General features: G+C 45.7%; 1 protein-coding gene across 1 annotated transcript; it reads left to right on the top strand.

Annotated features, from left to right (window-relative positions):
• The first annotated feature begins 45,792 nt into the window (after positions 1–45,792).
• On the top strand, positions 45,793–120,488 carry CTDSPL (CTD small phosphatase like). Its single transcript, XM_082192596.1, has 8 exons — positions 45,793–46,633; positions 89,216–89,370; positions 93,211–93,243; positions 96,136–96,237; positions 98,830–98,886; positions 108,362–108,454; positions 113,515–113,700; positions 117,106–120,488. The coding sequence occupies exons 1-8, from the start codon at positions 46,381–46,383 to the stop codon at positions 117,229–117,231; spliced, it is 1,005 nt and encodes a 334-aa protein (XP_082048722.1). The 5' UTR covers positions 45,793–46,380; the 3' UTR covers positions 117,232–120,488.
• The last annotated feature ends 23,691 nt before the right edge of the window (positions 120,489–144,179 follow it).

Below are 144,179 nucleotides of genomic sequence, written 5' to 3'. Positions count from 1 at the left end.
AGCCAGAACAGCAAGAGGGATTGCTGCTTCCACTGCACAACGATGCCTCTTGCTGTTCTGGCTTCTGAGATTCAGAATATATTTTTTCTTGTTTTTCTCCTCCAAAAACTAGGTGTGTCTTGTGGTCCAGTGCATCTTATAGAGCGAAAAATACGGTAGCTGCCCTGGCTCACCCAAGTACCTTGCCCACAACTTTGATCCTTACCAACTGAATACCAGCCTCTGGTATTGCAGAATTTGGATTAGGGAGGGGGTGAGACTCTGGGCTCTGGCCCCTTGAGAAATGACAGTGTCACACAACTCCAAACCATCCCCTCTGCCTCTCTCCATCTATCCAAATGTTCGGTTTTCTGTCCGCTTCCCAAATCGTCCCCATATGTCAGCTGGCACTAGCTTGTCATCAGGCTGACATCTAAGGGCAGACAGGGGGTTGGACTCGATGGCCCTTGTGGTCTCTTCCAACTCTATGATTCTATGATTCTATATGAAGGCTTTCTCCATTCTTGGAAAAGGCTGTTGTTTTTTTGGGTTCTTGGAAATGAAGATGTTTTAAAAAGAAGAAGTCGTTTGCAACAGATGTTCTGCGTAAATGTGGGAATTGGGGGGGGGGGTATTCGTATTGACGCTTGCCATCTCCCTAAATGAATCGCCGCCCTGTGATCCTCGGATGAAGGCCGGAATAGGGATTTAATAAATGACAGAAATAGCGATGCTTAGAAAAGCAAAGAAGAGAGATGTAGCTGTCTTGAAATCCAAATGGCGTCTCTTGGTGCTCAAAAGTAAGGAGTAAAAAACCAAAAAAAAATCAGCATTTATGTCTGTCTCTTTTGTGGAGACGAGAAGAACTTCGAAGAAATTCCATGGTCTCATGGTCAGGAAATAAGCACCACTGAAAGGATGATCAGGACTTTTCTAAATGCCTAGGAGTTTGCAGCTCTTAGCAATAAGTCTCTGAGATATGTCACATGGTCACTTGAGCCTTCCAAGCCAAAATGTCCCTCCAGAACAGCTGGCTCATTCCATATACAATTGGATCCAGGATTGGCAGAAACCTACAAACTGATAATTGGGTGTCTCTGAGCCATGTACAGAGTGCTCCCTCCGTATCACTGTGGAAACAGAGGCCAGCCACCACATTCAGGATTATGGGGAATCATGTCAGATTCTGGGCAAGCTTGACTTCTGGCCTCCCAATTTACAGGAAGTGAGTCCTTTTGCCATTTACAGGATTTCACAATTTCATCTTACAGGAATACAGAACATTCAAACCTAAGATTATCTAATAGCCAATTTGGGGGCTGAATTCCAGTGGCTACATAGCCAAATCAGGGTCACTGAGGAACTAGAGAGATATCAGCAGGCTGAGAGGAACTCTTGAGGGTTGCAAATATAGATATAGATATGGAAAATCTAAGGTGCTCAACAGGAATAAAACAGCCATTAAGGTCTGAGCATGTTAAGTGGCAATGGAGAGAGAGTGAAAGGAAAAGTACAGCGGACAGCGGGGGAGATGGAATGGAGTATCATGAAAAAGGGCATCCCTGCGAGGCTGGGACCCTGAACAGGAACATTTTACACTACAACATTTTGTTGCAGCCTCGGCTCATGTAGCTATTTTTCCAGACTCAGACAGGACTCCCATAAGCTTCCCAGTATGAGGGAGCAGATCTGTTCATCTTTTGCCAAGGGCACAGGAGAGGTTCTCCTGAGGTTCTCTGCGCTTCCTTCTGGAATGTTCTTTCGGGAGTTACTTTTAGCTCTTCTCCCGAGACGGGGCCCAACTAGTCTGTCTCCTCTTCCATCCTTCTTGCTGGGAAATGAGGGGGAAGTTCGTATTAACACTTGGTTAAGAAATACAAATTTTGCCCATTCAGTGCCAGGGATCCATTTACAGCCGCTTCCAGCTCCTGATCTATTGCTTGGGAGCCGGATGGGCAAAATACTGTTGCCAAAACGCCATAATTAGTGACCACGCCAACGGGCACACTGGCAACCTTTCCCTCAGCCCAGTATGAGTCACAGTCCCTTCCTTTTCTCAGACGAACATGCCAAAACTTTGGCGCTGTGGGCAGCAGTGGTGACAGCAGCGCTGTGAGGCACCTAAATAGCTTCTTTTTCATACAAACAGCAGGTGATGGGATTTTGTTTTCCCTCAGTTACTCATTTGCTGTATCCCCCGCCTTCCTTTCGCCCCAGCACCGATCCTGCCTTTTTTAAAAAACAAAACAGCACTTTGTACTTGAGGCGACGTAGTGGAGCCTTCAAACAGAAGCCTTATTATTTTGAGAGAGAGAGAGAGAGAGAGAGAGAGAGAGAGAGAGAGAGAGAGAGAGAGAGAGAGACTCACTACCTTCCCAAATCCTGGGCATAGGGCAACATCCATTTCCAAGTCTCTTGAGAGTTTTCAAAAATGTGAATTCTGTGGGATTAAAATGAAGGGGTTGGGAATCAAAGACCTGCGACACTGTGCCCATGGGCCCAAAATTGCTTTATAGGGTTTGCTTTCCTAAAAAAGAAAAAAGTCTCTTCCTCACACCTCACAGCCAGGCAAAATACTTACGAATCCAATGGGAGTCTCAAATGGAGTTTGTGGCTCTCAGTGCGTTTCTGAGCACAATTCAAAGTGTTGGTGCGGACCTTTAAAGCCTTAAACCATGGGTAGGCAAACTAAGGCCCATTACTTACATCATAGGAGCCTACACAACACAAAACACTGTTGCCGTATGTAGGTTTTATTTTATTTGTTTTTTATCTTATATTTTGGAAATGTACATCCAGGTTTTCCCCCCCTTTAAATATTTGGGGGGGCCCGAAGCTATAGCTTGTTTAGCTTATACAGTGGTACCTTGAGTTAAGTACTTAATTCGTTCCGGAGGTCAGTACTTAACCTGAAACTGTACTTAACCTGAAGCACCACTTTGGCTAATGGGGCCTCCTGCTGCCACCACACCACCGGAGCGCGATTTCTGTTCTCATCCTGAAGCAAAGTTCTTAACCTGAAGCACTATTTCTGGGTTAACGGAGTCTGTAACCTGAAGCGTATGTAACCTGAAACGTATGTAACCTGAGGTACCACTGTATGTAAATCTGGCACTGGGTCCACGGCTGTTTCCTTGGCTGCTCCTGATGAGGATGATGAGAATCTAGTGCCATTTCCCACCCACCCACCGTTTCTCCCTCCTTCCTTTCTGGATTAGACCCAGAGCTGATCACAGCCACTCAGGGATGTCAACGTGTTACTTTTGTGGGGTACGTGGTATTAATCTCTGCAAGCGCCCTGGAGCCCGTGTGTGAAATCCTACCAGTGGGCAACGCTTATGAACTCTGCAAACTCGCTTTTTGCGGATTTTAATGAGTTGGCATTTGTCTTTTGTATTAAAGACAGCAACCCAGCTGCCGGTGTTTGTGGACTCTTCGTGGGGATGGCTAAGGGCTCTCCTTGAAGGCTCTGTCGCCTGCCCTGATTTCCTCCTGCATTTCAGAATTTACCCCGACTCTGGCAGCAAGGCCTCATTCATGCCTGCAAGCGTGAATTGGCCCTGCACTTCCACTGATACGCTCCCCGCTAAATGAAAATCTTTTCTGCGGAGAGAGAGAGGCAAAAACTCACCTCCTTTCCACATTCGCTTTTGGCTGCATGGTGTATGATATAGGTTGTGTACCACACAATCCTTAAGACCCACCCACTCATAGATTTATGGGAACTGTAGTTTGGGAAGGGTAATAATAATAATAATAATAATAATTATTATTATTATTATTATTATTATTATTATTATTATTATTTATACCCCACTCATCTGGCTAGGTTTCCCAGCCACTCTGGGCGGATTCCAGCAAAATATTAAAATACAATAATTCATCAAATATTAAAAGCTTCCCTAAACAGGGCTGCCTTCAGATGCTGTATAAAAGTCAGATACAGTAGTACCTCAGGTTAAGTACTTAATTCGTTCCAGAGGTCCGTTCTTAACCTGAAACTGTTCTTAACCTGAAACACCACTTTAGCTAATGGGGTCTCCTGCTACTGCCGCACCGCCGGAGCACGATTTCTGTTCTCATCCTGAAGCAAAGTTCTTAACCCAAGGTAATATTTCTGGGTCAGCGGAGTCTGTAACCTGAAGCGTATGTAACCCGAGGTACCACTGTAGCTGTTTATTTTCTTGACATATGATGGGAGGGTGTACCACAGGGCAGGCGCCACAACCGAGAAGGCCTACAACCTAGTTCCCTGTAGCTTCATTTCTTGTAGTGAGGGAACCACTAGAAGGCCCTCAGCACTGGACCTCAGTGTCCGGGCTGGACAATGGGGGTGGACACGCTCCTTCAGGTATACTGGACCGAGGCCATTTAGGGCTTTAAAGATCAGCACCAACACTTTGAATTGTGCTCGGAAACGTACTGGGAGCCAATGTAGGTCTTTCAGGACCGGTGTTATGTGGTCTTGGCAGCCACTCCCAGTCACCAGTCTATCTGCCGCATTCTGGATTAGTTGTAGTTTCCGGGTCACCTTCAAAGGTAGCCCCACATAGAGCGCATTGCAGTAGTCCAAGCAGGAGATAACTAGAGCATGCACCACTCTGGCAAGACTGACAGTGTGCAGGCAGGTAGGGTCTCAGCCTGTGTACCAGATGGAGCTGGTAGACATAAATACCTGGTTTGCCCCCAACCTCAGATCCTGACCCCTTTCAACACCCCAAAGATTGCTCCCCTCCCTGACGAAGCCAATGGGGAGACACAGTGTGGGGGATTAGTAGTGTATTTTATTTTTTGACACGTGGCTTAGAGTGCCTTTGCGGCAGTCCCCTCTTGGCCTTTTGAACCTCGGATGCTATTTCCGGGCAGGCAGCCTGTCTCCCTAGCAGATGGTGATGATGGTTGAAGAGCCAGAGGAGGAGAGCGGCTCTTGCATTGGACTGCCGGAGCGTGGAGGGAGGTCTCAGATGGCCCTCCAGGAATGTCTAAGTGGCACATGATGCCGAAAGGGTTATGTCAGCTCTGGCGGCGATGACTGAGACTCTAAGAATAGCCCGTGCCCAGTTTGGAAAGGTGTGGGACTTAGGGAACAAAGCTTAATGGTTTGAATCAGGGGGCAGAAGACCTGCTGTGGAGCCAGTGTGGTGTAGTGGTTAAGAGCGGTAGTCACGTAATCTGGGAAACCGGGTTCGTGTCTCCGCTCCTCCACATGCAGCTGCTGGGTGACCTTGGGCCAGTCACACTTCTGTGAAGTCTCTCAGCCCCACTCACCTCACAGAGTGTTTGTTGTGGGGGAGGAAGGGAAAGGAGAATGTTAGCCGCTTTGAGACTCCTGAAGGGGAGTGAAAGGCGGGATATCAAATCCAAACTCTTCTTCTTCTTCTTCTGCTGGATGGTTGTAGAGACTCAGTGTTGGAAGCTGCACGTGGCTTAGGCTTATTTAACTGCTTATATAATCTGTTGCCTTCATGTCCCATCTTTCATCCAAGAGCTCAAGGTGGCCTACGTAGTTCTCTCCTGTCAGTTTGCATTTCTTAGCGCAGAAAGTATTGATCTGATGTGTAGAGATCTTTCCTGTTCTAATTCATTCAACAGGGTTCTGGAAGCTACTAGAAGCTTCTCTGCGTGAGAGAAGCAGGCAGAAGGGTTAGCGATTGTTTGGGTTGTACCTTCTGGGAAGCTGGTTTGAGCTGATTATCTCTCTTCCAATTAAGGTCATGCTGACTATAAATATAGGTCAGAAGGAGTCTGGGTTTTACCTTTCTCTTTCTATCTCTCTTCCTTCTGGTGTGGTGTTCTGTACATGGTGTGCTTAGTGCTAAGGTTTAGTCTTATTATGAGTTAAGTTTATAATTTTTTGTAAGTGCGGCAACTGGAATTTTATGGACTGTGCCTGTTAAGTTGTGGATGAACATATCAGATGACACAGCGATTCTTCAGACAGCTCTTGTTTATTCACAGGCCAGGACAGAACTGAACTGAAGGGTTCAGCCAGCCTGCTTATATAGAGCTCCAGTACAACGCAACTGTAACAACTTTCTGTAACTATTCAATCACCGAACGTCACTTTCAATCCCTTATTTGCATATGTGGACCTGAGTGAAAACTATCTACAGTATCCCCCTGCTGGCCCAGGGTGAGAACTTCAGTACATAACAGTGCCAATCCTGAATCTACTGGATCGGTGACCATTATTCTCGTTTGCCTTCAGCACAAGTAAAAGCTCTGCTGAATGAAATATTGCCTCTGGTCTATTTTTTGAATCTCTGGTGTTGTGTTTTAAGTTTTTCCTCCACACATATGACCTCTCCTCCTCCTTGTTTTATCTTCTCAACAGCCCTGCGACGTAGCTTGGGCTGAGAGGGGCAGTGACTGGCCCAAGGCCACCCAGTGAGCGTCATGGCTAAATTGGGGATACGAACCCTGGTCTCCTGGGTCCTAGTCCAACGCTCTCACCAGTGCAGCACACTAGCTCCCTTCTGGACTGCAATTCCCATCAGCCAACATGGCCAAGCTGATTTAACTCTTGCGTTGCCAAAATGTTAAAATGAGCCTGCCAGGGACAAACATGAATGCCATTAAATGTTTCCCCATCATATTAAAAGATCTTCAATGTCAAGGAGCTGGTTTTGGATTCATGCATTTAAGGACGATGAATGACACTCTTGAATAGAAAAGGATTTTTCTTCAATTTTTTTGCAGAGTGGGTTTTTTATTATTATTAGAAAGGGCTAGCCGTATTTTTGTTCATGTGTACATAGGTACTCACCTTCGAAACCTCTGGAGGGCTGTCACATGGAAAATGGAGCAAGCTTGCTTTTTCTTGCCCCAGAGGGTAGAACCCAAACCAATGGATTCCACTTGCAACGAAGGAGAGTCTGACTGTTCGACAGTGGAATGCACTCCAACGGAAGGTGGTGGACTCTGATTTAAGCAGAGGTTGGATGGCCATCGGTCAGGGATTCTTTAGCTGCGATTCCTGCATTGCAGGCGGTTGGAGCACATGACTCTCAGAGTCCCTCCCAACCTGACACTTCTATGACTCCATCAACATTTTTCTTTCTTTTCTTTTTTAAAATATATATTTATTGGTTTAAAATACAATCTTACAATAAAGGTAAGTGCAACAAAGTTAAGCACAGAAAAGGAAGGAAGAAGGAAAAGAAGAAGAAGAAAATATTCTCCACATCAAAAAGTACAAAAAGTTTAAAAGTAACAAGAAGGAGAAAAATAACAACTAAAAGTACCAGATATTTATACAACATCATGTCTTGTCCAATGAAGTCTTCTGTGAAAAGCTTCCAATCCTTCTCATTATGCTTTTTCTATTGTCTTGATTTTATCACACTGTTTTATTTCTTTTTCCATATATACCTCTAAGATGTTTATTCCATTTATTTATTATACACAAATATCATTCAATTCTGATAGGATGGTATTATTTTTACAATATAGTCTTATACATTCCTTAAATATTTTCCATTCTCCATATACTTTTTGATTTAAAGTTCCCCTGACTTTTCCACTCAGCTTTGCTAATTGGAAATACTCTTTGCCATTCTGTTTGCCATTCTGCTATTGTTGGTGTTGTTTCGCATTCCATCAACATTTTTCAGAGGGAGTTTGGAGCTGTCCGTAGTCCTGCATGGAGCTGTCTGTGGTCCTGCAACCCTTGCCTTGTCTTGCCTTTCCTGGGATTTACCCCTGCCCCAACTTATACTAGAAACCTCATACACCTCCCAGGCCCTGCTTGTCACGTTCAACAAGTGACGAGTTTCGGTTCCCTAATTTCTGTGGGTCGGTTCTGAGCAGAACTTAGTTGGCTTGCAACCCTTTATAGCTGTGAGCCGGGCGAGTCCCAACCCGCCCCCTTCACTAGAGCTGAAGTCCGTACATCTGAAAAGTGCCTCGTGAAATCTATGATGGTACGGTCTGCTGGCTTCAGAGCTGTGCCGTGACTGGGAGCATAAATCTTATGCTTCTGGAAATGAATAATAGAAGGGGGAGAGCCATAAAAAAAGATGGCGAGGGGCAGAATTCACCTCACAAACCCTGCAGACGGCCACCAGAGGTTCCCTGCAGAGTAACGGGTGTTCCATGAGAATGGATCAGGGGCGCCGGATGTTACAAGAGTGATGAGGCGCAGGGGCTCGCGCTTTCTGGCCAAGCGCAAGGGAGCAATAGCGAGTGACGGGGCATAAATCTCCCGCAAGGTCAAAGGCGCGAATGACGCTAAGGTGAAGCGGAGAAGCCATTCCCCTTAATAGGCCGGCAGCAGGATGCAGAAGCTTCGTGATGCATTGCAAAGGTAATTGCTGCAAGGGAGGGAAGCTAATGGCAAGGCTGAAGTCCTCTCTCGACGCTTATGCGGATACATGCGCGCACACAGTCTCCACTCTGGTCCTTTTCTTTGCAATAACGCGGCAAATTGTTTTCAGTCTTCCAGTGCAGTTGTGCTGGTCCTGGGGGTTAATCAAGAGGCAAGGTCCAAGTCCAGTCCTTGGTCAATGAAGCAATATGAAGGCAGTCCGTAAAAGTCGAAGCTGGGTGCAGGACAGGGTTCAGGCAGGAACTGACAACCACCAACGTTGCTCCCGCAACCTGGGACTGGGGCTGGCAGGTTTTTATATGCCCCAAGGCATAGGGCAGCCCCGATCCTCTGGTGACTCACCTCTTCTGGCCTGGAGGCGAGCACTCCTCCTGTGGGAACTTACTTCCCTCCGCCTCTCTGCCCTGAGCCTCTGCAGCTCTGGAGAGGCTGGAGGGTTACCGGACCCAGAGGCAACCCCAGCTTCCTCTGACGGGGCTGAGAGTGGAGCACCTGCAGGCAATGGGTCCTCCATCACCTCAGGAGCCAGAGCAGACTCAGCTGGTGCCTGCACCTGAGGATCCAGCACAGGTGAGGACCCTTCAGGCTCAAGCCCCAGCCCCGGCTCAGCTGGTTCTGGAGGCGGGGACTCCTGTGCAGGCTGGGATTCCTCAGGTTCACCATCTGAATCCAAATCCCAGGCCATCACAGCAGTATTGAAGAGGAAGGCAGGAGAATGGGAAGGAAGGAGACACGGCCACTTCTTCCATTTCCCTGACATTTCCTTAAGTGTTTATTGAGAGCCGGTGCAGCCTAGCAGTGCAGTGTCCTTCTAGGACCTGGGAGAGCCAGGTTCGAATCCCCTCTTGGCCACAAAGCTCAACGGGTGACCATGGGCCTACCCCACCTCGTAGGGTTGTTGTGGGGGTTAAGCGAGGAAGTGGGGGAGAACTGCCTCGAGGTCCTTGGAGAAAAAGGAAGGATAGCAATGAAGCAAACCACTTGGTGCCTGAAAATGAAACACTTTGAATTTTCCTTTCAGGCTGATTGTGGCTCTAGGACAGGGACCTTCTTGCAGAAATAGTAATGTTCACACACACACTCACACACACTCTCTCACACACACACACGCCATGGCCCCAGACCATTAAACTACTACTGCAAATAGTAGCTGCCTTGTCCTGAATCAGACCATTGGTCCATCTCATGGGTAGGCAAACTAAGGCCCAGGGGCCGGATCCAGCCCAATCGCCTTCTCAATCCGGCCCACGGGCGGTCCAGGAATCAGCGTGTTTTTACGTGAGTAGAATGTGTCCTTTTATTTAAAATGCATCTCTGGGTTATTTGTGGGGTATAGGAATTTGTTCATCCCCCCCAAAAAAAATATAGTCCGGCCCCCTACAAGGTCTGAGGGACAGTGGATTGGCCCCCTGCTGAAAAAGTTTGCTGATGCCTGGATCTACTTCAGCATGGTCTACACTGACTAACAGTACCTTTCCATGATTTTAGGCTGGGGTCTTTCAGCCCTATTTGGAGATACAAGCATATCCTCTACCATTGAGCTGTGGTCCTCCTCCACCACAGTCTTCTTGCCAGAGGGATCCCACTTCTTTCACCTGAGTATCCAAGTGCAGCTACGAATCGAGAAGTAACCCAAGGTTCTAGTCCTCAGGAACTAGGAGAAGCTGGGCACCACCAGGGACTGGGAAGCTTGATTCTCTGTAGCCAGAACCTCAACACTCATTGCATACCCTCCAACATTTCTCTGATGAAAATAAGGACATCCTCTTCTACATCAGGAAGACGTCATACACACATTGACACTGGTCACCTTGAGCCAATTGCAGCCGCTCCACCAAACGTACCTCACAGGGTTGTTGTAAAGAAAAAAATGTGAGAGGGAAGGAATCATGTATAATGCCCTCCACAGATAAGTGGAATGAAATAAGATTGTAGTTGAAAGCTGCCTTGAGTCCTTGTCAGGGGAAAAGGCAGAAAATTAACAACAACATTGGAATAATAATAATAATAATAATAATAATAATAATAATAATAATAATGGAAACTGTGAGAATGATCAGGAACATACCAGAGAGTAAATCCTATTGAACTCACTGGGATTTAGTTCTGAGGAAAAACGCTTAGGATTGCAGTGTAAGGCTGCCCAGTCTTGACCCAGTTACCTGGGAGTAAGCTGCATTGAATGGGACTTACTTGTGAGTAGACAGTGTGAGGCTCAGTTTACAATAAATAAATAAACATTCTACATGTTTCCTAAGAAATGGCTGGCTGTGGAAGCATTGCAATGAATGAATTTGAAGCAGACTGGTGATCTTTTCCTTCAAAATTATAGGAAGGGCTTTGTATAAACCAGCTTCACCATTTCCTTCATATTTTATTTTCAGTATTAACCCTGGCCTGATCCAGCAGGATCTTACTGTGTTGCTATGTGGCACAACTTTCTTTGGAAAAAGCTGCTTGGGATCCTTCCACGCTTACAAGGGAGCAAGAACCCTTTAACCCAGACAGACGTGCATCCGAGTCGATACAGGCATAAGAATTGGTGGCATGAAACATTTAAACAGGAAACTGCAGGGGCTTGTATCACATGAGCGCAATCCATCTTTTCCATCCTTCTCAGAAAGCATGGCCTTCGAGTGACACCGTGACATCTCGTGTTTCCACTCCCCCCCTCAAAAAAAACAAACACGTTTTGTTTGTTCTCTGTTTTATCTTCCTCAAATCACATTGTGCGCAGAAATGGGAAGAAGCTAACGGTCCAGTGAATGCAATATAAACTGCAGATACACTTGTGTCCCCGATCTGGCTATGCCTGCATTGCTGCCTTATCCGGCCTCTTATCTTGTTCCCTCTCCCCAGAGGATCCTGGGAATTGATGTACAACTCTGAAGTGTAGGGAGTCTCAAGAGAGAAAGTAAATCTGTTCTTCCAGGGAGGGGGAAAAACACCATGCATTTTCCCATTGCTCCTTTTTGGCTCGGTTGCCTTCGGCACTGATTGATGGATTGCATTTGTATCCCAGTGTTTTCTCTAAGAAGCTCAAAGAGGTATGCATGGTTCTTCCCCCCCGAATTAATCCCTGTGCTGGGCCCGGGGGTAAACCCAAGCCACGCGGTCCAGCTCCGGTCCCGAATCCAAGGGTTCTGCGAAGAGTTAGTCCGACTGGGTCAAGGCAGGAAACCAGGCAAGGTCAGGCACAGGGTAACAGGCAGGTTCCAGCAAGCAGCAGTGTTGCTTCCGCAACCTGGGGCAGGGCCCGACAGCCTTTTATCTCTGTCGGAGTAACGGCCGATCCTGATCCCCCGGAGACTCACCTCCCTGTCTCGCCCAAAGACGAGCACTCCTCCTGCGAGTACTCAGGTCTCTCCTTCTCTCAGACCTTAGTCTCTGCAGCTCGGGAGACGTCGGTGGGTTACTAGACCCAGGGGCCACCTCAGCCTCCCCTGACCCAACCGGTAGTGGAGCAGCTGTAAGTGATGGCCCAGCTGAAGGCAACGAGGTCATCCCTGCATCTGGAGCCAGGGCAGGCTCAGGCCCCTGACTCGGCCCAGCTGGTGTTTGTTGCAGGGGAACCTGTGAAGACTGGGACTCTTCAGGATCAGGCCCCAGACTTGGTTCAGATGATGCCTGAGGCAGAGGACTGAGACTCCTCTGGTTCCGAGTCCGAGCCTGAGTCCCAGGCCATCACAGTCTTCACAACAGCCCTGTGAGGTTGGGCTGAAGGGTAGCGATTGGCCCAATGTCACTTGGTTGTTTTAGGGATTTTAACCCTGGCTTCCTGAGTGCTAGTCTGACGCTCTAACCGCTCTGCGAGGCTGCCTGCTCATTGCAAAATCTGATAAACACTTGACGCTAAATCCTACATCCATGATAGAATCAGGGCCAAAACTGCATGGGATGTTTGATGAGAGATTTGCCTTTGAGGACAGGATTTCCCTTCCACAAACGTCCAGCGCAAGGCCTGAGATCTGGATTGGGACCCATGTGCAAACACACAAATGCCTGTTGGATGTTGGAGGGTATGCATTTCCAATCCTTCCATGGAAAATGTTGATCACTTCTCCTACCTGGACAGTTATCTTTCCACAACGTCCGACACTGATGCCGAAATCCAGCATCGCCTGAGCTCTGCGAGTTTGGCTTTCTCCCGATTGAAGTGCAGAGTGTTTGAGGTCATTTGCAAGGAAACCAAAATGCTTGTTTACAAAGCTATTGTACTACCAACGTTACTGTACGCTTGTGAAACATAGAATCATAGAGTTGGAAGAGACCACAAGGGCCATCGAATCCAACCCCCTGCCAAGCAGGAAACACCATCAGAGCACTCCTGACATATGGTTGTCAAGCCTCTGCTTAAAGGCCTCCAAAGTAGGAGACTCCACCACACTCCTTGGCAGCAAATTCCACTGTCGAACAGCTCTTACTGTCAGGAAGTTCTTCCTAATGTTTAGGTGGAATCTTCTTTCTTGTAGTTTGGATCCATTGCTCCGTGTCCGCTTCTCTGGAGCAGCAGAAAACAACCTTTCTCCCTCCTCTATGTGACATCCTTTTATATATTTGAACATGGCTATCATATCACCCCTTAACCTCCTCTTCTCCAGGCTAAACATGCCCAGCTCCCTTAGCCGTTCCTCATAAGGCATCGTTTCCAGGCCTTTGACCATTTTGGTTGCCCTCCTCTGGACACGTTCCAGTTTGTCAGTGTCCTACATGGACCACTTATAAACACCATCTCCAGTGCCTCGAAAGATTCCATAAACGGTATCTCCGAAAAAAATTACACATCACTTGGGAAGACAGGCAAACTCATGCCAGTGTACTGGAAGAAGCAAAGATCACCAGTGTTGAAGCAATGATTCTTCAACATCAACTTTGTTGGACTGGTCATGTTGTGCGGATGCCTGATGATCGTCTTCCAAACAACTACTCTATTCCAAACTTAAAAATGGAAAGTGTCATGCTGGTGGTCAACAAAAGAGGTTTAAACACTGCCTCAAGGCAAATCTCTAAAAATGTAGTATAAACACCAACAATTGGGAAACACTGGCCTGCGAGCGCTCCAATTGGAGAACAGCCTTTCCCAAAGGTGTCATGGGCTTTGAAGACACTTGAACTCAGGACGCAAGGGAGAAACGTGCTAAGAGGGAGGCACGCTTGGCAAATCCACACCGTGATCAACTCCCGCCCGGAAACCAATGTCCCCACTGTGGAAGGACGTGTGGATCCAGAATTGGCCTCCACAGTCACTTACGGACTCACTGTTACAACCGTGTTTATGGAAGACAATCTTACTCGGCTACGAGGGATCGCCAAAGAAGATTTCTGCATGGGAGAGGCTCCCATTGAAGCAGGTGGGACTTCCCCCATCCCTGCAAAGAGCTGATGTGGAGGCCTGATCCATACTTACCAAGTACCCCGTTTTAAGCAAAATGACCCTGCTTTCTTTGAAGACCCCCCCCCCAGGCTCTACCTTTGTCCTGGGGGGTGGGCTCAATTTCATGCTCTGACAAAAATAGGGATGTCTTATTCAAATACAGTCATACCTCATGTTATGTCCACTTCATGTTACGTTCTTTCAGGTTACGTCCCACGGCGACCCGGAAGTACCGGAAAGGGTTACTTCCGGGTTTCACCACTCACGCATGCACAGAAGCGCAAAATGCCATCGCGCGCATGCGCAGAAGCAGCGAATCGCAACCTGCACGTGCGCAGACATGCCGCTGCGGGTTGCGTTCTTTTCATGTTGTGAACGGGCCTCCGGAACGGATCCCATTCACAACCAGAGGTACCACTTTATATCATTGTTTATTTATTTACATTTTCTATTTTTACTTTTCAAGTTTATACATTTCACTAATTGTACACTCATTTTGACATTTCAAAACTTGACTTCCTTCCCCCTCTTTCTGCAGGTACCCTAAATTTATTTTTAACATCTTCTGCATATCCAAATGAACCAAATGTTTGAAAACCGGAACACCTACTTCCAGTTTTGTAGTGTTTGGGTTCCAAGTTGTTCGTGAACTAAGCTGTTTGAAAACTGAGGTACCACTGTATTTGGCCTCTCAGCAGTGGTGGGGGTGCAGGCCATCTTCAAGGCCCCTTCACCCACAAATGCCTGACTCTGAGGAAGGGTTTTTACATTCCCTACAAAGATAGCGAGAGACGCTAGCAGGCAGCAAAGGAAGAGACCACCGCCATGCAGAAATATGTGGCTTTGGCCCACCTCCCCTCAGGCAGCGAAATCTCTTGCGCCAGCCCTGCGAGGCTGTGCTTGAGCGCGAACCGGAGACGATAGAAGATTTGTGGTTGAAACAAATCGCTAATTATCAAGTTGTCCCGGAAGATGATAACCCCGATAACGGCTTATTACCAAAGCCATCTGCCGGGGATGAGGCTCGTCCGAAAGGGGGTAGTGATCTTTGCTGAGCTGCCGTGAGAAAACAATTAAAAACTGCATAACGAGATATTTTATTAACGGCGCCCTCACGATATGCTGCTTTTGCGAACGTTTCAGCAGGCCTCTCGCAGCCCGTCTCCCGGGGGGGAGAGAGATTGCGCCTCTTTGCCACTGTTTTAATCACAACACGAGAAACAGCTGTGTAAACTCGAGATACGGCTTGCAAAAGGGAGAAAGAGAAATCCCAGCGCAGGATCGCACACAGCTGATACGATCTTTTATTTACCAAAGGCTTCCAGCCAAGAATCACTTTCCATGAGAGGATGAGGCGTGGAACAAAACCACAGAAACACAAACAGGATTCTTAGGAAATGTCGGGGGCCTGCAACAGCATCCAGTGCAGGACCCGCAAGTTTTGATCGGACTCGGCGCCAGGAACCTGGTATGGCCCCAATGGGAGCATCACAGTGCTAGCAATTGCTGCAGGCGGCTGCTTGTCCTGGCCTGGCCTGGCCCTACCATTGGACAGAGTGAAGCTATTGCCTCAGGTGAGAGATATCGCAAGGGGCAACTTTTCCTCCAGAACCCCCAGCCGTTCCCCTTTGTTGTTGTTTGCCTTCTCCTGGGTCCCTTAATCTGTCGCGTTGCACTAGAGCAGGCACATGCAAACTCGGCCCTCCAGATGTTTTGAGACTACAATTCCCATCAACCCTGGCCACTGGTCTTGTTAGCAAGGGATGATGGGAGTTGTAGTCCCAAAACATCTGGAGGGCTGAGTTTGCCTATGCCTGCTCTAGAGCCCATTTAATAATAATAATAATGGCAGAATAATACAATTACAAGTAAAATAAAGATGCATTTAAAGCACACAACAACTATTAAAGCGTCTAAAAGCTTGCAGGACATCTAAAAACATGGAAAAAAATCACATACCCCGACAGCTAATAATGTCAAAGTTGCTAGGAACAATATCTCTCAGCCATATGCTGTCTGGGTAAGCATTATATATATAAGGAAAGCTTCCTGTTAAAAGCTCATGATGAGGGAGAGAGATACATCTCATCAGGGAGGGCATTTCACAAGCAAGGAGCCCTCACCGAGGAGGCCCTGTCAGTTTGCCGCCATCCGGGCAGCTCCCAGAAGCAGCACCCAATTGAATAAGGTCTCTGATTAAAGGGACTTAGTTGGAACGTCCACCAAAATAGAGAACTCATACGCTTTGCTCCCACTGCTGCCCCTCCCCGTGACAGAATAGATGAAATGCATACATTAAAAATGATAAAGGCATTACAGTAATAGGGAGCTATAAGTTCCTCCTGTGTAGGCAAATGACGGCGTTTCATTCCAGACATAATTAACATGCTGCACACATAACCTAACCCCCTCTTGCTGAACTGCCACTAAAGCTTAGGATCATCTGGAAGCTGTCTTGCTACTTAACTGTATAGAAATGCAACTGATTGATGGGAACAGTAGTGATTATTTATCGTATTGTGGGAGGAGAGAGAGAGAAAGCCAGAATCGAAAGCAAACAAGATTTAAAGGTAAAGGGACCCCTGACCATTAGGTCCAGTCGTGACCGACTCTTGGGTTATGGCGCTCATCTCGCTTTATTGGCCGAGGGAGCCGGCGTACAGCTTCCGGGTCATGTGGCCAGCATGACTAAGCCGCTTCTGGCAAACCAGAGCAGCACACGGAAATGTCGTTTACCTTCCCGCCAGAGCGGTACCTATTTATCTGCTTGCACTTTGACGTGCTTTCGAACTGCTAGGTTGGCAGGAGCTGGGACTGAGCCACAGGAGCTCACCCTGTCACGGGGATTCGAACCGCCGACCTTCTGATTGGCAAGTCCTAGGCTCTGTGGTTTAACCCACAGAGCCACCCGTGTCCCAAACAAGATTTACCACGGCTATAAATCGCCCGACGCCTGTCACTGAGGTTGACAAACTGGACAGAGTGGGTGGGACGAAGTGTTCACGGGGCAGGGAGGACAGGGGATAACATTTTTGGTTGTACCAGTGTTGCTTGGTGCTTCAAAAGCGCCTTTTAACTCAGCATGCCCCAACCTGGGGTCCTTCAGGTATTTTGGAGTAGAATTTCCATCCTCAGTTACCATTGATCATCTAGGACAAGGCTGATGAGAACTTTAGTCTGGACTAAGGGGAGGAGCCATGAAGGGATGTGAGCCTACCCCACAGCAGGTGTGATGGCCTGGGACTCGGGCTCAGACTCGGAACCAGAGGAGTCTCAGTCTGCACCGGATCCTTTGCCTCAGGCACAGTGGCGTAGCGTGGGTTGCTGCACCCGGGGCAAGGCAAGTAATTTGCGCCCCCTAACCCCTAACCTGCCGCCGCTGCCAGCTTCCTCTTGCTGCTGCCTGGGCTGGTCTGGTGTGGTTCTCTCCCGCGCTCAGCGCTGCGCTGGGCGGCCGCTGCACTGTCCCTCCCCCAGATAGTCCCTCGCTCTCTCTCTGCACCGCACGCCTGGCACCCACCCCCTCCACAGTGGGCGGCGACCCAGCGGCTCGGATCGGATTCGCACAGCCAGCACTGCAGTGAGAGAGAGTGAGTGAGCCAGGTAGGGGCAGAGAGCTGTGAGTGCGAGCGCGCACCCCCCAGATGTTGCGCCCGGCCCCCCTGCACCCCCCATGCTACGCCACTGCTCAGGCATCATTTGAACCATGTCTGGGGCCTGGTTCTGAAGAGTCCCAGTCTGCACAGGTGCCCCAGCAGCAAACACCAGCTGGGCCAAGTCAGGGGCCTGAGCCTTTCCTGGCTCCAGATGCAGGGATTACCTCGTTGCCCTCTGCTGGGCCATCACTTATAGCTGTTCCACTATCGGTTGGGTCAGGGGAGGCTGAGGCGGCCTCTGGGTCTAGTAACCCACTGACATCTCCCGAGCTGCAGAGACTAAGGTCTGAGAGAAGGAGAGACCTGAGTACTCGCAGGAGGAGTGCTCGCCTTCGGGCGAGACAGGGAGGTGAGTCGCCGGGGGATCAGGACCGGCCGTTACTCCGACAGAGATAAAAGGCTGCTGGACCCCAACCCAGTTTGCGGGAGCAACATTGCTGTTTGCTAGAACCTACCTGTTACCCTGTACCTGACCTAGCCTGGTTTCCTGCCTTGACCCTGTCGGACTGACTCCTCGCGGAATCCTTGGATTTGGGAACGGACCTGGACCGCGTTGCTCGGGTTAACCCCTGGGCCCAGCACAACAGGACCAAGAAAACAGAGAAGAGGAAAGCTGAGATGGTCATTCCAGCTGACTGGAAAAGCCATGATGCTCTCTGTGGAGAGCGCTGACTTATGGCCCTAGTGACTCTGATGGTGCAGGGGGAAGTACATTATGCAAAGCGAGAGTGTTAACAGGGAGGGGGGCAATGTAATTCCACCAGGAAACAGTTCCTGCGTAGAAACCAATGAATAGATACCTTGATTTGAACTGAAACAGCAATGTATATAATGGGTATTTCCAAAAAATATGGTGTCGTACATCCTGGAACACAAGTTGTTGAGCTTTTGGGGGGCAAAGTTGTTTAGCTGAGCCTTTTTTTTACTAAATCTAAAAAAAATAAGAAGACATTTCCCCCAGACATTTTAACCGATTTTCAGAAATTCCACCCGGACACTATTTCCGACGGATGAATCCTGGGAAATTCCAGATTTGGGTGCTTCATTGCCCTTTGGCCACTCCCCTTTGGTGACTGTTTGCAGATGCTAACTTATATCATTTTGAGGACTGGCTTTCTGTAGTCACTTCTATTGCATCTTTTTGCATGGAGCTGTAGTTTAGATCGGGGTCTCCTAACACCTCACAGCACCCTTAACGAACTACAGTCTCCAGAATCCTTTGGGCAGGGCAGTCACGATACTTAAAAGCAGTATAAGTAAAGGTAAAGGGACCCCTGACCATTAGGTCCAGTCGCAAACAACCCTGTGGTTGTGGCGCCCATCTCGCTTTATTGGCCGAGGGAGCTGGCGTACAGCTTCCGGGTCATGTGGCTGGCATGACTAAGCCACTTCTGGCAAACCAGAGCAGCGCATGGAAACATCGTTTACCTTCCCGCCAGAACGGTACCTATTTATCTACTTGCACTTTGACGTGCTTTCGAACTGCTAGGTTGGCAGGAGCAGGGACCGAGCAACAGGAGCTCACCCCTTTGCGGGGATTCGAACCACCAACCTTCTGATCTTTAACCCACAGCGCCACCCGCGTGGCGGGTATAAGAAGTGTTCAAATCCCAAAGAAATCCAGGTAAGATATGAGTGGGTCAGCAGCACTGGGAAGCAAGAAAGCCCTTCATTTGGCATTGAAGAACCAGTGGCCTCTTTGAAGGATCTGTGCAGTTCAGTGTTGGCTGAGGGAAGCTGTAAGAAAGGAGGTCACCTTTGGGAATTAGCCATGGGATTGCACAAGTGGAAACTTTTAAATGACACGTGCAGCCATAAATTTCCTCCTTAGCAAATTAAAGAAAGGTTTATGGGCTCCTGGCATGATTGCATCCATAGCAATCCGGAGTTGGGTTTCAAATAAACTTTGCTCCCATTAATTATCGTCCTGTAATCACAAGGGGGGAGGAGTCCCAGCAAGGGGGGGCAGTTCCAAAGGAGAGCTATGAAGAATGAAGGGTGGGAGATTCTTCCCTGGAACCACATCTCCAGTTGCCATAATAATTGATTGATTGATTGATTGATTGATTGATTGAATTAAACCAATCCACTTAGACTGGTGATCCACCTCATTCTGAGAGTTTTAGATAAACAGGCTTTATGGTTTTAGAGACCGATGGCCTCAAATGCCTCCTTATCACGCCCTGAGAAGAATCGTGATAATTTTGCTGAACATCCTTTATTAATGACCTTTCAGTGAAGCTTCTCTAGGTAAAAGGTAAAGGACCCCTGGACTGCTAAGTCCAGTCAAAGGTGACTATGGCGTTGTGGCGCTCATCTCGCTTTCAGGCCGAGGGAGCCAGCATTTGCCAACAGACAACTTTCCGGGTCATGTGGCCAGCAGGACTAAACCACTTCTGGCACAACGGGACACTGTGATGGAAACCTGAACCTATGGAAATGCCGTTTAACTTTCTGACGCAGTAGTACCCAGTGGCGGAGCTTCATGGTCCGACACCGGGTGGCAGAGAGCAGGCAGGGGTGGGGCTGGCGAGCGTCCTGGGGGCAGGGCACACCACCCGCAGGGGCGTGGCGCACGTTCTGGGGGCATGGCGAGTGTCCTGGGAGCGGGGCACGCCACCTGCAGGGGCGGGGCACCCAGCATGGGCAGGGGGCAGCTACAATGGCACCCTACCAGGATCGGACTGCGGGGGGCGGTGCACTCTCCCTGCACTCCTCTCCCTCTGCCAATGGTGGTACCTATTTATCTACTTGCACTGGTGTACTTTCGAACTGCTAGGTTGGCAGGAGCTGGGACAGAGCAATGGGAGCTCAGTCCGTCGCAGGGATTTGAACCGCCGACCTTCTAATCGGCAAGCCCAAGAGGCTCAGTGGTTTAGACCACAGCACCACCCACATCCAGTGAAGATTTTCTGGGGATAGCCAAAATAGGCCTTTTTCTTTCACATCCACCTGTTGCTTCTGAGAATAGAGTTTGCCCTAAGAGGTCTTTGGAATGTGAGCTGATTGGCAGGGAGGAATGCGGAAAACCCAGAAATTGTACGTGTGACAAGCCAAGCCCAAGTCCACCTAAATCTAGTTTCAAGAGTAGAAGGGAGGTGTCCACATACTGGCACATAATCCAACTTTCTCCAGTGCAAAACCAGGACCAACTTTATCAGCTTGTGTCAAATGGTTGCCTTGATCTGTTGGCTGCTTTGTATTTGGTCCAGAATGCTACTACTTTAATTTCCTCCCTATTTTATTCTTCCTTCCCCCTTTCTCAATCATCCACATCCTTCTCTCTCCTCCTCCTCCTGCAGAGCCAATTACCCTGTCTGACTTCTGCATCCATAAACAAAGCCAATATCCATTTCCTAATAGCAAGGATTCATAATTAAAGCAATGCCCCTCTGAAAAACGTTTCATAACAGCCAATTAAGTTTTAATGAAGGTAGGAGTCTCATAAAATGGGGGTGGCTGTTGGGTGGGGGGTGGGGTGTCTGTATGTGTAAGTGCCAGAAAACTTTGTTGTTGTTTAGTCATTTAGTCATGTCCGACTCTTCGTGACCCCATGGACCAGAGCACGCCAAGGCACTCCTATCTTCCACTGCCTCCCGCAGTTTGGTCAAACTCATGCTGGTAGCTTCGAGAACACTGTCCAGCCATCTCGTCCTATGTTGTTCCCTTCTCCTTGTGCCCTCCATCTTCCCCAACGTCCGGGTCTTTTCCAGGGAGTCTTCTCTTCTTATGAGGTGGCCAAAGTATAGGAACCTCAGCTTCAGGATCTGTCCTTCCAGTGAGCACTCAGGGTTGATTTCCTTCAGAATGGATAGGTTTGATCTTCTTGCAGTCCATGGGACTCTCAAGAGTCTCCTCCAGCACCAGAATTCAAAAGCATCAATTCTTCCGCGATCAGCCTTCTTTATGGTCCAGCTCTCACTTCCATACATCACTACTGGGAAAACCATAGCTTTAACTATACGGACCTTTGTTGGCAAGGTGATGTCTCTGCTTTTTAAGATGAAGTCTAGGTTTGTCGGAAAACTATCCAAATCAAATATGGTGTCTTTGGTTTCTGCTCAGGGTGAAGCTGTTGAGATCAGTCAGAACAACTCTGCGTTGGCCCGTCAGACTGAGGGTAGGGTTGCGTTGCCATAAATGAGGGAACACATCATTTTAAGATGGAATCTCATTTAAGATGCAGTATCTGCACAGCGCTGGGTCAACTAGTGTTATCTCTGGATATTCTCGTCCTTTGCTCTCCCCCCCCCAACTTAGCATGCCAAAGATTACCCACCGGCGGCACCCAAAGCATTTGGAATATTTTGTGTCACTGGAAACACGAAGGTCACATTCCGGCACTGATGGCTCAGCAGCCGTCATATCTCTGCGTTAAGTAAATTGAGGGCCTTGCAGTTTTTTCTGTGGGGTGGCAGAGGGGAGGGGAGAGAATGGAGACTTCTGAACAAACATTTTAAGGCTGGGTAAAGACCTCTCCCCACCCCATAGAGCTGGAGGTAAACTGGAAGAGGAACTGGGGTTCTCTTTGACGTATACACCAGTCCCACCAGCCTGACCAGTATTTTAAGGTTTGAAAACCAAGGAAAATCCAAGCTCAGTATGCCAGCTCTTGCAAAAGGTTTATATCGGGTCTGATGAATTCTGCTTCGGCTCTTATATACGCTGGACAAGTGTATTGGCAAGGCAGCTAGCCTCTCCAAAAGGGTGTGTGGGAGAATGTACAGTGGTACCTCAGGTTACAGACGCTTCAGGTTACAGACTGTGCTAACCCAGAAATAGTACCTCAGGTTAAGAACTTTGCTTCAGGATGAGCACAGAAATCATGCGGCGGCAGTGGGGGGCCCCCATTAGCTAAAGTGGTACCTCAGGTTAAGAACAGTTTCAGGTTAAAAACGGACCTCCGGAACGAATTAAGTTCTTAACCCGAGGTACCACTGTAATGCTTATGACCAAGATGAATGTCTACCACACTGCTTTATGGAAGTGAGCTGTGGGTATTCTTACAACCACCTGGAGTAACATCTCAATGCCTTCCACAAGCACTGTGTCAGGAAGATTTTAGACATCACATGGCAGGACAGAGTTACAAACAAAGATGCACTCCCCCAGGTCCACGTCCCCAGCATATTTGCACTTTTGTCTCAACGACATCTACGTTGGCTTGGTCATGTTCACAGAATGGAAGGCGGCAGAATCCCCCAAGGACATGCTCTATGGGGAGCTGGGTTTAGGCCCCAGGCCCCATTGGCAGACCCACTCTGTGTTACATAAAGGTTAAGGGAAAGGGACCCCTGACCATTAGGTCCAGTCGTGGCCGACTCTGGGGTTGCGGCACTCATCTCTCTTTATTGGCCGAGGGAGCCGGCGTACAGCTTCCGGGTCATGTGGCCAGGATGACTAAGCCACTTCTGGTGAATCAGAGCAGTGCATGGAAACGCTGTTTACCTTCCCGCTGGAGTGGTACCTATTTATCTACTTGCACTTTGACGTGCTTTTGAACTGCTAGGTTGGCAGGAGCAGGGACCGAGCAACGGGAGCTCACCCCATCACAGGGATTCGAACCGCCGACCTTCTGATCGGCAAGTCCTAGGCTATGTGGTTTAACCCACAGAGATGTCTGCAAACGAACAATAAAGGCCAGCAACATCAACCCTGCTGTCTGAGAATCCCTTGTAGATGACCACAGCACCTGGAGACAACCAGTCAGGTCATGTATCCACAGCAGTGACCCGAGGAGGAATGACCACTGGGAAGAGCACAGAGAAAGAAACGCCATGGTGTATCTGCAGCAACACAACTGGACGCCTTCATCTGCCCCAGCTGCAACAAAACATGTCTCTCCCATATTGGTCTCTACAGCCACGACAGGTGCTGTTACTTTCTAACACAGAGCAGCCACACTGTTCTGTGGTCTCCCGAGAAAGATGGATGCCAGTCCATTCCCTGAGGCTAGTTTCAGGTTTTGCCCAGCTCTGTCCTCTCCATCTGGTCCTGGCTCCATCCCCTGACCATGGCCCAGGAGGCCACCGCTTTGAAATCAACCACTGACAATCTTGCGGCCTGCCCCACGGTTCCGGATTTGAGTGGGCTATTCATGTGACCCCACTTAATAAATAATAATAATAATAATTTTTTATTTATACCCCGCCCTTCCCGGTTCAGAAAACCGGGCTCAGGGCAGCTCACAACCAATTTAAAACACTTAATTGATGCAACAAAAAACAGCATAAAATACAGTATAAAACGCAATTAACAATAAATTCAGAATTCAAAAATCAATTTAGGGGGAAAATCCATCCAATAAACATTAGATGATCACCAGGGCTAGCTGGCTAAATGAGTCCTATTTAGGCCAGCGAGGAGACCAGGGGAAAATTAGCTGTGGGATCCCAGAGTGGATAATCTTCATAAAAAGGGAAGGGGGAGGGAAGGAAGGGGAATAAAAGATCAGGCTAAGTTCAAATTGAAAGCCAGGCAGAATAGCTCTGTCTTACAGGCCCTGTGGAAGGAAGTTAAATCCTACAGGGCCCTGGTCTCATGGGACAGAGCATTCCACCAGGTCGGAGCCACCACTGAAAAGGCCCTGGCCCTGGTGGAGGATAATCTGACTTCCTTAGGGCCCGGGACCTCTAAACTATTATTATTCATGGACCTTAAGGTCCTCTGCGGGGCATACCAGGAGAGGCGGTCCGGTAAATACGAGGGCCCTAAGCCACAAAGGGCTTTAAAGGTCAGAGGGCAAGGGTACCTCATCCCATCTCTCCTCGCCTTGTATCCGTAGAGGGTGAGATGCTACCCGCTCAGATTCTGCAACGAGAATAGCCTGCTGGCCACACTATTTCCACGGCTGGGCTTTGGGTGGTTTCTGGCGAATTACATTTGCCTCCCCTCCGGTGCACAAACAGCAGCCAGAGGGATACATGGAAAGCCATTGGCTGATGCGGTGAAGCTCTTAACATGTTGCCATGGTGTGATGAACGCAGTGGATATATCCCTGCCAACAGGCAGACGCTGCACAGCAATTTGCCGAGTACATGCTGTAATACCTACAGCCAGGTGGTCATTACTTTTCCCAGCGGGGAGCGGCAGCGCCTGCCTTGAATGACACGACGTCCTGGAGGACGCAAGGTAGAATCGCAAATCGCGGCTCCCAAGATGCTAAAATGAGAGCATTAGTGAAATCAAGCAGCAGTTCCAGGAGGGAAGAGAGAAAGCCTTCGCTGCCGGAGTGACAACTCCCAGCTTTGTTTCTGCTAAAGGCTTTAATGCAGAAATCAGATTGGTCCATTGGCAAAGGCACGAGGTGAAGCAGGTACAAAAGAAGAAGTAGGGATGCCTAGCTAAATGCAAAGAAAGAGGCTGGTTCAACAGGTAACCACACATGAGAAGAGTTTGCTGGATCAGGACCCGTCTAGTCCAGCGTCCTGTTCTCATTGTGCCCAACCAGATGCCTGTGGAAAAACCCAAAAGCAGGATTTGAGCATAAGAGCAACTCTCCTCTTCTGTTCTTTCCAGCAACTGGGATTCAGAGGCAATTACTGCCTCTGACTGCAGAGGCAAGGCAGAGCCATTGTGGCTGCTAGCCATCATGGGATGCGGGTGGCGCTGTGGTCTAAACCACAGAGCCTCTTGGGCTCACCGATCAGAAGGTTGGCGGATCGAATCCTTGTGATGGAGTGAGCTCCTGTTGCTCTGTCCCAGCTCCTGTCAACCTAGCAGTTTGAAAGCATGCCAGTGCAAGTTGATAAATAGGTACTGCTGTGGCAGAAAGGTAAATGGCGTTCCCATGCACTCTGGTTTCCATCACGGTGCCCCATTGTGCCAGAAGCGGTTTAGTCATGCTGACCACATGACCCGGAAAGCTGTCTGTGGACAAACGCCGGCTCCCTCAGCCTGAAAGCGAGATGAGCACCGCAACCCCATAGTCACCTTTGACTGGACCATCTCAGGGTCCTTTACCTGCCATCAACAGCCCTCTCCTCCATGAATCTGGCTAATCCTCCTTTTAAGCCTCAGCCTACTATACCTGATGGAGCGTCTCCACCCCCATCGTTCAGCCCAGACACTGAGGTCCAGCTCCAAGGGCCTTCTGGCGGTTCCCTCCCTGCAAGAAATGAGGTTACAGGGAACCAGGCAGAGGGCCTTCTTGGTGGTGGCACCTGCCCTGTGGAACGCCCTCCCATCAGATGTCAAGGAAATAAACAACTATCTGACTAAGAAGACATCTGAAGGCTGCTCTGGGAAGGTTTTAATGGTTGATGCTGTATTGTGTTTTTACTGCTTTTTGTTGAGAGCTGCCCAGAGTGGCTGGAGCAACCCAGTGAGATGGGTATCATCATCACCATCACCATCATCATCATCATCCTAGTAGGTGGCCCTCACTGCCCCCTATCATTTAGATGTCTAGAGGGAGGGAGGCTTGTATGGTCACTGTCACGGTCCAGTTCACAGGTGATCGAAGTCCTAGCTGGGGACATTGGGACCGGGGGCAAGATGGCAGGATGGGAGTAGGAACTGAAGTCCAGAAGCCAGAGTCAGGAAGCCAAGAGTCCAAGGGTCAGAGAGCCAGGAGTCAAGAAGCCAAGGGTGTGAGGGTCAGGAAGCAAGGAGACGCAAAGTCAAGGGTCCAAGGATCAAGAAGGAAGGAGTCATGAACTCAGGGGTCCGAGGATCAAGAAGCAAGGAGTCATGAAGTCAAGGGTCCAAGGATCAAGAAGCAAGGAGTCATGAAGTCAGGGGTCCAAGGATCAAGAAGCAAGGAGTCATGAAGTCAAGGGTCCAAGGATCAAGAAGTCATGAAGTCAAGGGTCCAAGGATCAAGAAGCAAGGAGTCACGAAGCCAAGGATCCAAGGATCAGGAAGCAAGAAGCCCAAGGCAGGAAGCGTGTTGCTGTGGCAAAGAGCCGAAGGGAAATGCTGACCTTATATCCCTTCCCAGCTCTTGCCATCAGGTACTGTGAGTTACCAATCTCACCTGTGCGGCCGCGCCTTGCCTCTTCAGAACCAACTTAGGAAAGCCCCAGTCCTGCAAAGTCCTACCGGCCACAGGGCCTGGCTCCTGCACTCACTCCTGACAGTCATCTCCTCCCACCAGTTTTGAACTACAGCTCCCATCAGCCCCAGCCGACACACAGTCCAAAACACCTTGTGGGCACCAAATTGGGGAAGGCTGTGTCAGAACACCCACCAAGCCCTGCCCCTTGTCCCTGATTGAAGAAATTGCTGCTGAAAACTCCAGTCAGGATCCCACCTTCCTTGCCCTGTGCTTCCCTCTCTCTGCTAGGATGTGGTTTGCAAAAATAAACACGCATGGATTTTCTCACTTGCTGGGGAACAATGGTTCAGTGTGATTTGCCAATGGGTGGCTTGTTAAGCTCCCCGCCTTGTTATTTGTCTGCACCACAAAAACATGTCTGTAGCATGATATATGCCACAACTCCTTTGTGCCGCTTATAATCCTGGAGGGGGTCCAGTTGCTTTTCGTCTCCAGGACTCATTCATCATTTCTGCTCCTGATCAGCAAGCGGGGGGGGGGGGGTGCGGGTGGAGGAACCGGCTCAGAAAGAGAAGAAACCACACGCATCTCGTTCACCCTTCAGAGAATACTGCGAGCATTGATAAAGCTGTTACATAAGAGCCGTTCCCTGTGCTTGTTTTCAAATGGGGCACATCCCTCCAGGGGCTGCGCCGTTTCGAAATACGGACAGAAGGAACTCCCATGCAGAAACACTCTCTGGTTTAGGAAACCCGAACGCAGGAAGTGAGCAACTGGAGAGGACCAGTGTGGCTTGCAACAAAATGTTGCAGCGTTTGCTATTCAGGATTCTGTTCCAACTGGCTTCCCGTCTGCCCCCAGGTTTCTGATACATAAAGGTAAAGGGACTCCTGACCATTAGGTCCAGTCGTGACCGACTCTGGGGTTGCGGCGCTCATCTTGCTTTACTGGCCGAGGGAGCCGGCGTACAGCTTCCAGGTCATGTGGCCAGCATGACAAAGCCGCTTCTGGCAAACCAGAGCAGTGCATAGAAACGCTGTTTACCTTCCCGTCGGAGTGGTACCTATTTATCTACTTGAACTTTGAATTGCTTTTGAACTGCTAGGTTGGCAGGAGCAAGGACCGAGCAATGGGAGCTCACCCCGTCGCGGGGATTTGAACCGCCGACCTTCTGATCAGCAAGTCCTAGGCTCTGTGGTTTAACCCACAGTGCCACCCGCGTCCCTTAAAACATCTGGATAGCAAATGCCAATTCATCTAATCCCCACATCCCGAAAACAGCAGGAAGCTCTAGGACGTGCACTGTTGGTAACCAAGCAGTGTGACCACCCCGAAACGGTATTGAAAGAGGGATTACAAATAACTGCTCTGTCAAGAGGAAAAATCACACAGTAAATGCACAGTAAAGGTAAAGGGACCCCTGACCATTAGTTCCGGTAGTGGCTGACTCTGGGGCTGCAGCGCTCTTCTTGCTTTAATGGCCGAGGGAGCCGGCGTACAGCTTCCGGGTCATGTGGCCAGCATGACTAAGCCGCTTCTGGCGAACCAGAATCATAGAATTATAGAGTTGGAAGGGACCCCGGGGCCATCTAGTCCAACCGCCTGCAATGCAGGAATCTCAGCTCTACCTCTCTTTCAAATCAGAACTAGTGAAGGTGGTGAAGGTCCTGTGTGAGTGCCTGGAGGTGGTTGGAGGATGGATGGTGGCTAACTGATTGAGGTGGAATCCTGACAAGAGAGAAGTACTGTTTTGGGGGGACAGGGGGCGGGCAGGTGTGGGGGACTCCCTAGTCCTGAATGGGGTAACTGTGCTCCTGAAGGACCAGGTGCGCAGCCTGGGAGTCATTCTGGACTCACAGCTATCCATGGAGGCGCAGGTCAATTCTGTGTCCAGGACAGCTGTTTATCAGCTCCATCTGGTACGCAGGCTGAGACCCTACCTGCCCGCGGACTGTCTCGCCAGAGTGGTGCATGCTCTAGATAGCTCTCGCTTGGACTACTGCAATGCGCTCTATGTGGGGCTACCTTTGAAGGTGACCCGGAAACTACAACTAATCCAGAATGCGGCAGCTAGACTGGTGACTGGGAGCGGCAGCCAAGACCACATAACACCGGTCTTGAAAGACCTACATTGGCTCCCAGTACGTTTCTGAGCACAATTCAAAGTGTTAGTGTTGACCTTTAAAGCCCTAAACGGCCTTGGTCCAGTATACCTGAAGTAGCGTCTCCACTCCCATCGTTCTGCCCGGACACTGAGGTCCACCACCGAGGGCCTTCTGGCAGTTCCCTCACTGTGAGAAGCCAAGTTACAGGGAACCAGGCAGAGGGCCTTCTCGGTAGTGGCACCCGTCCTGTGGAAATCCCTCCCATCAGATATCAAAGAGATAAACAACTACCAGACTTTTAGAAGACATCTGAAGGCAGCCCTGTTTAGGGAAGCTTTTAATGTTTAATAGACTATTGTATATTAATATTCTGTTGTAAGTATATATTCTGGGTGGGGTAATAATAATAATAATAATAATAATAATAATAATAATAATAATAATTGCGTCCTTGACTGATGGCCAGCCAACCTCTGTTTAAAATCCCACAAGGAGGGAGAGACCACCACAATCCGAGGGAGACCGTTCCACTGTCAAACTGCTCTTACTATCAGAAAGTTCTTCCTGATGTTTAGTCAGAATCTCCTTTCTTGTATCTTGAAGCCATGGGTTCGAATCCTACCCTCCAGAGCAGAAGAAAACAAGCTTGCTCCAGCCTTCCATCTTCCTAAGTCCCTATGTTCCAACTCAGCTCTGTATAATTATAAGGCAACATCATGGTGGGAGAGCATGCCAGATAAATATTTTGTCCTCTAATTCACTTCCTTCCCTATAACATATTGGTTGCAAATGCTTTGTCCTCTGATTCACTTGGGTAATGCCACCTGATAGACTTGCATTTCAGTTCCTTTTCCTCCCATCACCTCTAAAAAGGTTAAAACAGTACAACGCATCATCATAGATCTACAACCTCTCCTGGACAATGACAGTTCTCTTTCTCAAGCTCTGGGAGGAAGACCTTTCATTGCCTACAGACAGCCACCCAATCTTAAACAACTCCTAACCCACAATAATACTACAACCAGACTTAACACGGACACTGGCACCAGAGCCTGCAATAAACCCAGATGCCAACTTTGCTGCCACATATACCCGGACAACACCATTACTGGCCCCAACAACATCACACATACCACCTCGGGACTATTTAATTGCTCATCGTCTAACATTGTGTATGCCATCAAATGCCAACAGTGTCCTTCAGCTCTCTATATTGGACAAACAGGCCAAACCTTACGCCAAAGAATAAACGGACATAAATCTGACATCAAGAATCACAAAACAGAGAAACCAGTAGGAGAACACTTCAATCTCCCAGGACATTCTATACAAGATCTCAAAGTAGCTGTTTTACTACAAAGGAATTTCAGAAATAGACTGGAAAGAGAAGCTGCTGAATTGCAACTCATTACCAAACTTAAAACCATGGAGAGACCTGGTCTGAACAAAGACATTGGATTCCTATCTCATTATACATGACTAAGCCATTTCTCACCTTCTCACCCCTTGCCTTTTCCTGTAAGACCTATTACAGTCGTTAAGAGTTGTCAACAGGCTCATCTCAGCTATCTGCCAATCTCCCATTCCCACCACCCTTCTGAGTAATACCCCTCCCCACCTTCTCACTATATAGAAGGGTCTGGCAACTTCTGTTTCAGTGTATCTGAAGAAGTGTGCATGGACACGAAAGCTTATACCAAGAACTAACTTAGTTGGTCTTTAAGGTGCTACTGGAAGGAATTTTTTATTTTGTCTAAAAAGGGATTTCTCTTCTCCACCAGCTCCCTTCCCCCCCAATTATGTGCCAAAACGGCAATTGCATCTCAGAAGCTGACGTTCTGAACAGCGCTTCGTAAGGAAGAAGGGATGTCCTCACCATAACTGTGTTTTGAGCAATATCTCGTTACCGAAATCCACCCCCGTTGTGGCGTTTGTTGGGGAAACAATAAATGGACTGTAAGGGGGAAATTAAGAGGTAATCCTCACCACTTGAACGTATACAAAGCAATATACAGCCAGCAGACACTGTATGATTTAATAGCTGCAGCGATGCTGAGATGCTTAATCTATCAAACCATTTACTGGAAAGAGTCTAGCAGCAGGCACCCATAATAAACGCTTACGATCTTTCAGTTTTTCCCCACCCTGTTCCAGGGACAAGGCTTTTCCTTCCCCCTGTCACAGCAAACTCAAGTGGCTGTGTGCCAGTTAGTTTGGAAGCAAAAAAATAGAGGGCCACCCAAAAACTAAAACAGTGGCTTTTACATGATGTGGTGCTGTAGGTTAAAATAAAAATAATCTTGCCTTAAGTTGGCATGCATCTATTCGCCAGGCTTATCGGTTTATTCTTCAGCACTGCTGCGGTCTATGGCACTTCACAGTATATATGTAAAATTCTTTTTAATTAATTTACTCATCTGTTGCATTTATATCAGAGGTCAGCAAATTTTTTCAGCAGAGGGCTGGTCCACTGTCCCTCAGACCTTGTGGGGGGCTGGACTATATGGGGGGGGGATGAACGAATTCCTATGCCCCACAAATAACCCAGAGATGCATTTCAAATAAAAGCACATATTCTACTCATGTAAAAACACGCTGGGATTTAGAAAGCAATTGGGCCGGATCTGGCCTCCGGGCCTTAGTTTGCCTACCCATGATTTACAGTGGTACCTCGGGTTAAGAACTTAATTCGTTCTGGAGGTCCGTTCTTAACCTGAAACTGTTCTTAACCTGAAGCACCACTTTAGCTAATGGGACCTCCTGCTGCCATGGCGCCACCGCGGCACGATTCCTGTTCTCATCCTGGAGCAAAGTTCTTAACTAGAGGTACTATTTCTGGGTTAGCGGAGTCTGTAACCTGAAGCATATGTAACCTGAAGCATCTGTAACCCGAGGTACAGTGGTGCCCCGCAAGACGAATGCCTCGCAAGACAAAAAACTCGCTAGACGAAAGAGTTTTCCCTTTTTTTTGTCGTTCCGCAAGACGAATTTCCCTATGGGCTTGCTTCGCAAGACGAAACGTATTGCGAGTTCGTTTCCTTTTTCTTAAAGCCGCTAAGCCATTAATAGCCGTTAAGCCGTTAATAGCCGCTAAGCCGCTAATAGCCGTGCTTCGCAAGACGAAAAAACCGCAAGACGAAGAGACTCGCGGAACCAGGTGCTTACAATGAAAAGCGTGGAAGTACAGAAAGAAAATAGGGACATGGGTGGCGCTGTGGGTTAAACCACAGAGCCTAGGGATTGCCGATCAGAAGGTTGGCGGTTCGAATCCCTGCGACGGGGTGAGCGCCCGTTGCTCAGTCCCAGCTCCTGCCAACCTAGCAGTTCGAAAGCACGTGAAAGTGCAAGTAGGTAAATAGGTACCGCTCTGGCCGGAAGGTAAACCGCGTTTCCTTGCCCTGCTCTGGTTCGCCAGAGGCGGCTTAGTCATGCTGGCCTGGAAGCTGTATGCCGGCTCCCTCGGCCAATAAAGTGAGATGAGCGCCGCAACCCCAGAGTCGGACACAACTGGACCTAACGGTCAGGGGTCCCTTTACCTTTACAGAGAGAAGAGAAAGCAAGGTGGGGTTTGACTTGCAAGGAGAAGATGGGCAGAAACAAACCAGCAGCTAAGTGGGGTTACTGTCGCCAACAACGGAGCCTTGCGTTTTTTATGCTGACCTGCGTCTGATTCCTGGCCTGAGAGCAATAACCACCACTAGTGCAATGGGGTTTCCCCCTTCTCCTCCCCCCGACATGCCCCCACCAGGGCCAGATTTAGGTTTGATGCAGCCCTAAGCTACTGAAGGTAATGGGGCCCTTTATATGTCCAGCTGTCCTTTGTCAACAACAAATTGTCGCTGTTTTTTTGTGTTGAATATATGCTATATGGTAATTTATGGACCTAATAGGTATCTCAAGCCATTTGCACATAACAAAATATGTATTTTATCAAAGTAACTGTTGAACTGAAATACAATTAAGAAGAAGTATATTCATAGTGAAATAATTATTAAGCTCTGACTTAAAAAGATTTTTTTTTCATAACAAACTTCATAATTCAAGCACATTGGTATTGGGCAATAACAAAAGTTCATTTTCTTCTCCTTTAATTTTTTTTGGGGGGCCCCAAGAGAGTGGGACCCTAAGCTATAGCTCGTTTAGCTTATACGTAAATCTGACTGCCCCCCCACTCCCCCAAATTGGCACAGGGGGTGGCTGCAGAACCCCCAGAATCGCAGGGGGGAGATCATTCCACCAGGCAATGATAAATGCTTTTGGAGACAAAACGACTGGAAGAGTGATCTATTTAATTTATTATTATTATTATTATTATTATTATTATTATTATTATTATTATTATTAACAACAACAACAACAACAGTAGAGGAAGAAGAAACCAGCTCACATTGTACCAACAGGCTAAGATCAAGCCTGGCTCATCATCACCTAATAGGTAATCTAAATGCTAAACAGTATTTCAAATTCCTGGCTGCTGGGTAATGGGCCTCCATTTCCCTTATTCCCTTGTGTGCTGAATTAAGATTACGAGGAATGTGGACCCGGGTCAAGTAATGTCAAGAACTAACTTATTTACTGTATTTTACGCATTTGCTTCCATTTAGCTTTTGCCACATCGGGAAAGGCTCTCCCAGAGTGTGGCACGACAGGGAGAAGTCTCCCTCCCCATAGCACATCGTCCAGACAAATGTAAATTACCCAATGGATAGTTTATGCGTTAAATTGCCAAAAGCTACCAGCTTTGAGCCCGTTTGGGGGATTCTTGGGAGAGGTTCACAGAGAGAGGAGTCCTTTCCTCTTGCAGTACATCCTAGAGAACAAGTCTGGGGGTAATTGTTGGATTTGGACTGCAGTGCAAAGCAAACTGGGGACTCAAATACTTCCTTAGCAGTTAAATTGGCTGTGTGGCCTCTAGGGAGCCCCAGGTTCGAATCACGGTTCAGCCATCAGACTCGTTGGATGGCCTTGGGCCTGTCACTACCTTTCAGAGTTGTTGTGTGGATAAAAAAACAGAGGGAAGAGCAGGAAACAAATGAAGGAAACCGGTGCTTTTTTCTGGGGGCACGCATAAAAAGTAAAGGTGAAGGGACCCCTGACCATTAGGTCCAGTCGTGGACGACTCTGGGGTTGCTGTGCTCATCTCGCTTTACTGGCCGAGGGAGCCGGCGTACAGCTTCCGGGTCATGTGGCCAGCATAACTAAGCCGCTTCTGGCGAACCAGAGCAGTGCACGGAAACACCGTTTACCTTCCCACCAGAGCAGTACCTATTTATCTACTTGCACTTTGATGTTCTTTGGAACTGCTAGGTTGGCAGGAGCAGGGACCGAGCAACGGGAGCTCACCCATTCGCGAGACCATTGATCCCTAAAATGAAAGCAATAAACAATGTACTGCAGCTACACAATCAATCAATCTGTAGCTGAACTGGATTCCACACAATCACAAAAACAAAACAAAAAGAGCCACCAAAACAAAAACGTAAAATAGACAGACAGACCTCAGCATAACACTTAAAATGGAAGTGTGGCACTCAAATCGGAAGCGTGACACTCAAAATGGAGGACGCTTGGCTTCCAAAAGAAGTTCGCAAACCAGAACACTTAATTTCAGGTTTGCAGTGTTTGAGTTCCAAGTTGTTTGAGTACCAAGGTGTTTGAGAACCAAGGAACCGCTGTAGTTGCCTTTGACTGGACTTAACCGTCCAGGGGTCCTTTACCTTTTTACCTTTTATAGCTTGCTGCCTTTCCCCCGCTACAAATGCCCCCCCTCGATGTTTAAAAGCCTCCATTGCACAAGTAGGCAAAGCGTCAACATGCTCAAGTTTTCGCCACTGCTGGAAGGGGTGGTTGCAAAATTGGCTGGCAGCTGCGCAGTAAAGGAAGGCAACCCTTTCAGACAGGCTTACTATTTCCCCAGCGGGCGTGAGGGGCCACCTCCTCCATTCATTCATTCGTCTGCGACTGCCTCTCCCTTATGACTTGCTGTTTTCCCACTGAAAAGAGAAATCGGTGCTACGTCGCGGGTACAAACATGCCCCGTGGCACTGGGAAGCAAGCCACAGCACATCGCTGAAAGCCAGCTCTTCTCGGCTGTTAAGGCAGGCTAGGGAGGTGTCTGGATACTCAAGCTGTAAAATGAAATAAAAAATCGAAAACAAATCTTGTCGCAACAGGTACCACACGGAGTTGCTCAGAAAGGGCAGCTCTTCTGAGAAGCAACAAATAACTCTTTTTTTGTCTCCAGATGTATTTTCAATACTTTTGGGGGGAAAGGAAAACAGTGGCATTCCTGCACGCTGCACCAACATGACGGGGGAGGAATGCGCTCTAGCCTGCACGTACAAAAGTAGTGTGGAAATTGGCAGTGTGTGGATTTTTCTTGCAGTGCCAGGGACTGCCAAATTGGATGCCGCTGCAAATGGGACTCCGGTTGACTGTAGCAGCTGTTAGAACCAAAAGCTACTACAAGCAGATAGAGGCTTCTGACTGAGAGGGAGCTCCTTCTAGGCCTCTTGTGTGAGCCAGACCTATCGTTCTTCAATATCTAGACCTAGTGCATGCATGTGTTGGGAACATAGCTGTCAACTTTTCCCTTTTCTTGCGAGGAATCCTATTCGGAATAAGGGAATTTCCCTTAAAAGGGGGGGGGGAGTTGACAGATATGGAACTTGGGAACCTCATACACTGGAGCAACATCTAAAGTATACCTGTATTTTGTAGCCCCCCCCTCCCCAAAAAGACTAGGAATTCATGCTTAATATCAGGGGTTACAACATTTCGGGGTACATATTTAAATATACCTTCCTGAAGAAACCAGAGGCCTTTCTCCTGGGCATTGTCGGCCAATTGGTGCCAAAGAAGGACAGAACTTTTTTTATGTATGCTACAACAGCAGCAAGAATACTCATTGCAAAGTATTGGAAGACACAAGATTTACCCACTCTGGAAGAATGGCAGATGAAGGTGATCGACTACATGGAATTGGCAGAAATGACTGGCAGAATCCGAGACCAGGGAGAAGAGTTGGTGAAAGAAGACTGGAAGAAATTTAAAGACTATTTACAGAAATATTGTGAAATTAATGAATGTTAGAAGGATGTTGGATAGAAACTAAGGGGTTTCCAGCTGTAATGCTATAGAAGATACCCCCCCAAAAAAAGGTTTACAAATGGGTAAAAGCTTAATGGTAAGGATTTGCTGAACTAACAAATTGAAGATAGGTAGCCGTGTTGGTCTACCATAGTCAAAATAAAAAAAAAAACCTTCAAGTAGCACCTCATCTCAGCTATCTGCCAATCTCCCATTCCCACCACCCTTCTGAGTAATACCCCTCCCCACCTTCTCACTATATAGAAGGGTCTGGCAACTTCTGTTTCAGTGTATCTGAAGAAGTTGGCTGGAGAGAGAGAGAGAGTGAGTTTGCAGGGCAGCAGTGAGTTTGCAGGGCAGCAGTTGAAGAAGGAGCAAAAAAGGTTTTCTTGTGTGTGTGTGTGTGTGTGTTTCTTTGTGGCTGATTAGCTGTTTTCCCTGTGTAAAGGTCAGAGGGGGCAGGGTTTCTGTTGAGGCAGGAGATTAGCTGTGGGAGGAGCATTTCAGAGTTTGCAGGGCAGCGGCACGCGCAGTTATATCCATCTTTTAGATTTAGGGGAGCTAGTCTCAAACGTTTGTTGGGGGAGACCTAAGTTTTTTTTTTGTGGGGGAAGTTATTTGTCCTGTCTTCAAGCTTTTTATGATGGAGGACCTCTGTAGCCACCCCCAACGACACGATCTCAAGATGGAGGGGGAGGGAACAGCTGCAGTCTCCTGCGATTCCTGCGCAATGTTTGCCATCTTGCCAAAGGTTGCAGGCAGCTTTACCTGCAGCAATTGCATGTTGATTGCCCTCTTAAAAGACAAAGTCCAGCAACTGGAGGAACGTGTAGCTACGCTCCAAAGAATTAGAGAGCTGGAGCTCTTCTTGGAAGCAACAGAGCACACTGTCTCCACCAAGGAGGAGACAGGGGACTCCCCTGAGAAGGAGTCTAGTTCACCAACACAGGAGCCAGATATATGGAGAAACGTGACTCAAAGAAGTAGGAGGCCCAGGGTTCACTCTGATTGTTTAGAAATACACAATCGCTTTGAGGTCCTCTCCCCTAGCATGGAAGACGAAGAGCAGACTCCATTTGAGGATCTCTCCCTCATTACAGTCGATCAGGTATATGAAGACGAGCAGCAAAGTCAGTCCTCAGGGAATGTGCAGGCGACCTTGGAACGGACAGCTCACGGAAGAACCCCGACCAAACCCAAGAGGAGGCGTGTAGTGGTGATAGGGGATTCCCTACTGAGGGGAACAGAAGCAGTGATCTGTGGGCCTGACAAGATGTCTCGGGAAGTGTGCTGTCTCCCCGGGGCTAAGATCCAAGATGTAACTGAACGACTGCAAGGAATCATAAAACCCACTGACAAATACCCCTTCCTCTTGGTTCATGTGGGAACCAATGACACTGCAAGCAATAGCCTCCAGAAGATCAAAAGAGACTACGAGGCTCTCGGCAAGAAATTGAAGCAACTAAATGCACAAATTGTCATCTCATCTGTCCTCCCAGTTGAACGACGTGGCCCAGGGAGAGAGGGGAAAATAGTGGAAGTGAACAGCTGGCTTCGCAAATGGTGTAAACAGGAACGGTTTGGATTCTTAGATCACGGACTGCAGTTTCTTGAAGATGGACTTCTGGCAAGTGATGGGCTGCACCTCACAACGGTTGGGAGAAATGTTTTTGCCAAAAATCTCAGAAACCTCATCAGGAGGGCTTTAAACTGACTAATGTGGGGGAGGGAGACAGTGCTCCTGAAGGTAGGAGTCTATCAATTAATGAAGATGATCATCCAAATGTCATAGACCAAATGGACCAAACTGCACGCGGACCTAGTGGTGGGAGGAAAAAATCCTTAAATAAGAGACACGGGGGAATGATTAATGGACTTCAATGTCTGTACACTAATGCGCAAAGCATGGGAAATAAACAAGATGAGCTTGAGCTCTTGGTACAGCAAACTAAATATGACATAATAGGCATCACTGAAACCTGGTGGGATAAGTCCCACGATTGGAATGTAATAATGGGGGGATACAATCTGTTTCAGAGAAACAGACCAGACAAGAAAGGAGGAGGAGTGGCGTTATATGTCAGGGATGTGTATACCTGTGAAGAGATCCAAGATTTAGAACCTCAAAGCCAAAGTGAGAGCATTTGGGTCAAAATTAAGGGAGAGAAGAATAACAGAGATCTCATTGTGGGAGTTTACTATAGATCCCCAAGCCAAACGGAGGACATAGATGATGCCTTCCTGGAACAGATGGCAAAGCATGCAAAAGGAAGGGAGATAGTAGTAATGGGGGACTTCAATTACCCGGATATTTGTTGGATGTCAAACTCAGCCAAGAGCTTAACGTCAAACAGATTCCTCACTGGCCTTGCAGACAACTTCATTGTCCAGAAAGTGGTAGAAGCAACAAGAGGAACAGCCATATTAGATCTGGTCCTAACCAATGTTGATGACCTGGTTAGTGGGGTAGAAGTGGAAGGATCATTAGGCGCGAGTGATCATGCTCTTCTGAAGTTTACTATACAGGGGAAAGGAGCAGCCAAGCATACTAGGACTCAATTTCTTGACTTTAAGAAAGCCGACTTCATAAAACTTAGGGAAGTGCTGGGTGAGATCCCATGGACAACAATACTAAAAGGAAAGGGAGTTCATGATGGCTGGGAGTTTGTTAAGAGGGAGATAGTAAAAGCACAACGTCAGGCAATACCAATGAGACGGAAACATGGAAGGTGCCTAAAGAAGCCAGGGTGGCTATCTAAAGAACTTTTAACTGAGTTAAGATTAAAAAAGGATGTGTACAAAAAATGGAAAAGGGGGGAAACCACCAAAGAGGAATTCAAACAAATAGCCAGCACGTGTAGACACAAAGTCAGAAAAGCTAAAGCACAGAATGAACTCAGGCTTGCTAGAGAGGTTAAAAGCAACAAAAAAGGCTTTTATGGGTATGTTTGTAGCAAAAGGAAGAACAAATAAACAGTGGGGTCACTCAGAGGAGAAGATGGTGAAATGCAAACAGGGGACACAGAAAGGGCTGAACTCCTCAATGCCTTCTTTGCCTCAGTCTTCTCCGATAAAGAAAACAATGCCCGACCTGAAGAATTTGGAGCAAATGATTCAGCAAAGGAAACACAGCCCAGAATAACTAAGGAGATAGTACAAGAATATTTGGCTAGTTTAGATGTATTCAAGTCTCCAGGGCCAGATGAACTGCATCCAAGAGTATTAAAAGAACTGGCAGATGTGATCTCAGAACCACTGGCAGTCATCTTTGAGAATTCCTGTGGAACAGGCGAAGTCCCGGCAGACTGGAGGAGGGCAAATGTTGTCCCTATTTTCAAAAAGGGGAAAAGAGAGGACCCAAATAATTACCGCCCAGTCAGTCTGACATCAATAGCAGGGAAGATTCTGGAGCAGATCATTAAGCAAACAGTCTGTGAGCACCTAGAAAGGAATGCTGTGATCACCAATAGTCAGCATGGATTTCTGAAAAATAAGTCATGTCAGACTAACCTGATCTCATTTTTTGACAGAATTACAAGCCTGGTAGATGAAGGGAACGCAGTGGATGTAGCCTACCTTGATTTCAGCAAGGCATTTGACAAGGTGCCCCATGATATTCTTGTAAAGAAGCTGGTAAAATGCGGTCTTGACTATGCTACCACTCAGTGGATTTGTAACTGGCTGACTGACCGAACCCAAAGGGTGCTCATCAATGGTTCCTCTTCATCCTGGAGAAGAGTGACTAGTGGGGTGCCACAGGGTTCTGTCTTGGGCCCGGTCTTATTCAACATCTTTATCAACGACTTGGATGATGGACTCAAGGGCATCCTGATCAAATTTGCAGATGACACCAAACTGGGAGGGGTGGCTAACACCCCAGAGGACAGGATCACACTTCAAAACGACCTTGACAGATTAGAGAACTGGGCCAAAACAAACAAGATGAATTTTAACAGGGAGAAATGTAAAGTATTGCACTTAGGCAAAAAAAATGAGAGGCACAAATACAAGATGGGTGACACCTGGCTTGAGAGCAGTACATGTGAAAAGGATCTAGGAGTCTTGGTTGACCACAAACTTGACATGAGCCAACAGTGTGACGCGGCAGCCAAAAAAGCCAATGCAATTCTGGGCTGCATCAATAGGAGTATAGCATCTAGATCAAGGGAAGTAATAGTGCCACTGTATTCTGCTCTGGTCAGACCTCACCTGGAGTACTGTGTCCAGTTCTGGGCACCACAGTTCAAGGACACTAACAAACTGGAACGTGTCCAGAGGAGGGCAACCAAAATGGTCAAAGGCCTGGAAACGATGCCTTATGAGGAACGGCTAAGGGAGCTGGGCATGTTTAGCCTGGAGAAGAGGAGGTTAAGGGGTGATATGATAGCCATGTTCAAATATATAAAAGGATGTCACATAGAGGAGGGAGAAAGGTTGTTTTCTGCTGCTCCGGAGAAGCGGACACGGAGCAATGGATCCAAACTACAAGAAAGAAGATTCCACCTAAACATTAGGAAGAACTTCCTGACAGTAAGAGCTGTTCGACAGTGGAATTTGCTGCCAATGAGTGTGGTGGAGGCTCCTTCGTTGGAGGTCTTTAAGCAGAGGCTTGACAACCATATGTCAGGAGTGGTCTGATGGTGTTTCCTGCTTGGCAGGGGGTTGGACTCGATGGCCCTTGTGGTCTCTTCCAACTCTATGATTCTATGATTCTATGATTCTAAGTGTGCATGCACACGAAAGCTCATACCAAGAACTAACTTAGTTGGTCTTTAAGGTGCTACTGGAAGGAATTTTTTTATTTTAACAAATTGAAGTGGAATACAAAGAAGGGAGGTATGAGGAGGTCTGGGGAAATAAGCGTAAGGAAGATATGTTATGGAAAATTATTTGTTTTTTAACTGTTTTTTATGTTGTATTTTGTATTTTGTTTCTTTTTATTTTTCATTTTCATTGTTATATTTTAAAAACTTTAATAAATATCTTTTGAAAAAAACACATTTCGGGGTACATAGTTCATGAAGCTAGGAAGAATTGGTCGTGAGCAAGGTCTTTGCGAGCAAAGTATGTTCCAAGGAGTTCCAAGCATGAAGGGAAAGGAGGGAAAACAGGAGGCCATATTCTCTCTGGTCCTGCTACTCACATTCTTCAGGTGTTTTCCCCTGGGTGGTATGTGTCCCAGATCTACAATAATGTTACGTATTGAAGTTCTCACCCTGGGCCAGCAGGGGGATACTGTAGATAGTTTCCACTCAGGTCCGCATATGCAAATAAGGAATTGAAAGTGACATTCAGTGATTGGATAGTTACAGAAAGTTGTTACTGTTGCTTTGTAGTTGAGCTCTATATAAGCAGGTTGGCTGAACCCTTCAGTTCAGTTCAGTTCTGTTCTGGTCTGTGAATAAACAAGAGCTGTCTGAAGAATCGCTGTGTCATCTGACTTAACAAATAATACCTCTTGCTTGTCTGGAGTGCATGTATGTGTAAAAGAGGGATGGATATCTTCAGGCCTGGAGCTCGAATTTAGCCCCCAGGGCTCTCTCTCTCTCTCTCCAGCCAACATCCTCCTCTTGAGCGACACCCACTCTCGGCAGGCCATGCCCCCTCACCAGCCCTGTTTAGAATCATAGAATGATAGAGTTGGAAGGTACCCCGAGGGTCATCTAGACCAACCCCCTGAAAGGCAGGAATCTCAAGACTAGATGAAGTTTCTGAACCGTCTTCAGAGGCAGCCCTATGTCTGATTCATTGCAGTGATCCACCCTATAGGTTACCAGAGTGTAGGCCACAGGAGTTAAGCTATCCCTGTCCAGATAGGGGCATAGTTGGGCCACCAGCTGAAGCTGACAGAAGCCACCACTGAGGCCAGCTGAGGCCTGGGAGCGGCAATTACAGAGCATCCCAAGCTTAGGTGAAGCAAATCTAATAATAATAATAATTTATTATTTATACCCCACCCATCTGGCTGGGATTCCCCAGCCACTCTGGGTGGCTTCCAAAAAAATATTAAAATACTGTAATACATCAAACATTAAAAGCTTGCCTAAACTTCAGATGCCTTCAGATGTCTTTGGATGACACCAGCCTTTCCACCATTCTTGATCTGCAAAGCTTGTGCAAGATGGGACACTAGTTCAGAGCTGTTAGAGAACACTCGACAAAAGGTTTAAAGGCTGTCTCAAGGCAAATCTAAAAAACGTAGTATAAACACCGACAACTGGGAAACACTGGCCTGCGAGCGCTCCAGTTGGAGAACAGCCTTTACCAAAGGTGTCATGGGCTTTGAAGACACTCAAACTCAGGACGCAAGGGAGGAACGTGCTAAGAGGAAGGGATCCAGCATCGCCTGAGCTCTGCGAGTATGGCTTTCTCCCGATTGAAGTGCAGAGTGTTTGAGGTCATTTGCAAGGAAACCAAAATGCTTGTTTACAAAGCTATTGTACTACCAACGTTACTGTACGCTTGTGACACATGAACCACTTATAAACACCATCTCCAATGCCTCGAAAGATTCCATAAACGGTGTCTCCGAAAAAAATTACACATCACTTGGGAAGGCAGGCAAACTCATGCCAGTGTACTGGAAGTAGCAAAGATCACCAGTGTTGAAGCAATGATTCTTCAACATCAGCTTCGTTGGACTGGTCATGTTATGTGGATGGCTGATGATCGTCTTCCAAAGCAACTACTCTATTCCAAACTTAAAAATGGAAAGTGTCATGCTGGTGGTCAACAAAAGAGGTTCAAGGACTCTTTCAAGGCAAATCTTTAAAAATGTAGTATAAACACAGACAACTGGGAAACACTGGCCTGCAAGCGCTCCAATTGGAGAACAGCCTTTCCCAAAGGTGTCATGGGCTTTGAAGACACTCAAACTCAGGACGCAAGGGAGGAACGTGCTAAGAGGAAGGGATGCTTGGCAAATCCACACCGTGATCAACACCCGCCAGGAAACCAATGTCCCCATTGTGGAAGGACGTGTGGATCCAGAAGTGGCCTCCACAGTCACCTACGGACTCATTGTTAAAACCGTGTTTATGGAAGACAATCTTAGTTGGCGACAAAGAATTGCCAAAGAAGAAGCAGTAGTTAGAGAACAATTTGCAGATCAAAAGATATCTTTCCATCTCTGGAGTGGAATGCGTAGCCTGGGATTCCCCAAAAGTACCATGTGGATATTCAGAATATGCCTGAGGAATTTGCTTGAGGTGGGGAGGGCTCGGTTTGCTAAAGTGCAACTGAGGATCCACCCCAAAAGAAAACATTTGCAGCTGCACCCTTAGGATGTAATTGTACGTGTGGTTATATCAAGATTAGTTTTGCACAGTGTTTTCCCAGGGCACGAACTGGATGGTGTGAGCTACTGCACATGCTCCAGTCCTAGACTTCGTTTTAGAAATTCTCCTAACTAAACAGAATTAACTGTCAATTATTAATTGGGAACCAGCAGGATCATCCCCTCTGTCAATGTTAAAAAGAACAACCACAGAGAATAACAAAGAATCCTCGCACAGAGGTTTACTCAAAGCATATGGAAGAGAAAAATAAATGTTTTGAAGTATTATTGAGACACAGAGAGAGTTTCACTCGGTTGATGACTGCCAACAGACACACCTGGACAGAGAAAAGGGCCTGGGAAATAATAAAGCAGCCTCTTCCCTCAGGCAGTATTGCAGGTGTCTTCATTTCAACATAATGTCGAAAGAATGCGTTTTTTAAAATACGAAAACGTCACATATTTTGAAGTCATGTCAGGAATTTTGATTATTCCTTCCCCCCACCCCATCAGTTCTGTCCTACAACTCAAAGCAACTGTGCCTGCTGAATGCTGATATTCTTTTAAAAACTGGGGGGGGGGGGCGGACCTTGAAGATGTTGCTGAACTACAACTCCCATCACCCCCAGAAAACATGATCAATGGCCAGGGATTATGGGAGTTGCAGTCTAACAAGACCTGGAAGGCCAGTTTCAACACACCTGCTTTGAAAGTCCTCTCTTCCTGATGAGAGCAGAACTTTTTTCATTCTCTGAAAAATTCTAGAAGCCAAAAGAAAATGAAAAACAGCATATACTACTATATACCTTGAGTATCTTTTATACTGAGCTTTTACCTGGTATGCAAATATATTTAAATTAGGGCTGCAATTGGCTAGATTAACTGAGTTAAAAGCTTCTAATCCAATAAAAAGGGATGCGGATGGCGCTGTGGTTAAACCACAGAGCCTAAGACTTGCTGATCAGAAGGTCAGCGGTTCGAATCCCTGCGACGGGGTGAGCTCCAGTTGTTCGGCCCCTGCTCCTGCCAACATAGCAGTTCGAAAGAACGTCAAAGTGCAAGTAGATAAATAGGTACCGCTCCAGCGGGAAGGTAAACGGCGTTTCCGTGCGCTGCTCTGGTTCGCCAGAAGCGGCTTAGTCATGCTGGCCACAGGACCTGGAAGCGGTACGCCAGCTCCCTTTGCCAATAAAGCGAGATGAGCACCGCAACCCCAGAGTCAGTCACGACTGGACCTAATGGTCAGGGGTCCCTTTACCTTTAATCCAATAAAATGGTGTGCCACCTGATTAGTTGGGTAACATATGAACAGTATTTTAAACTTGTTCATGAAAACTGCAGAAAATAAGCTCCATTTTAGAAGAGATATTCTCCCTAGTCTCACAGTAGGAATCTTTCTTCTGAAAGGGATACCTACTACAAAATATTGTTTGGTGTTGTTGTTTTTTTACCAATATGCAAATTAAATATACAGATTACAATACGATACGATAATCTTTATTGTCATTGTCCCACACAGAACAATGAAACTGAAAAATCTACATTAGTTAATCAACTAAAATTATTTAAACGAATTGTTGGACTAATTGGAATCTGATCAGTTAATCTACTAATGCTACACAGTCTGGGAAGAATGTTTTTTTTTAAAAAAATACATTCTGTGCATGCTCAGAAGCACAGTCTTAAATCAGGCATTGCTTGGTAGTGGGCGATGAAGGGACTAGCCAGTGGTGAGAGCAAACCCACTTGCTGTGCACACATCATAAATTTAAAGCAAACCTCCCCCCGCCCCAAAGATTCCTGGGAACTGTAGTTCGCACCTCCCCAGAGCTACAATTCCTAATACCCTGAAACCATTACCCCAGGATTTCTGTGTTGTAGTGGGAACTGTAGTTCGCCCCTCCAGAGCTATAATTCCCAGCGCCCTTAAGTCCCCCAGGACTCTTGGGGTGTGTATGCTGCCAACCTGTGCGGCGCATCACCCCCCGCCCCAGACAAGACACGCTTCCCCCCCCCTTGACCGAGACTACCCGCTTTGCAGTAGCCAGCGTGTCCCCAATATCCGCGCAAGCCCCGCCCAAGCCACTCATTTTCCCCGCCCCTTTCGGGGATCGAACACGCCCCCCGGCCCAAGAACGCAATCAGAAGCAAGTCCCGCCCACGCCACTCATTTCCCCCGCCCCTTTCGGGGATCGAACGCGCCCCTCGGCCCAAGAACGCAATCAAGAAACAAGCCCCGCCTCCGCTCCCTCCCCCCCCCGTTCACCCAACCCCTCGGACGCAATCAGCGCAAGCCCCGCCCTTAACGCCCACCCCGGTTGGACGGGCCAGCCTCTTCCCCCGCCTTGACGGACAGCCAGCGCTCGGCCACGCCCCGTTGTTTACCGCTCAGGCAGGCAGGGAGGGAGAAACGGGTCGGGCGGGCGCGCGCAGTTCAAACCGCCCCCCCCCTCCCGCCCGGCGCGAGGCGCCCGCTCTCCTTCCCGCCTCCATGTTGTTGCCTGAGGGGAAGACGCCGCCGCCGCCGCCACAAGGAGGACGGGAGGAGGCTGAGGCGGCTGCTGTCCCGCGCGCGGCGGGCCTGAGGGGAAGGCAGCGGGGGCGGGCGAAGCCTGTGGGGCGCTGAGGGGAGGGGAGGCGGAGGAGGAGGCGGCGCCTGGGACTGGCGCTGACAGGCGAGCGAGGAGGGAAGGCGAGCGGGAAGGCGGCTGCTGCTGTTGCTGCTGCTGTGGCGCAGCGCGGAGACCGGCCTCCTCCGCAGGCGCCGCTGCCTCCCCTTCTCCCCCCCCCCGTTTTCTTCTTCTCCCCCCCCTTTTTCCTCCTCCTCCCCCCTCCCTCGGACTCCCCCCCCCTCAGAGCTGCGTCGGGGAAGGAGGGATGAGATAATCCCCGAGGGGAGGGGGGAAAGGGGGGAGGACAGGGCGGGTGGGGGCTTGATTAGGGGAGGGGGCACGGGAGGGGTGGGGAGCACCTCTAGCTCCTCCTCCTGGAAAGGGGCATTTTTTTTTCTTCTGGCGGGAGGGGGGAGGTAGGTAAGTTTAGGGATCTAAATAGAGGGGGGGGGGAGGAAGGAAGGTGCTGCCTCCAGATGAGGAGGGGGGTCTGAACCCTCTTTTTTTGGGCAAGGGGATTTTGGGGGGGAAATGATAGATCAGAGGCACGGTTTGGGGGGGTTGCATGTAGGGTGTTTTGAATTGGGTTTTTTTGGGGAGGGGTAATACAAAGCCTTGGCTTTGGGGTGAGTGCGAGTGGGGTGTTTTTTTTTTTAGGGATCAGCTCAGGGCAGCCATTTAGGAGGCACAGGACAAATTGGGGGTGCGAAGGTGAGCTGCCGCCAAGACCCCGTATCTGTATTTTCTCTACTGCTGTCCTGAGGTTGCTGTTCAGGCGGGTATTTTTGTGCCTGGAGTAGGGATTTGGAGTGGCACTGGGTTTTTTCTTTTAACTCAGAGTGGTACAGGGTTTTGCTTTAGGTGGGGTAGTCTTTGGATTTGGGGTTCCCTCCCCCCCATCTTTTTTTAACTCCCTCCGTTCTTTGAAGAAGGAAAGACGACAAGGCACTACAGAAGAGACCTGTATGCGTGCTGCCTTCTATAACATTTTTTTTTGGCTTCGTTCCTGGAGGAGTTCTTTTTTCACACATAAGTCTGCCTCTAGATTTCCTAAAAGGAAAACGAATATAAAGGAACCCATAAACGCACACCGAACCTGCCTCTGGGAGGGAAATAGCCAGGTGAAAACGCACTCTGTTTCCATGGACAACCCGTCCATTATCACCCAGGTGACTAACCCCAAAGAGGAAGAAATCCTGTCTTGCTCTCAGGATAAAGGTGAGAAACTGTTCTCTGTGGGTACACAATACTGTCCTAATGGTTGCGTACAAAATGGGCAAGCTTTTTTTTAATATTTCCTGTAATATTCCTTTCAGCATTGTGCCAGTGTAGACTCAGGTTGCTGCTCTGGTGTAGCACCTTGAACCTCTTCACTTAACTGTTTTGCAGTAAATTAAGCCATCACTATATCTATTGAAGTGGAATGCATTTTTGTGCCTTTCTGCGCTTTGTCTCTACTCCAATTGGTGTTGAGTGCAACTCGTGTAACCTTGTTGTTCCTCTGCCAGCTAGAGTTTGGGCCAAGTCCAAGCTCTAGGGAGGCAGACCTTTATTGAACTTAGTAGGATGGTTTTGAAATCTTGGCATTTGGGCACTGAGGAATTTGTGTTTTTTGGAAGAGGCTGGTGTAAACATTCTTCAAACTCTGGATTAAAATGATTGATTTGGAGACTTTTTGTTTAAGGTGTTTTGCGCTGAAACAGCTAAAAATGGTCAGGGAAAGCAATAAGGTGTACCAGTTTGGATGTAAAGATCCTACCCATAACATGCTTTGAACGTTGCCCTCCAGTTCAAAAACCAGGTCAAACTGTTTTCATTTTTCCTTCAGCAAAAGCAAGGCTTGAACCAGGATCAAGGTGGATGGTCAAAACTTCAGAATTTAAGGGGCGTTTTAGACCAGTGAAGCATGAAAGAAGTCATTGACTGTGCTCTCAATGTGTGGTGGCATGAAATGCAATGGGCAGTCCTTAAAAAAAAAAGGACATGAAATAAACCTGGTGGTACAAATGTAGTCACCTGAAAAATAATAAAGATTATAATCTTCCTCATGGCTGCAGATTTATTTTTCAAGTTGTTGTAGCTATCTCTTTTACTCTAGTGTACTGTGACTGCCCCAGTTCTCTGCTTGTTTGGTGTGGCTAATAGGTAATAATCTTTATCATGATGGCTAGAGTATCCTGCTGTGGAGTAGGGGTTTGATATTCTTTTGATTTTGGTTTACTTGTTTTAATTCTGTGATTTCCCTCATACCATTCATACTCATCATCACCATCATATAAAAAAGAAAGCCATTATTTTGAAACCAATTTAATGCTGTTAGTTAAAGCATTCATCCATGTTGGATAATCCTTTTCCTTCTATAGCGAGGAAGCTTTCAGATTTTTCAGGTTTCCAAACCGTTCGTCTTGTTCATCATGCTCCTTGTACATGCTCTTGTAATAGGGAGTCCTGTTACTAAAGAGACCGGTAATGTTTGCGTTGTTTTTGGAATATAAACCCATGTCTAGCAGATAAATATAGTGGTGGCAGTGGAAAATTAGGAAGAAATGTGAGAACTTACTAGCAACCTCTGTACTAAGGTGTTCTGTTCAGTGTGAACCGTGGTTAAGAGGGAACAGGCTGTGGGACTGCATGCTTGATTCCCTTCCCTGCCAGATCTTAACCAGGGTTAATGGTTGCTAACAGACACGATTAATACTAGCCACCGTTTCAGCTGGGGTTGGAACTTTGCTAGCAAACCATTATTAGTGTTAACTGATTCAAACTAGAGTATGAAACATGCTCATGTGAGTAGAGGGACTGGTGGGGAAAGAACATTTGATCTAGTGGCCTGCTCCTGATTTTTTTTTTTTTAAAACCCACTAAGATACAAGAGCATTACAACTGCACTGGCTTGAGGAAATTTCCTAGTACTTCTCACTACTGGTGTTATGCTGAAGCAGTTGCATAAACCAACACTTGTCAGAAACAGATGATTTAATTGAAAAACCTATTAAACGCAAGGAGTGAAGCAAGAGACCTTCTCCATCAAACTCTGGATATTGGAGACAATCAAGAGAGGACTGTCTCCTGTACGCTCTGCTTATAAGCTTCCTGGAAGTAGCTGACTGGCTACAGTTAGAAAGGCAGGACTAGATGGGCCCCCTGATCAGATTTAACAGATTATGCACCTGGAGACTACCCGTTAGGATCCACAAAGTTGGATTGCCTTGCTAACAGAGTCAGGATTGTGTCCCTCTTCTTCAATGCAATCTCATGCATGTTTATTCAAAATAAACTTTCACTGTGCTCAGTGGGGTTTATTCCAGCATTGGTGTGTTGGGTTTTGGAAGCTGGAGCCAGGGAGATGAAGGTTTGGTTGGTTGGCAAGCAGCACATATGTTCCCCTCTGGAGTTCTAGTGAAAGTTGGGACTTGTTTTGGCAGCAGGTGATGGAACTGCTCCAAGTGCCTAAGTGGCCCACCACCAAAATGCCCAGCCACAACTTCCTCTAACTTGATGCTAGTGAGCTGTAAAAAGAAATTGCAGAATTACACAACAGAGGATTTTAAATTTCATACTTGGGGGGTTAGTGTATATAATTTTGTGGGTGTCCGTCCCCGTCCCCCCCGGTAGATTTTTAGATTAGAGGGTGGTTTCTTGAAATGCAGCAAAGGCGGCGGGAAATAACTGCTTGTGCAGCTGTCTTTTTTATGTTGGGCCTGTTTCTACAGCTGTTTATGATTCTTATTTGTTTGCTTTGTCTCCTCATCACCATTGCCAGAGGGTGATGAAACACTCGCCATGGTGAGCGTGGGGAGTGGAACGGTGGACCCCTGCTATTAGTGAAGCTTTAGTAATGTGCAGGTGTTGACACATCTGCCTGCCAGTTTCACAGGTTGCCATCCAGAATTCTCATTTTTGCTGAGGTTTGGAGTAGGTAAGAAGAGATTTTGTTGCTCTTACCTTCTCAAAATCACAGCACAAATAGGAGAAAACCCTGCCTACCAAAGCACTTGTTAATTACAGCAAATGGTATCTTCATAGTAGGCCAAGTCAACATTCATGGACTATTTATCCACATACAATATTGACTTTGCGGATGGGCAGCTAGACAATTTACAGCATAAGCTGTCTTTGGAGCTGCTTTATAAGTTTTTGTATGCTTTCTTCCTCTTGAAAAAATTTGTTCAGCATTTTAGCTTTGCTACAGATCTAAAGTAGCTTAGGAGATAGAAAGTGGCTTGCCCAAGTTCACCCGGTGACCTTCATAGTTGAACAGGGATTTGAACTTTAATTTCCCACATTCAAACTCAATACTCTAGACCAGGCATAGGCAAACTCGGCCCTCCAGATGTTTTGGGACTACAATTCCCATCATCCCTGACCACTGGTCCTGTTAGCTAGGGATCATGGTAGTTGTAGTCCCAAAACATCTGGAGGGCCGAGTTTGCCTATGCCTTCTCTAGACACTATAGTATGGAGGCAAATAACACCGCTTGTGCTCCATATAGATAGCAGTTGGTAAGCAAGCCTGCTTCAGACCAATAGCTGGCGTAGACCTTCTCATGATGTGGTGTCATCATGTCACACAAAATGGATATGGGCTGGTTTTAAAGAATGACACAGTTACTGGTCAATAATGGTCACTCTTGTTGCATCAATGGAATAAGTGAATTCTTCCCAGCCTAATAAAGAAGTTGACCCATATTGATGTACACTATTTGGGCTAAAGCTCTTTAATTTATATCAGAATTTGTTAGGATCAGACTCATAAAATGACTTAAGAAAACAATGGTTTACATACAGTTTGTGTTAGTTTCTAAGTGTGCTCTGAAAACTTGATGCTAAAGTAACAGAAAATCAACTACGCATGCATGTATAAAAATACATAGTTTTTATATTACAATATGAATGTTTATATTTCCAATGGAGGGTGTGTGTGGGTTTTTTTAACAAAACTGTGTTGCATAACAAAATTTCCATTTGTAATAATACAATGAATGGATACAGTGTTGATCAAATTTCTCATTTTCAAAGTTGTAATCAATGTAACTGTAAGGGCCATGTAATGTATATGTGAGCATGTGTTAGAAAGTCAGGTGAACCTGGAGACATTTCTAATCCAATACTGGAAAAGTATTCCAAGTTGTTCTAGAGACCAACTACATGTTCTAGAGACCAACTAAATAGGTAGTTTTAAAAATGGTTTGCTGTGAGTGAGAATTGGGACAATGGTGTTCAAGGAGGAGTTTCCTAACTTTTCCTTACCACACCATAGTCCTGAGACAGTCCACATAACAGTGTGTGTATTTCTGTTATGTGTCACCTTAAACTGTTATCTGTTTCAAGCCATTTTGAAGGAGTTGGATAGAACCTGCAACAACGAAATCATAGCCTCATGTGGATATTGTGTGTTTAAATGGTCAAGCAATACATTAATAAAGCATTGCTTTCATTAATCAAAACCATTTCCTACAAATTACATCTCTTTGCTATTACAGGCCTTTAACTTTGTAAACATCAAGAGATTGCAATTTTGATCCTTTTAAGGAGATACAAAAAGCTTGTTTTTTGCGTTTGTTTGTATGCCTTATCTGTTTCATTCTACATTACCCTGCTTTCAAAACGTGACCCACCTGTTTAAAGTTACAATTCTTTGGAAATTAATCTTCACAGTTTTATTAGCCAGACTTCAGAAACTTTCTTTATTGTGAACATCATTGTTGGGCTATATCTTCTGTGCAAAATAAAAGTGCTGCCTAGCAGCTTAAGTATAAATTATACACAAATCATCTCCTGTAGCTTCTTCATGCCACCATGTTGTCAGCTGTGACCTACCCTAAAGGATGATCAGCTCTCTAAGCATTATAAGGCCAGCTATATAAATTCAGGAGTAGCCAAGAAAGGAAGGGGACACTTTACTACAGTAACTTTTGAGAGGGCGCCTAAAGGTGGGAGGTGGCTAATGAAGAGTGAATGAAATGCATGTGAGCTGAAATTGCTATGGCCTGAGTGGTAATTTGAGTTTTTCAAAGCATATGTTGGAATGTAACAGTGCCTTCCAAATAAGTATTAAATTATATGAACCCATTAGCATCACTGAAATTTTTTTTAGATCTTTTGAAATTACAACTGAATGATATATTTAAAAAATGGCTCTAGGCGATAACAATAATGAATCAAGTACATAACAAATTTAGTACATAATGCTCCCTCCCCAACATTTTTAATGTTTGTATAATAGGCTTTGTATAATGGAAGTCGAGGTTATATGATGTTTGGTTTGTTACTCATTAGGGTAAAGCTTTTAAGATGCTGAAAGCAAAACAAAAGAAATCTACATTATGAGAACAGTAATGCTGTACTTCATCATTGGCTAGAGTTCTAGGTGTTAACAAAACCATTTGGGGTGGGCTTTTCCTTGTAGGCTACCTTCAGCTTCAGATACTTATGATTAATGTAGGGCTTTAAACACACAGTCATAAACTTCTCTGTAATTTTAGATGTGCAGGCTTCAGGCTTGCAGGTTCTACTTTGTGAGGTGTTCCCCCCCCCCCAGATCCCTGAGATCCAAGAACCAAAGCCTGACATGCAAAATATAAACACATAGAATTAAAGAATTCTCAGTCCAACAGTTTGTTATGAGCACCACACACAAATCTAGTCATGCAGACCCCAAGCTTTTGTTATTTCAGCAGTGTAGTTTGGGAAGAGGGGAATAAATTTGTTCCTGCTATTGTGAAATAGTTGGGAGTCAGAAATCTTTACTGATCTATTGTAAACCACTCAGAGATCTAGCAGTAGATCCAGGTTTACCTTCTGCCCACTTCTGCTGTAGTTTACCACAATATTAATAAATAGTATCACACCAGTGTAATTCTCTGCAGGTGTAAGCCTTGTTGGTTCAATGAGACTTATTACCAAGTACATGTGTATAGTGAGGAACCACTTTTGTCCAGAGGACCAGATCCCAAAGTAGTCAATTTTCTGCATGCCACTTTGAGAATTGTGTCATATGTTGTAAGGTGCAGGAAAAGTGGATATGACCCAAAGCCAGAAGCCAGACAGGCCTGATTAGGCACAAGAGCCAGAGGTTCCCAACCAAAGATGTATATGATTGCAGTTTGTAAAGTGGCTAGATGTGTTCTAGACCTTTAACGTTACTTATAATAGCAAATTGCTATTATATAATAAAATGCCTAGTTGAAACATCACTCATGGCAATGAAGCAGATCATCTCCTGCATACAGAATTGTGTACAAGTGAATATCAGTCTGCAAAACACTTGAGTTGTTTGCTTAGACCAGGTCTATATATATATATGTAGTGGAATAAAATATGACAGGAAACTAGGAAGCTGCTTTATGCCAAATCAGACTGATGATCCGCTGAATTCAGTAATGTCCACACTGACTTAGAGCAGCTCTCAAAGCTCTCAGACAGGAAGTCTTCCCAAACCTTAAATGGAGATTGAACCTAGGCACCTTTGGCATGAAGATGTCCTTCTACTGAGCTATGACTGTTCCCCATTTCAGGTCAGCTTCATCCGCATTTAGCAGTCCATGACTGCGAACCAGTGGACAAATGTGTGTCATTATCAGATCTTGATTCTAACAGCCCATTTATTTATTCTTTATAATAACATTTATATGTTTATTTTCTCTTGAAAGCCCCCCCCTCCATGTGTGTGTCTATATACACACACACGGAGTACCCATAAAATACCAGAGAAGCAAAACCAAATGTATAAGAGGGTGAGACTTAGTAGTTTCAAAGCATAAAAGTATCAATGAATTTGTGAATGTATAAGTCTAAATGTGGTGTTTGCTAACTGCAGACACATCACATCTTCCAGAACTACAGTCACTTCTTTTTGCCTTCAGCGAAACTTCCTCTCAAAAATGCATTAGATGGGCAAGAGAGTAATGTTAACCAATTATGAAATGCCCACAATAGACTTTTTAAATATATGTCTTTGAAAATTTTATAGCCAAGGAACAATTTACTTTCACTTGTGTCCCCACCCCCTTGTTTCCTGGTGGATTACGACGAATCTTCCTACTCTTAAATATTGCTAAGGAGCTGCTGCTCCTTCCCTAAACTGGGGGATGTTATTTGTTTTCCAAGTACAGTTTGAGTTCTGTATTAGTTGTCCGCTTTCTACTTTGGAAAAATAGCAGCTTTTAAAATACAAATGAGTCATCTTGGTTTGAGCTGTTCTGTGTGTGAGCTGTTCTTCCCCCATCAGTAGTTGAGGGAGTTGTTCCTTTCTTAATCCAATGGCCAGGAATCCTTCTAGGAGTTTTTAAGCCGAGTGTGATTGACAGATTTAGGGAAGAAAACTTGGATTGGTGTAAAAGTTTCTTCAAATAAGACGAATTGATCACATTTGACAGCTTTTCCGTCTGTGTTTTTATAACCTGCAAGCTGCATGTAGATAATCTTGTGCGTGTTGCATATTTGTTCCTACATGAGAGTTTTACCAGTTTCAAATAATAACCAGTGGAAAAGTGCTCCCCCAGCACACCCACAGATGTATAAAATTTCATTTTCTGATAGTAGAATCCTATACAGTCCCTCACTAAATTCAGTGGGGCTTACTCCCAAGTAAGTGATTGTAGGGTTGCAGCATAAAGCTACTTAAATCCAAAGGAAATCCTAACCCTCCCCCATAGCTGGCCTAAGTGTATCCCATGGAAGGAAGTTTTCATTATGTTTGGCAAGTCACTGGTTATACATAGTTGCCACCCTTGTGCAATAAAAATAAACCTGTACATACTTGCAACAATTTTTCACCACTTGTCCAGTTCAGCTATTTTAGGATATTCTAGTACAGCCTGAGGATTGCTGGTTTTGGAAACGTTATGCTCATGCTAAAATTACCCAGGCAGCCTTAAGAACCTTTCCATTCTCATGTTGTCTTCCTGTTATCTTGTAAGCACTGTGAAGGCAGAAGGTTTATATGTAGTACAAACTTGCTTAGGCCACAGTGTTGCTTAACTACAAAAGTGTAGAGTCTTGGTTTCTGCAGATCTGGAGCTTGAGGCCCAAATTTTGGGATGGTGGCAGGCCTGAATCTTGAAACGCAGACCTCCCTCAATCACTTGTAAAACAGGGAGTGTAGGTAGTATATAATACAAAAAGAAATATTTGGGTGGAGTTGCTGAACGTCTATGCCTGCTGCACACTATTCCCTAAAGCGCTTTTTTCCATTAAATGGAGGTTATGGGGTGCTAGGCATTGGGAGAGAAAAAGAAATGGCAGTCTGGGGTCAGGTTCCCTTTCCTGTCTGCCACTTTGGTGTCTTAAAACCTAGACACTTTTTTTACAGATGCTTTGAGGGTCTAGTGTGCCTTCTTATATGTTTTCACATTGTGAGATGTGCACATCTTCCAGCTCGCTGCTGTGTTTTCCTCCCCCCCCCCCCATACTTTTTTTTTTTTAAAAAATGTTGTTGCTCTGGAGCTCTGACCAGAAAGTGACCTAGTGTCCTTTTCTTTGCATCTTTCATTCCGGCTCTTAATTCTTGGTCAATTCTTGGTTGGTATCCTTGGGGAGGTTTTTGTTGTTGTTTCATTGACAGAATCATTACTGCTCCATTAACATTGCTCTTCTCTTGACTTCTTCCTCTGCAGAAAATGATGGTGTTAGTATGCAGCGTTGGTTTACAGGTTAACTGTTTGGAAAACGCTTTGAACTGATGTTTATGTATATGATTATCTCCCATAAATGCTGTTATGTTTTAGTCTTGATGGTAGCAGATGTTAGCTGTGTGTGCCACACTTAGCTAGCCAAATTGCCTCTAGAAAGAAACATTTGACTTGGGGTTACACAAGGGCATCATAAAGATTGCTGTAACATTCGCAGCTGTTGCAAGAGCTGTCCATTACAATAACTGCAATCAATTTAACGTGTATACGTAGGATGCCTTGTAGCAAGGTTAAAGGTGTTTTACACTATTCTCTGAAAAATGTGGAATGGCATTACCAGTGCAGGCATGAATTCTTCCTAATACTGGATACTTAAACTTTCTTTTTTCTTCAGTAAGTTTGCAGTTCAGATAGGGGGTAAGATGCAAGGAGCTGGCTGGTTGAAGGTTCATTAGTATTGCAGTAATAAAAATGAAGGACACTGCAGCAAGGAAGTGAAACTTGGCCCAAAGTATATTAGCTTCGTCAGCACTTTGGCAGGAAAATAAATTATCTGAAGTTTAGATATCTTGTGTTTGAAACTACCTTTATTGTCATCTTAAAGGAACACTGAGTCTTTAAATTCTTTTTTTTCCTTTACTGAATATTTTATTTTATTTCAAGATTCAGAGTTACACTTTGTCACTCAACAGTCATAATTCTATTCTACAATACTAATGACTCCCCGCTCACCCATCATAAATGTTTATAATCATGTTTACATACAATTGCATTTTAAAATTCTGTCATATCCAGTTTCATCCTTTGTAACAGATGTCTTGCTATGTTCTCCTATTTTTTTCTTAGGGTATTTAAATTTAAATAAAATAACCTGTGTGTCCCACTGTTTTCAGTATTAACTGAGTATTGCAGTATTAGTTTCTCCCACTTCTGTTTGCCTTTGTTGTAGGCTATATTGTTCCAATGTGGATATATGATGCCTGGTTTATTTTAAAGCACTTCTATGCTGCTTAATATTTCAAAAAATATCTCAGTTTTTCATTGAGGTTCTGCTCCTAAGTTCCTTATAAATCATTTGTCTTGTGATGATGCTTGCTTTGGTGGTGGTGGTGATCGGACTTCCATGTGCTCTTGTGTTTCTTGTTGTAGAGAGCATTGAGACTAATCTAGCTTACTTGCAAGGGTATCATGCAAAGTATACACATGCACAAAAGGTCTGTGGGGTGAGTAGGCAGAGGGGAGGGACATTAAAAGTGACTCTACAAGTTTAACATGCATTTCTGACCATGCATGACATTGAGGTGGAGAATCTTAAGAGAGGTACAGTTCTCAGTTAGATCCAAATAAGCTGCTTTCTTTTGAGTCAAGCCTGTGATCTACATAGTCCAATGTCATCTACCCTTTCTAGGATCTTTTCTGGCCTGTAATCATTTGACTCATGACCTTGGACTCTGGACCTAGAATCTTCTATCCTCTCACTGATCTGATATGCCCCATCTGTATACATGGGTGCTGATGGTGTTTGTATCTTAAGCAAAGTGGGTCAAATGTAGGCCACCGATGCTTCAAAACAAGGCAAATACTTGTGCTAAAAACTAGTGTGGACACAGTTTTTAAAAGCACAGAAAAGCACAATTGATATTGTAACCAAAGAATAGAGGCAGCAATATCATTGCAATTTGCACATTTACTCATTCATGTTTATGTCATAACAACTAAACTGAAATGGCTATATTCAAAATAGCTGGGACGCGGGTGGTGCTGTGGTCTAAACCACTGAGCCTCTTGGGCTTGCCAATCGGAAGGTCAGCGGTTTGAATCTGTGGCTGTGTGACAGGGTGAGCTCCTGTTGCTCTGGCCCAGCTTCTGCCAACCTAGCAGTTCAAAAGCATACCAGTGCAAGTAGATAAATAGGTACCGCTGCAGTAGGAAGGTAAATGCCATTTCAATGTGCTCTGGCACTTGGTGTGGTGTATTGCACCAGAAGCAGTTTAGTCATGCTGGCCACATGACCCATAAAGCAGTCTGTGGACAAACACCGGCTCCTTCGGCCTGAAGCGAGATGAGTGCCGCACCCCACGGTCACCCTTGACAGGACTTAACCATCCAGGGGTCCTGTACCCCTTTATCTTTTTACCTATTCAGAATAGCTCTAGATAGAACTCTAATCCACATTGGGGGATAAGGCTAGTAAATAATTTTTCGTGAGGTGACAGTGTAAGCCAGAATCATTTTGTGTGTATGCCCCAAACTAGGATAAAACAGCTTGAAACTTATCTAGTTTCCGTTACTGCTATAAGCAAATATGCTGAAATCCCAGGGACTTCTCTGGATATGCAGGCACTTTGCATTAAGGGTTACTCAAAGCAATTTGCAAATATAAAAGCAGCAATGATTCAACCAAACTAAAAACAGCAGCAAGAAGATGAAAAGTTAGCGCTAATCAAAAGCTTGTTTAAAAAGGGATGTCCAAGTGGAATACAAATTAAGGAGCAAAATAAACCTAACCTCTTTGGGCATGGAATTCCCCATATGGAGCACCACAACAGAAAGACCTCTGTCATGTCTTGTCACCAGTGTTCAAAACTCCCATTGTTCTAGGTGCATTTTGCAACGGAATTTCATTAGTGCAAGCAGTTTCTGATCTCTGGGTGCAGTACTGTGCCTAAAATTTCAGATTAAAACTGCAGAGTAGAAGGAAAGAATGACCTTTTCCTGCTTCCCCACTTAAAGCTACTCTCTGAAGACATGAGAAAAGAGATCCTCCTAAGAATATTAGTGTGGTGGGCAGATGAAGGACTAGACCATATGAAAAATGAGCATCTTATTTTAGCTGCAATCCATTTTCAGCTTTGTATTCTTGTTATAAAAAAGTGTTCCTAGACATTCCTTTGTTGTGCCCATAACCTAGGTTTAAGATGCCATTTAGCTCCTGGCTTTCATATCTCAGTTTCTAACATTGTTTGTCACCAGCTTTGCTTTGGGGGATGATGGGACATACAAGAGTGATGCAATGGCTAACCTCAAAGGATGGGCAAATTCACATAAGGATATGGACTAAGCAGGAGGAGAGTGTCTTACATTCAAACCCTAGCTTTTAATGCCCGCAGTTGTGATTCCTCTGAGGCGCATCAGTTTATCAAATTTACCATCCCTCTTTTTTCTGGGTAGTGTGACTGTTAAGTTCTAAAGGAAAATGGCAATCTTCCAGTTCAGTGGTGCGTGGGAAGAACCTAGCAGCGTGGGGATCATGGTGTAAATGTTTCCTGCTCAGAAAAATGTCAATATGTATTAACATAAAAGAAATTGTTTACGGTGTAGGAATGAGGATGCATTCATGTCAGCTAATAATACGCTGACTTCATCTCCCAGGAGTTGTTAACACATTGCCAAAAGGACCCTGGGATTGCTGGGACTCTCCTAGGCCTAGTTGGGCTATCCTCCATTAAACATTTCAAGTTTCTTTCTATGACTGCCCCTAGTTTAACATCATCTATCTGTTTTTATGAGAATAGCAGTGGCGGGTGGACTGGAAATGACCAGCAAGCCAAATCCTCATCTACTCTGCCCTGCACAGGTCAGGGCTTGCATAGTACTGTGCACAGACCATAGCAATACAGACCTGCCTTAGGGAGCTTACATAGCCATTGCTGCCCATATTCCTAAGTTTCACTTTCTGTGTTTGCTAGTTATAGTTCTGTACTCTGAACACCTGTGTCACCCCCATCCCCGATTCTTACCCTGCTCTGAAACCTTACTTGCCTACTAATGCACTTCTTGCTTCTGTTCTCCATGCCACTGCCTTGCTGCTCTCTTCCAGTGTTCTGTCCAGCTTTGAGTCTTCTGATTCTTCTCACCCACTTAGACTACCCAACTGGACATGCTTTTGCCAACATTCTCTTCCATCTACAGCCCTGCAGAGACCACCTGGTTCCTGTGCATTTAGTTTGGATGTTAAGATGTTAAGATTATATATCTGTTCATAAAATGACTCTTTTAATCATGGAAATGGACTCCCATTTTAGGCCAGTCAAGGTGGTTAAGTATATTGTAGGTGCTTTGTCAACATCTAAAATGAGGTTTTTGTAAACCATAAGCAAACTGCTAGAATTAGCAATGTTATGACATTTAGTCTGATCCTTTTACAAAGTGGGTGGGAACTCCATAGAGACTGCAGTGACTAGTAGGTTCTTTAATGTGAAGAAATATGAATCACTAACGGCTATTCCAGATCTCTGGTCTGCTCCAAATATCAAACATTTTTTTGATTTTTTTTTGCAGTTTTTACAATGCTAGTCTTATTTATTGAAAGCTTGGTTTTGAATGTTATTAAAAATGCACTACTTTTAAAGATGCACTATGAAAGTAATGAAAAGATGCACTATGAAAGTAAAACCTAAAGCTAGAATTGCACTTTGTTGTTATATTTATTTAGGGCTGGGTCATGCATTTCAAATTGATCTGCTATTTTATATACATATAAAATTATATGTATATAAAATTATATATATATATATATGTATATTTTATATACATATATATATGCTTTCGTAGATTTTCACGGGTACAGGAATGCAGGTTTTGGTGTCTTCGGGTGTCTTCCCGTGTAAGAGTCGGGGTGTCTGGGCAACGTTTCGACGAGGTCTCGACGAGTTCCAGTAACAAGAAGCCGAAAGCACCAGCCTGAAGATGACGAGTGAGACCTCGTCGAAACGTCGCCCAGACACCCCGACTCTTACACGGGAAGACACCCGAAGACACCAAAACCTGCATATATATATATATATATATATATATATATATATATCCCCACTTCTCTGTTATGTTAGATAAAGGATGTTAATAAAATCTTTTAGTGAAATAAAGCTAACATTCTGCTGGATAATACAGTACTCATAGCATGATTTCTCCAGGGGCAGCACTGGAGAAAGTAGCTGAGCTGGTGTGAGAGAGTAAGGTGAGAGCACTCCCCTTCTCCCCACCACTAGCTGAAGTGTATTCCACCTTAAGCCAGAAACATCCAGCAGCTTGTGACAGCTGAACTGAAATACTGACTCACCAGCTCTCTAATTACAGTTGCCCACATGCTGCAGCAGGGCGCTTGGCTCAACCTTCCCTCAGGATGCTGCTTGGAGTAGGAGATAAAAGTCCAGTTTGTGCTGGGTGGACAGTTGGTGGGCATGCTGCCACTTGGGAAATAATGAGGAGTGGGGCAGCAACCTTCCTGATAAGTGACAAGGGCTATTTTGGGAACCCTAAGTGAGAGGCAGAAGGGGGGGGTCACCCAAGGATGGTAGACTAAAGTCAAGGATGCTCCCAGATGATGGGTGGCAGAGTCTGCCGTTTTATTAAGGTGGGAAACTACTGGATTATCATCAGCCTAGTTCATATGGTTACACACCTGCACTTTAATGTGGCTGCTGTGCTGTATCATTGCACCTTAAAACTGCTGCTGCACTGCAAAAGTGCTGGATGATTGTTGCATATTGCACATTGGCACTTTAATTGCCACTGTACTGTAAAACTGCTGGAGGATTAATATAGTTCATGCTGTGCACAATTGCAATTTAAAATTGCTGTTGCGCTTTATATACGCTGTTGCAAAAAGAAACTGTACCTTAGGTTTTGTAAGAAGTGCCTTTTGAAATGGCATACCTGCACTTTAATACAGTGATATCTCGGGTTAAGTACTTAATTCGTTCTGGAGGTCTGTTCTTAACCTGAAACTGTTCTTAACCTGAAGCACCACTTTAGCTAATGGGGCCTCCTGCTGCCGCGGCGCCGCCACTGGAGCACGATTTCTGTTCTCATCCTGAAGCAAAGTTCTTAACCTGAAGCACTATTTCTAGGTTAGCGGAGTCTGTAACCTGAAGAGTCTGTAACCTGAAGCGTATGTAACCCGAGGTATCACTGTACTGATTATCGCTGCTGTTGTGCTAGCTGCTGTAATTTTAACTGGTTAAAAAAATGGTGGCAGAAGAGAGATTTTCTGTAACTTTGTAAGTTACTTTGAAATTTTGTTTCATGTTACATTAACTACTATGCAGAGAAACATTTTTACAACTTCATTCCCTTAGTGTCTTCTGAGCAGAGATGAGATGTGTTTGGGCTGTAGAGCTGTGGGGGAAGGGAAAAGTGTGATGTTGTTACCCTTGTCAGACCCTGCATAGTCATGCTGGTCCACCTAACGTGTTGGTCTACCCTCTCACCTGGTGATGCTATTGCTAAATGTCAGGTAGGTGGAGAAGTCTTCCCCTTTTGGGATTTCTAGCTTTCTGGACTCAGTGCGTATCCCCAGAACTAAATTACTCTTGGGGTCCGGTATCACCACCCACAATGGAGGAGTCTGCTCCAACCTGTCTTTTACATAGAGTGACACGACCTTTGGTATTTCCTATCTATGCTTCCTATTGAGTTTATATCCAGGGATAACGGTGTCCCACTGGTTTTCTCCATTCCATTTGGAATATAAATTAAAGAGAACTTTTCTTTAAATGTGTATATGAAAAGTTCTAAAATAATGAAGCTTCCTAAGCCGTTGGTAAAATCCTTGTGTTCTTTTAATATGGTGTAAGATTTATGGATGCATCACATTTTGGTTGTCTTGATAGCATCGGGCACTTCCATGCCACATACTGTACAGTCATATCTCGGGTTACAGCTGCTTCAGGTCGCGTTTTTTTTTGGGTTACAGACCGCCGAAACCCGGAAGTACCAGAATGGGTTACTTCTGGGTTTCGGCGGTCGTGCATGCGCAGAAGCGCCGAATCGCAACCCGCGGGTTGCGAACGCTGCGGGTTGCGAATGTGCATCCCGCACGAATCACATTTGCAACCTGAGCATCCACTGTAGTTCCCTTTTAGTGGTGTACAAAATATTTCAAAGTTCCCTCTGTCATGATGAACAAGCTGCTGTGGATGGTGTAAAGCAGCATTACTGTATTAATAAGATGCAAGCCTGGGGGGCAGGAGAGTACTACCCTGTGTTTGTATGCTGGTTGGAGAGGAGAGCTTTTCTTCCACAGTAGCTAAAAACCATGCGGGCTGGCGGAGGAGGGACAGAGTGATTCATCAGTCTTCTAATGGGCTGCTTACTCAATCTGCATGGAATTCAATTCACTCACTTGCGTGAGCAGAGGCAGCAATATTTCTTAATGCCAGTTGCTGGAAACTGCAGGAGGGGAGAATGCTCTTGTGCCGAGGTCCTGCTTGCAGTTTTCCCATGACATCTGGTCAGGGCTGGGCTAGATGGGCCATTGGCCTGATTTGGCAGACTGTTTTTACGTTCTTACAGTCTTAAACTTCTGGTCACCTGTGACTACCAGGAGAGATGTAGGCAAAATCATGATGGACGAGGGACGCTTATGTGGTTCCGCTTTCTAACTTGGAATTTTTCCTCGTCACGTGGCTCCTTACCTGTGTTTTAAAACTGGAAATGTGTAGAATTTGGTGCCTCTTTCTGATCTCCACACTGAGTACCCACAGTACACATGTTTGGCCACACAAATGTGAAAGAATTGCTGACACTTTTCTTCCTGGAGGCGGATAATTTCATTAGGAAGTTGTGATAACTGTAGCCTTCCCCACCTTCCTGTTGAAGTCAAAACTTAACTTGGTAGTTTACAGATGATCTCCCCCCCCCACCTCCCGCATGTGCTAGTGTTAGCAAGAGTGGTGGTTTGTTTGGTTTTTTTTTTTAAAAAAATGCTGGTAGCTTTAATGAAGCAAGGCTTCAATCTGCAGGATTAAATTTGAGGCCCAGCTTCCTGTGCAAGGGAAGCTTGAGTGTGTATGAACAGCAGAGGCAGCCAAAAGGAAAAAAGGGTAATTGGACAAACATAGAAGGTTCAGTTTACTCTGGCATTGGCCAGCTACTGCTTGGTGGACTTCCTGCCTTGGGAGGAGGCTGACATTTTGGGCACTTGATGTCTGTGAAGCTGCTGTTTGACCAAGCCCAATTAGTAAGCAGGCAGCTTATTTTCTCAAAGCAATCTGCTTTTACCTCTCCTAAAAGAAAGAAAAGAGAACATGGGTAGGCGTTTCACATATCAGTGTTGGGGGAAAAACTCTGATGAAGTATGGAGATCCTCATATTGAGTGTATAAAACAAATACTGTTGATGGGAGAACTCTGTGTATTTTGGAAGAGTGGCGAGAGGATTATAGCCCTTATTTTGAATTGAATTCGTTTTCTGCATTAAAGCAGCAATTAAACACATGATTTAAGTTCTTTAGAAAGATAATTAGGAGTTCCTATTAAACCTTTGTGCCTGCTTTTTCACACAGATAGTTCATATTATTTTGTCATGTACAAAGTCTTCCGTTCCCTTTAGGTGGGTATTCCACAGCATTGCATTTCAGATTCAGGTCAGTGACTCCTGTTCTTAGCAGATGCAGCTTCTACTTCTGCTACAACCATCTTTTCCCACCTTTGTATTTTAATATCCCCTTTCTTGCCAACAAGCAGGATCAGAAGATCAAAGAATCCTGCAGCCTTGCAGCTGTCCTTCAACCTAGATTTCAGTTCCGATGGTAGGCAAAGGTTTGCTATTCAGCCATCTAGTTTTTACATGCTGCAGTCCCTTCCACTAGCTTGTTTTTGAGGGAGCATCCTTTTAGAAAACATTTCTTATGACTTCTCAAGATGCTTCAAAAGGCTCCTGGTGTTTTAAGGGGAAATTCCACAAAACACCTGACCCCTGAAATTACACTCTTGCAGCATTGCCCTTCTGTATTCCATGCCCTGACTTGGTAGTGCCACCTTTCATGACTAAAAAAACCAACAACAACCTGACAGTTCATCCTAGATCTTCTACCCGTCATCTGGTTCATTCAGGATGGAAGGTTACTTATTGTGAGACTAAGAATGGCTTGCATTTCTTTATCCCTATTTGCTGAACAGGCAAGGGAAGGTGACTTTGCAAGAGGCAAGAAGGGGTTTACCATCATAGCAGGAACCTGCCATGGGAAATTGTAAGCAAGTTTCATCCGCAAAATTAATTCACCCTTCAGTCAGTTCCAATAAACAGAGTGAGAAGTTTTGGCTGCACGATTCTTGTACCCTTCACCATTCACTGCCTGCAATGGATCAGCTGAAAACATACCCTCTTCCTTGAGATTGCTTCAATTTCTGCTCCAGAGTGGCCCCTACAGTGGAACACAAATGTACAACCTTCACAGCAATATTTTTAGAAGACCGTAGGAACATGGGCAGGTAGTACCGTATTTTTCGCCCCATAAGACGCACCGGCCCATAAGACGCACCTAGATTTTTGGGGGGGAAATAAAGGGGAAAAAAATTATTTCCCCCCCAGGTGCGCTGCGCTACACCAGGAGCTTGGGGCGTGCGGAGCTCAGCGCGCCCCAAGCTTCTGCATGCCGGCAAGGTCTCCGCTAGCGTGGGAGAGCCTGGCGCCTCTCCCAGGGCTAGCGGACCCCTGCGCTAATCCAGAAGCTTGGGGCGAGCTGAGGTCAGCGCGCCCCAAGCTTCTGCGTGCCGGCAAGCAGTCCGCTAGCCCTGGGAGAGCCGCGGGGCTCTCCCAGGGCTAGCGGATCGCTGCACTACACCAGGAGCTTGGGGCGTGCTGAGCTCAGCGCGCCCCAAGCTTCTAGGTGCGCGCAAGCAGTCCGCTGCCGCCCCAAGCCTCGCGCACCCGGCAGGAGGTCCCACCGGGTGCGCGAGGCTTGGGGCGGCAGCGGACTGCTTGCGCGCACCTAGAAGCTTGGGGCGTGCTGAGCTCAGCGCGCCCCAAGCTTCTAGGTGCGCGCAAGCAGTCTGCTAGTCTTGGGAGAGCCGCGGGGCTCTCCCAGGGCTAGCGGATCGCTGTGCTACACCAGGAGCTTGGGGCGTGCTGAGCTCAGCGCGCCCCAAGCTTCTAGGTGCGCGCAAGCAGTCCGCTGCCGCCCCAAGCCTCGCGCACCCGGTGGGACCACCTGCCGGGCGCGCGAGGCTTGCAGGCATTCGCCCCATAAGACGCACCCCGATTTCCCCTTCATTTTTTGAGGGGGAAAAGTGCGTCTTATGGGGTGAAAAATACGGTATCTTGTCTGCATGGTGCCTTTGGCAGGGACGAAACTAGGCTCATTTTCACCCAGGTCATAGACCCAGTTTGGCGCACCCACCCACATTTGCGCACACACAGAGGTTGGAAGCCTCAATGGCACCCCTCTGGAGGCTTCACCTGGGGCAAAAAAGCTGGCTATCCTGTAGCTACAGCTCTGCATTTGGAGCAATTTTATCAAGGCTATGTAGTTCATCCATGCTTTAACATACTGAAGCTTCTATAGCCCTATTGGAGTTGTGAACAAACCTTTACAACCTATTTTGCATCCACGGAAGGGTATGTGTCATTCTGCCAAGGAAAGGTATAAGTTGCCAACCTCTGCTTTGAAAAGGCACAAAGAATTTAGGCATTCAAATATCATGCAGCCTATCTTTAAGCCTGATACAGAAATATATATAGTAGACTTCATTTGTATGACTTGCAAGGCGTCTTTATTTTCATTGTGGTCAAAAACACTTTGCTGTTATCATTAGCAATCTTTTAGGTAGAGAGTAGTTTCAAAATTCAGGAGTGTTCTGCAGCACACTTAAGTTATTTCTAGCTTGCACAGTAATAGGAATTGAGTGCTTTGGAAGAAAAGAAGATACCAAAAGCAGTGAAGTTTAAACTGAATCTCTGGTGAGAGGCCACACCTTGCCGATTCCAAATGCTGCAAACAAGCACTGTGTGATGTTTATCTCAATCCTCCTCTGCTTGAGAGCTTCCTAGGGGCATCTGTTTGACCACAGTTTGACATACTGCTGCTTAAGATGGATCTTCAGTCTGATCCAGGATGGTTACTGTACTACTGTTATATCTACTGTCTTGAAATACCGTACACTGGTTTTGCAGTGCTTAGACCAAAGCGTACACAGTGGTTAAGAGCGGTAGTCTCGTAATCTGGAGAACCGGGTTCGAGTCTCTGCTCCTCCACATGCAACTGCTGGGTGACCTTGGGCCAGTCACACTTCTTTGAAGTCTCTCAGCCCCACTCACCTCACAGAGTGTTTGTTGTGGGGGAGGAAGGGAAAGGAGAATGTTAGCCGCTTTGAGACTCCTTAAAGGGAGTGAAAGGCGGGATATCAAATCCAAACTCTTCTTCTTATTTGCCGCTTGGTGAATAAGCAATTGAAATTTCAGTGTATTGTCTTAACTGATACAAATCTGTTCGCAGGCTAATTCTCATCACGTTTTAAAGATGTCAGTGCTGTAGAAACTAATACAATGTAGAGAGGAAAACCTTTATGTGAGCAGACCTCCCGCTGTAGTGCAACCATTTTCTGGCTGTCCCAAAGTTAAAAAAGAAAGTATAAAGCTGTTGTCAGAAAACTTCTAGTTAGTTTTAAGGCTCATTTTATATGTTCAGCAGAAGCCGTTGGTAAGGCTTTTCCTGAGCTCAACCACTACAGACCACTGGTGGGGATGGCAACTTTCATATGATTGTATTGTACATCCCTTCTCACAGTAAAATATCAAAGGAGATGAGGCTGAAACTTTTCATTGACGTGCCTACTTAGAGAGTGTTCTTAATATGGGTGAGTATCAAAATACTTATTGGGTTGTATCCCATCTGGCAGAGGAATTCCCCATCCTATCCGCCCCAGTACAGGTCCCTGCTCCCTCCAAAAGACCTCTCCAGTGCATCAGGGCTCCCAGGAAAGGCGTGGGATAGTGGGCCACAGTGAGCATGGGAGCACTGCACTGGATGCAATCCTTGACAACTGCTGAATGTATAAACTGATCCTCAGATGCCTTTCATGAAGACTGTTAATGATATACAAATGACACTGGAATCCCTCTTTGGCTTATCCTTACAAGATGATAATGTCTGATGGAGCACTATGTTTTGCTCAGCCTTCTATTTGTTACATGAAATAAAATCCTGAGTAATCACATTCTGTTCATATATCTCATTGCTTAGTTTGCATGTCACCCAGTAACAAAAGGCTGCCATACACTGACAAATAAACATAGAGCCCCTTCTCCCTCCAGCAACTTGGTAAGAAGACTGTACTTTGACCATGTGTTTTATCTGATCCTAATTGTGCCCCCTAGTTTTGGCCATAATACAGTGGTACCTTGAGTTACAAACGCCTCAGGTTACAAACGCTTCAGGTTACAAACTCTTGTAACCTGGAAGAGTTACCTTGAGTTGAAAACTTTGCCCCAGGATGAGAAAGGAAATTGTGTTCTGGCGGTGCAACAGCAGCAAGAGGCCCCATTAGCGAAAGCACGCCTCTAGTTAAGAACAGTTTCAGGTTAAGAACGGACCTCCGGAACAAATTAAGTTCATAACTAGAGGCACCACTGTACAAACACTATATCGCAGTCCTTATTCCAGTGATTGTGTTTATGCTTTCTTCTGTCTTAGTAATATTGGACTAGTTTCTGGTGTATGTGTATCTGGTCTGATTTAGCTGACCAGGCAGTTATTGAACTGATTCTGCAAAATTGTAGACCATGACAAGTAATGGGCTCAAATAGCAGCTTGGACAAATTAGCACTTTTATTTTGCTATGGTCTGATCATTAGATACCAACCTCCAGTTCTTATTCTGCAAAGGGGATTAATAAGCATGTATCTCACTGTGGTTGTTGGGGAGAACAATATTATTGTAATAATAAATCCTTGTCTGGGGTTGCTGTTACTTGAAGATGCCTCTTATTTTTCAGCGGCCTTCATTCACAAATCTTGCAAGCTTTCCCCAGAAACTAGGCTTGCATTATTTAGATCCCTTGTGACTAAACCAAGAGATTGCAGGGTGGGTGAGCTTTCATATATGTTCCCAAACATGTTAACATGCTTGGATCATGATTGGAGAGAAATCTTCCACATTCCCAGAAGTCTATCAGATATCTAGGCGACCAGGCAGAAATAAAATTATCAGCCTTTGTTTAGATAATAGTGTAAATGAGTGAAAGGCATCTCGCTGTGTAAATGACGACAATATTTCCCCCCCTCTGCATTTATGCAATTGGCTATTGGCATTGCTTTTCATTAATTTATGAAAAGTAGTTAATTATATAAGCACAGCCTCATTATTTGGTACTCAATCAGGAAAGTTTCAGGCATGCTGGGAGCAAATAAGCCTCCTCATTGCAATTCCCTCCATTAGCTGGCTTTGTAAAGACTTCAGAAGAGTTCGTTAGGGCTCAATTAGGAGTCAAGCAGCCTCAAGGATTGCAGGTGGCAAGCTGGTTCAGGCATAAATTGCATGGTTTCCAGAAGGCTTTTCTGTAACAGTTTCCCAAAGCTCTGGCAGGGGAAAACAGCACAGGCTGCGGCTGGGTAACAGCTGACCTAAATTTTAAGAGGTCACTTTGGATTACTTGGGGCTTAAACTGTGCTTATTAAATTAAATTTCATTACAATCACACTATCATTTTACTTAGTAGTGGTACGCAGCGGAGCCTTGGCCACTAAGGCTGCTGTTTTAGTATTTTAACCTTTGTATGTTTTATAGCAGGCATAGGCAAACTCTGGCCCTCCAGATGTTTGGGACTACAATTCCCATCATCCCTGACCACTGGTCCTGTTAGCTAGGGATGATGGGAATTGTAGTCCCAAACATCTGGAGGGCCAGAGTTTGCCTATGCCTGTTTTATAGTGTGGGTGCCAATTTTTCTTAATTTTCTTGCTTTATCTTTTTGTAAACAAACTGAGGGGTGTTTTTTTATGATCAAGCGGTGTATACATTTATTTTATTTCCCTAATCACGGTTCCTCTCTAATGGGAGGCTGTGGTTTGTGAGGAGGAGTTGGCAGTGCTAAGAGTTCAACCCATTAAGTTGCATCACACTTTGAGTAGAATATTGCCTGCACATTTTCCTTCTTAGTAAGCCAACGGGAAAGAACATCATTGTCTTTACACCTTCCAGAAACACAAGCACACCAGAGGATCTGGAGACTTAAATATTCTCTTTGTCATGAAGTGCTATCTGTTTGTAAAAGTGCAGTGCTTAAGCATCCACAGTAGTTTGGTAAGGGATGAAGGAGAAAGAATCAGAACATTTTGGCCACACCCTTCTGATCTGTTGTCAGCCCCACCAGATCCAATGGGCACCAGCCACTGTTGGTAGTATGTTTCTGCACTGGGACCAATATTCCAAGTGTGGGAAGCTCTCTTGGACTACGTCGTGGAAGGATGGGTAACAAAATTTTAAATTATTAAGATGTTGTTTCAAACTTCACAATGGAAACATTTTATTTACTAGCTACTAATATTGTATATCATCAGCTGATTCCAGCTGACCTGGACAATCAATCAATCAGTCAGTCCCACTGTAAGATAAGCACCCAATGTAGCTTAAAAAAACAACCCCAAATATAAAAAATTAGCATTGAAAATAAAATAAAAAACCTTATTACAACATTGGTAGCATAAATGAAAGATAACATAGGAGCCAATGCCAAAACTGAAAAAGGGGAAATATGTTTTTATTAGGTTGTTCTTCAGGCTGTATTTTTACAAAATTAAATTAAAAAACCGGGCTAGAACCTTGGATCAGTTATCAGCTTTTCCAGTTATATGTGGGAGAACATATTCTATGGAAAACATATTTAGCTCTTCAGACACACCCATAATCTTGCAGCCTAAAAAGTTTAAAACAAACAGAGAGAGAGTTTTATAAACTTCCAGCATGCCTCCTGGTGGTGAGTTGGTGCTTGAAAGCTCCTTTGCAGATGCTGTCAGAAACTTCGCAGCCAAGTAGGGTTCCCACAAGGTCCATTCCTGAGGTTGGCTAGTCTATTCTGTCAGCAGTTATTAACTCTGCACACTTACAATGGCCTGGTAGCCAAACTGCAGTAAGTGTCTTCTTTTGCTTCCCTGCGACTAGCCATTTTCTCCAGAATTGCAATTTTCGCTGTAATAATAATAGGCTAGGAAAACTCCTGCCCCTGCCCCTGCATTTCCCATTCCCTTGCTTAAACACATTGGCAGTTTTCTTAACCAGTGTGCATGTGGCAAATTGTTTTTTCAGTTCTCACCTTACCTATCAACCCCGCTACGAATCATTTGAATCTGGGCCCTGATATGTTTGTGCCTGCTGCCTGGTTGATTTCAATTTTATTCCCTTTTTATCTACTTTCTTGAGCATGTGCTCAGGTGTTAATAAACCTGCAGTTTCTCTCTCCTTGTTTTGCTTTGTTGTAAAACTGGATTCCACTATCTGACTCTAATTCTGGCAACCCTTTGTGGGATTTTGGTGGTTCTTACTAAGCCAATGGGATTGGAGTGGATTTTCTTCTTGCATTGTCATTTCTCTATTCTAGCCTTCACCAACTTGTTGCCCTAGTGATACTTTGGACTACAACCCCCATCATTCCCAGCCAACATGGCTGTGTTGACTGGGGTTGATGGGAGGTGTAGTCCAAAACAACCAGAGGGCAACAGGTTAGTACTATTACTTTGCCTCAAGCATGTTCTTCTCTTGCTTTTGAGCCTTTTATTGTCCTTCAGGTTCTCTTTTTTTCCTGTTATCCTCTGGGTTCCAGATCTAATTATTTACCCTTCTTGCTTTCTGAGCCTTCTTTAGTTTTTATACCAGGTGATGTTCGGTAATGCTGACATAAAATATTTTCTTGCTCTTCTTGATTCCTTTGAACTTTCTACCATAAATACTGATTCTGATAGTCATGCTTTAGATAGAGGAGCAACTTTTGCTTTTTCATCTCTTGGTTCCTGTTGATTTTTCCTTGCTATTATCTAATCATCATCTCTATTACCAGACGTTGGTTTGCCTAATTGTTATTAATCCTTTCAACGATTTGACATGCATGTGATCCCACTTCTATTCCCTCTTGGTTAACCTTTACTTTCTCCTGTGCTTGCCTCACTTTCTCTAATGACAATGTAAAGACACTTCATTTTGCTTTCCCCATTAAAATTGATTTTTCACATTTTTATTTATTTTTGTTGACCTTTGTCCATCTCAACCTTTGCTTGCATTGTGACTGAAATTTTCACTCATGTGCTTGACCCACTAAAAATCTTTTGGCACATTACCCATTTATGCTTACCTCTTCTTCATGTGCTCTTGCTCTGCTAAGCACGACTTTTTCTTGTTTATTATTATGCTCTTCCCTGCCCCCCGGTCATTTTTTTACACTATTATTCTCCTTCTCTTCCTCCAACTTGTTCTCAGGGGGCTTTTTCATTCAGATATTTTTTGGAGTGTATGTGTCAATTTTTATTCCAAAAAAAAGCTGGCTGGTTTGTTTGTTTGTTTGTTTCTATTTTTAGTTTCCAGTCCTCTTTGTTCTCCATGTCATCATCTTTTGTACTCAATGAAATCTTCTTCATCATATTTTTTAAATTTTCTTTCCTTCCCTCTTTCTTAGAAATTTGTCACTGTTATCTTGTCGTGAAGAGCTATTACGTGTCCCCTTGATCCCATTTCCTTCTTTGTCTTAAACAGATTTCTTTGCTTCCTTTGTATTCTCAGTCTTTATTAACCTACTGTGTGTTTGCCATCCTACTTAACATCTGCTTTAGTTTCTCCTATTTAAAATAGCTTCTTGTGACCATTCATTGTTGGCTAACTACCATTCTGTTTCCCTCCTTTACTTGATTTCTAAACTACTTGAATGTTTTGTGGATCTGTTGGTGTTCCATTTTTTTACGACACACACTTTGATCCCTAAAAAGCTCTTTCCAGCCCTATCATTCAACATAAACTTCTAACTCATTTCCTTTTTCTGTTCAAACATCAGCTTCAGTTCTCTGTTCTTATTTTATCTTCCACTTCTGATTATATTCTTCTTTTGCTGATCCTTCATCTTGTCTCTGCTATTTCTTCGTAATTGTTTTCTCTCCCACTTCAGTCTTTTTCAAATAATGTCTTATCTGCTTGATTCTTTTTCCATGTTCCTTCTCTTTATCTGTTCCTGATACCACTTCCCTGATTTTCAAGCTTTCATCCTCCTCTTCCCTCTTTAGATTTTGTCAAAAGCTGTCATTTTCTATTGTTAAATATGGCTAAAGCTCATTCTCATTGGTTTTTGTCTTGTTTTCATGTTGCTATAATGCACATTTAGCCACTCATCCTTACTTTGTTTTCAATTCCTGTCTTTTCTCTTACATCAGGATTATATGTTTCTGTTACTGATTTCTCTGCATATATTATCTTGTTCACATTTATTTTCACATGATTGACTTTTAAATATATCCACTCTCTTGCATCTTCTTCTCTGATAATCAATAGATTATCTCCCACTGTTCAAAAGATCTCAAGAAGCCTCATTTTAACAATATATGGTTCTAAATTTGGAATTTCCCTTCTCCTTCTGAAGCATAATTATTCTGCATTTCATTTTTTTGCTGTCTTTTTAAACCTGTTTGGAGAGGGCCTCCTTTCCTATGTTTTCTGTATAGTCCCTAGTTGTTAAGATCCATAATAAACATTACATTATAGCTAGGCTTTTATCATTGTGGCTTTGAATAATTACTGTTGCTCTGGAGAGATTTGACCCTCTTGATTATTTCCCCTTTCAGCTTCCTTTTGAGCAGTCCCCTCAATTTTGAGAGATTTCCTCATTGGAATTCAAATCCACGTTGGACTTCTTCAGAGTTGTTAAATATGTTGAATTAGACAGCATTGTCTCTAGACACATCTCACATTGGGTCCTGGGTACCATTTAGAATTAAGTCCATGGTCTTTTCCCTTCCACCCAAACCCAGTTGGTTCCCTGACCAAAGGTGGGAGGTAGAATAATGAGATGGTATGTACAGTAATGGACGCGGGTGGCGCTGTAGGTTAAACCACAGAGCCTAGGACTTGCTGATCAGAAGGTCAGCGGTTCGAATCCCCGCGACAGGGTGAGCTCCCGTTGCTCGGTCCCTGCTCCTGCCAACCTAGCAGTTTGAAAGCATGTCAAAGTGCAAGTAGATAAATAGGTACTGCTCTGGCGGGAAGGTAAACGGCGTTTCCATGCTTCTCTGGTTTGCCAGAAGCGGCTTCGTCATGCTGGCCACATGACCCGGAAGCTGTACGCCGGCTCCCTCGGCTAATAATGCGAGATGAGCGCCACAACCCCAGAGTCGGCCACGACTGGACCTAATGGTCAGGGGTCCCTTTACCTTTACTATGTACAGTAAATGCATTGTAATCATAAGAATAAATCTGGGGGGTGGGGTGTATAAAACTTTTCTCAAAAAAAGTCACAAATCTCCAACCCCCTTCCCCATGGAGCAGAAAATTATGGAAATACATTTCACCATAGTTGCAGGTGTGTGTCTGGTAGGTGCCAAACAATGGGGTTTTCAACCAAGAATGTTATGAAAGGATAATAAGTTTCCAAAAGGTATTCTAATCTCATTTGTTGACCAAATCCCTCGGTTGTTCTGATAATGCTATCTTCCATACTTTTTGTCGCCACATAGAAATTTGTAAGGCGTTATCCACACTTTCGCTTGCCCCATGCCTAGAAAGCACAGGCCCAAGTGGTTTGCCCCACACTTTCCAGTGGTTTTGCCTTCCCTCCCACCACTTCCCCCCAGAAAACCTGCTCTTTAGCGCTAAATCGGACGGAACAGCAATCCGTGGAAAATGCAATCACTGTTTGTTCCAATTCAGTGCTAAACTACGGGTTTTCCCAAGGGAAAGTGGTGGGACAAACAGAGGTGTGGATAAGCCCTGAGTGCTTCAGTCATTTCCAGTTTGGGGCTGTAAGCAGCCCTATTGCTGCTAGAAGAAAAATAATAGGTCCCTTGTATTGAAGATCCATTTGTTCTTTCTGGACAATTGTTCAGAAAACTAGCACATGAATATTTTGTCTTGTGATGAGGTGTATTTCGTCAAAGACCTTTTGCTGGAAAGATTCTACTTTGGTACACCACATCTGGTACCAATGTCATTACATCTCCTCTAGCAAAGGAAGAAGGATGACTTGCTAATACAATTGCACTTTAGCAGGGTTAAGTGCCACCTATGCAATAATTTTCATAATACATGTTGACGTGTATTAGGGCCTAGGTTATGCCAGTCCTCTTCAGTCTGAGCCTCTAGGTCTAACTCCCAAAGATGTTTCATTGAATTAAGTTGGCCTTCTTGTAAATCACTGATTATCTTATAGATTATTGATAACATTTTTGATAGTGTACATTGGTGTACAAAATTAGATTTTCAGTTGGTATTAGAGACCTGGAGGCATGCAAGACAACAGATGGGTTGGATATAAAATAAAATATTCTTATCCAGGCATATGTGGGGTAATGCCCTTGGTCAGGGAGTGAACCAATCATCTGTTTCAGTTGCAGGATGGAAGGAGTTACCAGCTAGAAGCATGACTTGCAGCACGTTGTAGAGAGATAAGGTCCTTAGTGTGTCAATTGCTGTTGAAAAATCTTGTTACACATTAAACTTCATCTAGTTTTGGCTGGCACTTGTCTACTCTGGTGGTATATATGCTGTTATTTTGGGAATTTTAGTTAGTCTTCTCCAGATTAGAAGGTAGATTCTGTATTTATTTACAGCCTGCCAATCCATGTAGATAACTTCTCTACACATATAAACATTGAGCATCCTTCCTTCATTTTAGATCAAGGATTTGATTGTGCTGCCTGGATTTTTTCCCAGTACATTGGTTTGGAACAGGAGTGTAACAGGAAATACTGCAGAGTCTGTGCATGCATTGCATTCCTTTCCCGCCCTGAGAGAGGGGCCAACAAACAAAGCTTTCTTCTAGTAAAAAGAGACAAGCTGCACAAAGTTCAACAGCAGATGCAGCCACAGAATCCAAACATCCTTTTCTGCTGAGGGAAAGAATTCAGTCTGCTAAGTTTAACACACATACATGCACACGAAACAAAACAGCATTGTCGTTTTGAGATCTAAAGCTGGCAAATATATACCAGCTTCATTTAGTTGCCGTTCCTTGTGGAAGTTTGCTTGCTGTGACGAGGCATCGGAATGACGCATGGAGCAGTAAATAGTAATTTATCTAGAATATAGAACAATCCAGACAGCAGGCCGCTGGATTAAATGAGTATTGCTGTGCTTGACTTTTCAAAATTCAGATCCTTTTTTTAGTGGTGCACATTTAGTGCATCTCAGTTGGTCCTGTATGGAAGACAGAAGTCTGGACAGATTGCTTAATTCATGGGTAGGCAAACTAAGGCCCGGGGGCAGGATCCGGCCCAAATCGCCTTCTAAATCCGGCCCGTGGATGGTCCAGGAATCAGCGTGTTTTTACATGAGTAGAATGTGACCTTTTTAAAAAAAAAAAATGCATCTCTGGGTTATTTGTGGGGCCTGTCTGGCGTTTGTTTATTCAGGCATTTGCTGCTTGCTAAGATCCACAAGTGCTTGCTCTCGCTACTGTAAAATGGAGCATGGCAACAGCATCAATGCCTGAGGAGCAAATGCTACAAAATGCTTAAGTCATGGGTAGGCAAACTAAGGCCCGGGGGGCGGATCTGGCACAATCGCCTTCTCAATGCGGCCCGCAGATGGTGCAGGAATCAGCATGTTTTTACATGAGTAGAATGTGTGCTTATATTTAAAATGCATCTCTGGGTTATTTGTGGGGCATAGGAATTCGTTCATTTCCCCCCCAAAAAATATAGTCCAGCCCTCCACAAGGTCTGAGGGACAGTGGACCAGCCCCCTGCTGAAGAAGTTTGCTGATCCCTGGCTTAATTGCTATAGGAGATGCAGTTGACCGTTTCATCCAGTGAAAGCAACTTAATTGGCTGATAAGCTCTTATCACCTAAGCTGGATATTTTACATTGTGTTTCTTCTGAAGATGTTGCAGTTGATGCCTTTGTGAAGTCTCATATTTTGGAATTACATACACACAGAGGCTCAAACCTGAAAGAACTCGGCCATAGTTGGACACTGCCTTATGCCGTCAGTACATTGGTCCATCAGACTCAGTATTGTCATTGCTGATGGGCAGTGAATTTACAGGTTTCAAACGGGTCATCTCCAGTCCTTCCTGGACATGCTGTGGATTCAACCTGGGATCTGCATGCAAAGATTGTGCATTATTACGAAGCACTGGCCCTTTCCCTTTTGGCTTTTGGGGACCGAAAGAGTCGTGTCTGCTTTCTTACAAAGTCTGCTTAATATTTGGTTTTCATTTAACTGTTCATGCCTGGTAACGACAAGCATGTTTTAAGCCTCAGAACAGTTCCTCCCATTGTGGCCTCCTTGGCAGCCAGGAGGGAACTGGACAAGGCAAAGCTTAATGCAGCCTCCAGCTCACTTACTTTGCATTGGCCATCCAGAAGGATAGTGGACTGAGCTTCTCTCTCAGCTCCAGGGCACTGCCAAATGTGTGTCTGCACCACAGACCTTGGGGCAGTATTAACTGGAGGTAAGCAACTCCATTATTGCCTCTGCAGAGCTTAACTTAATGGTGTGGTTTTTTTTGCAATTAGCATAATTTTAAGATCGCTGATATTACTAATTCCCCTCCTTCCCAAACTGAAATACATTCTGGGTCAAGTAAAGACCCTTGAATTAAAACCTTGTCCAGGACTATAGAGGAACAATATTTGGCATGTACTTCCTTGACAGATTAGAGAACTGGGCAAAAATAAACAAGATGAATTTTAACAGGGAGAAATGTAAAGTATTGCACTTGGGCAAAAAAAATGAGAGGCACAAATACAAGATGGGTGACACCTGGCTTGAGAGCAGTACATGTGAAAAGGATCTAGGAGTCTTGGTTGATCACAAACTTGACATGAGCCAACAGTGTGACGCGGCAGCTAAAAAAGCCAATGCAATTCTGGGCTGCATCAATAGGAGTATAGCATCTAGATCAAGGGAAGTAATAGTGCCACTGTATTCTGCTCTGGTCAGACCACACCTGGAGTACTGTGTCCAGTTCTGGGCACCACAATTCAAGAAGGACACTGACAAACTGGAACGTGTCCAGAGGAGGGCAACCAAAATGGTCAAAGGCCTGGAAACGATGCCTTATGAGGAACGGCTAAGGGAGCTGGGCATGTTTAGCCTGGAGAAGAGGAGGTTAAGGGGTGATATGATAGCCATGTTCAAATATAGAAAAGGATGTCACATAGAGGAGGGAGAAAGGTTGTTTTCTGCTGCTCCGGAGAAGCGGACACGGAGCAATGGATCCAAACTACAAGAAAGAAGATTCCACCTAAACATTAGGAAGAACTTCCTGACAGTAAGAGCTGTTCGACAGTGGAATTTGCTGCCAAGGAGTGTGGTGGAGTCTCCTACTTTGGAGGTCTTTAAGCAGAGGCTTGACAACCATATGTCAGGAGTGCTCTGATGGTGTTTCCTGCTTGGCAGGGGGTTGGACTCGATGGCCCTTGTGGTCTCTTCCAACTCTATGATTCTATGATTCCTTTCCTTTTCTTTTTAACTTAGCAATCCTTGTACTGAACAGGAAACACATGTTGAATTTACTAGTTCTTCCTATTGGGTCTAGTCTGATTTGCTTAGCTATGGGAATAAATTACATCATTTGTTAAGTATTTGACAGAAAAGAGGAAGTGTGCGTGTGTGGAGTGGGAACTGAAGTGGATGGCAGATAGCATCATTTTAGGCTTTTCAGTCACCATTAACTCCCTGCAACAATGAATGGGCGTTTTCAGAGCAAGAAAAGCACTTCCTGAACGGGACTGAGAAAAATATCAAGAGTGCATACATGCTTATAAAGCTGAAATAAGTTCAGGTTGCTGCTCTGCTCTAGTTCTGATTTTTTGGGGTGATGGTTCAGATAAGAGCCAAATGTTTGCCCAGCATTGAACTAACTTGAAAGTAGTGATACTGGAGTGATTAGGGGAAGAATGCGATGCTCTACTCTCTGCCTAATTAAAAAAGAATGATACTTTTATGGTACATATTTGTACACAAGTTAAACTTATATGTTAAAGGTTCTGTTAGCCTGGTTTGGTTATAGTCATGTATAAAAAAGGTACCGTATTTTTCGCTCTATAACACGCACCCGACCATAACACGCACGTAGTTTTTAGAGGAGGAAAATCTGTAGGCATGCCACCCGTAGGCATTTCCTCCATAACACGCACAGATATTTCCCCTTACTTTCTAGGAGGAAAAAAGTGAGTGTTATGGTGCAAAAAATACGGTATATATATTGAAAGCGATTTTCATCCAAATGCAGAAGCTCTGTACTTGCACTACATTGAACTTGCATTCATAGTTCCAGATCCACATATGTGAATGAAAGTCTATTTATACACAGCTGGGTGAGGACAAGGTGCTGAAAACATTCTCGATAACATAATTTTACATATTACTGTGCACAGACAGATACTACAAGGGCACCTATTCCCCATTACAATCTCTGCTCTGAAGCCAGTGCAAAGACATTTGCTGCTGTTGTTACGCATTTCATTTCTGTGCTAACGTTATATTTCAAAGGGAAAAAAGTCTCAGAGCAGCTTAAAACACATGAAAACATCAAATAAAACCACCCAGAAGAAAACATTACAAAGGTGGTGTACTACAGAACAGACACTGAACGCAAACAAAATAATTACCTTAAACGTTTCAAAAGAAAGCATTACTAAAGGAAGTAAGATCTACAATTCACATTTAACTTGTTTCTAAAACCCAATAAAAAGTTATTTAAAAAATAACAATGAAATGCACATTTAAAACAGCATAATTAGCAAGAGAATAGCATATTATCATAAGCACAGAACTTAACTGTTACTGTTGCTGCCATGGTGGTTCGTGACAGGTGGCAGCAGTGAAAGCTCACGCTCAGTGACCTGAGTCTGCAGTAAGAGACAGTCAAGATGGTGTCTGGGTTCTTCAGCAGCCTCAGCCTTTGTAGCTGGAGTCAATCAGGACCTTCCCCTCCCAAGGCCAGATTGGAAACAGGCTTGCAAAGCAAGGAGCTACCTTCCCTACATTCTAAAAACACTGTGAAATATATTTGCAGCTAATGAATTTTGTATCTCCCTTGTAGTTGCTATTTAATGAAAAGAGGAAATATTAATTGAATGCATTGGTAGGATGATTAGTGCATTGATCAGAGATGAAATGTGCATTTAAATTACTGGGGGTGGTAGAAGTAGCCCACCAAGCCCTTCCTACTTCCTTACTAGAGATGTATTCTACTTCAGGTAAATAGTACATGGACGTGCGTCTAGACTACTTAGCAATTGTTTTAGACCAGATATATGTTGGAAAGTTTTTATTTCTGATTGCTTATTAGAAGGCACTGGGAGGATCCCCTTCAAAGACTTTTGCTCTTCATGTTTTTAGCCAACGTGGCGTAAGATTGATAGTGTGTTCCATTGCATATTGGAATCGTTGGTTAAAATGATATTAAGAAAATGCCAAAAATAAAAATAAATTTTGCAGAAGAAATATTGTCTTTCACGTGTAACATGGGGAGCTCGTTCTCAAGCAGATACTAGCTTCACTGCTCAGGGCCATCCTGGAACCGGATTCTGGTGTATATTATATTTTCTTGCTATTGGGAATCATGTGCATGTGTTAACATGGAATTGAAAACCATATGGATTTCATGTGCATTTTCTAGGAAGGATTTGGAAGCAAACAGAAACCAGGTAATCTTTCATAGCAGAGCAGGGAAACAGAATTTAGGGTGGACAAGTGTCCTGCTTCACAGAGGTCTGTCCTCTGTTTGATGGGTTGTCAGGTCATATTCCATACTGCATGATAGTTCATACAGCATTTAAAAGAAAAGAGCTCTAAGAAGGGAGAGCAGGTGCCTTGAAGTTGGACATCAACATTTAACAACAGCAGACTGAGCAGGCTCATAGGTTACTTGGTCACTGTTGTCTCCATATTGGGGAACTGTACTTCTTTTTAAGTTACTGTTTCTAAACCTACATCCATATACTTCTTTTCTTACCTTTGAGAGCCAGTGTGGCATAGTGGTTAGAGTGTCAGACGAGGATCTGGGAGACCAGGGTTCAAATCCCCACTTGGCCACGATGATCACCGGGTGACCTTGGGCCAGTCACTGCCTCTCAGCCTAACATACCTCAAGGGGGTTACCCACCTTGGAAGAATGGCAGATGCAGCTAATAGACTATATGGAGATGGCGGAAATGACTGGCAGAATCCGAGACCAGGGAGAAGAGTCAGTGGAAGAAGACTGGAGGAAATTTAAAATTTATTTGCAGAAATATTGTAAAATTTTTGAATGCTGATGACATTGAAATGAATTGAAGGGGCCCTAGCAACAAGGTAAAATGTAAGAGGGGATTAATAATAGATAAACTAATAGGACATGAATTTGCTGAACCAATTTTTAAAAAGGGATACAAAAATGGGAGACGTGAGGAAGTCAGGAAAATAAGTTAACTAAAGATGAGAAATTAAGAAGAGGGAAATTTTGTTTTTCTTTTATATGTGTTTTTTCTTTTTTGTGTGTTTAATGTCTGTATTTTTGTATTTTTGTACTTTGTAATTTTTGTATCTTTTTTTGCTTTTGTATTTTTCTAAACTTTTCTGTTGATAAAACCTAATAAAATATTATATAAAAAAATTAACATACCTCAAGGGGTTGTTGTGAGGATTATGTGAGGGGCAGGAGTACCATGTATGCTTCCTTGGGGGTGGATATACGGGCAAATCCCCATTTGCTGGTGTTTGGCATATTCTTGGCACTGGAAGGGAGCAGGGGCGAAATGGGGCAGGCTTATGCATGCCCCCCCCAACTCATGCAGTGCCTTGGAGTGCAACCCCCGCATAAATGGGGAGTTGCCTGTAAATGCAATTAATAAGTAAATGATACTGTTTTTAAATTAGCATATGGAAAGTTCATGCAAATTTCTGTCCTCTTTTGCCCTCTCTCTAGCAATGCGCACGTGTCCACCCTAACAGAATTGTCCCCTCTTTGCTCTTTTCCTAATGTAAATCTGAGGCCAGGGCTCTAGAAATAACTAGCTGAGCTTCTCAGCAAACTGCATCATTAGCACCTCATTACCCTGGATATTACTAAGCAGCTATTCCAGTATGTGCTGCCTGGGAAGTGTGTGCGTGCTATGAGGTCACTTTGCAGCAATGAACTACCAAGTTATTTGCTGAGCAGCGTTTTTGGAGTTAATTTACGAGCAGCATCCCAATGAACAGCTGCTCTTGCAGCATAATGGAAGTGTAAATGGGGAAGTTCAAAAAGGTGTGAGGAAAGGCAGCACAGGCTAACAGCATACCCATTCTGTATTTTTGGAAGACGCCTGTGCGTGAATTTGTTTTATGTCTGTGCATCAGTGTACACTGACCAACGCACAGTCTTCGCAATAATGCTCTATTCCAATGGCATGAGTATCACAACAGATCTGCTGCAGCCTTCATCCACCTTCACAGCTGTTGTAACATACCACTTGTTATCTTCCACATGTTCTGCTGTTGAGGACTTCTTGGATCATTCTTGGTCTATTAGCACAGTGTTGAAAATTCCCTCTGTTAAAAGGAAGGAATGTTTTCTTTAGAAGAATAGAATTCTTTCTTAGGAAATAGTAATCCCAAGCAATAAAAAGATGAAGCTCAATGCCATGTAGAACGTCACTATAGAATTTAGAATCAAAAGAATATATGTGAAGCAAAAATTCACCTGTAAAACAAAGCCATGACTAGAGATCCACAAATGTGCCACCACTGGCAATCATGTTTCTGAGACTCTGCGAGTTATTGTCTGCCCCCGTGCAAAATGGGCAAGACCAGGCCTCCAGATAAAGGGCTGAGGGAGCCAAAGGCATCATTGCTTCAAAAGGTCAACAAACCACAGTGCCTCGCAGCTGAAAGTTGTAGCAATCCTTCCGTGGATGCCTTTCGAAAAACTCTTTCGGAAGATTTGGCGAGCTAGCTTTCCTGGAATTGCCACTTTTTCTAGGACTTGTTGTTGGTTGCTTGAGCCCCAACAGAGGACCGTGAGTTCCCCTTTGCTAATATAGTGGCTGAATGAACTGTGAGCCAGGAAACCCCTGTCCCAGGAAACCTGTCAACTCACAAGGGGTCCCTTTAAGCAAGCTGCTGCTCTCTCGGATTCATCCTACTACCTACAATACGTAAATAGTGTTGGCCAAGCTTATTAGGCAGCCATAAGATAATGTGGTGAAAGGCTATATTACTTCATTATTTCATTCTCTTATTGGAATGCTTGAATTGCACAAAATAAGTAATTATTTACTGCTATTGCTTTCCTTGCTATCAGTTAGCAAATATGTGTACCTTACCGTACAGAGCTACTGCATATCCGCCTGCCACTTAACACTATATACATTGGGTTTTATATTCATCTGTAACTCTTCATTCGTTGCTTTATGATGCTGTCTGCATATTCTGTCATTTTAACTCTGCTTAAAAAGAATAGAATCCTAAGGGCAGTATGACAAGCCAATTTATCAGCAGGACTTATAACCACCTTACTTGCTCGTACATGTGGCACATACTTGGCTGCGTGCCTCTCCTTTAGTGCAGTTACTACTGTGAAATACTCATTCTGTACTCACGCACATGCACTTTAATACAGGGTAGCTCTTCACTGCTTGGTTAGGCAGCTGTTCTTTTGACTGATCTATATTTAAAGTCCAGTAAAAACATCTCATGCTTTTGGAAATAATAGCAATTTGGACGTGGGAAGGTGAGGAAGCTCTATCTGGCTTTAAAAGCTGCATTGATGTTTTGACTTGAAAGTGTCTCCAGAAAAATGTCTTAAGTAGAGTGAGCATCTTGTGGAGTGGCTGCAAATGTGACCGAGAAAGCAAACAGGGGGTTTTATTCGTTCCTTAGTGATCGTTCTGCTACACCATTTGGAGCCTTTCCTTTTTTGGAATGTCTGTCGTATGGAAGAATGAGTTTTTTTCTCCCTTCTTGTTGCTGAGTTGGCTTCTCTAAATGCGAACTCCTGAGCATTTGGCATTTTTAATATAAATTTGAGTAAGATTTATAGCACCTGTGCAAACAAGTGTTGCAGGTGAGCTCCCCTCCTGCCTCTCCCTCTCCCCCACCCCCAATTGGAGAAATATGGCTGGGAACGCTAAATGCTACTGTCATGCACCAGGAATGCTAAATGTGTTGCCTTGGGGATTGGAAGTTGGAGTCTGACACTGAGTGCTACCTTTTTTGAGGCTCATCCTGTATTCCTGAGCGAAGAAGGAAAGGGTGGTCTGCAGGCATTTAATAATATAATGTTGATACATAAATTGAAGCTGATGTCTCTCATGCACTGAGATGCAGAATGGGTGGGTCTTTTCTTGATCAACTCAGAACTCTGTAGGAGGACAAAACCAAAACAGCGTTATGTATGGACCAAACATGTTGTGACTGGTCCAGAATTGCAAATCCTGGTGAAGCATTTGCCTCTTTGACTGCATTGAAACAATGGCTAATAAGTGGTCTACAGATAGCACTGTTAGTGCCATTATGTGAGAGTCTTGTTTTCTTCGCTCTTCATCGCCTTTCACACCGAACCTGTTTCATATCCTCATAGTTCTATGATGGCCCTTAGACAGTGGCACAAATGCCGCAAGTTCTCATTGTCCACCACACTAAAGTACCATAACAGCTTTGAATTGCAACTGTATGAACCTTGGATATCAATTCAGAATATTCACTGTTCATTTAATCAGTAGCATACACCTTGAATATTCAATGTAAAATTCTGACATTTAGGCATTTTTTTTTTTTTACTGCTGGGGGTTTTTCTGGGGGGGGGGGTGCTGTATAAGAAGTATAAAATAGTTTTCCAGGAATGCTTCCTATGTACATTTAAAGATAATTTGCTAGCCTAGCTGTCCCCTTTTTCTTAAGACAATAACCACAAGATATAAAATTAAAAGTTGTAAAGAGCTGATAAATTCATTTAAAAGGGTTTCTCAAGTGTTATATCTCACACTTGCATCACAGTAACAGACATAGTCCTTGCATAATTTTGCAAAACTATAAAGATGTCAAAGGTTATTCCAGAACATCTTTCCACAAGGAAATGTGAGTCAGTGGTAGGCTCATGTCATGTGCTTTTGAGGCACATAGGCTATGAAGTAAAACCATTTCACATTAATTTAAATGGTTTCTTGAAACTCCAATCTTGTGTAAGGTACAATATGGCCTATATGCTGCTGCGCTATGAAAATTCACCTTTGGATAGACTTCTGCGTTAGTTGTGCAACACAAACTTCTTCCTTGTGTAAGAAATTGAAACTTAGTAACACAGATCCACTGAGGTACACATCTGCATCTTGAAAAAATATATTTGATCATAGGTAGGACCCATCTAGGGCAGCCTTAAGTACAGGCAATGACCGATATACGCGTGTCCAATTGATGTGTAACTGCGCATTGCAGTGACCTGGAAATGGCCAGAAAATGCCTATTCATTCTCTGCCGACACACACAGGGGTCAGGAGCATAACCCCACATGAATCAGTAACCCTTCCTAAAAGAGGGTTGAATGGTCTAGGCCTGGATATGAAATGGCTCTCCACCCCCCACCCACCCACCCACCCACTTGGTATAATGGTTTGAGGCTTCTTCCATTCACACTTGAGATACTTGATCTGGTAGGGCTTGTTTTTCTAGGCCTTTTGCTTAAGATACTTGCCTTATGGTTCCTTAATTCATTCAGAAGGTTCCTTCCCCACCCCCTTTTTATTTTTGTTTTAGAACCAATATAACTGCAGCTGGGTAATTGTTCTTTCTTATTTTAATTGGAGTTGGCCACACACAAACGGCCTGCATTTCTTGAGAGAGAGAACTGCAGGAAATAGGTAGTACTACCCACCACGTGCATGCCAAGCTGTGGCCCCCTCAGAAGAAAATTTGTGAAGATTTCAGCCATGTTATACAGCAGTGGTTGACAGTAAGGAAGCAGGCGGGCTGGAAGGGATAAAATCCATTAGGCCTTGGTTGATCTGCCAGCCACTCAGGTTGCCTGCCACTGCGTCTTGGGAAGGCAATTCATGAAGGCATAGGCCCTTCTGTTGCTAACACTCTGCAAGAATTTTGCATGCTCTGGAGTGCAAAATTTACATACTAAGTAAAGACCTAACATGGGGCTTAATCTTTGGTAAAATATCAGTGACCATCCCTTTTTGTTCCAAAATGTGTTTATTTCTGCCAGAAACTTTCAAAAGCCTGCATGATTTGCTCACATATGAGTCAGATGGAAGTAAACTAAGACCCTTCTGGTTTTGCAAGCATGACTCAAAATAATAATAATAATAATAATAATAATAATAATAATAATAATAATAATTTATTATTTGTACCCCACCCATCTGGCTGGATTTCCCCAGCCACTCTGGGCAGCTTCCAACAAAGATTAAAAATACATTAAAATGCCACACATTAAAAACCTCCTTGAACAGGGCTGCCTTCAGGTGTCTTCTAAATGTCAGGTAGTTGTTTATCTCTTTGACATCTGATGGGAGGGCGTTGCACAGGGCGGGCGCCACTACCGAGAAGGCCTTCTGCCTGGTTCCCTTTAGCTTTGCTTCTCGCAATGAGGGAACCGCCAGAAGGCCCTCGGAGCTGGACCTCAGTGTCCGGGCAGAACGATGGGGGTGGAGACACTCCTTCAGATATACTGGACCGAGGCCGTTTAGGGCTTTAAAGGTCAACACCAACACTTTGAATTGTGCTCGGAAACGTACTGGGAGCCAATGTAGGTCTTTCAAGACTGGTGTTATGTGGTCTCAGCGGCCGCCCCCAGTCAAAAGTCTAGCTGCTGCAGTCTGGATTAGTTGTAGTTTCCGGGTCACCTTCAAAGGTAGCCCCACGTAGAGCGCATCGCAGTAGTCCAAGCGGGAGATAACTAGAGCATGCACCACTCTGGCGAGACTGACAGTGTGCGGGCAGGTGGGGTCTCAGTCTGTGTACCAGATGGAGTTGGTAGACATAAATACCTGATTTGCCCCCAACCTCAGATCCTGACCCCTTTCAACACCCCAAAGATTGCTCCCCTCCCCGACGAAGCCAATGGGGAGACACCATGTGGGGTTCATTTCAGGCCAGACCTGGTCCTGTAGGGCAAAACTGTGAGCTGAACTTGCTTTGAGAACCTTTACTCATAAATGTTTGTTAGGGGTTTCTCTATATAAAAGACATCAAGTGGTGCAGGGAGTAATGGAAGGAAATGGTGAATAAGCTATATTTAATCTGCCACAAAATAACATTATTAGTACTATGCACATACTGGCTAGTCTGATGTGTGTGTCAGTTACTCACCTCCTTAGTCAGCAATAACGATGCTAAAACTTCTGCAACCAGAAAGTTGCAACTAAAGCTGTTGAAGGTGCAAAGAGGTTTAAGATGCTTGAGCTAAGAAACATTGGAGAGGGGGAATACTTTGTATTTACAGGGCAATGCTGTTCAGTATTTTCTTTAAATTAGACTTGTGCTTTGCCTCTATCTTAGGCAACAAGAAATTGCCTGCAGGCAGGTGCATGAATTCCATGTCCTTGAGCAAGGAGATCGGCAGAAGAGGGACATCCTAGCATAGAAACCAGACAGGCTTCAGGGGGGATTCTCTAGCCTTCCTCTGACACCTTCCAGCAGGCCAGTCACTCCTGTGAGTTTATGTTGGGTGGCCATCCGTCATGGATGCTTTACAGGGGTTTGGACTAGATGACCCTCTGGGTCCCTTCCAACCCCACAGTTCTGTGATTTTATGTAAAAGGCTGCATGAAAGTGTTCTCCAGGAACACAAATCGGTAGTCACACCTGGTACCTTTGGCTGATCCACACACACCCGGAGTTTGTAGTGAAGTGCAGGTAGAGAGTGCTTAGGGTTATTTTGCAGGAATAGTGAAGCAAGTGTAAAATGGTTGCTGTGAATGCCTGGATCTAGGTCATTCAGTATGTTGCTGTAGGGCATTGCCACATTTTAGCTAAATGGAGGTAAGCTGGCGAAGCGGGACCACACTAGCCTGGATAAGGGTCTTGATTGCTTGCCATGCTAGCAGCACACCTCCCTGTCACACCATTGTACTAGTGCAGGAAGTGAGCACCATTTTGTCCACTAGAGCCAGTTGATACCCAGTCATATGCTCTGGCATGGGAACTCAGCTGAGGTACAGCGGTTTATAAAAGGTGGATCCAAATACAGTGGTGCCCCGCAAGACGAATGCCTCGCAAGACAGAAAACTCGCTAGACGAAAGAGTTTTCCGTTTTGGAGGTGCTTCGCAAAACGAATCTCCTATGGGCTTGCTTCACAAGACGAAAATGTCTTGCGAGTTCCTGCGGGTTTTTTTTCCTTTCCCCCCTTTTTCTAAGCCGCTAAGCCGCTTATCAGCTGATCCGATAAGCCGCTAAAAGCCGCTAATAGCGCTAATCTGCTAATCCATCAATGGGCTTGCTTCGCAAGACAAAAAAACCACTAGACAAAGAGAATCACAGAACGGATTCTTTTCGTCTTGCGAGGCACCACTGTAGGTGGCTAAAATGTTTGAAGATTACGTTTTGGGCTTGTCTGACGCACTGCAGGCTCTACAAGAGGCTACATGAGCCAACAGAGGGACTCATGAAGCATCCTGTACCTTAACGGTGTGTGGCGAGAAAGAACAGCTTTGCAAGGGGGGAAATATTTCTTAACTTTAAGGAAAACTGCAGAATCAGGACAGGGGGAGCTCTTCCGCGACTGACAGATCTAGCTTGTAGTCATAGGAAATGAAAATTAATCGCCTTCTGTCTCAACCCATAGTCAAATTCACAAATACCTAGCACCAAAGCCCCTGGAACAATTTGTCTGCAATTTGACAGGGTTTTCTTTTTCTGCCCAGGATGACTTCTCTGGTGCCTCCATTTTTAGACCAATTGCCCACAAAAACTAAGGGAAAATAAATGACACCCCCCCACTTAAAATATTACTGCCCCCCTGGCAAGAATCTGCAGCTATCCTTCTGAAATTTGAGGTTTGGGTCCTCAGAAGGAGTAATCTGCCTGCAAACTTCATCTGGTTCTGCCCCAAAATGAAAGTTATAGCCTTTATATGTTTTGAAAAAACAAAGTCATGTTTTAGAGACATCCAACAAAACAGCTCCTGATCCAATTGATCCATTCTGGATCAATATATCTGCTGATTTCATCAAATTCTGTAAACGGGGAATTGTTAAAGTGTGTGTGTCTGTGTGTTTAAATTTCCCAATAGTGAATTTTGGGGAGGGGGGAGCAAAGTGGATTCAGACCCCCCAGCTGAACTGGAAAGCTTCGAATTTGGCCTGAGCCAAATCAGGCTATTTTACCAAGTGCCAAATGGGGAACCTGAGCTGAATTTTGTGGTCTCTACCCACCGCTACTACATAGTGTTTGTGCTATGCTGATGGGGGGGGTGTTTCCATGCACAGCTGACCCTTTTGCCCAAGCACTATCACAGAAGGCCTTTGGAAAAACCTTTCATTTCAGAAGCAGCTTGCTATGGGGCATAAGGTCCTGCTGTTTGTAGGAACGCATTTAACCCTCCCCCCAATCATTTCGGGCTTGCATCACTGGTTCCCCACTTACTTAAATCCTAGCTGTCACAACTTAATTACATATACAGATCACATCCAAGGCCAGAGCTGTGTCCTGAAATGAACTTCTGAACAGGTGCTTCTGACAGTCTTTGAAATGCATGTGTCAGCAATTTGTTTGGTTGTTTTGTTTGGTGGTGGTTGTTGTTTTTTTTCTGAAGGGCCGCAGAGGCACAGATGCCTTTCACATCTGCTGTGCCTACTCAAAGGTCCTGCCCAAATGGGTCGTAGATAGAACATTTTCTTCCCTCCTGTATTGTTTGTCATAGTGCCATGGCAATTCCCTGTGTTTCTTTATTGCATAAGAAACCAAAGAACTGCTTCACGCATTATTCTCTTGCTTGTTAAATGTAAAGTGTGAATGTGATGGGTGTCAGTGTTTGCTTCAGCATAATGTGTAGCTTTGCTGTAAAAAGCAGCAGGGAGACACACAGCTTGGCAAAATTATGTCCAGTATATTTCTCTGGTATAACCTGGCACTGCTGTCTTGGCACCAAACAGCCTTGAAGAAAAGAGGCAACAATTCCTCCTGGCATAACTCAAAAGAAGATGATTAGAAATAAGGTTTTCACCTTCAACATTATGATGTTACTTTAAAAGTACTATGAACACATGTAAGATAACTGACCCATTTCTTCAAGAGCCTAGGAAGCTGTTACACACCTCACTTCAAATGTTGCTTTTCTTTACAGTGTCCCAATGTAATCTCAGTTTGAAGAAGCAGAGGAGTCGAAGCATCTTTAGCACTTTGTTCTGCTGCTTTCGTGACTACAATGTTGAGCCACCATCTACCAACAGCACCAGTGTCCTTCCTCCATTGGTGGAAGAAAATGGCGGACTTCAGAAGGTTGGCATCTTCTTGCTAACACTTGCTTTTTGGATTAATGCAAACAAACCTTCCGTTAAAAGTTGTGTGTGGCTGGATATCCTGCAATATCATTTGGAAACCACTGAGCTGCAACCATGACTACAAGTTTCTGAGGAGTGGGGGAAATGTTGCAAAGTATGGCAGTTGATGAAACCATTTCCCTCCCCCCATTTGAAACATAATAAGTCATTTGCAGGCTGCCACAGCTGTTGAAGAAAACAACATCACTGTCAATTGCATGGCAAGCCTAGCCTCTAGATGAAATGTCTGTGGTCTGGTTCAGGTTCACACTGCCCAATCAGCAGACAGGTTTCATGATCAGGAAGCACTCTGCTTCCTCCTTTCCTTCCTTATTTTGCTGTGGTAGGTTTTTGTGATGTCACGCAGCCTTAACCAAGGATTTCTTCCCAACCACGGCTTGCTAGCTAGCATTTCCCTTAATGAATTGTGATGAGAAGATGGAACAGTGTTGTTCCATTGCTGCACACAGCGTGGTGCTCTCTCTGACTTTCCTTCAAATCACAACATGCAAACACGCTTCAGGAGCCCAGCTCGAGGAGGCCTCCATATATTTCTTTCCACTTGGCGGTTGTGCAACTCAGCTGGATGACAGAGCACTGCAGTTGCTTTCTAGTTAGTGCAGCTCTCTGCTATCTGAGTCCGTTGCTCTCAGTGGTGGAGCCGTGCCATCTTTAAATCATCACAGGCAACCTAGCAACTACCAAATTACCAAACAGGGCTAATCCTGCTGTGGATGTGCTAACTTAATATTCTCTCCCCCCCCCCTCCATTTTCCTTCTAAACTATTCCCAGTTGTTACTTAGCTCCACATACTAATTCGGGTCTGGAGTTTAAAGAGGAGCCTAGGAATTCCATGGCAGCCGTTTGTGGAAATGGAAGCGATAAGCGCATGCAGGTGCATGCTCTTGGGTGCAAGGGCAGAATGTGGTTGTGGATTGTTTTGCATCACAGCTCCTGCCTTTTAACTGATCTCTTTTCTGCTACGCTGGGCAGAAAAATTTGGCCATGTTGACTGTTTGGGAGGGAACAGAGCTGATCCAACAGTTTTTTTCTGGTAATTATGAGAAGAAGCAAAATGTGACTTTGCCTTTTCCCATATTCTTCATGAAATTGTGGTAAAAATTCAAGAAGATTGAACTGATGACACTTAGCAAGCTTTCGGGCTGACAAACATTTTAAATAGAACTCACTTGAGGATATCTTTTTCACACTAGGATAGAATGAAAATTTCCTGGCATTCGGTGTGACAGCAAACTAGCTTGAGCGGTTGTTGTATGAAGCCATCCTCTAATTGGGGGGTGTCGCCAAAATTTTGGAGCATATTGCAAGCTAATGAAACTGTTAGTACCACACACACTGCAGGCAAGCACGTGCCACATCTTGTTCTATTATTTTGAAACAGAATGCTTCCTTCAAGCCTAATTTCAGTAGGTAAAGGTGTGGGTACCAGGGAAGGCCTCTTTGGTGATTCTTGCTCTAATGCTGGAATCCTACCCAACTGTGAACCACCAAGCCAAATGCATCCTACCAGCCATCTATTGTAGCTTGTCATGGGATTGACTAGAGGTCTCCATAAACAGAAGACTTATTGGGCCGCTTGTGGACCCCAAGTTGTGCTTGCCTGCTGCAAATAGTTGCAGCCTCCTGGCTACGCTGATAATTTAAAACAGACAGTTTAATGGCCATGTTCAGATAACTCAAACAAATCTCGTGGATTTCCTAATTTTGAATTAATACTAATACAACCTGATTGTAGGTGTTCAGTGATTGTATAACAATTGGCTGACTAGATAACCGTGGGTAAAACAGGAGACTGAACAGTAGTTTAAATAGAACAAAGTCAATTTTATGTTGAGGGTAATAATTAAAAGAATAGTTAAATTCTGAGTTGGAAGCTTAATGACAAAATCATCAAAGGAGATGGTGTGTAAGCTGCAGGTTCCTACATACTCTACCTCTTAAATGAAAAGGCCTATTTAGACTACTCGGGAATTTAACAATTATTCCTTTGGGAATTAATATCATGAAAATGCCACTTGAGCTGCAATCCTATACCCACTTGTTTGTGAGCAAGTGCCATTGAGCTCAGTGGGACTTACTTCTGAGAGTAAACACATATAGGACTGCCTTCTTAGGCTCTGTAGAAGAATATCTGTGTTGGTTCCTGCCACCGAGAGAATTGATGGTTATTTCAGAAACACGATTGTCAGCAGCAACTTCCATAGATTGCCTATTCCGGTGAAGTATAATCTTTCCATATATGAATTTACAGTAATCAGTGCAGGAGCTTGTCTCATAGACACAAAGCATTGCACTGGAGTAACTTCCAGTGCATCAGATTGTCTCTCTTCCTCTGGATCAACAAATCTATACCCTAAGACTGGGGGAAATGTAGAACAGTGCTATGACAGCTACGCTTGTCTCTCTTCTTCTGCCTGTAAGCCCTTTAAGGTAGAAGGGCAGGGAGGTCCAGTTTGTCACCCTGCTTGCTTGGGTGGACCTGTTATATTAAATGGAGAGTGGCAGGACCACACAACAGATGTAGACTGTTGATTCAGGGTGACAGTCTTCAGCCGTCAAATTAGTGCATTGCTAATCTCTGAGAAGGTAGTGTAGGATTTGCAGCAAAACATTGAAAATGTGTTTTCCTTGTGTCTTCCTTGCTTCAAGGCAGCAGCAACAAAGATATGGAACAAATTTAAGAGGAAGGAAATTGGAAGCGGGTGGAATAAGATTCTGACATAACCACAGTGACTTCAGTTGCTCAGAAAATAATTAATAACTCATTGGCATTGACACAACTGGAAGCTGTAAGAAAAGTGGAAGGGGGTTAAAGTTATTTTTAAAAATAGACATTATGACAATGTGAAGTGTGGTTCACCAAGGCTTAGCCCCAAGGCTTAGGAAAGCGTTTGTGTTATTTATTTTATCTTATTTGTTAGACTTATGTTCTGCCCTTCGTCATAAGATGTCAGGGCAGTTAGAGTGCATACAGAGTGCCTTTTCTGAAACCTTGAACCAGCCACTGCGCATTAGGAATCAGAAGAAGCAGTTTCCAAGTTCACAAGTCATCTCAAATAGGCTGGCCTCTCAGCACCTCTCATATCAAAAATTCTATTAAAAGGGGGGGGGACTTGTCCAGTGTTTCCGATTCAAACGATACTTTGGCACAATTTATATAGTCCCAATCCACCAAGCCCTGCTTCTAGACAAGCAGAAGGGCTCTTGTTCAACTCATGAGAACAAATGGATGTCAGAAAGCATGAGCATCCGTTGGTTTTTCCAGTGAATGCTTGTGTTTATAGTGCAACACTAAAATACTTCTGTGTGGTAGAATTTTTAAAAGTTTGAAAGTGCACCCACCCACACGTGACAAGCTAGCTTGTCCTCTGTGTTTGAAAATATGGTAATTATTCTGAACACTAATTTTGGCTACTATTTTACTTTCTTGTCATCTTGGGGATTTAAATACTGCAGTACTGACTGAGCCCCTATGCATTTTCACTATTTACGAGGGTTTTTTTGCAAATTTCTTTCAAACAATACTGTTGAGAATATAGGAATTAACAACTAGGGACCCACCTTTCTTACAAATGCTTCTGTTCTATTAACTGATAATTTTAGTTGCCATAGTGCTAGATCCTTTTTATTCATCTGGTTTCTTAAGCAACTTTTTGAGTTTCTGTTGGAATGGTTTGAGTACTAAATCTGATACTTCCACTTATTTTTATGTTCTTCCCTTTTGAAATACCTTACTCTGACAGTGACCTTTTTTTCTTCTTCTCCTTTCCCCTTCAGGGTGACCAGATGCAGGTCATTCCCATACCAAGTGTATGTATTTTTATTCTTTTTCTTTTCTATTTTTGAATTTTCTTAATTTGGGGTTGGTTTAATCATTTATCTCTTGTGTTGAGTCTAGATTGATGTGGGTTTTTTTTGTTGCATGCTGTAGGACCATTCTTTTATACTAACTGATAAGATCTTAAGAGGATGAAGTACCAGTAGCTGATGAATACAAATCATATTAACGGGAACCAAACGAAACATATAAAGGTCTTCAGTCTGTCTTGAACCATTCACTAAACCTTTGTCATTACACACTTTTTAAAAAAATGGTTATTGCACAACAAAAAGCATCAATTAGCCCACAAGGTAACAAAATATAATAGATGTCCAATTTCTATCACTGTGTACAGGCCTCCCTCGTGGCCAAGTGTAAAGGAAATTTCAGCTTCTTTTTTTTATTTTGATCAGACATGGGTGTTTTTTCTAGAGTGATAAGTGCCCATAACTACCTTAGCCTTATTGGACCAGAAGAGAATTGTTCCACATTCTTGGTGTTCCTTTAATCCACTTCCCAGTGGGCTTTAGGATTGCACCATAGATTTAAGCACCCTTCTATCCAGTGAATTTTTGTCACCTGTGTCAAGTACCTTCACCTCTATTTTTTCTGCCCATGGCTGCCAAAATGTGCTGGCACCCACAGCACTTTTATCACAATACTGGCACCTCTTTTTTTTTAACCCAAAAAGTACTGCTTATATCACTTTAACAGTCATGACTTGTCCCAAAGAATCCTAGGAACAGTAGTTCATTAAGAGTGCTGGGAATTGCAGCTCTGTGAGAGGGGTCCCCCGACATCCCTCAGCACCCTTAACAAACTACATTTCCCATGATTCTTCAGGTGAAGTCATGGCTATTAAAGTGGTATAAAGGTAAAGGGACCCCTGACCATTAGGTCCAGTCGTGACCGACTCTGGGGTTGCAGCGCTCATCTCACTTTATTGGCCGAGGGAGCCGGCGTACAGCTTCCGGGTCATGTGGCCAGCATGACTAAGCCACTTCTGGCAAACCAGAGCAGCGCATGGAAACGCCGTTTACCTTCCCGCCAGAGCGGTACCTATTTATCTACTTACACTTTGATGTGCTTTTGAACTGCTAGGTGGGCAGGAGCAGGGACCGAGCAACGGGAGCTCACCCCATCACGGGGATTCGAACCGCCGACCTTCTGATCAGCAAGCCTTAGGCTCTGTGGTTTAACCCACAGCGCCACCCACGTCCCTTAACCCACCCGTGTCCCTTAAGTGGTATAAGCATGCTTTAAATGCATGGTGTGAATGTGACCTTGGTGGCTATAGAAAATTGCTCACCCCACAGTAGCATGCAGCCAAAGCTGCCTATAGCGACAAGCTATGTGTCAAATTCCTACCACATCCCAACTACCTCACATTTCTGATCAGTTTACAACCAGCAGCCCTGTTGTTGCAGCACAATAAAAGGATCTCCATTTTCAGCTATCTGGCTACACGCAGAGACTTAAAATAAACACCCGTCAAAAGATAAGCCGCCCCATGCAGTTCCGCAATAGCCTTATTCAGCGGCCTGGCTTTTATTGTGTTGTGTGTTACATTGCAGTGACTGCCAGAACAAAAGGCTGTTCATGTCCAAAGTACATTTGCAAACACTTGGTGGCCACCAGGCAATGAAGGCCTTACAGTGTAGATAAATATTATGTACATACTGGTTGAAATCTGATTCTGTTATGAATCAGCCATTTGTGTGACTGTTTCTAGTCTGTTATCAATCGGAGGCCTTAATCTGCTACCCCTGCAGGTACTTTCCATGTGCATAAGGGGAGTTAGTTATGGTTGGCAGGGACTCAGTGCCTTGGCTCGTTTGGGGGGGGGGAGTGTTTGTCATGTTCCAGTTGGTTGAGGAAATGCTATCAGATTTGGCCATACCAGATTTCTGCGGGATTTGTTCATCAGCATAAAAATCATCACTTCATGGGAGGGGAAGAGTGGGCAAAGCTCCTGTCGAAAGATGCAGTAACAGCAAAACGATTGCCAAGAGAGAGGGAGGAGGGATCATGCTGCCGATCACCTCTTTAAAGCATCATATGCTCTGGCTCTTATACACACACTTCCCGAGAAGTTGGGAGAGGACTGTTCATGCAGGGTTTTGTCACACCGGGTCCCATGTTTCAGCTGTGTGTTTGTGTGTGAGAGAGAAAGAGACAGAGAAGCCAAACAATGGGATAATGGATCGTCGGTGAGACTACAATACCTTGGCAGTGCTTTTCCTGTCCCATGTTGAATTGAGGGGCCATCACACTCTGACCGCAGAGTAGTAGAATCACTTGAGCTATAGGGAGATTTACTGTGGAGCTCAGCTTTGGGTTTCTTAAGAAAAAAGATTAAAAGTAGGATTACGCCAGGTTTCATGAAGAATCGTTTCTCTCGTTGCATTCTTGTTAGTCCGTTATGAACTCTAGCTACTGGTTGCTGTGGAAGAGATTGTGATGGGCGGAGTTCTATGAGGATTATTCCTGAAGATTTCATCCTCCTTCGGAATTGAGATTCTCTTCATTCTCATTGTTTATGAACAGGATTTTTTGTAGCAACACTGAAACCCACACACTAACTACACAAATCAGTGTTTTCCATCTGCTGCACTTCCCAAACACCTAAATACATATCAAGAGCCCTGTTGAATTAGGCCAAAGGCCCAATTAGCCCAGCACCCTGTTCTCACATTGGCCAGCCAGAGGCCTATGGGAAACCCAAAAGCAGAACCTGAACACAACACCGCTCTCCTCACTTGTGTTTCCCACCGACTGCCTCCAACATGTCCGTGTTACTCATCAGTGCTAATTATTACTGTAACAACTTCTCTGAGGATATGTTTCTAACGATGCTTGGTCTTCCTGTGTCTTCCATTCAGCCACCAGCTAAATACCTCCTGCCAGAAATGACAATATCTGATTATGGAAAGAAATGTGTGGTCATTGATCTAGATGAAACACTGGTGCACAGTTCATTTAAGGTATGTATGCTATATAGTATCCTTTGTGATAGGCTGGTAGATGCATGTATAGACCATAACAGTCTGAAGAAACACACACGTCCTACAATGGAAGCTACTCCTACCTCTCCCCCCCCCCACAGTAGTTGAAATATTAAGCGTTGGGATCCAATGCTGGATGCATCTGTTTTGGAAAAGGGGGCACATGTCTTGTGTCCAGCAACAACTGTGCCTCAGAGTAATGTTGTCATAGCACAGCATTAAGTGATGATTTAGATGTATGAATTACCATGGCAGAGAGAGCGCTTCCATGTAGCCGCAAAAATTGGTGCCTTTCAGTGAAGCCACCTCACACAATGAGCTCCAAGTGATGAGAATCCAGTGAGAATGCGCATGTGAAGCCTGTAGGCTTTCCAGTAAAGGAAAACTTCTATAAAGAAATGCTGCATTCCTTTGTAAGGCAGAGAAGAATTAAATATTCCTCAGCTAGCTCTGCAGCTGTTTCCAAGAGTGCTGGCATAGGAACGAGGCTTGCCCTGATCCATGTTTTGTCTCTACCTAGTGGCCATCCATACCTAGCATTTTATGATGGCACCAAGACTTCGTTTCCTAGATATTCTTCCTGATAAAGGGCTGCTGTGCAGGATAGTGGAATGAGAAGCTTCATAATAGAGGCTTTAACTATTAAGAAATCCCTGGGGGTCTCGAAAATGGATATTTTCGTTTAAGCCTCCCATTTTGAACAGGCACTGTGTTTAAGTACTCATGATGCAAACTGTTTTACTTTGTACATGTACTTCAGCAGATAGGTTATATATCCTCAGCCCCCATCTTAACTCTGTCATCATCTCCTAGACTCAGACTGTGTGTGTGTGTGTGTGTGTAAGTGCAAAGTGACCACTTTCTTAGTTTGTTTCACCTCATGCATATGTTGAAGTTGCCTGTTGCCCACAAAAACGTATGCTCAGTAAAACAGCCTCCATAAATTTTGCCTTGGCTTGGCAGCCAATCATTGTTTCCAGGAGCTAGTGAGATTATCTCACATCCTCTAAATTCAGCCTGTCTCTTTTGTACCTTGCTTTAATACTTTGAAGATGAGGTAAACAACAGTTTGTCACCAGTGTTACAATAAACGGCATGGTTGCCGTCCAGCAAGAGGTCATGTGACATGCTTTTGGGAGAGCAAGCCATCTTGGTATAACATTTTTGACAGTCATTTAAAAAGGCTGCCACCTCAGAATTTGGGTGGGGGAATAGCACTTCTGAATGATCCTCTATGTTTTTAAAAAACAAAACACTCCCCACAGCAGGGTACATGGTGGAATAAATTTCTCCCACATCTGCTAGGGTCTTATTTGCAGTGATCTTTTTTAAAAAAAAATGTAGGAAAGCATTCAAAAATGAGATTCTGCCAAATGCAATCTGAAATGGAGCAGTAAATCTAATTTTGTTGCTATGTGTAGACCAGGCCTGAAAATGCATAGCCTTTGCCCATTAAACATGGACACACCTTCTTTCAAAATGTTTGCAACATGTTCTGAGTCCTTGGTAAAGGGAAAGCCAACTTGTTTTCTTAACACATGGCGCAGGAAGAGCTGGTGCAGTCCTCTCTTCCTCCTGGTGGTGTGTGTTGTTAGGACTGCACTTCCTGCTTCTTCCCCCCTTTTGGAAAGAGAGTGCATCGCCAAGGTCCCCTCATCTCCTCTGCATTGTTAACCGACATGAACCAAGGCTGCTACTTTCCCCACTAACTGATCTGTGAGTACGGATGTCAGAGAAATCCAGCAAAAATGGAAGCAGGAGTGAAAAATGACCATTTTTGCTTTCTTCGTGCTATGTCCTGAATGGAAAACAATCCAGTGAAAAAGATCAGTGTTCATTGTTCTTACTTTCAGTCCACAAATGATTACGTTCTACCACCCTGTTTGCATTCTGTTTCCTTTGCGTTGAAATGAATGGGGTAGAACAGCATAAAGAATCATAATTTATGCAACAAGTTACATAGTTTCAACGCAGCAGACAAGTAACTTAGTTTTTGGTGAAGGCGAACTGCAGCGGAAGGGGGACAGCACCGCATGTCATGAATACAAAGCAGAAGAGAAAATGATGCCTTCTTCCATACTTGCTGCAGGGGGCCATTCTCAGTTTTGCTCAGGCGAAGGGAAGGTTTCCCACCCTGCCCCTTCACGCAGCAGGCTGAAACCCTTATCTCAAAAGCAGGCATGCTTGAGAGGAAGATCTGCTGCCTGCTCTACCTGCTGGCTCTGTTCGTGGAAGCCAAGCAAGCCCCCCCCCCCCGACTGTGTGAGCACATGAATGAAAGCATCCTCCGACACCCATTGTTTCCATATTGCAAAAGCTGAAAGCGCAAATGTGTTTGTGCAATAGATTTGGGTTTGTGTGTAAATATGTGAACAGGATAATTTTCCAGCTCTTTGGCAGTTGTTCCGAAGGAGTTTTCTGTGCCGGTTGTCGTCAAGGTTTTGCAGGCTTCGACGGGAGCTGTGCTGTCACTCCCAGTATGTTTCCCTGGAGCATGTGCGGGGAGCTTACAATAGTACAGACTGTTCATATTTTCTCAAACTGATTTTATTTTCACTTTTACCCCCCTAGCCAATTAGCAATGCAGATTTCATTGTTCCCGTTGAAATTGATGGAACTATACATCAGGTGAGCGTCGCTGTTTTCTATTCACCATTTCGCTGGTTTTGGGTGTGCTGGTATTCCCATGCAGCTTTTCATGTCTGGGTGGGTAGCTATTGCTGGGACATTGTCTTTCCCTCTTTATGTTACTTTTGAGAATCTCAGAAGTCCTTTCCCATCATCAGGAGACACATAGTGACCCCACAGAGTAAACCTACCCTCAGGAAGGGGAAGGAAATACAGTGTACCTTCGTTTACGAACTTAATCCGTTCCGGAAGTCCATTCTTAAACCAAAGTGTTCTTAAACCAAGGTGTGCTTTCCCATAGCAGCGGAGGACTCAATTTACAAATGGAACACACTCAACAGGAAGCAAAATATGTTCTGCTTCCAAGGCAAAGTTCACAAACCAAAACACCTACTTCCGGGTTTGCAGCATTCTTAATCCAAGTTGTTCATAAACTAAGCTGTTCTTAAACCAAGGTAGCACTGTAGCTGTCCTGTCAGGATAGAAAATCATATAAAAGATCTCGTTGTCTCGAAAGACCAGGAAATGATGGAACATCTTTTAACTGCAACTATAACTGGAGAAAAATAAATGCTCCAACACTAGATGGTTGGATGACCCCTGTTTGAGAAATGACCCAAATGATAACGCTTGAGTAACGTAGAGTAAAAGAAGAGAGGCAGCTTGACAGCTGGAAATGGAGTTTCTTTATTATGTATCAGTGTTAACAAGACACTAGAATATGCTCATCGATACATATTATTGAGGACATTGTAAAAGTGTGTATAGAAACTGGACCCATTATCAAGTAAGTTTATAAAGTGTTCACATGTGTGTGTGGCTACATGTTGTGATTTTCCTCTCCTGTTCCATTAAAAAGCCAATAATTGAATGCCTATGTAAAGAAAAACATTGTCAAATTGAAAGAAAAGAATGGATATGTATTCACCCTGGAGTTCTTTCCCACCAGTTGGGCATCTAAAGAAAGGTGTCAGATTATGAAAGGATGGAGTTTGAGAACTAATTGACACATTAAAAATAGCATGTCACTGGGGCCAGATGGCATTCACTTGAAAGTCTTTGCAATCGGATTTGAAATGGCTGAACTGTTAACTAGAATATGTAAGTGTCAGGGGATGATTAGCTGCTTGTGCTTAAAATTGTGCCCCTTCAGAGTTTGTGCGGCCCCACAAACCTCTGTGTGTGACAGAGCTCCTCAGACATGTCTGCTCTAGTCACTAGTAGAGTCTGACAGTGGCTGCCTGCGGAAGCGCTTCCAGCAAAGAAGTTCCTTAACGGAAACGCGTCTCCTGGACTCACGACGTGGCAGCTTCCGGCGAAGCATGGGTCTCCCTGCAGTTGCTTCTGACACCTCCCCGCTATTTTCGCTGGATGTGTCTCTCACCCCTTTCTCTCCCCTGCTGTTTCCTGCCTGGGCTGCTACGTCTCTCTCAGCATTACTGAGATCCTCCTCCAGAGACCCCTCGCTCCCCCTCCTTGTCCCTGCTTTGGCTGCTGACTCTCTCCCAGTCTCTGGGAGCCCTACCAACTCCCTTTCCTCTGATGTCAGTTCCCTGACATCCACCTCCCCTCCAGGGCCCCCTTCTCCCCCGCCCCTACTCTCTCCTCTGGGCGGTGAGGAGCTGAAACCCCGAAAAGAATCCTCTTCATCTTCAGACGTCTCGAACATTTCCCTCCATCGGTCTTCGTTCCGACTCGCTGAATCCTCCTCCACCTCGGAATCAGAGAACCCCTCCAACTCTTCTTCTTCGTCGGTGGTGGCGAAGTATTCCCTCCGGAACCTCGCCACTGGCTGGGGTTTACGAGGGAATCTCTGATGAAAAGTTTCAATCAAAACCTCGTCATCTACATCCTCTGCCCTGACCCAGGTGTTTTCCGACTCCGGCTCCCCTTCCCACATTACCAAATACTCTACTTGCTCTCCCTTCCACCTGGAATCGAGAATCTCCGCTACATGGTAGCTGTGTTCTTTTTCCTCCATAGCTGGTCCCCTATTGACCCTCCCCTCTCTGTCCCCTTTATACGGTGACAGCAACGACCTGTGGAACACTGGGTGCAACTTCATGTGGTTCGGTAACCGGAGTCTGAAAGCCACTGGGTTGACCTGTTGCGTGACTTCAAATGGGCCCAACCTTTTGGGTCTTAACTTCTTACAACCTCCTTTGAATGGTAACCCTTGGGTGGACAGCCACACCTGGTCCCCCACCCTAATGCTTTCCCCTTCCCTTCTGGTTTTGTCTGCCTGCCTCTTATATTCCTCCTTCGCCCTGTTTAAATTAAGTTGGAGCTGGCGATGGATCGCTTCCATTTCTTCAACGAACTGTTCTGCGGCTGGAACGCTCCAGTTCTCCCCTTCCCCCCCTGGGAAGGCTCGGGGATGACACCCGTGATTAGCCAAAAAGGGGCTCATCACCGTGGACACGTTCTCTGCATTGTTGTAGGCAAATTCTGCCAACGCCAGCTTCTCCACCCAATCATTCTCTCTGTCATTCACATAACACCTCAAATATTGCTGGAGGACACCATTAGCTCTTTCCGCCTGCCCGTTGGTTTCTGGATGACGGGCAGTTGAGAAATTCACCTCTACATGCAATAAGCTCATGAGCTTCCTCCAGAACCTGGAAGTAAATTGTTTCCCTCGGTCAGAAACCACCCTCAAGGGGGCGCCATGCAGCCTAAACACATTTTCCACAAACAATTTAGCGGTTTCTTCCGCTGTGACCGCATGTGAGCAGGCTATAAAGTGGGCCATCTTGGTTAACAGGTCTACCACAACCATGATGGCTGTTTTCCCTTTGGACCTGGGCAGATCAGTCATGAAATCTATTGCCACTGCCTCCCATGGCCTTTCCGGCGTGGGTAGTGGTTCTAATAAACCTGCCGGTGCCCGCCTCTCCCCCTTGGCTCGTTGGCATTGGTCACACCCTCTCACATACTCCCGCACATCTTCCCTGACTTTGGGCCACCAGAATTCCCTGGTAACCAGCCACATGGTTTTGTGTTGCCCAAAATGCCCTGCTGTGGGGCTATCGTGCAGTTGCTTGAGTACCTTTTCCCTCAATTCCCCTTCAGGTATGTATAACGCTCCCTTGTAGTACAATGCCCCGTTTCTCTCCTCAAAACCCCCGGGTTTGTCTCCCTCCCTCCTGAGACCCCTGAGTTTGTCCTGGGCGTATTCATCCTGCACCGTTCCCTCTACCAGTTCCCTTTGCCCCACCAATGCCGCCCCACACACCCAGCGGTCCTCGGGAATGACATGGGTCTCTTCGGGGGCACCCTCTCCCTCCAAATATTCAGGTTTGCGTGAGAGAGCGTCCGCCCTAACGTTCTCTGGGCCTGGTACGTAACAAATCTCAAAGTTAAATTTGGAGAACTCCTGGGCCCATCTCAACTGCCGTTGGTTGAGCACTCGCGCAGTTCTCCAATACTCTAGATTCTTATGGTCCGTGCACACTTGCACCTTCTGTTGTGCACCAATTAGCAGGTGCCTCCATCTCCGGAAGGCCTCATGAATCGCAAGAAGTTCCCGGTCATACACCGTGTAGTTCCTCTCAGATTTGTTCAGCTTTCGCGAAAAGAAGGCACACGGTCGCCACTCTGACCCCTCCTTCCCCGGCTGCAGAAGAAGCACCGCCCCTATGGCTCTGTCAGAAGCGTCTGTTTCGACCCTCAGCTTTTTTTGTAAATCCACATGTAGAAGTTGTTCATCAGAGGCGAAGGCCCTTTTCAGTTCCTCAAACGCTCGCTCCGCCTCCCCCGTCCAAACAAACTTCTTTTTACTGCTGAGACAGTCCGTGATGGGCGCCGTCAGGTGGGCGAAGTTTCGGATGAACTTACGATAAAAGTTTCCAAACCCTAGGAACCTCTGCACATCCTTCTTGGTCTTGGGTGTTTTCCATTCCAGCACCGCTTGAACCTTGCCGGGGTCCATGGCCAACCCCTTGTCTGACAAGCGGTACCCCAGGAATTCCACCTCCTTGGTATGAAACTGACACTTCTCCAGTTTCACCCACAGCCTGTTGGCTTGCAGCCTGCTCAACACTTCTCTGACGTCTCTCACATGTTGCTCCTCATTCTCCGAATACACCAACACGTCATCTAAGAAGGCCACGCAATTCTTGTAGAGCAAAGGCCCCAGTACGTGGTTCATGAAGGCTTGAAAACACGTGGAGCCTGTTTGTAATCCAAAAGGCATAACGAGGTATTCAAATGCCCCCAAAGGGGTGAACATGGTGGTCTTCCATTCATCCCCTTTCCTTATACGTATCAGGTTGTACGCCCCCCTTAGGTCCAGCTTTGTAAAAATCTTTCCTTTCCGCACCCTGGTCAAAATATCATCAATCCTGGGCATAGGAAAAGCCGCCGGCTCTGTCACTGCATTTAACCGCCTAAAGTCACATACCAGTCTCGGCTTGTCCGTGTTTTTTTTATCCACAAAAAACACTGGGCTACCCCCCGCTGCCTTGGACTCTCTGATGAAGCCTCTCTTCAGGTTCTTGTCAATGAACACTCGCAACTCCTGCATTTCCCTGTCTGACATGGCATACAACTTGCCTACAGGAAGCTGTGCTCCAGGGAGTAAATTGATCTGGCAATCAAAGGGCCTATGCGGGGGTAGTTGGTCAGCTTCCTTCTCGCTGAATACGTCGCTGAGATCAGCATACTGTGGTGGCACCTTCCCCTTCCCCATTACTTCAGTCCCTGCCAGGGTGGCTTGGGCCCCTGCTGACCCCTTTTCCCCCCTGCAGTGTTCTAAGCAATGTGCTGAACCGAAGGAAACCACTCTTTGATGCCAGCCCACCAGCGGATCATGTAAGGCTAGCCAGCTCATTCCCAAAATAATGGGAGCGCCTCCCAAGGTGGCCACATTAAACGCTATCAGTTCTGTGTGCCTTGCCACCCTCATTATCATTGGGACGGTCTGCAAGCTAACTCCTCCTCCCAACAGTTCCCTGCCATCGATCGTGGTCACCTGCAGGGGGTTGCTTAAAGGGATAGTCTGTATCTGATGTTCAGCAGCAAACTCCTTGCTCATAAAATTGCAGGAGCTGCCTGAGTCCAACAGCGCCTTTATTTTTAGGGGGTGTCCATTTTGCAGCTCTAGCGACACTTCAATCACTAGAGCAGGTCGAGGAGCTTCTGGCACGGGCACTTTCACTGCTCTTTGGCCTGGCTGCAGTGCCCTGACGGTGGCAACCAGGCGTTGGCTTTTACCTGCTCCGTTTCTCCCTGCTCTCCCCCCTCAACTGCTCCCACCATCCCTTGCCATTCCTTCCTCTGGGGGCAGACTCTGGCAAAGTGGCCTGGCTGTTGGCAGAGATAGCATTTCCGGGCTCCCTTTCCCTCCTTCTTCGCCCCCTCACTGGGCTTTGAAACTGCGCGCGCGCGGGCTGTTCCGATTTCCATCGGCTCTGCCGGCGGGAAAGCTGGCTCAGGAATGTCTGGAATGCGTAACTCCTTCCAACGTTCCCCTCTCCCTTCCCGCCTCTCCAAAGCTCTTGCCTCCTGGCGCGCTCCAATGGTCAGCGCAGATTTGGTCAGCTGATCCATAGACACCGCCCTGGGGCTCCTGGACAGCTCGTCTTTCACAGCCGAAGAAAGACCTTCTTCAAATAGCATCTGAATGGGTGCTGCCGATAAATCCCACCCCAATCTGTGAATCAGCATGGTAAATTCAGTCCAGTACTCACGGACAGATCTGCTTCCCTGCTTGCAAGCCATTAGCTGTCTGCGCACCACCCCTTCCTCAATATCGCTGGAAAACATGATATCCATTGCACGAAAGAATTTCATAGTGTCCTTTAGGATATCGTTGTGCGTTGCCATCAGGGGTCGAACCCAGTCCCGCGCCCCCTTCTCAAGATGCCCAATTACGAAAGCAACTCGCGATTCCTCATCAGGGAACTCATCAAACTGCACATTCAGGGCATATTGCATCTCGGTCCTAAAGGCATGGTAATCCTTGGGGTCCCCCCCAAGCTTCTGCACCAATCCTGGTACCTTTCTGGGGAACTGAGTGGTTCTCCCCTTTTTGTCAGCATCCTGAGCCCTTCTCTCCTCGAGCCTCGCCGTCTGCAGCGCAAGTTGGACCTCCAGAGCTTGATACCTTTCTTCCAAGCTTGGACCAGCTCCAACCCCTGCCTCTCCGGTTCCGGCTGGGTTGCTCATGATGCTTTCTCCTGCACAGGCAGCGTACAAAGACTGTCAGACTGCTGTCAGGGGATGATTAGCTGCTTGTGCTTAAAATTGTGCCCCTTCAGAGTTTGTGCGGCCCCACAAACCTCTGTGTGTGACAGAGCTCCTCAGACATGTCTGCTCTAGTCACTAGTAGAGTCTGACAGTGGCTGCCTGCGGAAGCGCTTCCAGCAAAGAAGTTCCTTAACGGAAACGCGTCTCGACTCACGACGTGGCAGCTTCCGGCGAAGCATGGGTCTCCCTGCAGTTGCTTCTGACACCTCCCCGCTATTTTCGCTGGATGTGTCTCTCACCCCTTTCTCTCCCCTGCTGTTTCCTGCCTGGGCTGCTACGTCTCTCTCAGCATTACTGAGATCCTCCTCCAGAGACCCCTCGCTCCCCCTCCTTGTCCCTGCTTTGGCTGCTGACTCTCTCCCAGTCTCTGGGAGCCCTACCAACTCCCTTTCCTCTGATGTCAGTTCCCTGACAGTAAGTTATCACTAGAATTGCAGAGGAAAGGGGATCTTGTGTGTGTATATACGAGGTGAAAGGGTAGGCAAGAAAAGGTTGCCTAATCAGTAACAAATTGTTCGTACGCACTCAGAGCACATTGCTGCTGCATGGTCTCGTTAAGAACTTTGAACACAGACTTGTCCACATAACTTATTCACTTGACTAGAGAACTTCTGCCTTTGTCCCATCTAGTTGATAAAACTGGTTTCTCTAATGTATCCACCTAAATAGAATGGGTTAAGGTATGGCCATGGTTCTCAAAGAGTGCGGCAGGAGAGGATGGCAAGGGTGAGAAGATTCAAGGACAATCAAATAAACAAAGATTTCAGTGTAGTATAGCATAAATATATATATTTGCAGAATGTGGATAGATATGGAACAGGGATTTTCAACTCTGAAAAATATGAAATATCAGAAAATAGAAAGGCTTCTTTGTGTTGATGAGGATATAAGACTGTGTTTGTCTCTAATTAGACCTAATATAAATGAGATTACCCAGCAAAAGCAAGCTTGCCCCTCTCATTGAGTTTGTATACATACTTAAGGTACATATATAAGAGGCTCGTTTCTAATTATTTGGAAATGATTCGTGTTCTTACGTAGCTGCACTGTTTTCTTCTTTCTGGATGTCCCATGATCATATTCTAAAGTAGTTATGTTCTATGTTACAAATCAAGCACCTGCTGGAAGTTGTTTCTTTTTGTTTTGCCGTCGCAATATATTTCTTGTCAATAACAAAATTCAGTGTGGCGTGAACAATTTTTTATTATGAAAGTGTTGCCCAGAGAAAAGCCAGGAGGAAAACTTCAACTAAGATGGCTTGCTTGTTACATTCTTGTTACATTCTTGTTTAAATTGCTTTTATTGGAAACTGTTATATTTTATAAACACATTTTGTTGTTCAGCAGGATAAAAATGTTTTTCCAATATGTATCCACACCATTCATTTAGTCAGTTGTATTATTTTATGAAATTTGCCCTTTCTCCCAAAGGAGTGCAGGGAACCAGTTCTCTCGCTACAGACTTAAAAGGGGTGGAACATTCATTCTTTTATCCAAAGGGGCCCTGGGAATGGCGGCTCTATGAGGAGACCTGAAGTTCTCTTAACCATCTGATCCTTCATTCCCATGATAGTATGGGGCAAGCTATGACAGTCAAACAGATTTAAAACTAATATATATTTGTTGTTGTAACAGGACCTGGGTCACTTGCCACCCACATATTCCAATCTTTATTTATCAGTTCTCTGCCTAATCAGCTTCACGTGCCAAGGTAACGCTTTCCAAAGATAAGAAGTGTAAAACTTATGGGGTAGAATTGTAAATTGCCAGCATAGAGCAAGAGGCTTTTTTTTTTTTTTACAAGTGGGACAATTTTCTCTCCCCCCCCCCCCAAAAAAAAGAGAACAAGATGATCATGATCCCATATTGTCCTCCACTACAGACAGGGTGATCCTTCAGCAGTTTTGCAGGTGCTGCCTACAGTATTTGCCCATCTGAATAACAAAGCATCTTCTGCAGTCGCTCAGTAAATTTCTATTCCAGTCCCATGACCACTTGGCACGGCTTTCTGCCTTCAGAGTGCTGTGTCCCTGCCCAGCAGGCTTACCTACATTAGCATGGAGAAGGACTGAGGAGTGCATTAAAATGTGTCTTAAGTAACATCCAAGGCCTCCTTTCTTTGCGCAGAGAATCGCTGCTGTTTGAAAAGGTTTTTTTCCCCCCCAGTTATGAAGTTCTGATTTGAAGGGTGTTTGTGATGAGTTAAATTGCATTTCACAGTATAAACCGTTGTACCACTAAATAATGATTGGAGAGAGCTGCATTTTCTCGAACACAGAAGTCATTCTCCATCCTCTGTCCAGGATGATCGGGGTGGGGAGCTCAAACAAAATGTAGCAGCATAGCTCTGCATAAGTAAGACCCAGTGATCTAGGGCTTTGTTTTGAACAGTAGTAGTCTTTTTTTGAGCTAAGGATTCTGGTTTTTGGTTTTTTTAACCGCAAAAATAGCGAGCGGGAAATAAGAACGAGGAGCATGTCATTTGAAAGCTGTGTGCATGACTTTAGTATGTGATGACTTTCATTCCCTGAAGGGCAGTCCTCCTTGAATGATCTTTCCAGAAGAGGCTGTGACCTGGTTCAAGTAATCCAGGATAGGCTGTGTGCATTCTAAATGGCCTATCCTTGATTACTTGCACTGGGAGGTAGCCACAACACAGTGAAGGCGGTGCTGAGAGGTTCCAGTCCACGCGTCTTCTCCCAACTCTTTAACAGCAAGAAGACCAGCAACCAGATATATTGGGTATCAAGGGCAACTTTGCTATGTTTATCTGCTTCACCATCAAGGATCCAACGTTGCATTAAACATGGAGAGGGGGGGAGAGAACATGTGCTGTATTGTTGTGATGCTCATTTTTCAGTGTGCAGATGTAACACCGTTTCAAGCAGATGTTCCTTGAAAGCACTAAATGTCCCAGATGTATTGCAGTTTCCTTGGCTTAGAAAGACAGCTCTTTTATTTGGTTCCGTTAAAAACTGATTGTTTGCAAATGGAGAAAAATAAAGAACAACCACAGCTGCCTTGCTTTCCATGCCACTGTCAATTTTCTACTCCAGTTACCCACCTTGCAAGCTTGCTTTGCCTGTCGCCTTTTGTGCAGCAAGTAATAACAGGGCCCATCAACACCTCTTCTCTGCCGATTTAATCTCCGCGGTGTGTTTCCGCTTGTCCCAGAGTCTCAACCTCTCTTCTTTTCCCACCCTCCCCTCCTCCCTGCGTCCTTCCAGGTTTATGTATTAAAGCGACCACACGTGGACGAGTTCCTCCAGAGGATGGGAGAACTCTTTGAATGTGTGCTATTCACAGCCAGTCTAGCAAAGGTAGGTCGTGTGTCAGTGCCTCTCTGTGTGCCTTGGTATATTTTACCTCCTTCCAGGTACCTCAGAAACTGGCTGGAGCAAACTTTCAGAACGGCTGGAAAACCTTTGCCACTTAATATATAAGAGCCGCTTCTCTTGAGAGCCGCCCCTCAGAATTACAGGGCGAAGTGCTTCAGAAGAGTCACCGAACAAGCGTCTCTCTAAACCCGAACCCAGAGCAGCTCAGCTGGGTCAAGGGTGTTGCCAACGTAGGCAGACCCCTCTCTCTCTTTATCCTTCACAATGCCGGAAGTCCCCTTCGAGGACTTTAAAAAAATAAATATATTGGGCTTTCTTTCCCATTGAAGAGAAAATGATTGTCTTAATCTTCCCCCCTTTCTCCCCTCCTTGCTTTATTTGGCAGCGTGTACTTTTGTCTGCTAGTGTGTGGGTAAGTGTTCCCATGGTAACAATATCACATATGGGCTTGTCTCATAATGTAGCCTCCATGTATTGCTCATGATGGCAATATGAAAGGCCTTTATATATATATATATAGTTGCCATGGTTATGGAGGGTGGGGAGGGGTGGGGAGGAGAATGGGAATAAATAGCTTATTACATAACGTAGTTTTCCTAAAGCTGCACACAAATAAAGTGTACCGGGCTCCAATGCAGTGCCCGTACAGGCAACGAATAGTCGGGGCTCCAGCTGATTGAAGACTACAGAGCACACCTTACCAAAGCAGCATTTATAACGTATAAGTGCTTGCAAAGCTTGATGGTGATATTTGCATTGGTGGGTTTGTGGCAGGGGGAGCCAGGGATAATTCAATATTTTGTGTGCACTTTGGAGTAGTTGTAGAAATGCTAGTGCGTAGAGCACAAGCTCTGCAGTAGATTTAGCCGTCTCTAGCAGCCGTGATGTTTGCCAGTGATGTCTGTAGTGGCGATAGCAGCACGTTCCTGTAGAAAACAAAGTCAAACTTTTGCAAACTCCCACCGTATTGGATAAACTGGGAGGCGGGGGCCAACTACGTTGCCTCGGTTAGCAGATAATTGGAAGAGGTTTTCCACGCATTGGCAGTGTGCTTCTCTAGTCATTGGAGAAGAGTGTCTTGTTTGCAACAAGGACTTGGGGGGCACATGTACTGCTCCTGCAAAGCAGCCTTTTTCCTCCTGGCTTCAGGCAAGCTCATTTTGTTGGGCACTTGCCAGGAGAAAGCTCAAGCTGAATTCTTCCCCTTGTCGTCTTTTAGCAGTCACTTTTCTCGGCTACAGCCTTCAAGCGCTTCAGTTAAACTTGCCATGAAATGAATCTTTTATTCAAGTCAATATAGCCAGGGTTGATATACCTGCCATTCGTTTTTAGCATATGCATAGAAACATGGCTGGGGTGTGTGTGCACCCCAGCATTTGGGGTGTGAGAAATCGGGATTGGCTTAACTCCTCCCCATACCCTACCCTCCAGTAGACTTTTGCATACATTGCAGTGAGTGCTTGGGGGTGAAGTCACCACAGCATCCTCGAGCTGGCCTATTAATTCTTCCTGTTCAGAAGATAGAGGCGGTTTCTGTAGCTTAGGAGGAGATGATAGCCGAGACTTGGATCACATCCACACCACATTTAAAGCACTCTTACGCCACTCTAACACTTCCCCCAAAGAACCTTGGCACCTGCAGCTTATTAAAGGTGCTTAAAGTTAGTAGGAGAACCTTCCCAGAACTACAATTCCCAGCGCTCTTAGCAAACTGTAGTTCCCAATATTCTTTGGAGGAAGCCATGACAGTTAAAATGGTATAAGAGTGCTCTAAATATATTGTTTGGATGTGAACTTCCAGTTCTACGGAGCGTGAATTTTGTGGGCCTGGTGTTAGGATTTCTGTTGACCAAGGAATCAGCATTCTGCACAACTCTTAGCCTCAAATTAGATTGTTGCTTTTCAGTAATTTGTAGACTTTGCACTGATGAAGTATTATTTATAGTATTTATAGTCTGTTATAGCATACTATAATCACTAACATATAGTCTCCCTACAGTGATTATGAATTGTTTGGAAAGCCCCAAGCTTTCTCTCCTCTTGGTGCCTCATCTATCTGAGTCCAGTTGTGCAAATCCAACGTACAATTCAGATTAGCTATGAACTGTCATTGCTACAAGAGAGCCTCTGCTCTCACCCCAAGAACCTTGAACCCAGGACTCTGACAAAAGCACATGGACTCCTTCCTTCCTTCATCACTTGGGCAGCTTTGACTGTCTGCCTCACTCCTAGTAATGTTCAAACAGACTTCACCAATATACTTTCAGAAGTTTCTGGGTTGTCTCTTGTGCTGGACCAAAATAGGAACAAATTCATACTTTCCACTCAAAATCACCAGAGCCTCTTGTAGCTCAGGCTGTCATTCCTCAGTTCGGCAATGAAAACAGGTTCCTGCTCCTGAAATTCCACATGATGAAGCAAAATAGGAGTTTTCTTTTTTTAAAAAAATTACATTTATATCCCACCTTTCCCCCCAAAGAGCTCAAAATAGTATAAATGGTTCCCCCTTTTCCACCTCCATATTTTATCCTCACAACAACCCTGCAAAGTAGTAGGTTTGGTTGAGAGATGATATAAAAGTTGAGTGTAGGGTTTGCTGTGTGTTGTTGTAATTTTGGCCTGCCCCATGTGATAAGGTACATTTTAAGGAAGACCACAATAAGACACTACTCCTTCATGCACCGGTAGCGCAAAGTATATTTGATATCTGTGCAATGACTTTTCCCCACCTCTTCCTGTGAACTTTCTGAGGGTCCATTTCCTGCTCATGCCACCAACTTCTGCATATGGCGCCTTGGAGAAGCCACACCAGGATCCCCAGGCCAAGTTGGCTTCTCTCGCCTTTGTCTTTGGAACCAGACTTGGTACGAAGTAGCTTAGAACGGATATCATGGCTGTACTTAACCCTGTGGCTGTGCTTGTCGAATAATTTGCTAGACTTGTTGGGCAGCATTTTAGCTGAGAAGAGAGAGTCAGTGGCCAGGATCCCAAGAACCAGTGAAAGTTGTTCCACAAGATCGGGGGGGGGGGGGGTTAGCCTTGCTTTCCTTGAAAAGAGCAGCTCCCCACCACACCTTCATGCTTCACGGCTGTTTTAGAAACTGATCAGTGCAGCTGTTGAATCCTGCTGGGCTACTGCAAATTTAATGTACAGTTACATAAAAGAGATGAGCTGCTTTTCCCCTGAGTTGGACTATCTGGGTCAATATGGTCTCTTCTGAACATAAGGCCACAGGATGGGCACTGCTGGACCAGGCCCTCCTGTGAATTCCAGCAAGTGCTATTCAGTAGCATTGCTGCCTCTAACTGTGGAAGCAGAGCATAGCCATCATGGCTAGTAGCCATCGATAGCCCTCTTCTCCATGAACCAGCAGTGGCTCTCAAAAGACAGATATATTCTCCCTGAGTCTCTTTTAACCAGAAGCAACCTGGACTCGAGAGAACATCACCTTTATCATCATCATTGTTTACCAAAGGTCCCAGGGCAGGATATGAGAAATAATAATAATAATAATAATAATAATAATAATAATAATAATAATAATAATAATAATTTATTTGTACCCCGCCCATTTGGCTGGGTTTCCCCAGCCACTCTGGGTGGCTTCCAACAAAATATTAAAATACAATAGTCTGTCAAACATTAAAAGCTTCCCTGAACAGGGCTGCCTTCAGATGTCTTCTAAATGTCAGGTAGTTTATCTCTTGTGACATCTGATGGGAAGGCATTCCACAGGGCAGGCGCCACCACCGAGAAGGCCCTCTGCCTGGTTCCCTGTAGCTTTGCTGCTCGCAGTGAGGGAACCGCCAGAAGGCTCTCGGCGCTGGACCTCAGCGTCCGGGCAGAACGATGGGGGTGGAGACGCTCCTTCAGGTATAATGTTAGAAGTGGTTTGAAACAATTTACAATCCCAGGAATCAGGTGGATCCTAAAAATATGCCTCTCAGGTATCAGAAGCCAAGATACAGAGGTGTGTCTTCAGCGATTGCCCAAAGCTGTGTATTGAAGATACCTTACACATCTGTGCAGGGAAGGAGTGCTTAGGGGTTGCAGCAGAGAATGGCCTCTTCCTGGATCGGGCCCCGCTCCCGAGCTTCTGAGGGCAGTGGAACAACCAATAGGGCCCCCTCAGCCAATCTTAATATGCAAGGAGGCTGCAGCGAAGGACCAGGGGGGTGACTTTCAGGTATTTGGGGCCTGAGTTGCTTATTGCTCTGAACACTTAATGGGAGCACCTTGAATTGGAAGCGAAGCTGGCAGCATGGGCAGCTCTTGGCTATTCCGCCCTGCCGTTCCACTGGAGAAAAGCATGCAGGCAGCTCCTCTGTCCTCCTTCTTCACGGTTCTCCTGAAAGATCCTCGGCACACTTTCAATTTGTGCGGCTTATTTCCCTCTGTATTCCCCTGTGGGAATCCTTACACAAAGCCATTTGGTGAACTTTAGCCTTAAGGATGGAGTCGGGAGTGTTTTCTTTCGCCTCAGAGCCTCTTTCGTAATCTAACGTGGCCCTTGGGGATGCTTTTAAATGGGCCTACCGTATACTATCTCTCAGAAGTAAATTTTTAAATAGCTTGCCTGTCGCAGATGCTGTGTGCACCTTGCCTTTGACTGCCCTGACTGTGTTGAGACATTAAAAGTATATTAAATGATTGTTAACACATAGAACAAGGGTGTGTGTGTGTGTGTGTGTGTGTGTTGAAAGATTGGGGCAGTCACTCGCCCTTCTGTTGAGGGAGGGTCACTGTATTAAAGGATATCCACAGCACCTTTTGTGAAGGTTTACTCTGGAGGAAGCTATTTGGCTCATGTGCAGAGCACCACAAACCCTCTTCGCGGAGGGGGGGGTCAGGAGTGCTCCCCATTCCTGTTGCACCTTCATGTCGCAGGCATCTGACAAGAGTCTTATCAAAGCCATGTCTCCTCTTCTTCCTTCCGTCTCATTCAACATCTACGTCGAAAAGAGTTGCTTGGTTTTCACTGGGTTACAAATGTCTTCACCGTGTGTCCTCCTCTTCTCCCGCTTCCTTCCTTTAATCAAAGTATGCAGACCCCGTCGCCGACCTGCTGGATCGCTGGGGCGTCTTCAGAGCTCGGCTCTTCAGAGAATCCTGCGTTTTCCACAGAGGGAATTACGTGAAGGATCTAAGCCGGCTTGGGCGGGAGCTGAGCAAAGTTATTATAGTGGACAACTCCCCTGCGTCTTACATCTTCCACCCTGAAAATGCAGTAAGTACTAGCACTTTGCAATAGACGGGAGTCAGTTCTTTTGTCTCTGGGTTTGTTTATTCAGGCATTTGCTGCTTGCTAAGATCCACAAGTGCTTGCTCTCGCTACTGTAAAATGGAGCACGGCAACAGCATCAATGCCTGAGGAGCAAATGCTACAAAATGCTTAAGTCATGGGTAGGCAAACTAAGGCCCGGGGGGCGGATCTGGCACAATCGCCTTCTCAATCCGGCCCGCAGACGGTGCAGGAATCAGCATGTTTTTACATGAGTGGAATGTGTCCTTTTATTTAAAATGCATCTCTGGGTTATTTGTGGGGCATAGGAATTCGTTCATCCCCTCCCCCCCAAAAAAAATGCTCCGGCCCCCCACAAGGTCTGAGAGACAATGGACCGACCCCCTGTTGAAAAAGTTTGCTGACCCCTGGCTTAGGTGTTAAGAGGCAAGAGATGGGCAACTCTTTTGTTTGTGTCAGAAACTCATTGCATTCTGTTTCTGGGCTTGCTTGAAAGATGCCAAGGTGTTGACCAGGAAAGTAGGGTTTTTTTCTTTTTCCTGGATCTTCAGAGCAGACAACCTGGGAGGGGGGGTGTACGTACACACACACACACACACAGAGAGAGAGAGAGAGAGAGAGAGAGAGAGGCACTTCTCACCGTAGCCAACCAGATGCTGTGCAGAAAACCCCAAAACAGGGCCTGAGCACAGCAACACTCTCCCCATTTTCTTTTGAGTGGAAAAGTGGTGACAGCCCCCTCAACAGACACCAGTTGATCCACACAGATTTGAGAGGCCTGCATATTTGGGGTGGCCGCACCCGCTTTTGGCTACACCCACCCCAGAGGGCTTGCGAGGAGAGCAGCCGCCTCCTCATTAATCCCAGATATCCAAACCACCATCTGCATGAGTTCGTGGTGAATTCAAATCAAGGATACAAGGATTATTACTCCGCAGTGTGCCAGTAAGGAGAGAGGGTTCTTCTCTCGTTGGGTATTCTCCTCTCCCTGTCCTCCCTGCCTTGCTTATGCAGAGGATCATGGCCACATTATTTTATTATTTTCTGCTACCTTGCACTATAATTAAGTTGCGCCAAAGCTCTGCCATAGTTTAAGGAATCCTGGAAGGGAATGGGAATAGGGAGAGGCGGCAAGAGAAGAAGCTGTGGCTCTTTTCAGCAGCCTATTTCAGAGCTGCCGAGCCCTTTTTTGTTTGTTTGTTTTTTAGCCTGATGGCAACTAGGCACCTGGATTTTAGGGGCTCCTGTTTACTCACCCCCTTAAAATTGGGGAAAGCTTGAGAGTCGAAGGAACATGCATACAGTTCTTAACGATATTACAGGTTTTTTACTCTTCCAACTGTTCAGCTCTTCGAGAGCATTTGAAAGCTGGTATTTTCAAATGCTTCATTGGTTGTTTAATTTTAGAGCAGCTAGACGTTATCTTACATAAGGTACCAAATGTTCAACCAGGGGGGGCAGAATCTGAATGATACCAAATGTTTGTTTTTGTGGAGCTGTGAATGAACTCTGAAAGTGACAGAGAGGGAGAGGGAGGACAACAGCTTTTCACAACCTTACAGTTATCTGCATATGTCGGAGAGAATTAGCAGTACAGAGCCACCTGCAGAAGCGCCAGAGATAATCGAGTTTGTATCGGTATGCGATTTTACAATGGCCGAGTTTGCATGTTAGCGTGAACTCGGAGTATAGCTTACTGCGACAGCACAAACAAGCCAGCGAAAAGCTCACAGCCACTTTGCTCCTCCATGGATGTGGGGCAATACTGATGCTTACTACTACGTGGCTTAGTGGGTTGTCCGAACCTGGGATCGTGGTTCTTCGGGTCTCTTCTCCTTAACCATGACCTGTTGGCAAACCTCAGCATTGCTGCTGCACCACATGGTCCCATAATGCCTGTGGAGCAGCAAAGCGACTGCAATCTCTTCCCTGGGAGCCAGCGCACTCATCCAGTGCTCCAGTTTGGCTTAGCATTTGCCAAGGGTGCTTCGCAGCCAGAGGAGTGCACACAGCAGAGACTTAACTCTTCATTGTCAACGATAACACCGTCGCTTCCTCAGCTCTGGAGACCTGCGCGCACCTGTCTAGCCCCCAGACAGTTGTTCCCAGCTCCGCGCTCTATGGAGCAGTTGCAGCAACTGGGGACCACTCCCCCTCCATCCGTTTATGTACCTCCCCCTGACGTAGCCAGAGACTATACCGGAACGGAAGCTGCTGCTGCTCTTCCCACTTCAGTTCTCTACTGCTTCTGGGAGAGAGTGGTACAGAGGAGGGTGGGGAAGCACCTGGCCCTTCACCAGCCTGGCCTGCCTCTTCCTCCTCTTCCTCCAGATCTGCAGCTTCCTCTGCCTATGATTCTTCCTTCCTGGCTGCTACAGGTTCCCACAAACCACATCTCCCCCTGCCCGAGTCAGACTCCATCTCCCCTTACCCTGGTGCACAACCATCAGCGTCCTGCCAGTCGCTGACATGGCATGCTGATGTAGCCAGTAAGAGTTCTTTACCCACTGAATTATATATCCCAGCCTGATCCCATAGAGTCTGGGGAGTCTGTGATGACTCTGTCCCAAATGACTCCCCAGTGATGACTCTGTCCCAGTGATGACTCTGTCCCCCCACCCAGCTACCCCGTGGCTCAGACGCACAGTTCATGACTACTAGTGGACATGTGTTCGGTGTTGCGGGCCAGAAGCCTGTGGAACCCCCTCCAACTCAGATTAAACAGACTGGCACACATATTTTGATGAGTTTCAGGCACATGACAAAGACTTTTATTATTCCAGCAGGCATCTTAAAGTAGTGTTTTGGTTTAAGTCCCATTTTATGATGGATTTTGTACCCAGTTTATTCTCTGCACAGTTATTCTAACCATTATGCCGTATATGGGACGCAGGTGGCGCCGTGGTCTAAACCACAGAGCCTAGGGCTTGCCAATCAGAAGGTCGGCGGTTCAAATCCCCGCAACAGGGTGAGCCCCCATTGCTCGGTCCCTGCTCCTGCCAACCTAGCAGTTCGAAAGCACATCAAAGTGCAAGTAGATAAATAGGTAGCGCTGCAGCGTGAAGGTAAACGCCGTTTCTGTGCGCTGCTCTGGTTCACCAGAAGTAGCTTAGTCATGCTGGCCACATGACCCGGAAGCTGTCTGTGGACAAACGCCAGCTCCCTTGGCCTATACAGTGAGATGAGCGCGCAACCCCAGAGTCATCCACATCTGGACCTAACGGTCAGGGGTACCTTTACCTTTATGCCATATATAAAATACCTTGAATTAAAGTTTCATTCAAGACACTTCCTTTGGGGATGAAGGTAGCTGATTTGTTTTCAACGAATGTGTTTAATGTGACACTGTTTGTTTGTTTGTTTGTTTGTTTGTTTGTTTGTTTGTTTCAGGTGCCTGTCCAGTCGTGGTTTGATGACATGACAGACACGGAATTGTTAGACCTCATTCCTTTCTTCGAAGGACTAAGCAAAGAGGAGGAAGTCTACACTATGCTCCATAAACTCTGCAACAGGTAGCCCTGCAGGGCCACGCCTCTGCTTGACCGTAGCCACTCCAGGACAGCCAATCCCAGCGCAGCACCTCAGAGAGGCAGCTCGAGTTGTCAAGAGTCACGATGCTCTCGATCTCCCTCTTAACTTGCTGTGCATGAAGGACAATCATGAATCGATGCGACTTAAATCATGGGAATATTGATGCCGTCAATGCGACGAGACTACTTGGAGAGGAAGAAAATTAAAAAGAAGCCATTTTGAATGGGGACTGTTTTAATGAATTTCATAAACGGACACAATTTACAGGATCCACTTTTTTTCTTAAAAACATGCCAAAAATATATATATATTGAAAGCTTGATGTTTCAGCAAGTCGACTGAACCCTTTCCCCCACCCAAGCCCTCCTGCTATGCAGACCATTTTTCCCACCCCGCCCTGCTTATAAGAGCAGTTGACCTGACTCTGAACTTGTCTTTCTTCCACGATGAAGTGCCTTTTTGAATGTTGTTTTCAGATTTTAAAAAAGAGACATTTTTGTATTAAGGCGTATTTCCAGGCATCTTTTAGTCTTGTATTGTTTAAATGCTTTAAGAAGAAGAGAGAAAGTTGGAAATCTTTTTATAGAGCACTGTAATATATGGAGACGAAGGCAAAAATTGAAAGAGGTCCTGCCTACAAGATGGTGACATTGGGGTTGTATTTGCTGCGCTTGTGTCACGTTTGAAAAGGTTCAGGAATCTATACAAGGAGAAAGTCATCTGGGTTATATATAGGTTGGTGACGCAACTGTCTTACTAATTTGAGTCATGTTTTGCACATAGCTTAGGGTATCTCTGCATTTTTTGACTGCATACGACAAAACGGAATGGGATAAACACACAGTGGCAAGGAGTTCTTCAGCACCTTCAAGAGGTGGGGAAAGAGAGAGGGTCTTGTACTGTCTTTGCTAACGCACAACTGCCAGGTGTTTCAGATGCTGTTAGCGGTGAGCTACCGATAAGCATCGGCGACAAATGGGGGTTTATTTATTAAGCTTGAATTCCTTCCTTACCGAAAGATGCAAATTGAGCTGTTAAGAAGCGTGGGCCCAAGCCCCCCCCCCCAAGTGAAAGGAGTGCAGGAGATCACACAAGAGCACAACTCCCATTCCTGTCACAATGGGGTGTTAGTGTGTAGGAGACAGTCCCCCCCCCTTTTTTGTGCCCTGTATATTTTGTTTTCCTTAACTGCTGCAACTGAAGGTTCACCAAACAGAGCTGAACCCTGGCTGTTATACTGTTCTTCGCCACTGTGCCTGTGCTACTGAAAACCTTTTTCTGTAAGCTGCAAAACATGGGCAACAAATGAAGTGCTAGCTTTGTGTATCAAACAGTATTATATATCATAGAATCATAGAATTGTAGAGTTGGAAGGGACCATGAGGATTGTCTAGTCCAACCACCTGCAATGTAGGAATCCTTTGCCCAATCTGAGGCCCACAACCCTGAGATTATGAGTCTCATGCTCTAGTGACTGAGCTATATAGGCTAGCTAAATCAAACGTGTCCTGCAAAACTCTTTCAAACTGGGGTTGTGTTCTCATGTGCTTCATTGTGGAATTTTTTTAAAACTCACTTTCACTGCTTTGAGAATTACAAAAATGACAATTCGATGCTTACCACGACCTTCCTCTATTTCATTTCATTTTATTTTCCCCACTTGCTAGATGAGATTTCAGATTATCATCCCTTTGCAGAAAAACTCAGACTAACAGAACTGAGGTTACCTATATCACGTACATGTTGGAGTTACCCAGTTGTTTGAAATTGGAGTATTTGTGTTAAGACTCTCAAAGTGTTCTCCATAGCTTGGGCTTTTATGCTTTTTGCATTTTCTATCGCCCCTGCCCCTAATTTGTTCATGTAAAGCATGTCAGTCTTATCCACAGAGAGATAATTTTTTTAATAGCATAGGATTCTATCTTTCATACTCTCATCTGTCTCTCTCTCTCTCACACACACACACCACTTGAAGCTCCAAAGACGACAAACCCAGCAGCACAATCCCATTTTGATTATTTGCCTCTCTACTCTTTTCCTTCCCGATCAATATCTGAGGCCACTTTTTTCCCCTTTGCACCAACTTGAAATCTATAGTTGCTCAGATTAGCCATACTGGACAGGAATTGTCCAAAAGGAAAAAGGAGGGGAGAAAAACCCTCTTTGGTGCTTAGCCCAGTAAACTGTCAGGTGCAGAAACAGCTTGTCTCTACCTGCCTTTACCTGGGTAATGGCCAGTAGGAGCCAAAAATAGGATTTACACTATTTACACTAAAAACATCGAAGAAGCAGCTTTTAACACATTTATACATAAGAAAAGCCAGCCTCCATGGGCATGAAATAGGTTATCACAGGCACAGCAGAAAACAGAATTGTCACTCCATAGTTCAATTTCGCACGGTGTTCGCAGAGCCTCTTACAATTCCACTTGTCCCAAAATTACCGCCAACCTTTCCACCCCTTGCTTGCCCACCAGAGGTTATTTAACTGAGTACCGTATGTTTTGTCCGCCAGGAAACCTGGCAACGTAAGAGAAAACCTAGGGGTTGTTTTCTTTTTCATTTTGATTTTTTTTTTTAAGTATGGATTCTGGCTAGTCCATTTAAAGCTTACCTTCAATCAAAGTGTTCTTTAATTTTTGTATTTGAATGCAGAATAATGAAAAGCGGTTGTTACTGCCAAAGCGTGTTCTCTGAGCAGTATTTTTCCACTGTGCTTCTGGCCTCCTGAGCCTCGAGTAGAGTCTGCAGGGGAAAGTATTCAGGTTGTAGCAAGGGCAGGGATGACGGAGAATGGTTGGAACGAAGGAGAAGTCAACCGCGGGTGGTTATTCTCGCCCCCATGAAGCTCCATGATCTTCCAACCATCGCTTGTCCTTCGTCCCACCCTTTCTAGCACGACGTGACCTTCTGACAAGTTTTACATGATCTGTTTGTACATAACGCAGGCCATTTTCATTCGATGTTCACTTTTTTATGAAAGGAAGGGGGCGGGGAAATCGTCGATTTTATCTCTTTAACCAGTTGCCTTAAATGTCTGTGAATGAATGTCGATATTAAAAGTGTCTTGTAACATTGTGGAATCCACATGCAATAGACAATGGAACTTCTCTTTCTGGTTTCTCTCCTCTCCCCCCCCTCCTCCCCCCCCAACTCTATTGAAACATGCTGAAAATAACTCTGGGAAATTTAAAAATCTGCTAAATTCTTGAAATAAATAAATAAATAGCGGTTTATTATAAAGCCATGTGACTCCTTATGGGCGAATGCATTTGTCGTAGCATCGGTAGGTTCTGTGTGCCAAGATCTCGCTCTGCCAAATGACTCAGGAATTCAAGGAACCTCGGGGGGCGGGCGAAATCAGGACCGTTTGACAGGTAAATAGCTCAGATCCATTGTCCAGTGTTCTTGTGCATTGCAGAAGTCAGTACATGTCTGAGAGCCTCTGAAGAAAAATCAGCTGAAACCTGCTTTAAAGGTAAAGGGACCATTAGGTCCAGTCGTGGCCAACTCTGGGATTGTGGCGCTCATCTCACTTTATTGGCCGAGGGAGCCGGCGTACAGCTTCCAGGTCATGTGGCCAGCATGACTGAGCCGCTTCTGGCGAACCAGAGCAGCGCACGGAAACGCCATTTACCTTCTTGCTGGAGCGGTACCTATTTATCTACTTGCACTGCTGGTGTGCTTTCGAACTGCTAGGTTGGCAGGAGCTGGGACTGAGCAACGGGAGCTCACCCCGTCGGGATTCGAACCACCGACCTTCTGATCGGCAAGCCCTAGGCTCTGTGGTTTAACCCACAGCACCCTGCTTTAGTGCACCATAAAATTGTCTGGGCCGTTATTTTGAACCCACCATGTGAGGCGAAATGGAGAAATATTATGGAGAAATACCCTCCATAATACGCAGTCCTGAGGTCAGTCTTTGCACTCTCCACTGTCCACTCTCGCATCACGTCCGGAGTGCTTTACAGCTTGGCCAAAACTTGCTGATCCCTTGTCGGAATGCTTGCTGAATACGATCTGAAGAGAGACCAGAGTATGGTTGCCAAATACCGGAAAAACGGAAATTACTGTTACAGTCTACATTTATTGATGGCGGGGGGTGGGGTGTCCCTAAACGTAGACCTCACTGAATATTACAATATTGAAAGTCCAAACTTGACATCTCTTCCAGTTTATATTTTTAGTGCCCATTTGCAAACCACAGCTTAACCAAACTGGGAGAGATCTATTTCATAAGGCCACGAAAACAAACAATTCCTTAAATTGCCGTGTGACTGACATTAATGCCCTGGTACAGACAACTATACAAAGGGAACATATCAGTGATGCAGACTTTTAAACTAAATTTCTGTCAGTCCCTCAAGCATGATGCTGAAGCTCTGTTGCTGGTTGCATGTTGGGGTTCTGGGTGGGTAAGAATAAAATGGGCATGGACCATCCTATAGGTACAGTCTCTGCATTTAACGGCACCCATAGGCTCAGTAGAGCTCTTTTCCCTTCACAATGCATACACAGGAAGTGTGAGGGGCCATCCAGCCTTCCCTCTCACTTGATAAATCTACTGATGTTTCTCACTTCCACTGAGGAGAGAGGACGAGAGCAGAAACTGATGGAAGTATGGATTTTTTTTTCTTAAAGTTGAATGGAGGGGAAAGAGAGAGAGATGTGTAGAGATTTGAAAGGACTACTTCAAGAAATACATATTGGAACTGCTACTTTAGATGGCTTGGGTGGTTCTGTTCCTTTTGGTTTGGCCATTGTAATTTTAAAAAGAAAAACCAAGCAGAGATTTTGCTCCCCAAACTCTTCTAATGTCTAGTCTGTGCAATCTCTGTCTTTGCAACATTACGAATCAGGATGATTTGGGAGCAATTGCATATCAAAGAGTCCTGGCTTGTATTGCAGAGTTGAGAAAGTTTTGGGACTCGTAAAACACCTGCAGTCTATATATTTTTCCAGCCCTCAAAATGTGCTATAGATCTGTTAGTTAAAAAATAAAACAGAACCGCACTGCCCTACGGTAAAACAAATGTTTTTGCCTCTGATTTCAAAGGTGCTACAATCCCACTTTTGAGTAGATAGAAGGGCAGTTTGGGTTGGAGCATTGCTTGAAATCTTATCGGCTACCTATGCACACACACAAAAGGCTATTTTTTCTACTTTGTTGTTAAAAATGGGTCGCTGGGCATTTCTGAAAGGGAGAAAACGCAAAAAGGGTGAACTGTTTGTTAATATAATAAAAGAACTTATTTACACTTTTTTCATGTGTTGGAACAATTCTGCAGTATTTGAGAAACTTACTACCTTGTGAGTGTTCCCAGGGAAAGGGGGCAGAGTGTTGTCAGCTAGAGACCTGGATGATTTCTTGATTATTTCAAATAAAATGTTTTTTAAACAGTTCAGATACTTGTGCATGTACCTTGGGGGATGGAAGGGAAAACTATTCTTTAAAAAAAACCCACCCAAAAAACCCTCTTATTTCCCAATTTAAATTTAATTCCCATTGCTTGCCATCTGCACCACTACTATGAACTTTGCAACATACTAGCTTCTGAATTCTGCTGAATAAGCCAGTGATTTTTCCATTGCTCCAGTATTGCTTTCCGACTTTTTTTTATTTTAAAAAATGTCGCCCCCCCCCCCAAAAAAAAATCAGCTTAATTTAAGTTAGGTGTTTTAGGAAAACTGTGTCTAAATACTTCAAAATATTTGCTTAGATTTAGGAAATGTTTAAAAAGTTGTTCCAAAAGGGAAGAAGGTGAACTCTGGAGAAATTATAGACATGATTAAAAAGTGCCCAAAACAATATTGGTATCGTGCTTTATGCAAGTCTGGCTATTTCCCCATTTTCTCATTTAACTTTCCAATTAAAGGCAAACATTTTTAAAACTAGTCTTTTTCAAAAAATGATTTTATTTTTGAAAGGATCTTCCTGAATGTGCAGCTATTGGCACGCCACACTGGAGTAGGAATAAATTCTGCACAATCTGCAACCTGGCAATTTTTTGCCTTTAAAACTTCAAAAAAGGCTCTGCTCTACTGAGAGGCTGGGATTGGCTGGGACTTCTTAAGCTTCATGCAGGGCTTTTTTCAGTCCACTGGGTGGAAGACTTGAGCTAGTCTTTCCAGCTGCGGAAATGCCTTCAAATGCTCCTCGAGATTAAAATTCACCTGCTCTTCTTAAAAAACTTTTATTTGGGGAGCAGCCATCACCCCATCAGTCACGAAAGGAGGAGGGGAGAGTAGGTTTCACAAATTCGCCAAGAAGATGGGGAAAACAGCTGTCTCTAAAGTATCTGTCCATTGCACTGAATATCCACCTTTCTTCCCATCACGGAACTCAAAAGCAGGATGTGTAAAATTCGCAGGGCACTCTCATCGAGACACTGACCGGATTCAGACCGGCTTGCAACCTCTTGCAAAATTCGGAGGAGTCTGAATTTTGAACCGTAGCTTCGTTTCGGTCCACCCCTTGTTTCACGAAGAGCATATTTGGGTATGTTATTGTTAAAGAGTCGAAATCAGCCCCCTCCGTGTTTGGAGGTGCTACAGAAAAGGAGACGGTCGAGGTTTTTTGCCTTCTACTCTTGTTTTTTTGCCAAAGCAGATCCTCTTCCAATGATGATAATAACAATCATCATAGGTAACTTGCGGGATGGCAAGAGAATATTGCTTGGTTTATTTCATTTGGACGCATGCATTTTTATTACGTCATTCCTTCTCTGTGGCCTTGCCTGGGTGGGGGGAGCTGTGGAATGACGCCATTCTCCCCTTTGCAGCTTCCAGCAACAGGTACAGTCATACCTCATGTTACGTCTGCTTCATGTTATGTTCTTTCAGGTTACGTCCTGCGGCGACCCGGAAGTACCGGAAAGGGTTACTTCCGGGTTTTGCCACTCGTGCATGCGCAGATGTGCAAAGTGATGTCATGCGCATGTGCAGAAGTGGTGAATCGCAACCTGTGATGCGCCGCTGCGGGTTGCGCTCTTTTCATGTTGCGAATGGGCCTCCGGAACAGATCCCGTTCGCAACCAGGGGTACCACTGTATTCAGAATCGTACTGCCTCATACAATCACCATGGCTGTTGACGGGCTTTGCGTGCGACGGCACCTAATTCTTATGTGGTAACAGAACGGACCTCCTGATGAGATGGCGTACACTAGAGGCCTTTTCCTACACAACAGAGGGGGCAGTTGGGTATGCAAGATGTGATATTTTAGGAATCCTGGCCCCAAGACACATAGGACTCTGTGCACCGCTAGCAGCACCTCGAACTGAGCCTGAACTTGAACTTTGGTCAGCTGTTTCCTATTGCCAGGATGGAAAAGTACTTATTCATTCCACCCACCGCCATTCTTGGGCATTTTATATATACTACTGCAATGCTCTCTATGTAGGGCTACCTTTGAAGGTGACCTGGAAACTGCAATTAATCCAGAATGCAGCAGCTAGACTGGTGACTGGGAGTGGCTGCTGAGACCACATAACACCGGTCCTGAGAGATCTGCACTGTCTCCCAGTACGTTTCTGGGCACAATTAAAAGTGTTGGTGCTGACCTTTAAAGCCCTAAATGGCCTCGGTCCTGTATACCTGAAGGAGCGTCTCCACCCCCATCGTTCAGTCTGGACACTGAGGTCCAGCACGAGGGCCTTCTGGCGGTTCCCTCACTGCGAGAAGTGAGGAGACAGAGGGCCTTCTCGGTAGTGGCGCCCGCCCTGTGGAACGCCCTCCCTTCAGTTGTGAAGGAAATAAGCAGCTATCTTATCTTTAAGAGACATCTGAAGGCAGCCCTGTTTAGGGACGTTTTTAATATTTAATGCTGTATTGTTTTTAACACTTGATTGGAAGCTGCCCAGAGTGGCTGGGGAAACTCAGCCAGATGGGCGGGTGTAAATAAATTATTATTATTATTATTATTATTATTATTATTATTATTATTATTATTATGCGAAACGTATACCTACCCAATTCAATCTTAGGCCAGTCTCTGGTGTAATGAGACGGCAATTTCAAACTAGTATTTACAGTTGTTGTTGCCTCTCTCTTTTTTCCTCCCAGGGTGTTTCTTCCTCATTCCCAAGAACGATTCTTAGTTCTGGAGCCTGTTCCTTCACCACCCTGGCAGGACTGCAAACACAGTAGCTAGGAAACGCTCTGGCAACCGGATCTCGGGCAGAATCCCGCCCTGTCTGGTCACATGGGAATGGTTTTGTGGGGAACTAAGATTTTCTCTTTGCTTCCACCCCTATCTCTTTGTTTCTTTATGCCCTTGGCCGACCCCTAAAGATTTCCTGTGTGAAATGTCAGCTTTTCAGTCGGATGCTCCCTAAAGATGCACTAGTAGGTAGCTCTGTAATTCAGCCTAAACTGCTGGGCTCCCTCCCACCCACGTTGTGAAAAGTCCTGTTCAGCCATTGGTAAACAATGCTAGTTTATTCCAAATAGTGCACGTGTGAGAGAGAAGGAAGGGGAGGCAGCGTTCTGCAGGGCTGGTTGTGCCGCAGGGATACCAAGCCATCTTTTGGGGAGAGAGATGAGAAGGAAAATCATAGAATCATAGAGTTGAAAGGGACTCTGTGGGGTCATCTAGTCCAACCCCCTGCAATGCAGAAAACTCAGCTAAAGCATCCATGACAGATGGCCATCCAACCTTTGCTTTAAAACCTCCAAGGAAAGAGAGTCCACAACCTCCCGAGGGATACCATTCCACAGTTGAACAGCTCTTGCTGTCAGAAATATTTTCCTGGTGTTAAGTTGGAATCTCCTTTCTTGTAACTAGAAGCTGTTGCATCTAGTCCTACCCTCCAGTGCAGGAAAAAACTTGCTGGTTCTTCTCACTTCCTTGGGACAGCCCTTGAGATAGTTGAAGATGGCCATCCTATCTCCTCTCAATCTCCTCTTACGATACGATACGATACGATACAATGCAATGCAATGCAATGCAATAATCTTTATTGTCATTGTCCCATACAGAACAACAAAACTGAAAAAATCTACATCAGACATTCAAAAACCCACAAGCCTGCAATCCCAGCCTGGTTAGCCCCCCTAAAAACTCTGACACCCCATAATTGAATACAGTGGTTCCTCAGGTTAAGAACTTGATTTGTTCTAGAGGTCCATTCCTAACCTGAAACTCTTCTTAACCTGAGATACCACTTAACTAATGGGGTCTCTGCGCCGCCGCTGCACAATTTCTGTTCTCATCCAGAAGCAAAGTTCTTAACCCGAGGTAATATTTCTGGGTTAGCGGAGTCTGTAACCTGAAGCGTCTGTAACCCGAAGCGTATGTAACCCGAGATACCACTGTACAATATACTCACATAAAGACTACCTTACACTGCATTTAAAACCAAAATCGCATTTGGGTAGAAACTGTTTCTCAGGCAGCTAGTCCTAGTCTTTATAACCCTGTACCTTCTTCCAGAAGGCAGAAGCTGAAAGAGATCATTTCCGGGGTGTGCACTATCCTGCACTATCTCTGCAGCTTTCTTGTGACACCTGGAAGCATAGATTTGATCCAAGGTGGGAAGAGTGCACCCAATTATTCTCTCCACAGTCTGTACAACCCTGGACAGCATTGTTTTTTCCCTGACCGCGCAGCTCCCAAACCACACACACAGACCACAAGTCTTTTCCGAGCTAAATGTCTGGTGTAGAGAGGAAGAGAGCAAGTTGATTCGTTTGACAGTTTCCCCAAAACCCAGCTGAGCAAAAAATGGCTCGCAACCGTCACAAAGGCATTAACAGACAAAAGCAATGCTTCCTAATACAGTGGTGCCCCGCAAGACGAATGCCTCGCAAGATGGAAAACTCACTAGACGAAAGAGTTTTCCGTTTTGGAGGTGCTTTGCAAAATGAATTTCCTATGGGCTTGCTTCGCAAGACGACAATGTCTTGCGGGTTCCTGCTGGTCCCCCCCCTTTTTCTAAGCCGCTAAGCCGCTTATCAGCTGATCCGATCAGCAGATAAGCCGCTAAAAGCCGCAAATAGCGCTAATAGCGCTAATCCGCTAATCCTTCAATGGGCTTGCTTCGCAAGACGAAAAAACCGCTAGACGAAGAGAATCACAGAACGGATTCTTTTCGTCTTGCGAGGCACCACTGCACAAAAGAAATGGGCAATAAAAGTGCAGCAAATAAAACGAATGAATCGGAGCAATTCAAAATAGCAAACTCACAAAATGCCAGCTAAATTTCAGAAATATGTTAAGAAGTAATCTCTTCTGTGGTCTCCTCTGTCGCGCAGCCTTCCTCTGGGCCTGCTCTCTTGGAGTGCTAGCCACCGTGGAGTAGGCTCAGTCGGACCTGGGCTCAGCCACGTGTCCTTGCCCTCCCAGTGCTCTCCTACCTCTCTTCCTCAGTGGTGGCAGCGGCAGGGGTGCAACAAGGTCAGGGCTCCCCTTTTTTCCCTCCTTCCTCTTTCTCTCTCTTCCTTCTCCTTCTCGTCTCCTCCTCCCTGCGTCAGCTCCAGGGTTTTCCTGGCCCCGGAGTGCCGCTGGGCGGGTGGCCGGGCGCTCTCGCTCCTGGCTCGTTTTGGGTCATGGAGGGGTGGTCAGCGGTTCCCCCAGTTGATGCACCAGGCATCCCCGGTTCCCCCTTGGCAGTGGCGGCGACAGTGGTAGTCTCAGCAGCCCGGAGCCAGCCTGGTAGCGCAAGTTGGCTCTGGCTGACTTCAGGAGCTGCTCGCTGAGTGGCGCCCGCCATTTTGCCTCACTGGAAGTCCCCATATGATGTGTCTTGTGCTGTTGAACCAATCATGCAACCTTCATTCCGTACTAATAAATCTACAACACTTAAAATATAAATCCGGGGACATTAAATGAAATCCGGGGACATTCCAGGGACAGATTTTGTCCGGGGAGAGATTTGTAAATCCGGGGACTGTCCCTGGGAAACGGGGACATCTGGTAACCATAACTTAGGCCCCAAGTTTCTGAAAGACCACATCTGCGCTGCAAGCTCTCTTGAGGGTTAAGATCAGCAAGGGTAACTCTTGCTAATTATGCCATATTGCTGCTTTATAGCGAGACAGACCTGTGGCCCATCGAGTTCTACATTGCCAACTCTGGCTGGCAGTGGCTCTCCAGAGTTTCAGAAAAGTTGCTTCCTGCCCTGCCTGGGACCTCCTGCATGCTCTGCTAATGAGTTGTGGCCTTTGTGCAGTTCCTGATCATGTGCAGACAGCCTGTACCCTCGCTCGCTCACGCTCCCCGTCGTTCTCATGTGGGCTTGTTCCTCTCCACCTAACCCTACCTTTCAATGTTGTCGTCACAAGAAAAAGGGGCAGGAACTTCACAGACCCACCAGCTCTTTAATCCCTTGCAGGGAACAGGGAGATAGAGTAAAGGGACCCCTGACCATTAGGTCCAGTCGTGGCCAACTCTGGGGTTGCGGCGCTCATCTCGCTTTATTGGCCGAGGGAGCCGGCATACAGCTTCTGGGTCATGTGACCAGCATGACTAAGCCGCTTCTGGCGAACCAGAGCAGCGCACGGAAACGCCGTTTACCTTCCCGCCAGAGTGGTACCTATTTATCTATTTGCACTTTCGAACTGCTAGGTTGGCAGGAGCAGGGACCGCGCAACAGGAGCTCACCCCGTCATGGGGATTCGAACCACCAACCTTCTGATCGGCAAGTCCTAGGCTCTGTGGTTTAACCCCGCAGTTGCAGCTAAATGCAATCAAAAGCTCGTGCCACGTCAGTTTTTCCTCGTTTAAATCGCAACGGAGGCCGCAGGGGTGGTCTGTGGGATAAGAATAATGGGAAGGGAGGCTTGGGCAAGTATTTTAAAACCTTTAAATTACAGCCTTAAATCTCGACCCAAGCGTTAAGTGGCAGTGTTCCGGGAGAGAGCAGAGAGCCAGGGACCTCAACCGTAGCAGGGAGTTGCTTAGGGGGGCAGTAGTTTGAGATCAAAACTGTCTGGAACAAGGGAGAGAGAGACAGCCTGGAGGGAAGTGTGGACAAAGAAAATCGCCCAGCTAGGTCCCTGCACAATGGCACAGCTGCCCTTCCTCACAGCAGGGAGGCATTCCCTGGCTCGCTCACTCTCTCTCTGCTTTGACTCCACAATAGGAAAACCTCCTGTGGTCTGTCCACTGCTTGCCAAGTTATAGAGCAGGGAGTTGGTGCAGGAATGCAGGTTCTCGGGTTTTGAGTTCGCCATGGATGGTCCTGGTTCCCCCCTTCTAAGGGGACTGATCTTTACATTTAGCTTTGTTAAAACAAAATAAAAATCATTGCACTGAAATGGCCATAGATGCTATGGCTACCAAAATGCACTTGGTGACTGTTAGAATGTTAGAATGATGTTAGATAGAAATTAAGTGGTTTTCAGCTGTAATACTATAAGGGAATATGAAAAATGGATTATTAATAGGCAAAAATTTAACGTCATTATAATTTAAGATTAATGATTAGGATAAACAAAGAGGGTAAGGATTTGCTGAACCAACAAACTGAACTGGAATACAAAAAAAGGAGGCGTGAGGAGGTCCGGGAAATAAGCTAATGAAAAATAAGTAATGGAAAGAATGAGCTGTTTCAACCATTTTTATTTTGTATTTTTTCTTTTTTTTCTTTTTACTTTGTAATACTTTGAAAATTTGAATAAATATCTTATAAAAAAAACCACAAAATGCACTTGGTGACTGGCAGCAATTGGCTGAGCTGCCCTCGTGTCACAGAAGGCAGAAGAGTCAACGACCTCGTCCCTTCCACTGTGTAAAGCACCGTACAGTCGTGCCTTGGAAGTCGAACGGAATCCGTTCCTGAAGTCCGTTCGACTTCCAAAATGTTCCAAAACCAAAGCGTGGCTTCTGATTGGCTGCAGGAAGCTCCTGTGGCCAATCGGAAGCCGCAGAAGCCCCGTCGGACGTTCAGCTTCCAAAAATCGTTCAAAAACCAGAAAACTCATTTTTGATCGTTCGGGAGCCGATTTCTTTGGGAGCCAAGGTATTCGAGATCCAAAGTACGACTGTACATACTGGGACAGTGCTGGTTTTTAGTAGTAGTAGTAGTAGTAGTAGTAGTAGTAGTAGTAAAGGTAAAGGCACCTCTGACCATTAGGTCCAGTCGCGGACGACTCTGGGGTTGCGGCACTCATCTCACTTTATTGGCCGAGGGAGCCGGCGTACAGCTTCCAGGTCATGTGGACAGCATGACTAAGCTGCTTCTGGTGAACCAGAGCAGCGCACGGAAACACCGTTTACCTTCCCGCCGGAGCGGTACCTATTTATCTACTTGCACTTTGACGTGCTTTCAAACTGCTAGGTTGGCAGGAGCATGGACCAAGCTACGGGAGCTCACCCCGTCACAGATATTTGAACTGCTGACCTTCTGATCGGCAAGTCCTAGGCTCTGTGGTTTAACCCACAGCGCCACCCGCATCCATTAGTAGTAGTAGTAGTTAATTAACATGCTTGCCCATGCCACGAAGAAAGGATAGGGATGAAGCAAAACATTGACAGCATCTCATTTTCCAGTGTGACCATCCTGTTCATCTCTCCTGTTGTTAAAATCTGGCTCGCAGGCCAGGTGTGTAAACAGAGAGTAAACAGAAAGTAGCTCTCCCACCCAACGCCTCCCAGAGCACACGCATTGCCTGGCCTCTTTTGAGCCTATAGTTTGAATTACGAGAGAGGTTGAGTCATGAGCAAATAGCCATCTCTATTATGCAAGTCTGGAGGAACAGATCCCTTCCGCTTAAGGTTTAAAGTTTGCATTCATTTATGAACCGTCTTTTGTCCCTTCCCCCTAAAAAGACCCAGGTGATGTACAGCAGGTTTTTTATTATTATTATTCTTTTGAAATGACGCACAACATTTAATTTAAGAATTGTATTTTTTAAAAAAGCATGCGTACACAGATGGTACCCATAGCTAAGTATTATCTGCACTTACTGATGGGTTTTCTCAAGGATTTCAAGCAGGGAGCATCTCCCAGCCCTTCCTGGATTGAATGTGGGACATTTGCATGCAAAGCAGAGGGATAGGCAAATCTATCCACTTTGGTTTCCCTCTGTTTCTCATCTTTCCAATCTTAACTTCAGTTCTCCCTATTTCCCACATGAGTACGTGACATTCTCTGAAAATTAATCCTCGTGAAATTTCGCCAACGTTCGTGTGAATTTCTTCAATATAATGCAAAGCATTTTCTCCCAGTACAATGCATTTGAGCATGTCCTTTTCACTATAATATGCACTCGTATGCACACTTTACCCTGGTATGTTATACACCAACCCAATCTCCAAGAGACTCCAGGCGGTTCCAAGCACTGACTTAGGGTTCGTTGTTCCTAGGAAGAAGAGTTTGGATTGGATACCCCGCTTTATCACTACCCGAAGGAGTCTCAAAGCGGCTAACATTCTCCTTTCCCTTCCTCCCCCAGAACAAACACTCTGTGAGGTGAGTGAGGCTGAGAGACTTCAGAGAAGTGTGACTAGCCCAAGGTCACCCAGCAGCTGCATGTGGAGGAGCAGGGAATCGAACCCAGTTCACCAGATTACGAGTCTACCGCTCTTAACCACTACACCACACTGTAGGAAGGAAAGTCAGCAGAGACCTGTGCCGTCTTTTGGGTATATGTTTTTATTTACACCTCCATACAACCTGAGCATAGGGTGGAGGGGCTCTGAGCATTGGCACCCCCATAGATCTCGCTTCCCCTTTAGGCTTCCAGAGGAGCCTCAAAGTCCACTCTGGCCATTGTTCTCCCATGTAGCAACTGGGTGGATGAGTGGGAAAAGGCTCACCCATGTGTTCTCTGTGCAGAGCAAGATTTTTGCTCTGCCGAATCATATTAATTCACTGTCATGAACTGGAGTCAGATGTAGAGCAGCAGTAAAACAACAAAGCACCCAGCGAAAATGTATAAAACTAGCAATAAATGTTGGAAATGTAAAGAAAAAGAAGGAATACTTTATCATATGTGGTGGGAATGTAAAAAGGTGAAATGTTTTTGGGAAATGATATATAACGAGTTGAAAAAAATGTTGAAATATACATTTACAAGGAAACCAGAAGCATTTCTATTGGGAATGGTGGGAAGTGATATAAATAGAAAAGAATGTAAGCTTTATATATATATATATATATATATATATATATATATATATATATTTGCTTTCGTAGATTTTCACGGGTACAGGAATGCAGGTTTTGGTGTCTTCGGGTGTCTTCCCGTGTAAGAGTCGGGGTGTCTGTGCGACGTTTCGACGAGGTCTCACTCGTCATCTTCAGGCTGGTGCTTTCGGCTTCTTGTTACTGGAACAGAGCAGAGTCTGGTGTTTGAGTTCCTATAAATACTGTTGAGGATAATCATGGAAGCCATCGAGATAGAGAAACACCCTCACAACATGAACAAGCGTGACGACACGTCCCGCCTGCCAGACATCTGGAAATTAGCCCTCCCCACAAAAACCGACACCAGAACCAGAGGCACACAGAACGCCGTCACCAATCAACCACACCAGACCCAAACCCAGACCCTCTCCACAGACATATTACAGACTCCATCCAGTAGCCAAACTATAGTGGCACCTCCGGATGCTGCACCCCCCTGCAATCCCTACACAGATCTGGCTGGCACAAGGCACAAAACCACAGCTCGCCCCTATACACGAAGCCAAGCCAGAGCACAACTAAATGCAGCACAGCCATCTTCTCAGAAAAACTCTTCACAAGCTCAAGAGGTCAAGACACGAAAGCTTTAGCAACTAATCTACACTTAATGACCCACCCAGTGGTATTCAGAATATCACTCATGAAATCACCCAAGATATCCCTCAAGTAATTAAGGAACAAAAGAAGAAAAGGCACCAACACATGCTTTAGCAACTAATCTACACTTAATGACCCACCCAGTGGTATTCAGAATATCACTCATGAAATCACCCAAGATATCCCTCAAGTAATTAAGGAACAAAAGAAGAAAAGGCACACTAATCTAGGAACTTCCTCTCTGCCCAGAACGTTGGAGGCTATACACCACACCCCTCAACAGTATTTATAGGAACTCAAACACCAGACTCTGCTCTGTTCCAGTAACAAGAAGCCGAAAGCACCAGCCTGAAGATGACGAGTGAGACCTCGTCGAAACGTCGCACAGACACCCCGACTCTTACACGGGAAGACACCCGAAGACACCAAAACCTGCATATATATATATATATATATATGCAGTAACAGCAGCTAGAATACTATTAGCCCGGAAATGGAAGCAAGAAGAATTGCCAACGATTGAAGAATGGAGGATGAAGTTGATGGACTACGCAGAATCAGACAAATTAACAGGAAGGATTCGAAACCTGCGGGACCAGAAATTTACCAAAGACTGGAGTAAATTTACGAACTATATGAAAAGTATTTGTGATGATCAGACAACGTTTGTAGGTTTGCAAGAGGTTCTGTGAGTATTGTTGGAAATATTGTAAAAATGGAAAAGGGGAGATGATAAGTTAAGAGAGGTAAAGACGATATAAAACTAAGTAATGCATAAAAAGAGGTTAAGACGGAAGATCATCGGAGGTGCTGATGGAAGTCCAAAAAAAAGAGTATTTGTAATAATTTGTGTGGTACATTTTATAATTTGTATGTTAAAATTAATAAAAATGTCTTCAAAAAAACCAACAACAACAACAAAGAACCCAATTTCAGTGACGTTATCTCTTTATTGTTTTTAATATTTGGTTGGAAGCTGCCCAGAGTGGCTGGGGAAACCCAGCCAGATGGGTGGGGTATAAATAAGATATTATTATTATTATTATTATTATTATTATTATTATTATTATTATTATTATTATTATTTAAAAAGAAAAACAGCTCAGTCGTAGTGAACACAAGAACGCTTACAAGGAGGTCTTGCCCCAAACTTATAACACTATACTATTGGTTTTTGGTTTTTTGGTTTTTTAAATCAATTTTATTTCCCATTTCCCCCCATTTTTCAACATCCAACTAAAAATATAAATCTAACCAAATCAAATAATATTTTCTGCAGCCTCCCTCCACCCCCTCTGTGGTTTCTTATTTCCTATCACATTCTTAATGCAGACCCAAATTTATCCTTTTTACACATTTGTCCTTTATAGTTCCTTTAAATTTATCGCCGCTCATGCTTATGTCGCTGCTGCTCATTGTTATTATCGTTTTATTATTTTGTGCGCATTACTTGGATGGAGAACAGCACTGCAAAATTCGGGGAAGTGTACATCTTTGAAGTACGTTTCCTCTCCAGACGAACCTGGCGGAACGAATTCTACCAGCTGTTTTTCAGAAGTACGCATGTACCAGCTCTGATAAGAGAGGCGGTTTAATAAGCTGTTCTGTTTTCTAGCCTGATCTGCCAAGCCAAAACTTATTCCTTTCCTGACTAGCTCAGGAAATTTATGCCTGAGGGCGAAGTGAGGGGTGTGTGTGTGCGCGCACACACACACACACACACACACAAACACGATGCCCATGTTAGCGTAAAAGACGTAGAGCTGCACGCTGCAGTTCGGAAATGAAACCTGTAAATCAATAAAGACTCTTATAAAGTGAATGCTGGCCAGCATGGTCCTAAGTGAGCTGGGATCTGGTTGCAGCTCTGACAGTAAGCCCCGTCTCCTTTTTTCCGTGGACACCTGAAACCTCGCAGCGGGAGCAGAAGCGGCGAGGGGGAATAATCGGTGTCTGTTGGCAAGCTCACAAAAGTTGGCAAAATGACGGAAGAACAGAAATTTACAGCTTTGCAACAGGCAGTAACGCATTTGAACGCAGAAATACTCGCATCCAAGAAAAGGGAGGAGGAGGACTTCCGGGTTGGCGCCATCGCCGAATGGCGGACTCCCTCCGAGCTCCGGAGGGAGTCGGCTCGGCAGGGGCTGGGTCCTACCGCGCCGGCGACGCGGGGACCCTTAAAAACCACGGGAACGGATCCCGTGGACATGGTGACTCGGCTGGCACCGTTATCGCCCTCCCGGCTCGTGAAGGAGCCTTTTTAAAGGCTACGGATCGGGCGCCGGGGAGTGGCATGGTGCTTTGAGTCCTCCGCTTCCCCTGCCGAGCGCAGCCGCATGCCATTCGGCGGAGAGCGCTGGCTTCTTCCAAAGGAAATTCGGACAATTAACAACAACCCGTGAGTAATTGGGCAACCGGGTATAAAAGGAGGAAAAAAGAAATTTTTTTCCGGATTTGGCACGAGCGGGAGGGGATCCAAAAAGGAAGTCAGTCCCCTCCCTGATTGTAAACATGCTAAAACAAGGACTGGGAAACCAAGACCGATTCAGAAGTTTATTGATGATAAAAATTAATAACTCCACGATGTGAATTACAAGAATTGTGCTGGAGGAGAAGAGAGGAGGGTGAGAGGAAAAAGGCAACCCCCCCCCTGGGAACCGGGGTGATTCGGAGAGCCTGGTGAAGAGAGATGGAGAATTTGACAGCTGTCAAGGGAGCTGTCAAAGTTAGAGAATATAAAGAGGACTTTGTTACAAGTTTTCTGCTGGTGAATTTTGTTACAATTTGATACAAATATGGGCACAAACTGCTGGGGAAGAAGAAACAACAATTTGACTTTTGGTTTAGAGGATACAAAGTTATTGCAATCCCCCTAGAGGGGCTTCGGGACATTACAGTGTCGTATGTGGAAAACTACTCTGGGATGTATACAGGTCTTATCTCCTGGGAAAGCTGTAAAACTGAAATATTATTTAGTCTACAGAGGTGACCATAATACAATAGAATCTTCTATTGAAGCAAGAAAGGAACTGGACGTAAGTCTTTGTCCCTGAATAACAAACCTCTGTAGAGACACTAAATTTTGGAACAAGAATGTTTTAACAACTGAACAAGATAGAAACCTGAGAAAGCAAGAAATAAAAGAGCAAAGGACTAACTACGACATGGAAAGAATAATCAGGGGAGCAACAAATGATCAAGGGAAACCAAAGGCCTTTATTAGACTGGACTTTTGAAGTTAAACACTACCAAAATAACTAAATTTAAAGAAAACCGGCAAGATGGATTGAGATAAATCCTGGCTGTGGACTTAAGACCTCCAGGCTGACAACATACAGACAGATGGACATGGGGAATCTAAACCGGGGAAGGGAGGGGGAATCTTAGAATCCAAAGGCTATGTAATCAATTTTTTGAACTTTCCTATATTTTCTATCTTATATTCTTTATAACTTTGATCTTATATGTTTATGTTTTATTTTTTATCTTTTTTAAGAAAGGGGGAACTCGTGGAAGGAAACGAGAACTGATCTTGGGGGGAAACTGTGTATTATTTTAAGATAAGGAATGTTGTTAAGATTGTGTAAATTTAAATTGGTTTATGAGTAAAATGTATTAGGTTTAATTTGGGAATGAGAGCTTGTGGAACCAACTTAAGGAAAGGGGAATACAATCAGGAGGGGAAGGAGGAAGTCCCAGAAAGAAGGTTATGAAAAGAAGGGTTTAAATTTGTTTCTCTGTTTCTTTTTCTTCTTTATCTTTCTTTCTTATCTTTCTTATTCTGTTTTTATTGGAAATTCTAATAAACATGATTTTTTAAAAAAAAGAAAAGGGAGGAGGAGGCAGCGGCTGCCTACAGAGATCTCCAAGCCAGGTTTGATGCGTTCGTTAAGCAAGGGCAACCGGGACCCAAACCGGAGGGAGTTGGGTTGGCAAGGAGAACAGGCGGTCTTGTGACCCATTTTGATGGGAATTTGCAACAGTACCCCAATTTCAGAGCAGATGTACTGTGTGCACTGCAACTGCTGGCAAAGGACTTTAGAGATGAGGAAGAGAAGGTGGGATTTATCCTATCCCATTTGCATGGGGATGCCAAAGCGTGGCTGCGCAATTTGTGGAGAGATAAAGACCCAGCGCTTCAGAGTGCAGATGCCTTTATTAAAGCGATGGATGCGTGCTTTTTATCCAGCATAGACGTGGACCTTGCTCGGAGGGAAATACACGGACTGAAACAGGGGAGGGCCAGTGTACGGCAGTATCACGCCCGCTTTTTTGCATTGGTCAGTGCCCTAGAATGGGACAGGGATTCACCTCCAGTCCGAGACCTGTTCTGGGAAGGTCTGAGCAGCGCAGTTAAAGACGAAATTGCGAGGGGGGAGAGGCCCCGGAGCACGCAGGAGGTGGTCCAGAGGGCGCTGGCTGTGGGGGTGCGGCTGGAAGAACGTCCGTGGAGCAGGGACGAGGGGCGCAGTGGGCGCGAAGCAGCGAGAAGTTTCTCTTTCGTTCCCAGAGAAGCTGCGCGTGCGCAATCCACGCCTCCGCCAGGAGGGGGAGCGGAACCTATGGAGGTGGGAGGTGCTAGGGCTCAGTCAGCAACCAGAGCCCCAGCGCCAGGAGCAGTCAAAACTAAGCCTCCTAGAGGGAACCGGAAGTGCTACATCTGCGACAGCCCTCAACACATGGCGAAAGAGTGTCCCCAAAGGCACCACAAGCACACTGCAGCTTCTGCGACGGTGACTGCAACTACTCAGCAGGGAAACGACGACGTCTGGCTGGAGACAGAGGCGCTGGGGCCCAGCCAGACGTGTCAGTGAAACAGTCCCCAGAGATTTTGCAGCCCACAGACCCCCTCCCGCCCAAACCAGTGGTGCAGCTCACCGCATCGCTCCAGCTACCCAATGGACTCACAATAGACGTGCCAATCACCATTGACTCGGGAAGCAATGCGGACTTTATGGGGCAAGATTTCATCGATAAGCACGCTATACAGTTGCTGCCTGCCACGCTGCCCCTGCAGGTCGTCACGGTGGATGGCAGGGAGTTGCTAGGGGGGCAGGTGGTGAAGCAAACGCCACCGATGGTGATGCGGCTTGGGAATCACAGTGAAGTCATCAGTTTTAATGTCACCCAACTGTCAGACACGCCCATTGTCTTGGGCATGAGTTGGCTGGACAGACACAGTCCGACGATGGCTTGGTATCAGCGGCAGCTGATCTTCGGCTCTTCTTATTGTGCAGAACACTGCATCCTGCCCAGGCAGGAGGGGGAGGAGGAGGAATCACAGCTGCAGTTGGGAACACTGCAAGCGGTCCCCCACAAGTATGCAGACTTTCTGGAGGTCTTCTGCGAGAAGGAGGTGGACAAGCTACCCCCTCACCGACCATATGACTGCAAGATTGACCTCCTGCCTGGGGCGACGCTGCCAAAGGGGAAGCTGTATTCCATGTCTGAGGACGAACTACAGGAACTCAAGCAGTTCATAGATCACAATTTGGAGCACGGCTTCATCAGAGAGTCCACGGCAGTAGGGGGCAGTTCCGTTTTCTTCGTGAAAAAGAAAGACACGCCCCAAAAAAGGCTCGTAGTGGACTATCGCATCTTAAACAAGATGACCAAGCCCTCTGATTTCCCCATGCCCAGGATCGATGATCTCCTAGCGACGGTGCGAAAGGGGCGCGTGTTCACCAAGTTGGACTTGCGAGGGGCGTACAACCTCATCCGCATGCGGGAAGGCGATGAGTGGAAAACGGCCATGTTTACGCCACTGAGCACCTACGAATACAGAGTTATGCCGTTTGGATTACAAAATGGTTCCCACTGTTTTCAAGCTTTCATGCATCACGTGTTAGCAGGGCTCCTCTACAAGAAGTGCGTCTGCTTCCTGGATGACATCCTGATATTTTCTGAATCACAGCAGGCACACGACCAAGACGTCCGGGAGGTGCTGCGCAGGCTGCAGCAGCATAGACTGTACGCCAAGCTGGAGAAGTGCCACTTCGACACGACTGAAGTGGATTTCCTGGGCTACAAGTTGTCGGACAAGGGGCTAGCCATGGACAGCGCCAAGGTTCGCGCGGTGTTGGATTGGAAGAGTCCGCGCAACCGGAAGGAGGTCCAACGGTTTGTCGGCTTTGCCAACTTCTATCGCAAGTTTATCAAGGGGTTTGCGATGCAGACGGCGGCCATTACTGACACGCTCAGCTCCAAGAAAAAGAAGTTCATCTGGACGGAGCAGGCGGAGCAGTCCTTTCAAGCACTCAAGCGTCTCTTCGCGTCGGAAGAGCAACTGCTGCATATCGACCCCAGCAGACCGATGCGGGTAGAGACGGACGCATCAGACAGAGCCGTGGGAGCCGTCCTGCTGCAGCGAGACCCGCAGGGGGTTTGGAGGCCGGGAGCGTTCTACTCCAGGAAGCTCAGCAAGTCGGAACAGAACTACACCATCTGGGACAGGGAGCTGCTTGCCATTCATGCAGCGTTCAAGGCGTGGAGGCACTTCCTGATCGGCGCCAAGCACACAGTGCAAGTCTGCACGGACCACAAGAATCTGGAGCACTGGCGCACGGCGAAGTTCCTGAACCAGAGGCAGATTCGTTGGGCAGAGTTCTTTGCGGACTTCGACTTCCAAATAGAGTACGTCCCGGGTGACACCAACGTCATGGCGGATGCACTGTCCCGAAAACCACAATACCTCGAGGAGGCGACGCCAGTGGCGGCCATGCACATCTTTGCACCAACGGCGTGGGCGTGCGCTTCAGCAACAGTGGACCTGGAGGCGGTGCGGCGTGCGTTGCAGAACGACTCATTCGCGCAAGCCAAGATGGCAGAGGTGCACAGAGGCACGGCGAAGGGCGACGACTTCCAGGTACGGGACGGCTTACTCATGCGCAAAGGGGCCATCTACCTGCCGGGAGACGAACTTCGCGCCAAGGTACTGCAGCAGTTGCATGACGCGCCCACGGCCGGACACTTTGGCACGGAGAAGACGGTGGAACTAGTCGCAAGGGATTTCTGGTGGCCCAGGATGCGAGGGGAGGTCACGGACTACGTCGCGAGGTGCGACACCTGCCAGAGGGCCAAGCCGGTGCACAAACCGCCAGCGGGACTGCTGGAACCGCTGCAAACACCGTTTGAACCATGGGAGAGGGTGGCCCTGGACTTCGTCACGGATCTGCCCAGCTCCAGAGGCAAGACAGCGGTACTAGTGGTTGTGGACTTGTTCACCAAGATGGCACATTTCATTCCATGTGCGAAGGTTGCCACGGCGGAACAAACCGCCAAACTGTTCATAGACCACGTGTTCAGAGTGCACGGTCTGCCACGATCTATAGTGTCCGATCGGGGGCGCCAGTTCATCTCGAACTTCTGGCAGCGGCTGATGGGTTTCCTGAACGTCAAAATCAACCTGGCGTCAGCGAGACACCCGCAGACCAACGGGCAAGCGGAGCGAGTCAATGCCATCATGCAGCAGTACCTCAGATGCTATGCCAATCACCAGCCTGCGACGTGGGTGGATTACCTGCCGCTCGCCGAGTTCGCCTACAACAACACGAAGCACGTGTCCACAGGGGTAACGCCGTTCTTCGCCAACAACGGGAGACACCCCAGGACCTTCCCGGGCCTGGAGAGGGTGGAGGAAGGGGAGCCTCAGACGGCGGACGCCTTCGCGTCAGAGTTGCAGGAGGTCCACGATCAACTCCGACGGCAGCTGGAGCTAGCTAAACACGCATACAAGGTGCAAGCTGACAGACACAGGCGGGTTGGCGAAGAGATCAAAGTGGGAGACTGGGTCTGGTTGGCAGCACAAGCAGTGCCGGCCAGATCGTTAGCTAAGAAGAAGCTGGGGCACAAGCAACTAGGGCCCTACCAAGTCGAAGCACAGGTCAACCCGGTGGCTTTCCGACTGACACTTCCGGAGGGTTCCAGAATGCATCCGGTGTTCCACAGATCGGTGCTCACTCCCTACAGGGCACCTCACAGATTACAGGAGCCTGGAACGGCACCGAGTCCGCTCCAAGAGAGAACCGAGCAGGGGGGGTCACCACAGGAGGACCCCATCAATGAGGTCACGGAGATTTTGGACTCCAGATGGGGGGAAGAGGGTGTAGAATACCTCCTGGCCAGAGAGGGCACCCGGGCCAGTGCCAATAGATGGGTACACGACTACGCTTTGGAGGAACCTCTGCTCAAGGACGAATTTCATGCCCTTTTCCCACACAGACCCATGCCAGCCGGTTTCTTCGACGACTGGCTTTTCACTCCCACGCTTTCATCGAGCACGTTCCACGGGTTCGACTCAGACGGGGAACCAGCACCTGGCCCAAGTTCCCCGGAAGGCTCGCCCGCGGGATCTGCGTCAGACACAGCGTATTGGTGGGACGATCGACCGGAAGAGCAGTGGCGCAAGAAATGGCTGAGCATGACAGGTAGAGAGACGAGCCCAAGAGAGACCGACGCAGAGACTGACATGGACGTGTTCGGGGAGGATCCTGGGTTCGAGCACGGCGGCACAGAGATGGAAGCGGAGCTGTTCAGCGCCGACGAACACGAGGAGGAAGAACAGGAAGTTTCCGGTTGGAGCCCAGCCACGGGGAGCAAACTGTATCCGGCATTCACACCCGTGACGATGGAGCACCCAGCACCCACACCTGAGGGAGGGGAGGGGGGAAGGGGGGGCTTCGAGGGGGGGATGGATGTCAGGGGTTCAGGAGCAGAGACGCGGGACAGGGAGGAAACAGAGAGCGAGGGGGAGGAATCCGAAGGGAGGATGAGTGATGATGACGACCCGAGATCTCCGAGCCTGTCCAGTGAGTCAGAGGATTCTCAAAAAGGAGCACCAGTGGTCAGAGCTAGGGGGGACCCAGGGGGACACCCCAGGAAGGAGGGACCAGAGAGGGTTCAGAGAGCAGCAGCTGGAAATCGGGACCAACATTCCCAGCTGAGAGCAGCGGGGAGAAAGGGAAACAGGCATCGGGTTCCGGAGGCTTTCAGCAGGAGGGAGGGCATGAGTCAGGAGTGGTCACGCCCTCATCAGGGAGTGAGGAAACGGTCAAGAGGAAGGTAGAGGGTTGGGCGCGCGCGCCAAGTTCAAATGCAGCGGAAGCTGGCGCAGTAAGCAGCCCGGAAAGGGAGCCAGGTCCCAAAGCCCGCCGCAAGGAGGCAGAAGGGTCCGGGGGGTCCTCGTCAGCATCAGAAGAGTCTAGGAAGGAGGGAACCCAAGGGGGCAGAGGGACCCAGCGGAGGAGGGAAAGGCGCAGAAGGTGGAGCAAGGCTAGGGTATTAAGTTGGTGTGCAGGAGGCGGGGAGTCAGACGGGACTGCGCCGATCTAGCGTAAAAGACGTAGAGCTGCACGCTGCAGTTCGGAAATGAAACCTGTAAATCAATAAAGACTCTTATAAAGTGAATGCTGGCCAGCGTGGTCCTAAGTGAGCTGGGATCTGGTTGTAGCTCTGACAGTATGTAACCTGAGGTACCACTGTGTGTATATATATACAGCGGTACCTCGGGTTACATACGCTTCAGGTTACAGACTCAGCTAACCCAGAAATAGTATCTCAGGTTAAGAACTTTGCTTCAGGAGGAGAACAGAAATCGTGTTCCGGAGGCGTGGCAGCAGCAGGAGGCCCCATTAGCTAAAGTGGTGCTTCAGGTTAAGAACAGTTTCAGGTTAAGAATGGACCTCCGGAACGAATTAAGTACTTAATCTGAGGTACCACTGTATGTGTATATATACACACACACAAAAGAACAAATTCCTATGCCCCACAAATAACCCAGAGATGAATTTTAAATAAAAGCACACATTCTATTCATGTACAAACACCAGGCAGGCCCCACAAATAACCCAGAGGTGCATCTTACATAAAAGGACACATTCTACTCATGTAAAAACACGCTGATTCCCGGACCATCTGTGGGCCAGATTTAGAAGGCGATTGGGCCAGATCCGGCCCCCGGGCCTTAGTTTGCCTATCCATGGTCTAGGCACTGGAGGCTGGTCCATTAGGACTAAGTCTGCTCTTAGCTACTCCCTCATCTGCCTGCCTTAATCATAGCATTGTAGAGTTGCAAGGGACGCCTGGGGATTATCTATTCCAACCGCCTGCAATGCAGGGATCTCAACAAAACATCCATGGCAGATGGCCATCGAACCTCTGCTAAAAAAAACACCACACCGTCCAGTGAAGGAGTCGGCTCCACTGTCAAAAACCTCTTCCTGTCTGAAAGTCCAGGATCTTGGAAGCAAATGAGAAGGGGGAAACCGCCCTCGTTTCTCAAATTCACTTGAGCGCTAGAATAATGCACAGGCCTGCTCCCACAAGAGCTGTTTCACACATTACACAGACACAAACGTGGGCACGCTGCTGAGGCAACTCCTTGCAGGAATCCAGAGTCACCTACCACCTTGCGATGGACGGATTCTATCCATTTCGGCTCCTCTCTGCTTTCCGATCTTAAGTCCGGCACATCTCCAGATCCTTTTGCAAAACGAAGGCAAAGTCGTTCTTGCAAAAATGGTGAGAAGCCAAGTTACAGGGAACCAGGCAGAGGGCCGTCTCGGTAGTCGCACCTGCCCTGTGAAACGCCCTCCCACCAGATGTCAAAGAGAAAAAGAACTACCAGACTTTTAGAAGACATCTAAAGGCAGCCCTGTTTAGGGAAGCTTTTAATGTTTAATAGACTATTGTATTTTAATATTGTGTTGGAAGCTGCCCAAAGTGGCTGGGGAAACCCAGCCAGATGGGCGGGGTATAAATGATAAATTGTTGTTGTTGTTTAGTCGTTTAGTCGTGTCCGACTCCTCGTGACCCCATGGACCAGAGCACGCCAGGCACTCCTGTCTTCCACTGCCTCCCGCAGTTTGGTCAAACTCATGCTGGTAGCTTTGAGAACACTATCCAACCATCTCGTCCTCTGTCGTTCCCTTCTTCTTGTGCCCTCAGTCTTTTCCAACATCATGGTCTTTTCCAGGGAGTCTTCTCTTCTCATGAGGTGGCCAAAGTATTGGAGCCTCGGCTTCAGGATCTGTCCTTCCAGTGAGCACTCAGGGCTGATTTCCTTCAGAATGGAGAGGTTTGATCTTCTTGCAGTCCATGGGACTCTCAAGAGTCTCCTCCAGCACCATAATTCAAAGGCATCAATTCTTCGGCGATCAGCCTTCTTTATGGTCCAGCTCTCACTTCTATACATCACTACTGGGAAAACC

The sequence above is a fragment of the Podarcis vaucheri genome (assembly GCF_965113315.1).
Source record: "Podarcis vaucheri genome assembly, chromosome: 12".
Lineage (NCBI taxonomy): Eukaryota > Metazoa > Chordata > Lepidosauria > Squamata > Lacertidae > Podarcis > Podarcis vaucheri.
This window is presented reverse-complemented; position numbering and strand designations above follow the sequence as displayed.

Excerpts from the sequence above, each read along its gene's own strand:
- CTDSPL (XM_082192596.1), top strand. The coding sequence starts at position 46,381 with ATGCGTGCTGCCTTCTATAACATTTTTTTTTGGCTTCGTTCCTGGAGG. Across the intron at positions 93,244-96,135 it reads AGGTCATTCCCATACCAAGT|CCACCAGCTAAATACCTCCT; the intron begins GTATGTATTTTT and ends TCTTCCATTCAG. Across the intron at positions 113,701-117,105 it reads TCTTCCACCCTGAAAATGCA|GTGCCTGTCCAGTCGTGGTT; the intron begins GTAAGTACTAGC and ends TGTTTGTTTCAG.